We start from the raw sequence: 144179 nt of genomic DNA on the forward strand, positions 1-144179 counted from the left end.
TATCATGCCGCTTTGTTCCCAGGCTGGTTTATCTCCCTCCCTGGGAGTCTCCTTTTCCAGTTCCTCATGCTTTGGGGGACTTCTGGTCTGTTGTAATGCTGTGCTTGCCTTGCTTGTTTCAAAGTGGACCCTGCTGTCTCCTGCTGCTTGTATATCCTGGACTATGTCCTGGTTCTGTTCTTCTGCTGCCAGATGTTGGTTCTTAGAGTCATTGTGTTCAGATGATTCTCTTGACAGTTTAGGAGTCTTGTAGTCTTCCTTTGGACCCACCCTATTGTTTTCAGCTTGTCCCCTTTCTTCTAGGTTGAGTTGCGGTGATAGCACCATTCCTGAAGGAAGCACCACTCGGTCTTGGGTTGGTAGCGTGTCCTCTGTTTGCTGACCATTTCCACTGGTGGCTTGAGGATCCACATCATCTGCCATTTTCTTCTCTGGCTGAATTGTCTGTCTTTCTAAATTTAATGATTGTATGTCAAGATAACAATAGTTCAACAAGTTACAGATTGCAAGGACAAATTCATCAAAACTGATGCTGCTGTTGTTGCCAATATCCAGAATGTGCATGGTTTTCTTCACAGCATGAATGACATGTGGCTGCATGAAAACACAATGGGAAATCCAATTACTCATGTGTGGTAACATGTCAAAGTGTCTGCCTCTCACTACTAATCTTCTTAAAATTTTGTTTTACTGTTTTATTGGCTTATATTTCATATCTCCTTCAATTTAATAGTTCAATCATATTACAAGCATTAAACAATCATCTTAACAATCAGTTTTAGAATGTTTATTTGTTTCATGTTCTCATTGTTATCAGTCCCCATTTTCTCCTATTCCCTCCCAATCTCCCCTGCCATATCCCCCAAGAAACTATCGATACAGTCACTGTCTCTACAGCTTTAGCCATCCTGGGTTTCATAAAAAATTTAAAAAAAAACAGAAAAAAATAGAGGCCCCCCCCCTATAAAAACAAAACTTCCAAACTCCCACGACAGTCTGTATGACAACAAGGCTATGCCTATCCCTGGTCTATAGTTAGAAGGGATTTGCTGGAAGCGTAAAGGGTCCATGTGTGGACAATTTGAATGATTTGGCCTCCCACTGTCATCCATGACCTTCTGCAAACCAGTTGTTAACAACTTAAACTCTGATACCATCCTCTCCTTCAGATTTGGATTTATTATTTATGATCCTTGGATCACAAAGCTGGTGTACTTCGCCCATGTGGGGTTAGTTACACCTCAAATTCACCCATAACCCTTGGTCTTCAGGCTGAAAACTGTCTAGTGTTTCAAAGCCAGATGAATACCATGCCAAGGTTATAGAACTGGTGACCTTTGGACTTCGGTGTGCATCACTTACCTTGGCGGTGCCCAATGACTGGTAGCCTGGGTCTATCATATTCCTAGTTTCATGCTCACCCTGATTTCTTATGGCATGTATTAATTTGATATGCATGGTTCTACCATTGTGAATGAATGTTTTTAAGACCTTTGCTCTGTCATCAACCCCCATTATCTGTGTAACTCGTGTCGAGTCACTTAAGAGTTTAATCAGTAGAGTCAACACTTCATGTATTGCATTTGTAGCTAGCCTACAGTTGTATAAGGTCCTTTTATCAATAGGTTTTAAATTCTATACCATTGGCTAAATGAATAACACTATCAATAGAATTACCTTATGTTCTAGGAGAACGATTGATAATGTTCTCTAATGTGAGATGATAATGATGTCTCTAAAGTGAACCAGACATATATGACTCATAGATACATGAATGGATTTATAGTCACACATAATTCTAGCCCCAATCTAGGAACAGCTAGTTCTTATGACATAGCCCTACCTGATGCTCATCTTCATGAACAGATAACTGAAAACATGCGTGCTGTAGCAAAGTGTGGTGAAGAAAGTAGACAGTACCTGGCTAGTAAAAAGAAAAGTGTGTGGAGTCTTAAAGACTTGTCTTCAAAATAATTTTCTTGACCTAATTTCTTAGCAAATTTCCATAGTGGTAAAAGTTCATTGTTTCTGAATGAAATGTATATATCTGGTGTATATATATATATATATCTGGTGTATATATACCAAATAGCATATTGGGTTGAATAGTTTCCCATCAAAGCTTCATACCCACCTAGAACCTCAGAATATGATATTACTCATAAATGTAGTCTTGGAAGATGTAATTATTTTTGCTGAAGTCAAAGTGGATTGGGGAGGGTTCTAAATCAAGTGACTAATATGCATTTAAGAAAGCTAGGAGAGGGAAGATGATTATGTGGAGACAGGAACAGAAATTGGAGTGATGTGGCCACAGCACAAAGATGTCAAGGGTCATCACCAGAAGCTGGAAGAAGCAAGGAAGGGTTTTCCCCGAGAGCCTTCAGAGGAGAATGGTCCTATCTGGACCTTACTTTCAGAACAATAGCCTCCAGAACAGTGAGAGAATGAATATATTTGTATTGTTTTAAGCCAACCAATTTGCGGTAATTTGTTATAGCAGCCCTGGGAAATAAATACAGAGAGCCCTTGTTATCAAGGAGCACTTCTACTGCTTGTGAGTTGCATTGGATGTCTAATGGCTCAGGCATCTCTAAAAAGTTCATGTTGCTAAGGTCTCAGTGAGTAAAATCTAACACGCACACACCCTGTAAGATCAAATAGCCAATTGTGTAGAGTAATAAACTGAGACTGAAAAAAAATTGCTCAAAAGCCAGTGAGTCATAAGAGCTGGTAGCCAAGAGCTACCAAGATAAATGAGTAGAACTCGCTTACTATGTTACTTCAATTCTGGAGAAAGGGCCAGTGGAAAAGGATGCCTACCACAGCACGAGCACCTCACCTGAAGGATGTCCCCAAACTCGCCTTGGAGAAGCTGCTTCAGTTCTCTGTAGGTCAGCGTCTCCCCCTCAGCATCCTCCCTGGCATACTTATGGAAGGTCTCGATAACACAGAGGACACTTCGCAGGAGTCGTGGCATCTCTACAACTCAGGGGAGACAGAAGGAACAAGCAAAATTCATTTTCCAGTATGTGTCTTTCAGGAAGGACACACCAAGATTCTTTTTCTTTCGGACCCTTCTGCAGTTCAACTCCCATTAGCTGTTCTCTTTAGTAGCTGAAAATATTGTATCAGAACTCCAGATTTAATCTCGCTTTGCAGGAAGATCATATCTAGCACATACAGGCATTAAAAGAGGCACTTAACTTGACCTTGTGAAACAGGAAGTTTATGTGTTTAGAGAAAGTTTAATTGCAAAATGCAAAACTAAACTCACTAACATAGCATCGATGTTGACTCAGTGACCCTGTAGGACAGGGTAGAATTGGTCCTGTGAGTTTCTGAGACTGTAACTCTTTACAGGGGTAGAAAGACCCCTCTTTCTCCCTTTATTCCAAAAGAAGGTGTCAAAAGAACCCTAGAATAGGGACTGCAATGCACACATACCAACAGAGGGGGCCAATGTTTCCTGTCTCACCTGAGACTGACCACCTGCTTTCCTCTCACTTGATTTTGTCTATCTTCTTTCTCTTGGAAAGTATAATTCAATGTTAGGAAAGATGCTAGAGGAAAGAAAAGCAACTCACAAAAACCGACCATATGTATGCAGGCAAAACAACATGTTTTATCAGTGAACTCACTGAGAAAACAAATAGTCTTGGCTCCTCAGATTTTACCTATCGTTTAAGTGACTCTCTATTTTCACTTTAATGTAGGTCTGAGTCCTAGATCTTGTTAAATAGATATCATCCAAATGGTTTATGTTTCTTTAAAATAGAAAATGCCAAAGAACGTTCCTAGGCACGGCATGCATTTGGGTGAGATTCCCGTTGGCTATCATTAATAGGAGTAGATCTGCGATGGTCCCGAGCTTCTTCCCAAATCCTTCTCTAGTCTTACTTAGAAGCAAAACAGCAGCAGAGGTCATAAGCATGCTCAGACAAAGCATCTGTGAGACTTACCTTGCTCAGGAGTGAGAGCAAAGGGAATGTGGAGCTCTGGGCTGGGTGCTGACAGCAGGCTGCCGAACCTTTTATTGCGTCTGTAATTGCACGTGTTGGGAAGGAGACACCCCCGGGGGCTAATGAACTGATTCATCACCACCATGTCCAGTCGTCCCGCCCACTCTGCTGCCAGGCTGTCTTCGGTGTATTTCTGCCTTTCTGAGTCTTGGGATAAATCTCAGCTCCAGATTCATCCAGAGGAAAGTGAAGGGGGTCTTGTCTCAAGGACTGACTCTGACAGGTTACAGTTTGGAGAGATTTTCAGGCTGGGGCAGCGTTTTCCTTTTTCTGACCTCAGGATACAGTGACCTTTCTGTGTGATAAATCTTAGTCATCTGCTTCTTCCCTCTGCCCATAGGATGGACTGTACTTGACCCAGCCTTGCCAAATGGGTGTCAATTATGTGTTTGAAAATGCAGGACCCATGTGGCCGGGTGACACCAGTTAATTCAGGTGATCTAATGTTCAGCTGTCTGGAGGTGGAATTAGAAGAAATTTCTCGCAGAAAGTGCAGGACCTTGATTACCTAACATTCACTATTGTTAAAATCTGATTCCAACCTGATTTTAAAGGCCATTTTGTAGACTGAGGACCTTACCAAGAGGTCTCTGTGTGACTTTGCTCTTTCCATGAAGGCAAGAGGGAAGGCCCAGACACAATGCTGTTGAGGCGATGCTACACTAGCTATTTTTTTAATCATTTAAATGTAGTAAAAGCAAGCATAGCCAAAGACACACTATTTCAACAATTTCTACAAATATAATCAATTCAGTGACATTTCCTATAATCTTTGAGTTGTGCTATCATAGTCGTTATTCTTTCCCCAATTATTCCCTTACCATGATCTTAAACCTTTCTGCTACCTAAGCTTCCTATCCAGCCTTCTGAGCAGCAGCAGTCAATTTGAACTCACATCGATAATTCTTTACAAGAGAACACTGCTCAAGATAGACATTTTTTTAACCTAAGTTAAACTGTACTGTGGTTTTAAGAGGAATTCAGGGGGGTTCTTGACTTGAGATTTAGGTTTAGAAATTAGTCTTAGGGGTTTATCCAACCTCCATGGCTCTAGAAAATCTGGATTCCACAATAATTTGAAATTCCCTTAGTTATTTTGTCCCTTTGGTCAGGATTATTTTATTCAATCTTTGATCAAAGCAATCAGTAAAGATCACTGGGAACCATCAAGTTCTGGTCTCAAGTCAAAAGAGGCAGTTGTTTGGAAAGCAAGCAAGCACAAATTTGATTTCCTCCTTTGATTGACTATTTGCCCCCATTGCTCGAGGTGAATGGGCACCAATCTGTTAGAGTATGGATGGCTGCTGCTAAGTAGGAGGTAGAGCCAAGTACAGTACCGGAAACCATATTAGTGCAGTTGATTGGGAGATCCCTTCAAACGAATACTCTAAAACTTGCAAGCAAGAAAGCAAACTCCATGAGATGTAGGGTTGTGTATCAGTTGCTCCAACAACTTCTCCCACCTCTTTTGGTATAATAATAATAATAACAACACAATGTTTAACCTGGAAAATGTTTTGATTAGGTTCTCAATATGGGTTCTGCTTGGTAGGGGTATTTAATAAACAAGGAATTTGGTTGTTGTCTTAAATATTTAAAAATATTAAAAAAATAAAAACCAACTTGGCCTGTTTTTTAAATTATGTGAGAAACAGATAACAACAGATTCATGTAAACAAGTGTAAAAGATAAAGACAGGTAATGGAAGATTGGGCCAGGGTTAATTATATGAAAACACCTAGACATTGGTTTTGAGCAAAAACCCTTGTTCTATACTTCCTGATAAAGGCAAGTATAAGAACTGAATATTATTGGGGGAAGGGAAGGCCTATATCGATAATTTCTATCTACCAATAACTTTTCAGTACTCTTCTGAAGTGGAGAAGATTCCTCTTGAGATTTGGGATTAGCATGTGAAGGTTGTCTTAATTCTCTTCAGTCAACTTCCCTTAGCATCGACTTACTTTCACATACTGTACAAGCCACTGGATTTTTGAAGTTAAGATCTACTACTGTTCTGGAACTCACGGACTAGTCACATGAAACAATTGTTGAGGAAACTGTGTATTCAAGGCACGAGAGAGAACGATATAGGAGGATCCACATCACCTGTATTCAAATATGTGGAAGGTTGTTATGGGAAGAGGAATGGAGTGGGAGAGAGAGCTAATTTCTTTGAACACTTGTGACATGTCAGGAGCTTTAGATTGGTTATCTTACTTGATCCTCACAGCAATTTTAGGTAGCTATTATTATCCTCTTTTAACAGATAAGGAAGTTGAGGCTCTTGGCTGTTAAATAGCCTGCCTATGGTCATGTCCCTAGTAAATGGCACATCCAGGATTCAGAACGGAAACATTTCAAGAATATGTTTCTGTATCCATAATTGTCCCATTATTTCGTTCTTTATTCTGATTAAGGTCAGAGACTGGAGCTAGAGCAATGGTTGGAACTTTCTGAGAAGTAGACTTTAGTTCTTATTAAGAACGTTTCAAAGGACTACTCATGACATTATTATGGGCTGCTCCTAAAGTAACGAGATCCCAGGCACTAGAACTCTTTGATTAACATCTGAATCATGTCCATTGACTAGCTTATAGGCGGAGTCCCACTAGGGAAGAAGTGAGGCTGGATTAACTTATGATAAAGGGAAATAGAAGGGATTGCTTTAACTTTAGTGTCTATGGTTTTATAGTTTCTATTTAGAAAATCAAAATTGAGTCTTGTCTTGTCTCTCTGAACAGGGTAAGGCCTGGTTCCCTACCCTCTTTACAGGCATATCTACCTTTCCAACTCTTACTCAGTGCTGTTTAATTAATACCTCTACCTATGGGTGGATAATGACTCAGAGGGAAGGTAGAAGGAGAAAGGAGGTGGATCTCTATCTAATATTTCAAAAAAGAATGGAGGCTGCTGTACAAAAAGTCACAAACAACCCTACCATTACCAAGGGGAAAAAGCTGATTGCCCTTCCTAGTCCCTCTGAAAAGAACCTTCCAACCAACTCTCTGTGATAGTGTGCCAAACTCCCATTTTGGTATGGAGATTGTGCTAAGAGAGAGAGAGAGAAAGAGAGAGAGAGAGAGAAACAAAAAGAAGTTGATTAATATGGAACTGTGTTTAGAAGCTTCTGACTTTTTAAAAGTCATGACTAAAGAATTTAACTAAAACTTATATGATAGCTCCTTTGGCTACTAAAACTAGTTTTAATGCTTCCCTATATTACTATAAAATCTGACAAGCACAAAAGAGAGCTTTGGTTTATATGTATTTTTTTTCATATTTTTACACATCATAAAAGTAATAGAAGTCCCCCCCCCAAAAAAAAAAGGTGGTGGATTGAGAAAAGGTATATTTTTAATGTTCCTTCCGGGTTCCCCTAAAATAAAATACAAGAATAAAAGCAGAAAAAATAATGAATTTCAATTATGACCAGAATGCAGGAGATCACAACTGGGTGAAAGATTTCAATATATTTTGGGAAGATGGAAAGCAGCTGGTAGAATGTTCATGAGTGGAGAAAGTGGAGAAAGGCACAGCTGAGGATGGGCTGTGAGGACCTGGTAGAGGAGGCGGAGGAAAATCTGGACATCAGCACTTGGAGAAGCACTGCACATAATCAGTAGGACATATTGGAGGTGGAAGTAGACATGGGTCTTTAAATGGGAAGGAACTGATGGAAGGCTTGTATAAACAGCTTCTGTCTCAGTAGTCATCTCCATTGCTATAGATTCAGCATTGCGTCATGGTTCAAAACTGCCAGCTGCATCACAAGAGAAAGATGAGACTGTTTGCTCTCATAAAGATTTATCATTTCAGAGATTTTATGCAAGGTTGCAGTATTTGGAGCTGACACAACACCAGTGAGTTTGTTGTTTTCCTCCACTTCAGAGTGCAGAACATAGCCATCTAGACATTTATTGCTTAACCCTTCCTAGAAAAACCCCAGCGATTCTCTCCTAAAGACACTGAACAAATTTCCTAGAAAGTCTAAATGAGAACAGGATATTTTGGGCCTTATTTTCCACTTTGTTTTCAGAAACTAGAAGAGCACCTGTACTAGAATGTTGTGCTATCACCATTTGCTGACTGACAGCCTCTGAAACCTAAGACTTCTAGTACAACAGCAATTGCTCCCAAACCTTTCTCTCCATTGTGGCATCTGAGGAATCTGCAGCCCAGTAGTCATTTCCTTGCAAATTGACAGGCTTTCCCCCATCCTGTAACACATTTTCCATCATGGAAGCAATGTAGTGTGAAAAAGATCTGTTTAAATAATTTAGCAGAAATCCAAACCTTTAAATAACATAAAATATTTAGGCAACTTAGAATGTTTAGGCATATGGATAAATCAACAACATGAAAGATAAATGAAACATGGATTCCAGAAGATATAGATAAAATCCACGAAACAAATGCAAAGTTTAAAAAAAAAAAACATCAATGGAGGGACTTCAGGCAAGACGGCGACTGAGTAACACACACCAGAGGGACTCCACAGAAATCAGCCCAGGAGAGGAACAAAGAGCAAAATTCCACACTGCCAGGTCACAGGAGGAGCATCATAAAGACATGTAGGCACAGATCCACTAGGGTTTGAGGGGCTGGGAGCTTTTGGCTTACCACAGTGGAGGCCAGCTAGGGTTTGACCTTAGGCTCACCACTGTCTCAGCGAGAGCCAGAATCATTTGGAGCCAGTGCAGGGGCTTTATCTCAACATCACAACAGCTTGCTGCCACCTGGGGGAAGGGATTAAACCCCTTCTACCTCACGGTCAGGGATTGAGGCTCAGTTATATTGTCACATTTGTTTCCGTCACATCTCTCTATCCTCCCAGTCTCAGGGGGCTTAGTTTTCTTTTTTTTTCTTTTCCCTTTTCTCTCACATGCCACTGCCAACCCACAGAACACTCCCTTAGCCTAGGGCATTTATGACTGCGCTCCACTCAGCTTGGGGTGCTCCACCGTTTGCAGTGTAACTCGAGACTGGGGAAAGACCGCTCACCATCCACCAGGGGATATACTACCCAACTTCTTGCTAGGAAATTCTGCCTGCCTACCATCTGCAGTGCTTAACACTTGGCTGGGGAAATCCCACCCACCTTCCTTTGGGGAAATCATGCCTGTGTGGCTGGGGGGAGCTCCTACCCATCCTCTGTGGTCCCATGTGACTGAGGGAACTTCCTCTTGCCCGCTGGAGTGCCTCACACAGCCTAACTCAGCTCAGCGAACATTAATCAATGTTCCACACTGCTGTAAGAACCTCTGCCCAAACTCTGCAGCGATCTATCTGACCAGGGAAATTCTGACCAGCAATTTCAGTGCTCTACACCAAAGCGGGGAACTCACCAGCCTTCTGTGGCATGCCCGTTGCAGCAGGTCGTGGGTCACACCATCATGGCTTCTTGTGAGATAACCCAGTATAGCACTATCCTTGTGGGTCCACAACAACCCAACCAGCATCCCCTGAGACCACCATGACAATTTCCTTTCAAAAACAAAATACTGGTTGATTAGGGAAAGAGTGAAGGCACAGGAGGATCAAGTGGTAGGCCAATTCCATAGTGAAATTAGATGCAGGCAGTTGGAAGAAGCATTACTACAAGTCTCCCAGAGAGAGCCAGTGCTCCTTGACTCCCTGGAAAATGACACCTGGCTCCTCTAAAACAACGCAATGCAAACAACAATCAGCCCCTACGACCTCAAAAAAAAAAAAACCAGGAGAACCTAACAATGTACATAGAAGCACTGGACATTGATTTGTCACAGAAAGAAAATTTCAGAATCCTTCTTGGAGTCATACAGAATATGAGGGAAACAATACAGAAAAGAGGATGAAATGATAGAGGGGATAAAGTCCATACACCAAAGGGTAATACAACAGCTTAGGGTCGAGATAACAAAAACCAGTATCAGACTCATGGACCTCAAGAAGCGACTGGAGGAGGCAGAGAACCACACCAGTGACCTAAAGGACAGCCAAGAAGACTTTAACAAACATGAACAAAAAATAATAAGATCATCAGGGAAGCTTAAGAAAACTTAAGAGCTATGTCTGATGCTACGAAGAGGAACAACATCAGAATAATTGAAAGACACAACAGAGAAGTCATCTGCAACAATAGTGAGAGAATTCTTGGAGGAAAGCTTCCCCAGCTTAATGAATGAAAACCAGGCATTCATTCAGGAGGCTGAAAGAACACCAGGTAGACTGAATCTCAGGAAGAAGTCACCAAGGCACATAATAGTTAAACTACCCAACTTTGAGGAAAAGGAGAAAATCATGAGAGCAGCTAGGGAAAAACAAGCAGTTACATATAAAGTTTCCAAAACAAGAATATGCTCCAACCCATCAGCAGAATCTATGAAGAAGAGGAGAGAATGGAATAACATATTCCAAAAATTGAAGGAAAACAATGCAAACCCAAGAATACTCTACCCAGCCAAATTATCTATCAAGATAGATGGAGAAGTAAGAGTCTTCCTAGAGAAGAAAAAACTCAAAGAACACGTTAGAAGAAACCCAGCCCTACAATAGATTCTTGCTGAACCAGTATGGGCAAAAGAACAGCCCTCACCAAGCATAAATAAGAGATTGCCACATAGAACAACCCCACCCAGAAGGCAACAAAGACAACATCACCCAAGATAGCATTAGCTTAAGGGTAGAAAAAAGTCAAGATTGAAACACACGCGCGCACACACACACACACACACATGCACACACACACTGATAAGAAAGGGATGTAGGAAAACACCCAACACAAAAGGTATAAGATAACATCACAGAGTCCGCAGATGGAGTTAGTAACTAAATATCAATGGTCTGAATGCAGGCATTAAAAGAATGAGGACAGCAGACTGGCTTAAAAGACACACCACATCTTTCTGCTACCTACTGGAGACACAACTCAAGACTACAGATAAAAATAGGCCGAGAATCAATGGCTGGAGAAAGGCAGACCAAGGAAACAGCAATTAAAAAAAAAAAGCAGGGGTTGAAATCCTAATCTTGTATAAAATTGACCTCAAAGTGCAAACCATAAAAAGAGATAAGGACAGATACAATATTGTCAGGGGAAGCCAGCCCCTAACACATCATTACGGGTCCAGTAGGCGCAATTGTACAGCGATAATAAGTAAAGATCATAGTAAAGTTATAGAGAGCATGAGAGATAGATGTGAAGTATTGAAGTAAATGGAGTCAGACACAATTCATGGTAGCATGCTCACCTCAACCCCACTCGATGGTCCACGTGGAGGGAGAGAGAGAGAGTTAATGCTAGCCCAGGCCTTTTATATTTTCTGGGGACATGCAAGCCCCCTAAATACAGGTGAGGACATACGTCACTTGAAGGGACTGTCCTATAGGTAATACAGTAATGAGAGGGGGTTGGTCTAGTGACATACATGCGATAGGAAGGGGGAGGGATTGGGGTTATACATGTGACAAGATGGGCAGATCCTAGGTTTAGGATGGCAGCTTAACTTAGGGAATACCTAGATCTCCATAGGAATCATTATCAGTAGGGTGTAAACCCCACCTACTGGAACCAAATAGATGTCTGCAGGCATCCATTGTCTTTAACAGCAGGGAGTGGGGCCCACTGCAGTCTGGCAATTCGCAGGCCCTCAGGGAGGATGCCTGTGAGCGTCTGGCCTCCCCCACACACAATATAATGCTCAGGGGAACGATAGACAAAGAACCACCAAGCATTTAAAATATATATTCCCTGAAAGAGAGACCTGCTGAATACATCAACTAAACACTCCAAAAGATGAAAAAATAAATCACAGCCTCAACAATTAGAGTAAGTGACTTCAATACAATGCTCTTTGAGAAAAATAGATCACAGGGAAAGGAAATCAACAAGGAGGCTAGAGATTTAAACATTACAATTAGACAATTTGATCTGATACATATTTACAGAGCTTTTCATCCAAATACAAAAAAATATTATTTTTGAGCCCACATGGCACATATTTGAAGATAGACCACATGTTGAGGCATAAGGTGAATCTACATAAATTTAATCACATTGATATCATACAGACGTCTCTCTCTGACCACTGTGCCATAAGTCTGGATATCAACAAAAGGAAGATGAAGAAAACAAGGACAAACAATTGGAGGATGAATATATTGCAAAAGGAGTGCGTACTCGACCAGATAAGATATTAAATTAGGAAATTTCTAGAGACCAGTGAGAATGAGAACACGACCTGTGGGACACAGCAAAGGCAGTTATCAGAGGAAATTTCATAGCAATACATGCACACATGAAAAAGGAAGCGAGACTTATGATTGATATACTGGAACAAAATTTACAGCAACTAGAGCAGATTCAACAAGACAATCCTACTAATAGCTAAAGCAATGAAATAATAAAACTCAGGGCTGAGATTCAGGAGAGGAAAATAAGAAAAGCATGGGAAAAATTAATGCTGTTTAAAGTTGGTTGTTTGAAAGGATAAACAGAATTGACAGACTGCTGGCACACCTAACCAAAAGAAAGGAGGGGAAAAATTTCAATAGCAAGGTTAAGGGATGAGTGAGGGGGCATTACAACATACCCTAACAAAATCAAAGGGCTAATTACACAGTACTACAAAGGACTGTACTCCAATGAATTCAACAAATTGGAAGATATGGACAAATTCTTGGAAAAACAATCCTTCCCTAGACTATCCATGATGGACGTGAAGAATCTCAACAGAACCACAGCAATAGAAGAAGTAGGGATTACCAACAAAATAGCCCCTGGACCAGAAGGCTTTACAGGAGAATTCTACCAAGCATTCAGGGAAGAACTGAAACCAATCCTACACAAACTCTTCAGAACATAGACAAGGATGGTAAACTCCCAAACTCCTTCTATGAAGCTAGTGTAACTCCCATACCCAAACTAGTCAGGGATCCCACGTTTATTGAGAACTGTAGACCAATATTCTTTAAAGATTTTAAAAATTTAATCATTTTATTGGGGGCTCATACAATTCTTATCACAATCCATCTATCCATCCATTGTGTCAAGAACATATGTACATTTGTTGCCATCATCATTCTCAAAACATTTGCCTTCTACTTGAGCCCTTAATATCTGCTGCTCATTTCCCCCTCCCTCACCACTGCCCCTACCTCATGAACCCTTCATCATTCATGAATTATTATTATTTGTCATATATTACACTGTCTGATGTCTCCCCCCACCTTCTTCTCTGCTGTCCCTCCCCCAGGGAGGAGGCTATACGTACATTCTTGTAATCAGTTCCCCCTTTCTACCCCACATTCTCTCCACTCTCCAGGCATCGCCACTCTCACTGCTGGTCCTGAAGAAGTCATCTGTCCCGGATTCCCTGTGTTTCCAGTTGCTCTCTGTGCCTATGTACATCCTCTGGTGTAGACCAATATTCTTAATGAACATCGATGCAAAAATCCTTAACAAAATGATGGCCAATAGAATACAAAAGTATATACAACACATAATTTACCATGACCAAATAGGATTCATACCAGAGATGCAGGGATGGTTCAACATATGAAAGGCCATTAGTATCATTCGTCACTTCGACATGAAAAACCCACATGATCATATCGATAGATGCTGAAAAAAGTATTCAACAACATCCAACAGCAATTCCTCTTTAAGACACTCAAGAAGATGGGAGTGGAAGGAAAGTTCCTCAAGATGATACAAGTTATATATGAAAAACCAACAGCCAACATGATAGTCAATGGGGAAAAGATGAACATAATTGGACTGAAAAAAGGGGGCCAGGAAGATGCCCCTTGTCCCCCCTCTTATTTAACATCATACTGGAGGTTTCAGCTAACAGCACAAGGCAAAGAAAAAACATCAAAGGTATTCACCTGGGGGAAGGAAGAGGTTATACTATCATTATTTGCAGATGATACGATTTTATATATGGAAAATCCCAAAAGTTCCACAAAGGGAGCACTGGAAGCATTAGAAGAATATGGCAGAGTTGCAGGACACAAGATCAACAAACAGAAGTCTTTTGGACTTCAATACACATTGGATAAGATCACAGAAGAGGAGATCAAAAAGGTGGTACCCTTCACAATAGCCGACCACAAACTGAAATATCTAGGTATATACCTGAATAAAAAACAAAATATTTTTATGAGAAAAACTACAGAACACTATTACAAGAAACCAAGAGGGACCTCAACAAATGGAAGATTATCCCATTCTCTTGGATTGGAAGAATCAATATAGTAAATATGTCAGTTCTGACCAAGGCACTATATAATTTTAATGCAATCCCAATACAATTACCATAATCTTTCTTCAAAGAAATGGAAAAGCTGATTACCAACTTCATATAGAGAAGGAAGAAGCCTAGAATTAGCAGAGGACTCCTCAAGAAGAATAAAGTGGGAAGGCTTGCTTTACCTGACTTTAGCACATATTATACAGCTACAATTGTCCAAAATGCATGGTATTGATGTAATGACTGATAACTCATGCCAATGGAAAAGAACTGAAAACCCAGAAATAACATAATCAGCATACAGACAACTGATCTTTGATAAGGGCCCAAAAAATATTAAATGGGAAGCGGATGCCTTCTTCAACAAATGGTTCTGGAAAGAATGGATATCTACCTGCAGAAAAATGAAGCAAGACCCTTACCTCACTCCATGCACCAGAATAAACTCAAGGTGGATCGCAGACCTTGAGGTAAAACCTAAAACTATTAGCGCATCAGTGAGGGAATTGGGACAAACCTGAAAACTTTGGCGCAGGGAATACATAGGCTATTGGAAATAGGGAAGGACACAAATACAGAGGAAGCAAAAATTGACAATTGGGATATACTGAAGATAAAACCCCTGTATACCTTGAAATAACTCAGCAAGAGAGTAATAAGAGAGCCCACAGACTGGGAAAGCATCTTTAGCAATGAGACATCAGGCAAAGGCCTTATTTCTAAAATCAACAATAGTCTGGTAGCTTCCAAAAAAACCCAAAAAACTAATTTGCCCACTTGAGAGGTGGGCAAAGGACCTGAAACGAAACTTCAAACGGGCAGAAATCCAAATGGCTAATAAATATAAGAGAAAATGTCACAGTTATTAGCCATAAGAGAAAAGCAAGTTAAAACAACAATGAGATACCACCCAATACCTTCAAAGATAGCCCAATTAAAGAAATCAGAAAGCAACAAGTGTTGGAGGGGCTGTGGTGAGATAGGAGCTCTCATCTACTTCTGGTGGAACTGTCGAATGTACAGCCACTATGGAAATCGATTTGGCCATTTCTAAAGCAGATGGAAATTGAGCTACCATATGACCCAGCAACCCCTCCACAGAGCATATACCCGAAGAGGCAAGAAACAAACCATGGCCTGACATCTGTGTTCCAATGTTCATTGAAGCACAGTTCACAATTGCAAGGAGTTGGAAACAACCCAAATTTCCATCAACGGATAAATGGATTAAAAAACTGTGGTACATACATGAAATGGAGTACTACACAGCGCTAAAGGCAGTGATGGGCGCATAAAACCATCACTGCATGGGAAGAACTGGAGGAAATTATGCTAAACAAAGTGAACCAAGCACAAAAGGACAAGTACAACATGAGTCCACTGAGAAAACAATGGGACTGATGGTTCTGGGAGCACATGGGAGAGGGGGAGGTGGGGGCAAGGAAGTGGTGTTAACAAACCCTGGGACAGGGGAACAACAAATGAGCTAAAATTGATGGCAAGGAGGGTTTAAGAGGCCTGGTAGGGCTTGATCAAGGGCAATGTAACCGAGAGCAATTACTGAAACCCAAATGAAGGCTGAGTGTGATAGTGGGACAAGAGGAAAGTAAAAGGAAATAGAGGAAAGAGCTAGGAGTCAAAGGGTATTTATAGAGGTCTATATAAAGGCATGTATATATGTAAATATATTTATATATGAGCATGGGGAAATAGATCTATATGCATATATTTATAGGTTTACTATTACGGTAGCAGATGGACATTTGGCCTCCACCCAACTACTGCCTCAATGCAAGAACACTTTGTTCCATTAAACAGGCATTCCATGATATTTATCTTTCCGACATGATCGCTGAAGACAAATGGGTGCGCAAGCAAATGTGGTGCAGAAAGCTGATGGTACCCAGCTATCAAAAGGTATAGCATCTGGGGTCTTAAAAGCTTGAAGGTAAACAAGAAACCATCTAGCTCAGAATCAACAAAGCCCACATGGAAGAAGCACACCAGCCTGCGTGATCACAAGGAATTAAAGGGATCAGGTATCAGGCATCAAAGAACAAAAAATCACATCATTGTGAATGAGGAGGAGTGTGGAGTGGGGACCCAAAGCCCATCTTAGGCAACTGGACATCTCCTTACAGAAAGTTCGCTAGAATAGATGAGCCAATCAGGGTGCAGTGTAGCAATGATGAAACAAACAACTCTCCTTTAGTTCTTAAAAGCTTCCCCCATGCCTCCCCACTATAGTGATGGCAATTCTACCCTACAAATGTGGCTAGACCGGAGTGTGTACACCGATACAGATAGGAACTGGAAACACAGGAATTCAGGAGAGATGATCCCTTCAGGACCATTATGGAGAGTGGCTATCCCAAGAGGGTGGAGGGAAGGTGGCGGGGTAGAAAGGGGGAACCAATTGCAAGGATCTACATATAACCCCCTCCCTGGGAAATGGACAACAGAAAAATTGGTGAAGGGATACAGTGTAAGATATGACAAAATAATAATAATTTATAAATTATTAAGGGTTCATAAGGGAGGGGAGGGTGGAGAAGGAGGGGGGAAATGGGGAGCTGATACCAAGGACTCCAGTAGAAAGCAAATGTTTTGAGAATGATGATGGCAACAAATGTACATATGTGCTTGACACGATGGATGGATGTATGGGTTGTGATCAGAGTTGTAGGAGCCCTCCATAAAATGAGTTAAAAAAAGGATGATATTCAGGGAACTTGCATGAAACAGTTTAGGAGGCTCTAAAAGTAGACAATTTTAAACAAGTGCTTATTAGATGAAAAATAATTCCTGAAATAAAAATTTCAGTAGAATAAGACAATTGAAAAAACAAGTTGACAGCTTTTTATGGAACAGCATCTCTCAGCAGAACCTTATGTATTTACACTGTCTAACATGGTAGCCGCAGGGGACATGCGGCTCTTGAACACTTCTCTGCACGCAGTGTTTCTGCTGTTGTCAGGTGCCCTTATGCTAGCTCTGACTCATACGCAATCCTGAGTACCACAATGAAACACGTCTGGTCCTTTGTCATCCTGATAATTATTATGTTTGAGCCTATCAGTGCAGTCACGGTGTCAATCCTGGTAAGTTTTCCACTTTTTTGCTGACCCTCGACTTTCCCAAGCATGATATCCCCCGAGTGCCATCTTTGCTCTTGAAGACTTTCAGGAGTTCAACACTGGGGCCTAGTAAAATGCATCTTTTGATGTCTTTACTTTTTGAGAGGTGCTTGTGGATCTAAGGAAAATTACATCTTGACAACTTCAATGTTTTCTTTGTTCATAATAATTTTTTTCTATTGGTCTATTTGTGAAGAATTTTGTTTTCTTTCGCTTGATTATACCCTTATAAATCGACTATACCAAAGGCTGTCGTCTTTGATGTCCATCAGCAAGGTGTTCAAGTCCTCCTACCTTTCATCAAACATGGTTGGGTCTCCTGGATATCACTGATTGTTAATGAGCCTTCCTCTCATCTTGATACCTCGTTCTTCTTCATTAAATTCAGCTTCTTGGATTATACGTACAGATTGAATAAGTTTGGTGGAAAAAAATACAACACGGATGCATACCTTTGCTGATTTTAAACCATACAGTGTTCCCTTGTTCTGTTTGAGTGGCTGCCTTTTGTTTCATGTACGGATTTCACATATGCACACAGTAAACCTTTTTCTGGTATTCTTTGCTTTTAGCCTAGATCCATTTGATATCAGCAATTATATCCTCTACTTTATGTCCCCTTTTGACTCCAGAATGAATTTCCTCATTAATGTATTGCTGAAACTGTTGTTTAATTATCTTTGGCAAAGTTATATTTACATATGATACTTAATGATACTGTTCAATAATTTCTGAGTTCTGTTGGATCACCTTTCTCTGGAATTGGTACAAATGTGGATCTTCTTCCAGTCAGTTGGTCAGGTAGCTGTCATCTAAATTTCTTTAACTTCTTCATTACTAGCTTTGGCGGTTTGTGCCTAAATTAGAATAGTAGTTGTATTAACAGGACTTCATTGTAGGCCTATAGACATTATATTATTACAGATAACAAGAAATCTTATCATAGTTCATGAAAACTCTTTTTGTTCATGAGTGTGACACCATTCCTTTTGTTTTTATCATTCCGTAGATAGTAAATCATATGGTTGTCTGATCCAAAATGGCCAATACCCATCCACTTCAGCTCACTAATGCCTTATGCATTACTTTTTCATTTTGATGATTTCCAGTTTTAAACTTCACAATCAATAATGAATTTTGCAGCTGTTTCTCCTCTTTTTGCCATGCCCCATCAGTAAAGAAAGGTCCTGAAAGCTTTACTCCATCCGCCTTATCACGGTCAACTCTAGTCGGAGTTGGAAGCCCTTCCTCCCCAATCATATGTTAAGTGTCTTCCAGCTAGAGAGGCTCTCTTTCAGCGCTATATCAGATGATGCTCCTCTGCTAGTCTTAATATTTTCAGTGGCTAATCCCTCAGAAGTGCACAGTTGATCCCTTCATCCTAATCTGCTCTCAGTCTCAAAGCTCCACAGAAACAGGTTCACCTTGAGTGACCCTGCTGGTCTTAGAAATACTGGTGGCATTACTGCCAGTATCACAGCAATACCCAAGAAAATAGTTTTAATGCAATATTTATTATTGTATTGTAATATTTAATCTGACAGTATTTTAAACCACCTCTAGTCTCTGTAACCATTTGACTCCCTCTATCTCTCTTCTCACTCCTAGAAGATGACCTAGTCCTTCATTTAAAAAAAAGCCAAATAAAAAAACTAAATAATATCAGACCAGGATTCTTAAATTTTCTTGTACCACACTAAAACTTACTTGCCTCTATCTACATCCATGTTTTATTTCCATTACACCAGAGTCCCTCTTTCTGAATCCTAGCCTTGGTTATTGTCTCAACAAGCTAGCTATGTTAATTTATCCCTCCCTTTATTAGTTTATTCCTCCTTATATTTGCACTTAATCAACAAAAAGCTATTAATAACACTGTAACGTATGGGGTTCCAGAGCACCTCATTATATTCACGTGGAACCTGGACATAGGCCAAGAGGTAGTCCTTTCAATTGAAAAAGGGCTTAAAAGTCAGGGAAGAAAGTGCGTCTCAAGGTTGTTTCCTTTCATTGCACTCATTCAATCTGTGTGCTTTTCAAAAACTCTGAGAAGCTCGACTTGAAAAAGAAGGAGGTGCTAGGATTGAAGGAAGGTTTGTTAATAACCAGTGACATGCAAATGATATAACCTTGCTTGATGAAAGTTAGGATGAGTTGAAGACCTTCCCAATGAAGGCCAAAGAGCCTACAGCCTTCGATATGAATTGCAACTCAATGTAAAGTAAACCAAAATACATCTAGACCAATAGAAAACATGTTAAGCGAAGAAAAGATTGAAGTTGCTAGGATTTAATTTTACTAGGATCCACAGTCAGTACTCGTGAAAGCAGTAGTCTAGGGATCAGGTGACTTATGTAGTCATGTGACTGAGCAGTATAAAGTGCTGGATTGAGAAATCAAACAACATACTGCATTGGACACATCTGCTGCACAAAACTTCTTTAAAGTGTTACAAAGCAAAGTTTTCACTTTGAAGACTATGGTGTGCCTGACTGAAGCCCTGGTATATTCGCTTACCTCAGATGCATGTGGATGCTTGGACAAAAAATAAGGATGACCAGAGAAGACGTATTTGAACTATGGTGTTAAGGAAGACTATTAAATTATCATGGACTGCCAGAAGAATGAACTAGTCTTCCTTGGATGGAGTACAGCCAGAATGTGGCTTAGAGACAAAGATGGTGACACTTTGTCTTAGGCACTTTGGATATGTTACCAGGATGACTTTCCAGGAAAAGACATCATGCTTTGTAAAGTAGAAAAAGAGGATGACACTGGAAAAAATGACTTGATAAAAATGGCTACAACAATAGACTCAAACATAACAACACAATAGGTTGATATTCCTATTTATGTATCAATTTAAATTTCTTGCCTGAGTTTCAGACTCATATAACCAGCTGCAAACTATATATGCTTCCTGGAAACTTCAAAAGCATCTCCAACTCTTAGTAAGTAAAACTACACTTGTCATCATCTCCCATCACTACAACCTTAATATTACCTTGGATTTCTACATCAGTAATATTCCTGTTCACCTGAAATATCATCATTCATTTGTCCCTTTTAACATAGCACCAACTTCTGTTGATTCTAATTCTCAAATATCTCTCAGATATACTCTCTTCTCTCTATTTCTTCTATCACTATCCTGCCTCATATCTAGTTGGCAGCTGGTAATGTGCCTTTCATTGGTACTGCTGGAACATTGCCCAACTTCTGTTTTAACATCTGTAATAGGTAGGTTTATTGTGATACCCTGGCCAATAAGAACATGTGGGATTAATAAGGTCCCAGTTTGATTGGAGGACAAAGAGATAAATGACTCAGTGATTCCCCACCTCTCTCCCTTACTCTCTGGTGGCTGGACCAGTGTGCAACTGCCTTAGCTACTTCTCTGGCTCAACTTGTGAGCTACACTGCCTGTGGGACACCCAACCCATGGATTGTGTCACTAGAGCTTGATGTTCCTTTGAGACCTGCTTCGCCATGCAACTGGCGTATACATCATTTCAGGGTGTATGCTTCACTTGAGCTTGGGACTGTTGGATCCTCTCATCTGGCTGACCGTTGGTGACCCACCCTGATGTTTGTTGCCTGTAGCCAGACTGCCTGTATTACTCTATGGAAGACTCAGCTGTGTGCTTTCTTGACCTTGAACGGAGGAGCGCTCATGAGTCGAAGAACTTCTAGTATATTAACTGTTTCAGGGAAGTGAGTTGAAGTGAGCCCTCTGTACCGCTGTATGAACTAATTAACTGTTATATTCCTTCATGCTGTATATATCTATCCATATATTATTTTTTACCCCCTCTCTTCTAGCCTAAAAGTGACAAGAGACCATGGTCTCAGGATCTGGGGTCCTTTGGTCTGATAGAGATCTCATTCTTCCAGGGCTGTAGAAACCCTCACACTATAGTTATACCTTCTAGGAACTGGGGAGCTGTTTCCATTTACACCATCATATACTTGATCTTGTGTATGCCCTTTGAATTTCCTGCTGGCTGAAATGATCTTAAAGCACAGTGAAAGTATTGTTATGTAAGTTTGACTTGTCACTCTGACCAGTCTTCAAACACAAATCCATTTTAATGGCTGGCCTTAAATTGAGGAGAAGAGTTTATGAGTGAAGAAAGGAGATAGCATCCTCACAACACTCTCTATTGGCTCAGGTGCGAAGGTCTTGGTGTATTACCCTTAGCACCTCCCACTTCTTTCAACTTTGCTCAGCTTTGGATTCAGAAGCCTGCACTTGTTGATGAAGAATATCTTAAAATTTTACTATGATTCAGTGTGCATTCCATCTGGGAAAACTGAATAGGATATATTTAGTATATCCAAACTCACTGCCATTTAGTTGATTCCAACTCATAGCGACCCCTCTGGCACAGTAGAACTGCCTCTGGGTTTCTGAACCTTTAGAATAACCTGTCTTTCTCCCAAGAAGTGGCTGGTGGTTTTGAAATACTGACCTGTGGTTAGTAGCCCAATGTATAACTACTATGTCAAGGAAAACTTACACGATGGCATTGGATCCAATCCTCCTTGTGGCATTATGGATGGTCAGAACTATAATTATTTTTTGAATGACCAGCTATAGAAATGGTAGTTGATTTTACTAACCCCCCCCAATTAAAATCCCCCAAACCTATGGCCATCAAATAAATTCTGACTCATAGTGGCCCTATAGGACAGAATAGAAATGCCTTTTTGGATTTAGGAGGCTGTAAATCTTTATGGGAGGAGAACTTGTGGAGTTGAATGCTGATCTTGTGGTTAGTAACCCAACGCATACCCCCCACCCCATGCCACCAGAGACCCTTCGCTTTCATAAACTGGATACATAGACACATCCTATGGGCCTTGAGAGGGAGCATCTATTGCTTGGGTACATGTGTAACACATTTTATTGTTATAAAACCTATCCCATTTCATATTTTATTCTCAGTGTCTAACAAATGCATGACACAGAGACAATAATTATTTTCAGATTTTAACAATTTTTTGTGGTTGTTAGATTTTATTTTTCAAGTAATACTGATTAAAAATATTTACACACTCATTTTAAGTCCATAGTCTAGCACTTTTATCTGTATGGCTTTAAAAGTTATAGCACAAAATCTTTCTAGTAAGGATGAAGAAGGGGAATTGCATTCAAAACAAAGACTGATATATTCTAGACATGTTTTTCTCTGTACTTTATTTAAATACATTAATATTTTAAGTGATACTCATCTCTCCCCCCCCCCCAAAAAAATCTGGTGGTAAATGATGTGCACTGCAAAAGGAATGTATCAATCATATATAAAGATTCACTGAGTACTTACCTTCTAAGTACTTAGGAGGAAGAAAATGGTCTTCTAAAGGATGTGTAATTATCCAGATGGTATCAATGATCATTCATTAATTCATTCATGTGGTAGTCACCTAATCTGGTGTCAATTTAAGAATTAAGAGTGGGGGGGTGGGGTCTAGGCTGTCAATCTGGAGATAGCCAGTGAGACTTCTATGTGGGCATGGCCTTCTCCTGAGAATTCTAGGAAATCTCAGGCTTCCTCCTCAGACGGGAGACATTGCAGAAGACAAAAACACATGGTCACAACCAGATCTCAGAAACTGGAAAAGCCACAGAGAGACTCCTGCCAGTACTGAGATGCTAGCAATGCCACTGGCCCCAAAGACTTGTGATCATCCTGCATTTGGCTTCATTGCATGTGCTTCATGAGTGTGAAGAGGACTTTATAGATTGGTATCAGACATAAGGGCTATTATCAGACTTACGGCCCTGAACTGGACTGGGTTGGGATGTTTTCTCAATGTTCAATTCCTCTTGTATATAAAACTCTTTCTTATACACATATGTGTGTCCGTGGATTTGTTTCTCTAGTCCACCCAGACTAACACAATTCATTTAACAAATAATGATTTAATATCTCCCTACATTATGCACTTAATTCTCACTGCTCTTTGAGCTAGATTTCTCAGCATAAAATTTAAAAAATCTTTATAGGAACTAAGAACTTTCTGAAATTCAAGACAAAATTTTGTATGTGTATTTTTCTAGACAGACTCCACATATTTCATCAGAATTTTATAGAGCTTTACTGCTTATAGTTTCAAGTGGAAGGAATATACAAAATAAAATGGTAGCCTCTATTTAAATTATGTTGTTGTTGTTAGGTGCCATCAAGTTGGTTACAATCCATAGGGAACCTATGACATTAGAATGACACACTGCTTGGTCCCACATCATCCTCACAATTGTTCCTGAGTTTGAGCCGTTGTTGCAGCAATTGTGTCAATCCATCTCAATGAGGGCCTTCTCTCTTTCACTGCCCCTCTCCTTTACCAAGCATTTTATAGTCTCTATTTTCAATTTATAATCTAGTTGAAAAGATAAAGCAGGTTTAAAGGAAACTGAAGCAGAATACTGTAATCCATTAGTGAATAGTAAAGATAGTATCTAAGAATCTCAATGAAGAGAGATACCATTGTGTGTCAAAATGATTAGGAACAATACCAGGAGAATGTAGGACTTATAAACTGAGTAGAAATTGTCTAGCTGTATAGGAGAAAGAGAGGCATTCAAAATAGGTAAAGTTATATCAGTAAATCTTTGGAGTAAGGACAAGCATAAGGCAGCCTAGCAACAAATAGACTAGTCCAGGGTGAATACATGGCTTGTTCTGGGGTAATCGGATGGTCTAAGCTTCAAAGGTAAATTGGAGCTAGATTGTAAAGAGTCTTTTTAAAATTTAATAAATCATTTATTGAGGAATCTTACATATATCATAACACTGAGCACTTCATAACAATCCAGACATCCATTATATCAAGTGGGCATGTACAAATGTTGACATCATCAATTTCTAAGCATTATCTTTCTTCTTGAGCCCTTTTATATCAGCTCCTTTGCCCCCACTCCCTCTCCCACCCTGTCACTCCCACAAATCCTTAATATATTATGTATTGTTATTATTGTTTATACATATCTTACACTGCTCGATCTATCCCTTCATCCACTTTCCTGGTATTCAGCCTCCTTGAGGGGGCTTATCCAGCCATCATTGCTATCCATTCAACACCCACCCCCCTTTCTCTCTCCCTTCCCTCCAGGAATAGCTACTCCCATGACTGTTTCTGAGGGGCTTTGTCTCTCCTGAGTTCTATAAATTGAAAGCTCTTGTCTGTGGTGCTGTATGTACACTGGTCTAGTGGGCTTTACAAGGTAGGACTGAGATCACACTTGTCATTGTTAAACTCCCCCCCCCGCCCCATTGTATTTTCTCTTCCATACAGTCCCTCTGAGCAGGAATGTATGGAAAGTCTTAAATTAAACATGGAGGACTTTAGAATTTACCTTGCAGAAAATGTTTTCCTTTTTTTAGGAGAGTGATGGCAAATAGAAGTCGAAACTATTATTTTGCACATCAAGTTATTGCCGGGTGAGACTCTAGGGTTCAAAAAATGATAACCTACTCTAAAATTTATATTTTGGATTTGTTTTAAGTAATTGTGTGTGACTGTCAACTCTTGCTAATAAGGGAAACATGTGCTTATTAAACATTGCATTGCAGATAGTCTTCAGCAGATTACAGTCATGATACACTTGGTGAACAAACTCATAATTACTGTGACTGACCGCAAATATTAGCAACATGTAATTAGTGCAGAAGATGTAGCAGGGGTGAGTTCATACTGAACCAAGGGTCAAAGACATTTCAGTTTGAATGAGACCATATGTTAGGACTTTGTTTTCTCCTCTGAAAAGAACGGGAATCTTAGATGCTTATGTAAAATTCATTAATCCAATGGCACCATGGCTGTGGGTGAAGACTATCAGGGGACACTGTCAGAGGTGCTGACATCAAAATGATGCTTTATAATTTTGGGGGGTAATGTTTCAGCTGAATTTTATTTTTACAAAAATATCCCTGTAATGAGTTATAACAACTGAAAGTGTTATAAGCCCATCTTACAGGAATCAATGTACTTACAAGGCTAAAACTTGATGCTAATATACTTTTGTTCTAAGGAACAAAAATACTCACAATGGGACCAATAAACAGCATCATAATAAACGGAGAAACGATGAAAATGATCAAATATTTCATTTTCCTTGGTTCTACAATTAATGCTCATGGAAGCAGTAGTCAAGGAATCAAACGATGAATTACAGTGGACAAATCTGCTTCACAAGACGGTGTTAAAGTGTGGAAGAGCAGCGATGTCACTGAGGACTAAGGTGCGCCTGACCCAAGCTATGGTATTTGCCATTGCCTCATGTACATGAGAAAGTTAGAATAAAGAGGGCCAACAAAGAATCGATATCTTTGAATTAGGACGCTGACAAAGAATACTCAAATTACTGTGGACGGCTAGAAGAACAAACAATTTCTTTGAAGACGTAAACCAGAATGCTTCTTAGAAGCAAGAATGGTGAAACTTCTCTCACATACTTTGGACACGTTATCAGGAGGGACTGGTCACAGGTGAAGGACATCATCCTTGGTAAAGTGGAGGGTCAGTGAAAGAGGAAGACCTCCAATAAGATGAACTGACACAGTAAGTGCAACAATGGGCTCAAATATAGCAATAATTGTGAAGGTGACAGCAGGCAGGGCCACATTTGGTTCTCTTGTATATAGGGCTCTAGAGAGTCCAAAAGGACTTGAAGGCACCAGAGAGCACTGAACTCTAGTCAGAGCTGTGATTATTATCGAATTACAATGATTCTTTACATTAAATGATTTCATCTGCATGTGCTATAAAGATGTGAACTCTGCTATGTGGGCTGAGATGATACTGATGCCTATTTGTTTTTTTATAAATTATTTTATTGGGGGATCTTACAGCTCTTATAACAATTAGTACATCAATTTTATCAAGCACATTTGTATATATGTCGCCACCATCATTTTCGAAATATTTTCTTTCTATCTGAGCCCTTGGTATCAGCTCCTCTCTTTTGTTTTTTTTCCCTCCCTCTCCCACCTTCCCACCCTTGTGAACTGCTGATAAATTATAAATTATTATTTTCATATCTTACACCATCCACTATCTCCTTTGACCCACATTTCTGTTTGTCCTCATGGGAGGATGGGGAGTGCTACACATTGATCATTGCAATTGTTTCCACCTTTCTCCCCCTTATCCCTCCACCTTTTCCCTCCCCTCATTGTATTGCTACTCCCATTACTGTCCCTTAGGGGTTTATCTGTCCTGCATTCTGTGTGTTGAGAGCTCTTATCTGTACCAGTGTACATGCTCCAGTGTAGCTGGATTTGTAAGGTAAAACTGGGGTCATGATAGTGTGTGTGTGGGGAAGCATTAAAGAACTAGAGGAATGTTGTGTGTTTTGTCAGTGCTATACTGCACCCTGGCTTACTAGTCCCTTCCTTGTGACCCTATTGTGAGGGGATATCCAATTGTCTACAGATGGGTTTTGGGTCTCCACTCCTACCCGACTTGTTCCCATCAATATGGTTGTTTGTTTGGGGTCTTCTGATACCTGACACCTGATCCCATTGACACCTTGTGATCATATAGGCTGGTTTGATTCTTCCATGTGGACTTTGTTGCTTCCCTGCTAGATGGCTGCTTGCTTATCTTCAAACCTTTAAGACCCCAGGTGCTATATCTTTTAATAGCCAGGCACCATCAGCTTTCTTCACCATATTTGCTTATGCACCCATTTTGACTTCAGCGATCGTGTTGGGAAGGTGAGCATCAAAGAATGCCAGGATATCAGAACAAAGTGTTCTCGTGTTGAGGGAGGACTTGAGTAAAGTCCCAAAGTCCATTTGCTATCTTAATAATTAACATATAAACATATGTACATCGACCTATAGCCCCGTTGTTATATAATTAACATATGCCTGTGCCTATATTTAATCTCTATACATGAGTTTTGCCTACTAGTTCTTTCCTCTGTTTTACTTTCTTCCTGTCCTACTGTCATGTTTGACCTTCATTTGGCTCTCAATGATTCCTCTTGGTTACCTTATGCTTGATCAAACCCCACCAGACCGATGCCAGTATTTTGTAAAAATTTGTGATGTTTTCACTACAATATTGTGGTAAGTAGTACTGTGAACTATCAATCATATATCAGAACCATATATAACAACCATGTATCAATACTTTTTCTGAGAATGAGCAATCATTAAAAGAAAAGGGGAAAACTTTAAAGGATTCTCCATTCAGTTACTAATAATTTTTTAAACTAATGTGGTTCAATGAAAAGAGATTTTACAAATCCATTTTGTTAGTATTTATTTATTCTAAGAAATATTATATTTAAGCAACTTACAACTATATTTATCACATATTATTCTATTATTAAAATTTATAAGACACATCACTAAGGATTTTGTATGATCAGGTACAGAAGGAGGTAAGATGGCATCACAGGGGGTAAGATGGCCTCATAAGTCACTATACTGGTAACACCAACATGACTGCATAAATCAGAGGGGAAATGGTTATATCTGTTTTACCTTCATAATCTGAAATATGCAAAATGGAGGCAGGCCTTGAAAGCTTAAGCATTTTGCAGAAGGACACAGAGATAATAAAATGAAGGAACAAATCACAATGAGTAGAATATAGGCTGGAAAGAATAGGAACCCAGTCTGTATAGATCAGTATATTGCCTGTCTTGTAAGTACATTGGCTATAACAATGCCTGACACATAGCAGAAGTTCAATAAATATTTGTTGACCATCCACCTATGGGTAGTTGATCTTTGGCCAAAGACCAAAAATTATTAAATGAGAAGGATATAGTCTCTTTAATAAACGGTGCTGGCAAGACTGAATATCCATCTGCTGGAATCAAATAGGAGCCATATCTCACATCATACACAAAATCAAAATCAATATGGACCTAATCCTTAAACTACAAAGATGATCAATGGCAAAGTAAGGACAGATTTAGGAGCCCTGTCAGGTTACACATTGGGTTCCTAACCACAAGGTCAACAATTCAAAACCACCAGCCACTCTCTGAGAGAAAGACAAGGCTTTCTACTCCCATAAAGAGCTACAACCCTGGAAACTCACAGGGGTCGTTCTACTCTGTCCTATAGGGTCTTTACGAAAGTCTGAAAGTATGGGTAGAAGGGTAAAGGAGAGGTCAAATCACTAACCAAAGGGAAGGCACACATTAACTTGGATGAAAGAGTAGGCCAAAAAAAAAAACAACAAAACAACAAACAAACAACCAAACAAAAAAAACAACCCCCAAACCAAAAAGATAGATTCTCTTGATATTATTTGGTAAGTCCAATGTAATCACCAAGTCCTTATAAATTGAAGAGGGCAGCAGAAAAGAGGTCAGAGTGAGAAGTGAGAATTTGTTATCCCATAGCTGGCTTTGAAGACAAAGGAAGCTAAGAAAGCTAGGAGCCAAGGATTATGACAGCTTCTAGAACCAGGCAAAGGCAAAGACCTCCAGAGAGGAAAGAAGTCCTGCAGAAGTCCTGATTTTAGCGTAATGAGACCCGTTTCAGACTCCTGCCTCCAGGATTAGAAGATGGCACTTCCGCAACTACAGGAAGCTAATGCTATACATCGTCTGTTTTCTTCTGCTCATTGCCTTACACTTTGCCCAGACTCTGCTGTCTCAAACAATTTAGTTCTGGTGCAAAACTTGTACACCGCATCAACTGAACAAAGCCTGTAGCTACACAAATGCATCCTCCTTAAAAGGCATTTATTATTCAAGGAGATATTTCTTGGCAAGAGGGCTCCTACCCTAGCAAGTGATCAAAGTATCCCTCCCTAACATATAATAGTCTTCCCCTTGAGGGCAGGACTGGCAAATGAACTTTTCTCCATTTTATAAAAACGAAATATTTGTTAAATTAATGAAAGAATAAGTCCCATTGTCTGATTCATTGCAACATTCTTTTCACTACACTGTAGAAATTAAGGCAAATTTAATAATAATAATAATTATAAAAAAGATTTGGGCAGCCAAGATCTGCTTGAGCAGTATTGGAGAACAAAGATCATCACAATATAGATGGAGTTTTTTCAGCAACATGACCTCACCTTATAGAGAGATGGGCTTTTAAACGGGAAGAATTTTGAACCCCATTAGGTAGCATCTGCCAAGGTGATGTTTATAGAGCTCACAATTTATAGTTAAGCAGACAGTTACTCAATAGCCTCAAGGTCCTGCCCACACTTGGTGGAGCAGTAGGAAGGTTGGCCTCCAAGTTCTTCTGCCAGAACGGCTCAAAGAAGAGCCAGAGGGCACGGGTTGGCTGACACAGTTTTATTTTTAAACTACATGTTATTATAATTGTGATGAAAGAATACTTTGTTCTTTGGAAATTGGCTCTTTTCTGATCTTGTAAAGGGCTACAAGAACTCTGCAGGGTTTTGATTGTTTTTATTACAATTATTATTGTTGAATATAGCTTAATTGATGAGTGTGTATTTCAGGAGTGTCCTGGGGCTGCCTTTCTAAGGATACTCTGAAAGTAGCATCCGTTGAAAGATTTCTGGGGAAAGCCAGTGAAACTCTTCTAGAGTGTCTAGAAATATCCTTCAGGAAGGCAAAATGAACTTTAAGAGAATTGTAATTAGAGATCATTTTAAGGAGATGGGTCCCAAGATAGGAAGATTCCTGGTTGTGTCTCTACTGGGCTCTGCTAATTGCATCAAAGTGAGAACAAGGATGGTTTGCCCTACGAAAATACCATCCTATTAGAATGATAACCGACAGCTATAGGTTTGGCTTCCTTGCCTCCACTATTGATCAAAGTGTTGAGTAACCCTGGGTATCTTTTAACCCCTCACAATTATAAATTAGGGTCCTATTAGGACTTATTCCTAGTTACCAAGCTGTAAATAGCAAATGTAGTCTTCAATCACTCCAGATGGCACAGGAGTGTTCTGCTTGACTTGAGTCACCTCATGGGTTAACTGACAGGTCCTCTGTAATTTCTATACTGTTGAACTGGGCTTTCAGAAAAATTTTTAACCAATAACTCGCTGGACATAGACCAAGAAGCCATTGCATACTCAGAAGGAAATATTAACAAACCTTGGGGACATCATCATTTGCCATGGTCGGTGAGTCATTTCCCCCACCCCAACCCCCGTACCCAAAAGTCATCTCAAAGTTTGGGGTCAAGAATGAAACACAAGGAAAGAGAATCCCAGTTTGAAGATGTAAGTAACTAATATAAGATTAACCCTAACCTGGGTAATACAGTTGGGGAAAATATAGGATTTTTAAAAATATTTGAACACTGATAATAGTAACAAAATATCCTAAGTGAATGAGAATATGTCAGTCTCCACACCATTAAATCTTAAGTTATGATTTGACGCATAGTTAAAACAGACAAAAGAAATTGTTTGCCAATCATTTATTTTTTCATACAGTCCAATTATTTCAACAGGAATGTTTCTAAGGCAGTATAAAGGGTTGTGGGCTAAAGGTCTTGTTCAAGGGCTTCTAGGAACTTGTCCAGGTGCTAACACATTCTCTCCCTTCTCCTCTCAACATACTTTCTGTGATCCCTAGTGGCCCTAGAAAAAGACAAATGTTTATAGGATCCTGAGGTCCCTTCTCAGCGAAAACTAACAAAGGTAATAATATTCTCAAACCCATCACAAGTTGGGGGAAGAAAAGTGAACACTAAAGATTACAGCAGACACCATCTTAATATTTGAGTTCTGGGCTTGAGAAACACTTGGCTTTTGCTTCCTGAGTTTTTTAGTGTCATGCAGTTAAGAATTAGGGGGGAAAACACCACACAACAAATTCAGTCTTTAATCAAACCGTATTCCTAAGAAACATTTCCCAATTATGGGCTGAGTTTATAGGAGTTTTTCTCCAAAAATTACTTCCTCTGTGTACTAAATTTAAGGGTGGTTGTAAAAAGGCACTTTACATAATGTGTCCTAATTATACCAGCTTGGATGAGAAGCTAATTGGAAGCAAAGATTAATGTAACTCAGGCCCAAGGGAAAAAATCAACTTGAATATAAAAAATATAATTTTGAAATTCTAAATCTCCACAAATGGAGCATTCATTAACAAGAATAGCCTGTTTCTTTGAATCTCAAATCATTATTCCTGTTACTTTGGAAAGCAATAAGTTAACATGTTCCTCAAACAGAACTCATTAAGTGACCACATTTGCACCAAAGAGAAAGGCATCTTTCAATGAAGAGCTAGTTAAGAACTAATAAAAGGCAGAAGGAGTACATGTAATTAAGGATTTTGCAGACACATTCTAACAGAATTTCCCCGCAACCAGAAACATTTCAGTCATCCTTTGGTACTGAGCTTTTCTTATTTTTCTTTGCTTCAGGCGTTGGCAGATGTCAGCAAACTGACAGCATTTCTCAAGGGCGGTATTGAGATCTCTGCTCTTGAATGTACTCATAGAGAGGGCTAGAGCGCACTGGGGGATTGACGAATTGACGCTTGCCCTGGTCTTCCTCCCGGAATTTCCTCTCCTCTTCTTGACGGCGGCGTCTCTGCTCTTCTTCTTGCAGCAATTCTGGTGCCTGGCGACGCCTCTTATCCTCGACAAATCGATCCTCAGCCCGGTACTGCCTATCTCGCTCTTGCCGGCGCTTCTGCTCATCCTGTTCTTCAAGTCTCAGTTGTTCTCTCTGCCGTTCCTGGCGGAGCTGTCGATTCTCACGGAATTGTCGGTCGCGCTCCTGGCGGAGCTGCTGCTCGAGCTCCTGACGGCGCAACCGCTGCCCCTCAAGCTCCCGGCGCAGCCGCTCTTCCTCGCGGAACTTTCGATCTCTCAGCTGACGGCGCTGCTGCTCCTCCTCCTGGAGTTCTCCTCGCACCTGTTCCTCGCGTTCCTGGCGCAGCTGTACTTCCTCCCGCAACTGCCTGTCGCGCTGCTGGCGGATGAGCTGTTCCTCTCCGCGTTCCAGGCGCAGTTCCTGGAAATCTCTGTCGCGCTGCTGGCGGCGCAGCTGCTCTTCTTCCTGGAATTCCCTGTCGCGCTGCTGGCGGCTGAGCTGCTCTTCCTCTTGGAATTGCCTGTCGCGCTGTTGGCGGCGGTTCAGCTGCTCTTCTTCCTGGAATTCCCTGTCGCGCTGCTGGCGGCGCAGCTCTTCCTCCTGGAATTCTCTGTCTCGCTGCTGGCGGCGCAGCTCTTCCTCCTGGAATTGCCTGTCGCGCTGCTGGCGGCGCAGCTGCTCTTCTTCCTGGAATTCCCTGTCGCGCTGCTGGCGGCTGAGCTGCTCTTCCTCTTGGAATTGCCTGTCGCGCTGTTGGCGGCGGCTCAGCTGCTCTTCTTCCTGGAATTCCCTGTCGCGCTGCTGGCGGCGCAGCTCTTCCTCCTGGAATTCTCTGTCTCGCTGCTGGCGGCGCAGCTCTTCCTCCTGGAATTGCCTGTCGCTCTGCTGGCGGCGCAGCTGCTGGTCTCCGCGTTCCTGGCGCAGCTGCTCTTCCTCCTGGAATTCTCTGTCCCGCTGCTGGCGGATGAGCGGTTCCTCTCCGCGTTCCTGGCGCAGCTGCTCTTCTTCCTGGAATTCCCTGTCGCGCTGCTGGCGGCTGAGCTGCTCTTCCTCTTGGAATTGCCTGTCGCGCTGTTGGCGGCGGCTCAGCTGCTCTTCTTCCTGGAATTCCCTGTCGCGCTGCTGGCGGCGCAGCTCTTCCTCCTGGAATTGCCTGTCACGCTGCTGGCGGCGCAGTTCTTCCTCCTGGAATTGCCTGTCGCGCTGCTGGCGGCGCAGCTGCTGCTCTCCGCGTTCCTGGCGCAGTTGCTCTTCCTCCTGGAATTGCCTGTCTCGCTGCTGGCGGCGCAGCTCTTCCTCCTGGAATTCTGTGTCCCGCTGCTGGCGGCGCAGTTCTTCCTCCTGGAATTGCCTGTCTCGCTGCTGGCGGAGCAGTTCTTCCTCCTGGAATTGCCTGTCACGCTGCTGGCGGCGCAGTTCTTCCTCCTGGAATTGCCTGTCACGCTGCTGGCGGCGCAGTTCTTCCTCCTGGAATTGCCTGTCACGCTGCTGGCGGCGCAGTTCTTCCTCCTGGAATTCTGTGTCCCGCTGCTGGCGGCTGAGCTGCTCTTCCTCCTGGAATTGCCTGTCCGGCTGCTGGCGGCGCAGTTCTTCCTCCTGGAATTGCCTGTCACGCTGCTGGCGGCGCAGTTCTTCCTCCTGGAATTGCCTGTCACGCTGCTGGCGGCGCAGTTCTTCCTCCTGGAATTGCCTGTCGCGCTGCTGGCGGCGCAGCTGCTGCTCTCCGCGTTCCTGGCGCAGTTGCTCTTCCTCCTGGAATTGCCTGTCGCGCTGCTGGCGGCGCAGCTCTTCCTCCTGGAATTGCCTGTCGCGCTGCTGGCGGCGCAGCGGTTCCTCTCCGCGTTCCCTGCGCAGCTGCTCTTCCTCCTGGAATTGCCTGTCGCGCTGCTGGCGGCGCAGCTCTTCCTCCTGGAATTCTGTGTCCCGCTGCTGGCGGCGCAGCTCTTCCTCCTGGAATCGCCTGTCGCGCTGCTGGCGGCTCAGCTGCTCTTCCTCCTGGAATTGCCTGTCGCGCTGTTGGCGGCGGCTCAGCTGCTCTTCCTCCTGGAATTCTCTGCCCCGCTGCTGGCGGCGCAGCTCTTCCTCCTGGAATTCTGTGTCCCGCTGCTGGCGGCGCAGCTCTTCCTCCTGGAATTCTCTGCCCCGCTGCTGGCGGCGCAGCTGTACTTCCTCCCGGAATTGCCTGTCGCGCTGCTGGCGGCGCAGCGGTTCCTCTCCGTGTTCCTGGCGCAGCTGCTCTTCCTCCTGGAATTGCCTGTCGCGCTGCTGGCGGCGCACCTCTTCCTCCTGGAATTGCCTGTCGCGCTGCTGGCGGCGCAGCTGCTGCTCCTCGAGTTCCTGGCGCAGCAGCTCTTCCTCCTGGAATTGCCTGTCGCGCTGCTGGCGGCGCAGCTGCTCCTCCTCCTGGAATCCTCTATCCCGGGACTGCTGGAAGTTTTCAGGGAGCCGACTATCTGCTTCCTGAAGGCCTCTCTTCTCTTCTATTTCCTCTCTTAGCAGCCTTTTCGCTTCCACTCGCTGCTCGCCTTCCAGTTCTTCAGTTTGAAATTGCCTGTCGCGCTGCTGCCTCCACCCGCGCTCTTGCTCCAGGAGAGCGCCCTCCCCTTCCAGGGCATCCTGCTGGAATTGTCTTCCTCGCAGTTGGGAATCCTCCAACTGACGCACTTTTTCTTCATTTGCTCCGCGTTTGGCGTAAAGCCTGTTATTGCGAACTTCATTTTCTTTTTCTACTTGCCACTGCCATTTCAGATCGCGGCGCGGATCTTCCAGGGATGGTTGCTTCCTGTCCTGGCGCGGAAGGTCCTCATCCTCCCTACACTGCCTGTCTCGCTCCTGGAGCCTCCTTTCCCTCTGAAGTTGTTCCTCCTCTTCCAGCGGCAGCTCAACCTCCCGGACTAGCCTCTCCCGCTCCAGGCGCCTTTTCTTCTCTGGTTCCCCTCTCCGCAGCTCTTTCTCCTCCTGCTGCAGCAGCGCCTCCTCCCGGGACTGTTGGTCCCTCTCCTCCCGTCGGAGCTGCTCCCGCTCGGCTGGCTTGGAATACAGAACCTGGCCGCGTCTCTGGCTTTCGTCTTCAAGTTGCCATCTCCTTTTGGGGTCGCGACGCTGGTCCTCTGGGAGTCGCCTCTTTTCTTCTAGCAGGTTGTCCTCTTCCTGAAACTGCCCTGCGCGCTCGCGGCGCTGGAGCTGTGCCTCATCCTCCTCCCGGAACCGCCGTTCTCGCGCCCTCTCCAGTTGCTGGCGGCGCGGCTCCTCCTCCTCCTGCCGCCGCTGCCGCTCTTCCCGGAGCTGCCCGGGCCGGACCCGTCGCTGGGCGTCATCCTCCCGCTCCTCCCTTAGCCGCGGCTCGCGCTCCAGGCGCCGCGCTTCCTCCTGCCTGCCGGGCCTGGAGTAGACTTTGTTCTGCCGGCCGTCCGCCTCGCTCTCCAGCTGCCACTGCCACTCCGGGCCGCGGGCCTGGGCGGGGTCGCGGGCCAGGCCCCGCCCCTCCTCCCGCCCGCGCCTCTGCCGCCGCGGCGGCAGCTCCTCCTCCTCGCGGAGCTCGCCTCCGTCCCGCCTTTGCCGGCGGCGCTCTTCCAGCTCGCCGCTCTCTCTCTGCAGCCGCGCCTCCTCGGCCCCGCGGCCCCGCTGCTCCTTCCTCTCCCTGCTTTGCTCTGACGCCTCCTCCCGACGCTCCTTCCTTAGTTCCTGCTTTCGCAGCTGCTCTTCCTCCTCCAGGCCCCGGAGCTGTTCGCGCCTTTCCAGCTGCGCGTCCGCCACGCGCGCCCTCTCGCGCAGCTCGCGTCGCTCTCGCCTCTGCTCGGGCTCCGCTTCTGGGACCTCCCTCCTCAGTTCCTGCCTCTTCCGCCCTTGCAACTTCTCCTCCTCCTCCTGCAGCTCGAACTGCTCGCGCTGCTGCCGCTCCTGCTGCGAAGACTCCTCCAACTCGCGGCCTCGGCGCCTCTGCAGTTGCTCTTCCTCCGCGCGGCGCTCCTCGCGCTCGCGCAGGCCGCGGCTCTGCAGCCCCTGCACCTGGTCGCGGCGTCTCAGGTCTTGTTGCTCGCGTCTCTCCAGCCTCTCTCGCTGCAGCTCTTCAGCAGCGAGCTCCCTCTCCTGCCGCTTCTGCCTGCGCTCATCTTCGCGAACCCTGTCTGGGGCGTCAGCTCTGCTTTGGGCTTCTTGCCTGTGATCTTTCCTGCGAATCCCCTCGCCCTCGTACTTTGCCCCCTGCTCTCCCTCAAGCTCCGTGGCCTGGTAGAGAGCATAGTAACAAGCCTGAGCCACCTTGAAAGTTAACAGGAGATACTCATTGAAATTGATGAGCTCATCGTGGTCTCGATCCAGAAGTCCCAGGACCAGATCGACTGTCTCGGGATCACGAGGTTTCTGTGCAAAAAGAGAAAACATTACCATGTCTCATTTACACGTAAACCACAAACAAACCCGAACACATTTCAACCCCACAATCAGATACATGACCGTTCTAGGTCATGTCCTTGTTTCCCCCGTGTAAAAAATGGGGACATTTCATTTTAAAGCTTTCGTTTGCTGGAAATTCTTGCATTTTAGTGCGGACCCAAAGAAGACAAATTATCTTGGGTGGATAAGAGAAATACAATAGCTATTTTATGAAGAGTTGCTGCAGCCATTTCTATGTGAAATATTCTGATTTGAATGGTGTGTTTGAAAACAGACCAAAATATTTATGGTAACATGATTTTACTAGGAAACAGGTTGATTTAAATTCTTCAAATTTGGAATTAAATTTAAAATCCTTCCAAGTGTAATTTGATTTAATATCTTTTGTGATAACTACCCATGAATAGTTTATTCACATTGCCAGTAAGTACATCAAATATTTGCTAATAACTTCCATAGTTCCCGGCATGACAATTAAGTGCCTTTGGAATGGAGGATGTAGTGTAGATCGGTCATGGTGTAAAGTGAATAGAAAGTCCCTACACATTGTTCTAATCTCCTGAGAGGAGATTTCATAGGTCGGCATGACTAGACATTGCTCTCTCTGGTTGGCTCTTACCCGGAGGACATCTCCAAATTCCCTTTCAAGGAGTCCCTTTAAGTCCCTCTTGCTCAGAGCTGCCCCGTCACGACCACTGGAGGCATACTGGTTGAAAATGTCAGTGATGTTAAAGATGTTTCTCAGAAGTGGAGACATTTTTCTTTCTTTCTTAAAGTTCACGTAAACCTAAAACAATAAAATAGTCCAGAGTCAACATCCTGTGTCTACGATTAAGAATATTTCATTCATATTGTTTCAGGCAGATTCTTGAATAACTTGTTTTACACGAGTGAGTAGCTTACAACAAGCATTTCCCAAACATTTAATATGTAAATATTGTACTGCAGAAAAGGAAGAGCTACTGAGAAATTTCAAGCCAGGGAATAATCTTCAGACTATCTTGAAGACTGCCCTGTCTGATTATCCAGTTTTCTATTATCTACTCAATTCAGATTATGCATTTTCCTTCTCCATTTTCCAGCTCAGAAGTACTGATCATTCAGTGGTTCAGTGATTGAGAGGTCCAAAGTTCAAACCCACCAGCCACTATGTAGGAGAAAAATGTAGAAATTGGCTTTTCTGTAAAGACATATAGTCTTGGAAACCCTATGGGGCAGTTCTACTCTGCCCTTTCTCATGGTCATCAAGTGAATTCTGACTCCGTGACCTTATAGGGACAGGATAGAATTGTCCCTGTGGGTTTCTGAGAGTGTAACTCTTTGTAGGAATAGCAAGCCTCATCTTTCTCTCACAGAGCAGCTGGTAGTTTTGAACCGCCGAGTTTGCAGTTAGTAACCTTATGTGTAACCACTATGCCACAGAGACTCCTTATTCTGTCCTACAGGGTGGCTGAGATCAGATTTTACTCAATGACATTGAGTTTAGGTTTCTGATTTTTAAAAAAATCTTCCAGCTTTTCCGCTATCTTTCAGAGCAGACAATGAACATAGTAGTAAGGAAACCTTAATATAGTCCTACTCACAAACAGATTCCTCTAATATTGAACAAAAAAGGTTTAGTGGAAGCCAAAAGTGTGAGTGAAGGCTTCAGAGTATCTTGAAGATAGACAGAACCTATGCACAATGAAATGTGGTAGCAAAACATATGGGACCAACTAGAACAATGAGAAGGGCATGCGAATTATTCCCCAACGTTATAGTCTACTAGAGGTCTAGAAGTATAGCTCGTAAGTCCCCTGTCCTGTCATTAAACTCTTCTTTTTCAGTCAAAACACAGATACACTATTCAGAAAACAAAGAGTCCATCTTATATGCCATTGAATATAAGATGCCTTTGAATATGAATTGAATATATAACAGATATTCAGATATCAAAAACATCTGCTGGGTCCTTCCTGATTGGAGCTTATAGATCAAATTCAAACAGGGAAACCTTGAATACTACTGGTGTTGTGGCTAGCTTTTGTTAAACCCAAATATACCATTTGGATCTTGACATTTAAAAATAAAGTGAAAAACAGCACCTCGCCATTAGCAGATCAAGGTTAAAAATGTTCATTGGCTGGGCATGTTTAGATGCTATTCTAGATGAAAACAGTGTCTTTTTGGCAGAACCACTATATAAAAAGAACTGAAGCTTGGCAAAGTCTTGAGCTAGACCCCATACTTTTAACTTCATTTTGAAGATGAGCCTCAGCAGAGTCCCCTATGATCCAACCCCAACTCCTGACGTACAAAGGATTCGGAGTTCAGAGCCTACGGAGAAGCGATTCCGCTCCACTCGAATAATGGCCTCAACCACAAGAAGATGGACTAGAGCTCCGCGTGTCAGGCCCACCTATGAGAGTGTGAGCCCTTCTGGTTCAGAGAAACTGCCCCTCAACATCTACACTACCTAGAAGATGAAGACTTGGACAAAATGAGACTTACCCACTTCACCAGAGGAGGAAGCCAAGTGCTCACTGACACTGCTGGCAAGTGTACCGGGTAACTGAGAGCAGGGCCTTTTATAGGGATTCTAATTGTGCCTTGGGGAGCAACTTCGGAAGGAGACACCCACTCTGTGGGTTGGCCTGATTCATTTCTAACCCAGCCCAGTCCCACCTCTGCCTCCATGAGAGCCTTGTTGTTTATCTCCCTGTTTGCTCACGTAGCTATTTGGCACGAGGTCCACAGCCCTTACCTCCCGACAGTTAGGGTATCGGCCCCACCTAACACGAAAGTGGAGAACATTTGAAAGAATCTCTTAATTTTCTTTCATTCAAGATTATAAAATTAAATAAGACAAAGAAATGTGATGCTCAGAATCGTCGTTGATGATGGTTTCATAACGAATAACTACTATCTAAGCCATTGCTTTTATAAAAGATGTACGTTGGGTTTAAGCAGAAGCACTGACATCAACTAATCAGAACCAATTAATTTCTCAGCCCATGGAGAACTGCTCAAGACTCCTGCTGGAAACACTCTAGGACAGAGGAAAAGGAATTGGTTTAGTTTCTTATGTAAAAAGGCACTTGGGGAACTTTCCACATTTGTGTTTTTGGGATTTAGAATGGTTTTCTTGTAGAATGAGGACTATCTCCTTAGCAAACATTTTTTAAAAATAAGGAAACTTAAAATCTGCGAAAATTTATTCTTAGGAATATCACATCTAAATGAAGTTTGCACAATTTTTTTGGTCGTTGGTATATTAATGCCCCTGGAGAAAAAGAGCTGGTGTCGTGCATTGTTGTAGACATAGTCATCCCACATTACTAACGATTATGACGCCTAAACACTTGAGTCTGCTCCTGCTGGAAGCGCATTAAGGTCACCTGTCATTCTAGCCCATTATATTTGTCAGGGCTGTCTCAATCCAGGCCATGGTTTGCACACCTCAGTGCTGCTTTTATTGTTAGGAACTGGATTTGATTCCTGGTCGTCAGCTCCTCGTACCTTACATTTCAGACTGTATGAAACTTTGGTTCACAGTAGGTTTATTACAACTATGAAATGATTCAGTGGCTTCTCACCATTTCTGCATTTCGGTCTCCTCCTTTGTCCAAACAGAGGCGACTGCTGCTTTTCTGAATTTGGGGGTGACTCTCTAGGACCCTTTGGTGGAATCTGAAGATCTCTAATTTCTAATCCTCATAGCTTTCTCTTTGTCTACACACTTGTCCACGTGATGATGGAGTTCATGAGCCCTCCAGATGTGGGGAAAAGAAGAAGGTGGGAGTAACAGGAGAGGGGATGGCAGTCGCAAATCTGGCTCCTGACTGACTCCTTACAGAGTTCCAAATGTTGGGATCAGTTCATAAACTTGATGTGGCTCCTTAGTGTGAGGAATGAAGCATTCTTTCCTCCTTCTATTTAGAGTTTTATGCAATTCTCATATATATATATATGATAACTTAAATATATATATATAATATATATATAAAATAGTAGGCTTTATGAGAATAAAGAGAAAAAAATCATTAAGAATTCTGAAATCATGGTTGAGCAAGCAAAAAAATATGGAGATAAACCCTAAAGGATGATGCTTCTGAGCAACCTTGGGAGTGGGGTGTGTGTGTGTTGTGTGTGTGTGTGTGTGTGTGTGTGTAGCCTGACATTGCATCCGTGGTAACAGAAAAAAAACTATTTTCTCTTCAGAATACAGATATATCTTAAATTCAGTGATGACTTTTCTTTCCCTCTCTCAATTAATATCAGTACAATATAAAGGAAAATATATGACTTTTTTTTTTTTACAAAACTTAGGAGGATCAGTCTTCTCTTGTTTGCTCTTCTTGGACCATTATCAGAAAGGTTTTTAATGTTGTTGATTTCCTTTCTAAAACCCGGTTTGATACTTTCCTAGCAAAGTGGTCCTACAAAATGTTCTTTTATTATACAGTGCCATTATTTAAGAAAGTTGAGTACAATTCTAAACAGAGTCCCTGTTATGCAGTTTGACACAATTTCCCATTTAAAAACATTGGTAAATGCTGGAGAATGTAGAAAATCATTAAGTTCTGGGAAATTGGTTCAGTTAATTTTTAACAGCTGGGAATTCTTGAAATCTAGGTTTCCACGTATGATGTTGCATCAGAAAAGAAGGGTGTTTTATAATCTGCAGATCCCAATCTTTTTTTTTAATAGACAAAATGTCTCATGATCTTTCTTTTATAAGTCTGGAAATAGAGGCACTGAAAGTCAGAGAACATTACTGGCTGACTTAGGAATGACCCAAGTGCTTCTGTTTCATCTATCAAGGGTTTAGGCTCAGTTATTGAAGCATACTGTTACTTGGCTTTGAGACTTGGGCTCTTTATTATATAGAGAAGGAAAAGAGAAAATGTCATATTATGAATATGCTTTAATATTACTATTTCTTAATACTTCCATATTGCTAGAATCTAGACATGGGATTCTGCTGGATTAACAAACACACATGCACACACACACACCACACAAATAAACAAATACATACACATAGAAATACATTGAGCTTTCCTAGTTTTTATCTCTTTAAAGTCCATTCCCATGATCTCTTCTCAGGAACTAGAAAAGGAAGGCAGAGGCTTTGACATTTTGTGGCACTCCACCAGGCTCGCTCTCGACTTGGCAAATAACTGACAATGTGAGAATTGAAATCAGGCAGAGAAAGTTCCAATGGCCTCTTTAGTTGATTGGACTTCTCCAGAACCCAAGGTGAGCCACCTGGGGACACTCTAAGAGAATGGTTGAGATGATGGTGAGAGAAATAAGGTTCTTTGGCAAGCTCGATTAGTGCCTCTTCAAATAAAAGGCTTTTCTTTAAAAATTATGTACTCAACGTTCAAAGTTTTTCAATTGCTTCCTTTCACGCACTATATTCCCTAGGATCCCATTTCTGCCATTTATTCCTTCAAGTCTTCTCTAACACTTGCATAAAATAGTCTTCCAAATAAAAAGAACAACCAACTCCCCCAGAATGCATAGTCAGGACCATACAGTCAAGCACTAATTAATGTGTAATTTTCCTCTTTTCTAATTTAATAGATCCTGATTGTGTCTTCTGGATTTGATGTTCAGTTCTTTGAAGGCAGCACTCTATCTTTATTTCGACGAGGTCCTTGCTGATGCACTATCATTTTATTGCATTCTGGCAGTTTGCACGGCCACCAGGTCAGAAGAACATGAGCTAGACATGGGCGTCTGATCTGGGAGGGAGTCCTGTGGGTTTGGGTGCTGGCTTGGCGTGAGGGTGCGCATCATGGGAGTCAGCACTTCTGGGGCCTCTTTCCAGTTTCACCACTTACAGGACATCTGACTGAGGAGGCAGTACTCCACCCCTCTCTGTCTTTGCCTATGTCCATCTCTCCTGCCCCTTTGTTGAATGAAGAACTGTAAGATACGAATCCCTTCCTCAGAGCTGTCATAATTACAGCTTGTAAAGCATGTGGCAATTCTTAGATATAAAAGAGCTAATTATTATCATCATTAATAATTCTTAATTTTTATCTCCTCTCTACGTAGATTATCCTTGTTGTAATTACACTCCTACTCTGATGGTAATTATCCCTCTGAGAGTCAGCAGATGCTTTAATCGTATGTCATGCCATGAAGGGTGACTGGGCACAGGTGCCCCAAAAGAGCATTTTCATGTGTTCCCACTCCTGGCTGTCACCAGACTAGCAGGTAGCTTCTGTCTTTCTTTGTCATTAAACTGGTCATAGATTTTAAGTTATTTAGCTTCCTTGTTCTGTAACTTCATCTTAACCAGCAGCGCCTTAACTTCATAGAGTTCTGAGACTTGTTGAAAGAGACTTTGACTAGACTAGAGTGAGTGGATTTCATGTTTATAATTTGAGGAAGACCAGGAGAGATGGAAGCAGGCCTTTGGCTGGTTGTTGACTGGGCCATAGAGGGTCCGTGGTGTCCACTCTAAATGGTTCCCAGCTGCCGTGTGGAAGAAAGGCCGCCCTCCTCCAGGGGAGAGGAGCTATGAGGCACACTCTGCTCTTCTGGAATTTGGATCTGTTTCTAGCAAAATAGTAAATCATCCTGTTGGGATGAGCTAGGAGGACACTGGCAACTAAAAAGGAAAGCACATTTTAGTGTTTGAGAGGGCACGGTTCACTTCTGACCATAATGCATGCCATAAAGAAGGTGGCAGCGGAGGCTCAAACTCTTTAGATGCTTCCGATGGGGGTCAAAGTCATGGCATCCCAAATGCGGAAGAGACCCCAGCAGCACAGCCAGGCAGGTTCAGTCTAATTTGGCCCAGACGTTGTGCCATGATGTAGCTGTTTGGTCTTCATCTTGGGCAAGAGTTGCCCTGGTGGAGTAGTGCTTGTGGGTTGGGCTGCGAGCTGCAAGCTCAGCAGTTTGAAACCACCAACTGCTCTGCTGGAGCAAGACCCGGCTTTCTCAGGGGCAGTTCTCCCTTACCCTCTGGGGTCTCCTTGAGCCGGTGTCAACTTGGTTTAGTGTCTTGGCTTTAACCTTGGGTATTTCCTCATGCGACATCCCACGCAGTGGGAGAAAGCCTCAGAATCATTGGTGACTTGCGTGTGGTCCTCCTTCAGAGGGGCCTATGCTTCCCTAGAGCTCTCCCCACTTTCCCAGCATCCTCTCTTCAGTTTTCTTCTCTTGCTCATTTCCCATTTTCTTCTCGTTTTACATCCTTTCCTTACTCCAACGAGCCCTAGTGGGTGTAGTTGTTATGTATTGGGCTGTTAATCGTAAGGTCAGCAGTTCGGAGCCACTAGCTGCTCACTGTGAGTCCGTATCAACTTGAGGGCAATGAATTGTTTTTAACCCCTTTACTCTGTCCTCACAACCCTCTGGTCCCACCGTGTAAGAGAAAGGGTCTCCAGGAATCAAAGGTGATGGGATAAAAACTAACAACAACCCCATCCATAAAACATCCAAACACAGGTATCTTAGTTGAAGAGGCTTTGGGGCAATCAGTCAATGTTCGTTTTCTTTTGCCTCATGTGAGAATCTGACTGGATCCATCATATTAGTACAGCAACCGAAGATAGGCTGTACGTGCCTAGATTTTCCCCACAGACAACCATTTGCACCCCAAGCACATAGCGTGCCTTTCTTAGGAGCGCAGACCCAGGCACTGGCCAAAAGGAAGCGTCCGCCTCTGCCTCCTGACTGTGTGAACTGGGAAATGTGTGATAGGGAAGGTTTAATTCCCCCAAGACTAGTTCTTATGCAAGAAATGTTTTTCCTAAGGTGGGTGGAGGGAAGCTCTTACGAATGATTAAGTATAGAGGGGGTTCGGGAAAGCACCTTGCTAGGATAACCCTTTTGCTCCATGTGATGCATTCCCTACTGAACAGTTGAATCCAATGCCTTTTCAAAAATCAAAGTTTAATTCCAAGGGAAAAATGGAAACCAGACTACCATCAGGAATTAAGAAGGCATTTTATGTACTCTCTTTACATTTTACTTGGTAGAACATTCAGAGCTTAATGCATTAAAAATGTGATGATGTTAAATAGCTTTAAACATTTTTTTAAACTACAAAGCTCACTAGAGCAGTTGCACGATAAGAATCACTTTTCGCTCTCCTGTCAGAGTGTAATGGAGCTCCTCAGACATCCTCCTTTGAGGTTTCCCTCATCTGTAGATGAAGAGGGCCGTGAGCACGGCTGCCCTGGGGGTCTGGCCCAGTTTCAGGGTGCTCTCGGTCTGCTGTCAGCCCGAGGGAGAGGGTGCACCATTCACCGTGCCTCCAGAATCACATCTTTTGAAAGCGTTTCTGACAGGACAAGAAGCAGTGGTTTTGGCAGCACAAACGGGCCTTAGAAGTGAACCGCATCCTTTAGAGACGTAAATGGAGAAGGATTACATCTCCTCATAGGAAACATGTTCGTTTTTCTGAGATTCTCACTCACTGTCATGGAGTTGACTCCAATGTAGAGAGACCTTATAAGACAAGGTCTTATAAGGGTTTCCGAGAAACCTTTAGGGGAGTAGAAAGCTGCATCTTTCTCCATTGGGGTGATGGTGATTTTGACGTCTCACCTTGCAGCTAGCAGTCTAACGTGCAAGCGCTGTGTATCATTTCTCTCTTTCTCTTTTTTGGAGCCAACGTATTTCAAAATTCATTATGAGAATCTCTTTGATTATGCTTTTCAAGGTGCAAAATTTTTTGATACTTATATGAAATAGTCTCCCTTATATGAAATTGCCACCTACATAGAAACCAAAGATTGGTTGCCAGAGGTGTCAGAGGGGCAGTTGAAGAGGAATACGTGCCGGAGAGGCACTGAGTCAATGTCAGTGGTGGTGAACCATTTTGAAGAGGAGCGTGTCTGTGGTAGCCTAAGATGAAAAATGTCATAAATCTCATTGAATGATAAATGTAGTTGTGTGGGTGAATGTTTTTGTGGTCTTATTTTCTTATGATAAAAACAAAACAAAGTCCATAAGTCTTTCACTGCAAGCCGTAGAGTGTTGATTTATACACCCTCGTCTTGCCTGTGAGTATTCACAGTGCCTCGCTAGTCAGCTCATCAGAAGCTCTCATTAGGAACTGCTATATGGAAGGTACTGTACTAGGTGAAACGGACTAGAACACTGGAAAAAAGAAAAAACAAAAAATGAAATAACCAGAATCCCACATATTCAGAAAATATTATATAGTTTTGAAGTCAGGTTACAATCCACAAAGTCACTGTCATCGAGTTAATGCTGACACACAGTGACCCGATAGAACAAGGTAGAACTGCCCCTGTGAGTTCCAGAGACTCTATGACTCTTCTGTAGTGAGGCTGGTGATTTCGAAGTGTTGACCTCGCAGTGAGCAGCTCAACGCATTCCTATTACACCACCAGGGATCCTGTGGCTCTACAAATTAATGAAGCGAGAGGTCGCTGTTGGTTGAAGTGGTCTGAGAGGACTTCAGAGCGGTTGTCAGAGCCCTGGTGGCACAGTGATTCCACGTTGAACTGCTGACCACAAGGTCAGCGGTTTGAAACCACCAGCTTCTCCACTGGATAAAAATGGGACTTTCTACTCCTGTAAAGACTTAAACCGTCTCAGAAACCCACGCACGCAGTTCTACCCTATCCTATAGAGTCAGGATGAGAAGGCATCCTTATGGCAGTAGGTGGGGCTTGATCTGGACACAATGAGAAGATTTCCCAGAGGCCAAGTGGAGTGTGAAGGCTCTGTACATAGACAGTGCGAGGAAAAATGGGGAATATTCACTCTACCAAACTCACTGCCATCAAGTTGATTCCAACGCATAGCGACCCTGCAGGGCAGGCTAGAACCGCCCCTGTGGGCTTCCCAGACTGTAGCTCTTTACAGGGTTTAGCTCATCTGTCTCTCTCAGAGAAGCTGGTGGTTTCGAACTGCTTACTTTGTGGTTAGTAGTCCCGTATAAAACCCATTAGCCACCAGGGCTCCTGGATGGTGGGGAGTAGTACTAGGGAAAGTTTATTTTGAAAAAAAAAAAAAGAGAGAGAGAGAGAGAGAGAGAGACCCGAGGGAGTCAACAGTAGTTGAGAATGTCTCCTTTAATGATGGACTGTGTCTCCTTGGTCCTTTGAAGGTCACCTTTAGGGAAGAGAAGGTTTTGTTTTATCCATTCATTTGGGGAGGAACTTAGTACAGTAGGATGCAGGTCCCTACTTTTTTAGTTCTCTGGGAGCTCTGGTATTGTAGTCACACATTGGGCTGCTAACTGCAAGGTCAGCTGTTCACAAACTACTCTGTGGGAGGAAAAATGAGGCTTTCTGCTCCTATAAAACATCACAGCCTTGGAAACCCACAGGGGCAGTTCTACTTTGTTCCATAGGATGAGTTGGATCGAGCTGATGGCTATTTTGTTGTTGTTGTCTCCTCTACTGTATTCCCAGTGCCTGGAATCGAGCAGACACTCGGAAATTTTTGCTGCATGGAAGAATATACGAATCTCATTTATGTTCCACATACAAGACCAAGATATAAGTGCAATGATCATAAAACAGCCTTAGTACACCTTCACAAGGGGAAGTCACACCTGGATGTTAGCACAAATGGTGTGCTTATGGCTGCTAACCTAAAAGTTGGTGGATTAAAGGTTGCTGGGCCAACCCACCCATTAGTACCGAAGGAAGACCAAGCCTGGTGTTCTGCTTCCATAAAGATCCCACCTTCGCAAACTCGATGACGCGCTTCCATTCTGTAGCACGTGGGGCAGAATCAACTCCATGACAACTACCAACAATGATGGCGGAGGAGAGGTAGAGACAGAGCTTTTCTTGAGAGAAGTCACTATGAACTGTACAATAGGAGAGGGAGTGCGGCTGTAGTTTCTAATGTCTCTCTGGTAGCACAGTGGTTAAGCACTGGGCTGCAATCTGCAAGGGCAGCGATTGGAAACCCCTAGCCAGCCCCGAGACAGAAAGATGCGGATTCTGACTCCTATCAGCAGTGACAGTCTCAGAAACTCAGAGGGGCAGTTCTACCCTGTCCTATCCTATCGGGTCCCTAACTCAGTGGCAATGAATTTGGATTTGGGTTTTGTCTCTCTCGGGGAGACCTGAATGAATGGGCGGTTTGATTGTATAGAGGCTCAAGGTGCAAGTGAGGATAGGGAGGGCAGAAGTAGTGACATTGCAATTAATATTCCACTTCTTGTTGTACCTGTGTGGTCAGTGCTTTAAAATTGTATTTTATTTATTTTTTAATGATTAAAAACAAAGGTTGAGGTAAATTATTTTTTGCCACAGGGCTGGTTTCATATCTATATCTTAAAAGCTATGTAGACAGTGTCATCATCACCTGAGCCCAGCCAGAACCTCCTCTCCTATTATTATGCAAATGACAACTTGAATAAGCAGAATTGGCCCCAGTGAAGAAAACTGCCCGGGGCTCCAGTGGAGACCTGCTTAAGTGGACTGGCGCTGCCCATATTTGGATAATGGCTGGTGAAGGAGGTGTCATCTCTCAACTCAAGCCTCTGTTGTATTTCACCCTCAGCCTCCTCTACAGCCAGCTTCCTAAGATCCGTTCAGCCTAATCCAATGTACTGAACCTGGGTCCAAGTACTGAGAACCCAAAGATGGACCCAACCCCCTTGTCAACTGCATGCCCAGTGTGGCCTGGGGAGATTGGCTTATAAGGCCGGGTGGCGATGCGTCTACTTTGTGTTGCTGGGATCATCATCGTTCCGTCGTCAGCATCATCCTCTTCACTGTCATCAGATGCAATAGTCAAGGCTGCCTCCTGCTAATTATCCTCATTTTGTAGATGGGGAAACTGAGGCTTCCAGACCAGCCTGAGATCAAGGAAGTTGGCCAGTAGAGTGCTGCTATTTGAATGCAGATCTGGCTGAATTTAAATCTCATACCCAATAAATCCAACTGCCTGCCATGGGGTTCATTCAGACTCATCCCGACAGGGTAAATCTGGTCCCGTGGGTTTCTAAGACTGTACATATTTACAAGAGCAGAAAGCCCCATCTCTCTCCCTCTACTACGACTTGAATTCTTTGCTGCCTGTGTGGAAGAGTAAATTTCCAGGCAAGCCCAATGAAATAAGGAGCCATTGCAGACAGTGTGAGGAGAGGTGTCGAACGTGAATGGGCAAAGGTATCTTGAGAAAAAAGAGAGCTGACCAGTCAGTCCAGCCATTCTTTAACGAAAGGCCGTGTCTCTTTAATTTATGACGTAGCAGGTGAAAGATCTTCTCTTTACCTCTGCCCCTCGCACATCTCAGCTCCAGCTGGGGTCCCATCAGCTGTGGTCACAATGACCGTAGGCTGTACAGTGAGGCGGCCAGCTTCACGAGGAAAGTTCTGCTGGGATGCCTTGTGTCCCTCAGTCACAGACACACCGAGCTTCGTGCTCTTTGCTAGGAGGCTGGGACGTGCTTCTGTGAGAGAACTTGACTTGAGAAATGTTTTTCTCCTGACACCTGGGTGTGAAGAAACCTGACGCAGCCAGGGCCAGTGTGTGCAGCCGATGGAGGCACCAGGGCCGAGTGCGTCCTGTTATCAGATTTCAGCATGGTGACTGCTGAGTGTCATGTGCAGATTAGGCATATTTCCAGCCACAGCTTGATTATAATCATTAAGTTTTTACAGCCACTGAATGTAATGCAGAGGGTTTTATGATCTTCTTTTTATAAGTCGTTCCCCATCCCACCAGCCTTTCAGGGAAGGGCTGACGCCTCTGCATATACCAGGTGTGGAAACAGGGCCACTGACAGGTGAAGTTGCTGAGCAGAGGTCACCCTATAGGGTTCAGACTGGCCAGATGCGGTCTGCGTGTTCGCGCCAATCTATTGGCACGGAAGTCACGGAGATGCAGAGCTGAGGGCACCATGTACTGGAAGTCTGGAAGGTCGCAGACTCTCTGGTTTGAGATAGGCGTGTCTTCACATGTGAATTTGGGTTTGCGTGTCAGGAATTTGATGAATCTATAGCTGAGCAGCTTCATCAGTGCTCAGCCCCTTCTGTCCTTTTCAATGTACCGTCTTTGTTCTACAAAGGAAGAGTGGGGTCTTGGATGAGTGATTCCAACCAAGCTCCAGGCATTTTAAAGGAAGGTCCAGGTGAGCGTGGGTCTTAATGGTCAACAGGCCACAGGAGAAGCTCGAGACAGCTTTCTTTTGCTTGGAGTTGGCACTGTGACTGATGATATCCTCTTATCTTACATTAAGGGGGTCTGGTTAAAGCACTAGTTTCACATGCTTTCCCTAGAAAGAGGGACTCTAATGTTAATTTAGGAATTCTGGGATAACTCAATTGAGACATGTTATTTACTTATCATTCTTCTACAACAGAATTTCTCAAAATCTTTAACATGCATTGTGAGTTTACAAAGGGGGTTCTCTAGTGGAAAGCATCTGTGGGACTCGGTTTCCCGAATCCCTCCCCATCTTCCTCACTCTATTTTATCTCTGACAGTGATGCACCACAGACGACTTGAAACACGACAGACCCCTGAGCTATCCAGACAGACAGCACGTGGTGTTCTTTCTCTGGCTCTTCATGGGGCATGAGGCTTCATGTGACCTTCTGGAACCATGGGGTGGAAGGCATGCTCCCTTCACCATTCTTATGGAAAGCGTGGCGAATCATCTTCCTTCCTTCATAAATGTTCTAGAGGCGAGCTAGCACTCAGGCCCAAAATGAACCAGATCACTTCTCAACTGAACTTTTCTTTTCTTTTTGGCCTTGACCCATTACAGCAACCGTAATGACAGGAGTGGATTTTGATGACGGGAGAGGTGTTAGGACATACGTGACGGTAGAGATCTGAGGCGTCCAGATCGAATAGTCGTCTCTATAGTTAGGCAATATCTCAAAGTTATTCCTATCAATGACTTTCCAAGATAAGCATCTCACTGCCATCGAGTCGATGCTGATTCATAGGGACCCTATAGGACTGGGTAGAGCTGCCCCCGTGAGTTCTCAAAACTCCAAAAATGAGCTCTTTGTGGCAGTAGAAAGTCCTGTCTTTTTCTCACAGAGCAGCTAGTGGTTTTGAACTGCTGGCCTTGCAGTTAGCAGCCCAATGCATAACCATTATGCCACCAGGGCTCTTTCAATGTAAAGATAGCATTGTGCAATTCCTCTCAAAAGGAGCCCTCGTGGCATAGTGGTTACAAGCTAGACTTCGTTCCTCAAGGTCAGCAGTTCAAAACCATCAGCCACTCCGTGGCAAAAAATAAGACTTCCTACTCCCATACACAGTTACAGTCTTAGAAACTCAAAAGGGGGTAGTGCCACCCTGTCCTGGAGCGTTGCTTTGAGTTGGCATTGACTCAATGGCAGTGAGAGATTAAAACCGTGCACTTGGTGCTTTGGGTGGACAAGGCAGTGCCAATTTCTAAGAAAGAATCTCCTTTAAGAGTTGTTAATTTTTTAGTAGATTCTGTCCAGCCATGTGGTAAATTGGGAGCTGGTGGTGGTCTGTGTGTGTGTGTGGGGGTGTGTGTGTGGGTGGGGTGGGTGTTGCCTGTGATAGGTTCAGCTCAGATATTGGTACTGTGTGTGACCTCAGATGAGTCACCTAAACTCTCCAGGCCCCAGTTCCCTGACTATACAATTAGGGTAATGGCTCCTGCTTCCTCCCTGCCTCCTAGGGGTCCTGTTAGAATAAATGACGGCATCAGTTGGGAAGTGCTTTGCGTTTACGGAGCAAACCTAAAGAACAGAGTGTTCAAGGCGTTTTTCCTGCCTTCTCACCTCCATGTCCCCCTGTCCCCTGGCATCTCCATGTCGAGTCCTGGCAACAGATCCACGAACTGAGCGGTGAGGCGAGGAGCAGACTGGGGCCCTTCACCATCTCTGCTCTCTCAGTATGTCGCATTGACAGCAATGTGACCCTTCCTGAACCCACTGCATCCTGCGACTTTCCTGTTCTCTCTCCTTTATCTAGGAAGAGGAGTTTTAAGAAGACAGCCGCTGCTGTCCATTCTGCGTCACGGTGGGGCTGTGAGCAGACGGCAACTTCTCCTTAGGCTTGTCAGTATGGGGACATTTCGCAAGCAGAGAGCCAGACCTGTCTGCAGAGACACCTCTGGGTGAGTGTGGAAGCACCAACCTTTCAGCTAGTAGCTGGAAGGACTCATTGAATGGTGCTGAGAAAGTGTGATCTGACAGACTCCGGAGCCTGTCCCCTTCAGAAGATTCGCCCATGAAGGGGTATGCAGCGGCTGAGGAGCAGCCCCAATGACCCCGGGGTGTGCATTCCAATGCCAGTCCTCAGGGGTGGGGACCCTTGTCAAACACTCGCTAGCTGGCATTTTCTGTCCTGCCACTGGCCTTTCTTACCAGGCACCGAAAACTGAGTTTTAGATTCTTCATCTCAGGGTCTGGCATTTCGGCAGCTTTTTGGTGCCAGGAGCTCTGGCCGTGGCAGGACTCCCTTGTGCTTTATAGGCGCATGATGCCCATTTTCCAGAGGCTGAGATGGAAGCAGATAGGAAGGACTTCCCCTCCGGCTGCAGGATGATTCAGGGGCACGAGAGAAGAGGGGTGTGAGCGAGAGATTCTTTTTACTTGACCTCACTCCAGACCCCACGCCAGTCAGCTCGTTTCCGCCCCTGAATTTACCTGCTTGGGAACCCGGTGGCGAAACTACTTATGTGGCCCCCTCCCACCTGTTGTTAATCTTTGACGTAAATCATTTATCTAAGGCGTCATTTAGCCCATTATCCTTATGGTTGGCATGAGTTTCCTGCCCACCACTCTTGCTACTTAAGTACTAGTACAAGTCTCAGGAAGCGCCCATTCTCCACTTGTCTGGACTCGGGTCTCTGTGGCAGACTGGGGAGAACATCTCACTGGGATAAGTGCGGCGAGGTTGCAGAGCCGGGCAGGGGAACTCTTGTTTATTGAATGCCCTCCGGATGTCACAGATAACAAAAATAACATCATAAACCCGAATGTGATGGCCTCATGTTGCACATGAGGGAACCTAGCCTTGCAGAGACCAATGACTGGCGAGGGTCACATGACAGGGAGGGGAGGGAGGGAACCGACCTGCAGCCCATGCTCTTTTCTTTCTTTCTTTTTAAAAATTGTTTTATGAGGGGCTTATACAACTCTTATCACAATCCATACATACATCAATTGTGTAAAGCACATTTGTACATTCATTGCCCGCATCATTCTCAAAACATTTGCTCTCCACCTAAGCCCCTGCCATCAGCTCCTCATTTTTCCCCTCCCTCCCTGCTCTCAACTCCCTCATGAACCTTTGATAATTTATAAATTATTATTTTGTCATATCTTGCCCTGTCCGACGTCTCCCTTCACCCCCCTTTCTGCTGTCCATCTCCCAGGGAGGAGGTCACATGTAGATCCTTGTAATCGGTTCCCCCTTTCCAACCCACTCACCCACTACCCTCCCAGTATGGCCACTCACACCCCTGGTCCTGAAGGGATCATCTGCCCTGGACTCCCTGTGCTTCCACTTCCTGTCTGCACCAGCCTGGCGAGGAGGGTGTCGGAGGCCCGGTCGGGCCCGTGCTCTTTTCAAGACCGTCCTGCCACCTTGGGCTTGCGCGGCAGCTCATTGGTGGCCACTCTTTTCGTTATTCACGCGATCATCATCTCTTACATTTGAATAGTGATTTATGGCGTCAGAAAACAGTCTTAACTTTGATTTCACTTTATGTTTCCAACAACCTTGTAAATTAGGCACCACGGGTAATACTATTTGGATGTTTTTAAATAAAGCAGCCGAAGCTCGCGAGATTTCATGATTTGACCACTATCCCACAGATGGTGATCCAGCTCCACCCGTTGTACCCAAATATTCTTCCTCAGGGACTATTTTCCTCGTGTCATGCTCCCAGTTTAGAGCCTTATAGTGGAGGGTAGAGCGTGGCGTGGGTGTGGGGGGTGGGGGTCAGTGAGTGAATTTTATGGGGGGGGACCAACCCAGAAAAGGAAGGTGAGAACAGCCTCGATACAACTCAATGAATGTCATCCGTGTCACTGCACTGCACTTGTCGAAATGATGGAATTGGTGTACATTCTCAACAACCACAAAAAAAATCAATTCTGTATAAGAAAAGAATCTTACAGTGACTAGCTCACATCCTTTGAGTAACTGGCTGTCAGACGTTTGCCACCTTCGGCCAGCTAGCCTTCCACAACCACCGTTTATTCACTCATTCAACAAACCTTAATTAAACACTGGTGAAGTGCAAAGAATCAGGATTGCAAAGAGGAACAATACATGGTCCTGACCCTTGATGGGATTACAAGGTAACCAGGGAGTTGTCCAAGTCAACCCATCATTTCAATCCAGAACACTCAAGGCTATGCTAGAAGGAGCACAATGAAGGGGAACCTCACCCAGACAGGGACTGTAGAGAGGGCAGCTTAGAGAATCGGGTGCTTACGCTCAATCCTGTAGGACCAGTTGGGTGTGGGCTGTGGGGTAGGGAGGGACGAGAGGTGAGGTGAGGAGAGCTAAGCAGGGTAGATCCTGAAGGACTTTGTGAGCAAAGGTACAGCCTTTAGACTATCCCACAGACTACGGGGAGCCATTATAGGATTTTAGGCAGATGACATCATCAGATTTACATTTTAGAAAGGTCACTATGGCAGTGGACTTGAGAGCGTAAGGTTAGAGAAGGTTAGCACTGGGAAGTCACTGGGGGAATCCATTGTACTAAACACGTTGAAAATTGAGGCCTGAGCTAAGGCATTGGTAGTTGGATTGGAGAAAATCAAACTGGAACGACTTTAAGAAGGAGAAATCCATTGGGAAACAGAAGGTGAGGACAAAGAAGGAATCAAGAGGAGGTCTAGGTTATGGGCCTGAGCAGGTGGGCAGACAGTGAGAGTATTTGTTGGGAGAAGGACATGGAAGGATGAGCTCCACTCTGCTGACTTTGGTGCCTCTGAGAAACTTCAGGAGCTCGGCGGTGGAATGGGCTATGTGTTCGGCTGCTCACTCTGAGGTTAGCAGTCTGAAACCACCAGCAGCTCTGTGGGAGAAAGACGACCAGTCTCCCTAATCCTGTAGAGAGTGACAGTTTCGGGAACCCACAGGGGCAGTTCTAACTGGTCTGGTAGGGCCACTATGAGTCAGAATCAACTTGACGGCAGGGAGTTTTCGGTGAGACACTTAGGTTAAGAGGTCCAGGGGACAGTAGGGCACTTAAGTCTGGAACCCAGAAAATTCAGAACTCAGTGAAGTTTGAGATGTGGATATAGATTTAGAAGTCTTTGGTAGGAATGAAGCTCATGAAGCTTCAAGAATAGTTGGGATTGACCAGAGAGAGAGATGTATAGGTCACCTGTTCTCACCTTTGGCTGTACAGTAGAATCACCTGGGGGATCTTTTATGAACCCAGATATCACAGGTCACCCCACAAACTTATGCAATCATAATTTATAGGGATAGAATTTCAAAAGTCAACCTGACTACCATTGAGTCCATTCTGACTCAGTGATCCTATAGGATAGAGTAGACCCGCCTCTGTGGTTTCTGAGGTTGGAAATCATTATGGAAGCAGAAAGCCTCAGCTTCCTCCTGAGAAGTGGCTGGTGGTTTTGAATTGTTGACCTTGCAGTTAGCAGCCCAATATGTAACCCACTGCACAACCAGGGCTCCACAGGGATAGGATTTAGGGGTCTTAACATGACAGAATGGCAGTCCAGTCTGAGAACCACTTGGCATATAGAATAAACAGCAGAAACAGCTTCATTAAACCCCAGGATCAAAGCCACTGCCATCAAGTCAATTCTGACTCATGATGACCTACAAAGGGTTCCCATTGGATTTTACTGGAACAGCCAGCCTCGTGTTTCTCCTGCAGAGTAGCCGGTGTGTTGGAACCACTGACCTTGCAGTTAGCAGCCTGATACTTAATTCACGATGCCCCTGAGGCTCCTATTTGAAAATGACACCCTTCTCCTAGAATAAAAGGGGGGGGGGGAACACATGGAAGAACCTAAGAAAAAAGTTTCCAGAGATGTAGTTCTTTGGTGCTGTTGAGTCACTTCCGATTCATAGGGACCCTATTGACAACAGAACAAAGCACCACCCAGTCCTGTGACATCCTCACAATGGGTCTTCTGCTGGAGCCCATCGTTGCAGTCACGGTGCCAAGCCATCTTACTGAGATCTTCTCCCACGATGCCTTAGTTCCAGAGAAGTAGGAGAATCCAAAGAGAAGGGGGTCAGTAAGAAAGGAGGTGTGTTGCTCTTCTAACTGCTCTCCAGCTCCTCTAACCCCATCGCCCTGAAGTCCATTCTGCCTCACGGCAGCCCCATGTGTTCTGGAGCAGAACCGCCCAATAGCATTTCATTGGCTCAAGTTTTTGTGCAAGCAGATTGCCCGGACTTCCTTCTGAGGTGCTGCTGGGTGGATTTGAGCCACTGACCTTCAGTGGCTTAGTGCAAACCACTCAGGGACCTTGATCCTATCTTACAGGAAACCTATCTATTTGCTATTCCAACTTTCCCGATCTTCCGTCATCGCTTATTTGTTTTCCTATAGCACTGGCCATTATCTGATATCATACTTATTTTCCTTATCTATTATTATCTTTCTTTTCCAATTATGATGTAAGCTCTCTGATGACCATGTTGAATTGTGTGTGTCTATTTCTTAAAACTGCTGTGTCTCTGGTGACTACAATGGTATTTGGAAAATACTGTTGTTGTTAGGTGAAATCACGTCAGTTCTGACTCACGGCAACCCTATGCACAAGAGAACAAGATATTGCCCAGTCTTGTGTCATTCTTACAATTGCTTTTTGAGCCCATTGTTGCAGCCACTGTGCCCATCCATCTCACCCGGGGTCATTTGAATATATATATATATATATATATATATATATATATATATATATATATATATATATATATATATATATATATATCTGGCCCTCTTTTATAACTTTTCCATCATCTTTCTCCTTCTGATTACATGTGCAAAGTATGTGAAATGAAGACTTGATCACGCTTACTGCTAAGGAGCATTATGGCTGTATTTCTTCAAAGACAGATTTATATGTTCTTCTAGTAATCTATGGGATGTTCAATACTTTTCACAAACACCATCATTCGAATGCATCAATTTGTCTGCAGGTTTTCTTGGTCCTTGCCAGCTTCCACATGGGTGAGGCCATTGAATGTACCATGGCTTGGGTCAGGCTCACCTTCGTCTTTGCAGTGACAACTTTGCTCTTTGACCTTGGACATAGGCCTTTCGCAACAGATTTGCCCAGCGCAGCACCTCGTTTGATTGCTTGAGTGCTGTTCCATAGGTGTTGATGGTGGAGCCAAGTACAATGAAATTCTTGACAAATTCAATCCTCTCTCTGTTTATAGTGATAGAACATAGTAGGCCTCCAATATTTGTTGAATGGAAAAATTGATAACTAGAATGCATGACTAAGTTTCGTCATTATCGGCCAGGACAGTTTGAACTGGTGGAGACTCAGTTGGTCAAGGAGCCTGACTTTTCTCGTTCCTCCATGAGATGGACTGACATAGTGGCTGCAGCAATCAGAACATAAGAACAATTGTGAGGATGGCGAGCTCCACGTGATATTTCCTTCTATGGTTCCTAGGGTTGCTTTGAGTGGAAACAGACTCGGCACCAACAAACGATCCTTGAACTAACTACAAGCTTTTCTTTCTTCTTGTGTTTTGTTTTGCTCTTTGTCAATGGTTTGCTGTTGTTGTTTTGCTGTGTTTTGTTGCTTGGTTTTTGCTGTGTCTTGGTTTTGTGCATGTTATTATCTCCGCAGGTCTGTCTAAATAAGATAGGCTGGATGGACAATCTGGAGGAGAAAACAATGGGACCGACAGTTCCAGGGGGACATGGGATAGGAGGAGGTGGGGGGAAAGGAAGTTGTGTTGACAAACCCAGGGACAAGGGAACAACAGGTGATCCAAATTGGTGGTGAGGTGGGTGTGGGAGGCCTGGTAGGGCATGATCAAGGGTAATGTAGCCAAGAGGAATTGTACATTCTTTGCCCTCATCACTCTCAAAACATTTGCTCTCCACTTAAGCCCCTGCCATCAGCTCCTCATTTTCCCCTTCCTCTCCGCTCCCCCTCTCTCATGACCCCTTGATAATTTATAAATTATTACTTTGTCATATCTTGCCCTGTCCGACATCTCCCTTCACCCACTTTTCTGTTGTCCCGCCCCCAAGGGTGAACTCTGTGAAGAAGTTGCGAGGGTTGATAGTATAGATGTGTCCCTAAGGACACGGGTGAACTCACTGACTCTAGAACCATAATGGACTGCTTGTTCAAGAGTGGTTATCTTTCTCTCCCTGTATTTTTCTCAAAGTGAGCATGGCTCACAGACGGTTGCTCCTCCTCTGGGAGGCACTTTCCATGGCATTCACAATGTCCTCAGTGCACCATTCAGACATGAGAAAGAGATTACTTATTGTCTTAGTCTGGGTACTTTAGAGAAACAAATCCATAGAAACAGAGAGTTCTATATAAAGGGTAAGTGCACATCAAGAAAACATCCCAACCAAGTGCTGCCCAAACCCACAAGTCCAACATTAACCCATATGTCTGACACCAATCCACAAAGTACTCCTCTGTCTCACAAAACAGATGCAATGATGCCGGTTGCAGGAGGAACGCGAATGAGTGAGCATGTAAGTATCTCAGCACTGGCAGGGGTTTCCACATGGCTGCTCCAGCAGCCAGGGCTGCATTGGCGTAGATCCATTCAGCTTCTCCTTGGGGATGTCTTACAGGATGTGAACCTTGCCAGCTGAAGCAGGGAGCTGCTAAGGTAGCTTCACCCTGGTCCAACCATCACAAAGCAAGAGACCTGAGAATTTGAAAGGTGAGGCTCACCGAGCCATTTATCCCTTTGCCCTTCAATTAACCCCCACATGTGTTTATCGGCCAGATTTGCACAATAAACTCCTTCACATATGAAGTCTGGTTTCCTTGATTTCTCATCTGGTTTGAGTAGGATATATGTGTGAAAAAATTCCAAAACTACATTATTTTAAAACAGGATTTTTGAGGAGTCAGGGAGACCATTTGGCAAGGGGTGCCAAGCAGAGATTTTGAGGTTTTGTGCGGGGTCTTACTAGGCAGCTCCACTAAAGCTCAGAATCATAGAGTTGGATCATCTAGTTCAACTTAGAAATTGTCTAACTTAAGTTGCAGCCATTGGAAAAGTCCCTATATGGCATTTCTAAGCTGTAGTCACACAGCCTCTTCTCAATGGTGGGAAAGTCACTATCTTTAAAAGTGGTGAACTTTGTCTTGTATTTGTAATAAATACCAGGAAATTTCTTCACGTGTGGGATTAAAGAATCATCTTCAGTTTAACTAGTACGTATTGGTTCTATCCCATTCTCTTAAACAATGTGACAGCCTTCTGCTACTTGCAGATGCCTCTAAAACATTGTAATATTTTTCTAGGAAAGAAGTCTTCCACACCAGCCTGAGTGACCACGAGCTGTCAAAGGGATCAGGTATCAAGCATCAAAGAACAACAACAACAACAAAAACATATCATTGTAAATGAGGGTGAGTGCAGAGTGGAGACTAAAAGCCCATCGGTAGGCAACTGGACACCCTCTTACTGAAGGGTTGTGGGGAGGATATGAGCCAGTCAGAGTTCAGGGTAGCAAAGATGAAACACACAACTTTCCTCTTGTTCTTTTTTTTTCACAAGAGAAAAGCTTGTAGTTAGTTCAGGGATTATTTGCTGGCCCTTAGGAGCATTTTCCAGTCCAGTCTGGCACCACGCCCTGGTCCCAAAGTCCACTTTCAGCATTCCCTGGGGACCTTGCCACTCCATTCCCTTGCTGTTCTGCTGCACTCCCCCAGTGCTTTGCCCCAGTGTGGTGGGATCAGGTCAGGCGCAATTCCCACACTGTGTCTCCGGTGCAGTCCCCTGTATCGCCCTTAGTCACTGATTGGCATCGTTTCTCATAGTGAGGCCAGCCATGTTGTTCTCTCTGTGGACTGACTGCTCTACTCAGGAACATCATCCTCACGGCCTGGTGGGCTTTCCTCTTGTTCTTAAATGCTTTCTCCCCCCACCCCCACTATCATGATCCCAATTTTACCCTACAAACCTGCCTAGACCAGAGGATGTACACTGGTACAGATAGCAACTGGAAACAGGGAATCCAGGACAGATGACCCCTTCAGGACCAGTGGTGAGAGTGGTGATGCTTGAAAGATGGAAGGAATGTGGGGTGGAAAGGGTGAATCGATTACAAGAGTCTATGTATAGCCTCCTCCCTGGGGGTTGGACAGCAGAGAAGAGGGCTGGGGGGGGGCACATTGGACAGTGTAATATATGACAAAACAATAATAATTTATGAATTATGAAGGGTTCATGAGAGAGGGGGCAGTGGGGAGGGGGGGAAATGAGGAGCCAATATTAAGGGTTCAAGTAGAAGGCAAATGTTTTGAGAATAATGATGGCAACAAATGTACATATGTGCTTGACACAATGGATGTCTGTATGGATTGTGATAAGAATTGTACGAGCCCCCAATAAAATGATTTTAAAAATTAAATTAAATTTAAAAATTTTAAAAGAAAGAAAGAAGTCTTTATCACACACCCTTGGAAGAACTCCATGTTTCAAGGCCCCTCAAAATATATGGGATTAGCAGAGAGCTCCATTTCCTTCCTGTTTGGATGTTACTTCTACTAATTTAACCTAAGATTGCTTAAAAAACAACAACCAAACTCATAGTCATCGAGTTACATCTGACATATAGTGATCCTGTAGGATAGGGTAGAACTGCTCCTGTGAGTTTCCAAGACTGTAACTTTTTATGGGAGTAGAAAGCCCCTTTGTTCTCCTGCAGAGGGTTGATTTTTGTCTTCACACAGTCAGTTTGCTGTCTATTCTGATACAATTAAAAGGGTTAGGGTTAGGGTTAGAATAGAACAGATATCTCATACTCACTGCCGTTAAGACTGGTGATGTTCCATCTTCTCAAGCATGTTTGCATAAGCAACCTCCTAGTTTTGATTTTGTTGTTATTAGTAGGCACTGCATTGTCTGTAAGGAAGACCAAAGGCCTTACATTTTGACCTTCCTTACACTTAGTTGTAAGACGGAAGGTGTCACTTCATGACATGTAAGGAAGACCAAAATCCTCACACTGGACCCACAGGTCACATCATGATATATGGAGAAAAGTTGAAGTTGTCAGGATTTTTGTTTTACTTGAATTCACAATCAATGCTCATGGAAGCAAGAGTCAAGAAATTAAAAGATGAATTACATTGGTAAATCTGTTGCACGAGACTTCTTTGGAGTATTGAAGAGCAACGATGTTACTTTGAGGATTAAGGCTCACCTGATCCAAGCCATGGTACTCTCCATTGCATCCTATGCCCCTGAAAGTTGGATATTGAAGAATGAAGATTGTAGAAGAATTGATGCATTTGAATCGTGGTGCTCGAGAAGAATATTGAAAGTACTATGGACTGCTAAAAGGACAAACTGATCTTTAGCAATTACACATCAGACAAAGGCCTTATTACTAAAATCTACAATACTCTGCTAGCTTCCAAAAAGAAAAACAACAACAACGAATTGCTCACTGAGGAGGTGGGCAAAGGACCTGAACAGAAGTTTCACAGGGGCAGAAATCTGAATGGCCAATAAACATATGAGCAAATGTTCCCGATCTTTAGCCATAAGAGAAATGCAAATTAAAACAACAATGAGGTACCACCTGACACCCTCAAAGATAGCCCAATTCAAAAAAATCAGAAAGCAACAAGTGTTGGAGGGTCTGTGGAGAGACAGGAATTCTCATCCATTGCTGGTGGACCTGTAAGTATGCATAGCCACTATGGAAATTGATCTGGTGATATCTAACACAGATGGAAATCAAGTTACCATAGGACCTAGCAATCCCCTACGGGGCATATACCCAGAAGAGGCAAGAAACAAACCACGGCCAGACATCTGTGCTCTAATGTTCATTGCGGAAGTTGCAAGAAGTTGGAAACAACCCAAATTTCCATCAACTGATCAATGGATAAAATAAAGTGGAGTACTACGCAATGCTAAAAAGCAGTGACGGATGTATGAAGCACATAGTGGTATGGGAAGAACTGGAGGAAATCATGCTGAGCGAAGTAAGTCAAGCACAAAAGGACAAGTACAATTTGAGTCCACTGCTTAAAAAATGCAAAAGGGGCATAGGGAAAATGCTACTGTATACAACATTGCTGTGGTAAGGACCAGATTGTATGGCAGGGGCTGGACCAAATCCAGGGATACATGGTATACATGTATCCAACTAAATACATGGATACATAGTAGCCAACTAAAAAGGAGGGGGGGGAGGGAAAATATATAAAAAATAAAAGGGTAGCGGGGGCACAGGGCACTAACCCACCCAAGGGGAGAGTATTATTTATATCTCCACGGGGAAAGCAGGACCAGACTTCCACCCAGTGCTCCAAGATGTGAATGCAATATGCCAGCATGGAGTAGGGAAACAGTGGAGAGGTCTGAGGGGCCGGCCCCAATGCCAACTACGTGGACACCTGCCCCTCCCCCAAGAAGAATTTGTTCCCCAGGACAGCACTTAATCTGGGAGAGGGACATATCTGATCAGAGCACACAGGAGCAAATGAAGGGTGAGGGAGGAGAGAGTGGAGCACGTCCTGGGCCACCAAGCCTTAATGAAGAGATTCCCGCTCAGAGAAGCCAATGCACAGAGAAGAACATACGGCCGACCCCACTATGAGACACAACATCCCTCCCTGACCCATAGCCCTACAGGGGACAACACTGGTGACACAGTGTGGGAATTCCACCCAATCTGATCCCACCACACAGAGGCAAAACACTAAGGGTGTGGAACAGAACAGCAAGGGGAACAGAGCAACGAAGTCCCCGGGGTATACCAAAAATAGACTTTGGGGCCAGGACTTAGCACCCCAACCAACTCTACTGGAAAACACTCCTAAAGGCCAACAAATAGTCCTTGAACTAACTACAAGCTTTTCTTTCTTGTTGTTTTGTTTTTTTTTTCATTGGCTTGTTGTTGTTCTTGTTTTGTTGCTTGGTTTTGTTCTGTCTCGCTTTTGTACATCTTATTATCTCTGCAGGTTTGTCTAAATAAGACAGGCTGGATGAACAATCTAGAGGAGAAAACAACAGGACCAACAGTTCCGGGGGGACATAGGAGATGGGGAGGTAGGGGGAAAGGTAGTGGTATTAACAAACCCAGGGACAAGGGAACAATAAGTGATCCAAATCCGTGGTGAGGAGCGTGTAGGAGGCCTGGTAGGGTGTGACCAAGGGTAATGTAACCGAGAGAAATTACTGAAACCCTAATGAATGCTGAACATGATAGGGGGACAAGAGGAAAGTAAAAGGAAACAGAAGAAAGAGATAGGAGCTAAAAGGCATTTATAGAGGTCTAAATACAGGCAAATGAACATATGTACATATATTTATATATGAGGATATGGAAATAGATCTATGTGCATATATATATATATACACACATACATACATACATACATTTAGTATTAAGGTAGCAGATGGACATTGGGCCTCCACCCAATTACTCCCTCAATGCAAGAACACTGTGTTCTATTAAACTGGCATTATATGATGCCTACCTTCCCAACACAATCACTGAAGACAAAGCAGGTGAATGGGGAAATGTGGTGAAGAAAGCTGATGGTGCCTGGCTATCAAAAGTTATAGTGTCTGGGGTCTTAAAGGCTTCAAGGTAGACAAGTGGTCATCTAGCTTAGAAGCAACAAAGCCCACATGGAAAAAGCACACCAGCCTGCATGCTCATGAGGTGCCGTAGGGATCAGTTATCAGACATCAAAAACCAAAAATCATATCATTGTGTGCTCACCTCCCTGATATGATCGCTGAAGACAAATGGGTGAATAAGCAAATGTGGTGAAGAAAACTGATAGTCCCCAGCTACCAATTGATATAGCACCTGGGGTCTTAAAGGCTTGAAGGTAAACAAGCGACCATCTAGCTCAGAAGCAACAAAGCCCACATGGATGAAGCGCACCAGCCTGTGTGATCATGAGGTGCCATAGGGATCAGTTATCAGGCATCATCAGAACAAAACATCATATCATTGTGAATGAGGGGAAGTGCAGAGTGGAGACCCAAAGTCCATCTGTAGGCAATTGGACATCCCCTTATGGAAGGGTCGCGAGGAGGGGATGGGCCAGTCAGGGTGCAGTGTAGCAATGATGAAACATACAACTTTCCTCTAGTTCCTAAATGCTTCCTCCCCTCCCCCTGTCAAATCTACCCTACAAATCCAGCTAGACCAGAGGATGGACATTGGTACAGATAAGAACTGGAAACATAGGGAATCCAGGGCAGATGATCCCTTCAGGAGCAGTGGTGAGAGTGGCGATACCGGGAGGGTGGAGCGAAGGTGGCCTGGAAAGGGGGAACCGATTACAAGGATCTGCATATAACCTCCTCCCTGGGGGCAGGCAACAGAAAAGTGGGTGAGGGGAGATGTGAGATGGTGCAAGATATGTCAAAATAATAATTTATAAATTATCAAGGGTTCATGAGGGAGAGGGAGTAGGGAAGGAGTGGGGAAATGAGGAGCTGATACCAGGGGCTTAAGTGGTGAGCAAATGTTTTGGGAATGATGAGGGCAATGAATGTGCAAATGTGTTTTACACAATTGATGTATGTATAGATTGTGATAAGAGTTGTATGAGCCCCTAATAAAATGATTTTTTAAATTGGTTGTTTCTTTTCTTATTGTTGAGTTTAAGAGTTCTTTGTTTATTTTTACACAGGGTCATTATCAGCGCTATAGTTTGTCAGTTTTTTCTTCCTGTCTTTTCATATTCTTAACAGGGTTTTTAAGAAGCAGACATTTTTAGTATCAATGAAGGGCAATTTACCCCTAGTTCTTTTAAGAATCGTGATTTTGATGTTTCTAAAATCTCAAATTATAGCTGTTGTAACAGAATCTGGAAACCACAAAAATCTTGCTTGTTCACGGGACTGCGAGTAATATATTGTGACCAGTTGGTGGCACTAGAACCCCATGTGATATTTTCCTCTAATATGCAACCTAGGTATTTTCAGTAATTAATAAAGGTGGTGAAATGACCTAGATATTTAGTTATAAAATCAAAGCATCATGGGAATGAAAGAAGCACCACTTGTGTGGGAACAACATCTCATTTCAAGAGTGACATGACAGAATGGCGCACAGTATGGGAGCATAAATTAGCCAGTCACATGTGACATTAATGGCAGTGAAAGGCCTAGAACTCAAATTGCCCAACTCTTAGTGTGTTCTCTTTCTTAGACTGTTGTTATTGATTTAATAGGTGTCTATAACCGTTTCCTTTCAATAATTCAATTTTTTAACAGATTGCATTTTGATAGCCTGTAGTGAGTCAGAATCGACTCAATGACAGCAAGTTTGGAGGTTTTTCAGTGAGGTATTCAATGTTCAATTAAAATTAAGCTCCAACTGCTGGATTAAGTTTCCTGATAAATGAGCCGACAACTATGCTTGCAACTCATCTTGTGTTTATCCTTAAAGAAACAGGAGACACGATGAGTTTCCTAATGTTGATGTAGCTTTTGGAGGAAATGATGAACTTTGAAGCAACTAAAGGACACTTGCGTGTGCCGGCATTGGAGAGGAAAATGCACACCGGGCAGCCTGAGTGTGTATAAGTCTGCAGAGCAAAGAAGGCTTTGTCACTGAGGGGTGACGGTTAGAACAGATGAGCTTGAGCTAGCTCCTCAAGGAGTTGAGGGATAGGAATTGCTGAGTTTAGACTCTAAGGGAAGTGAAAGAAAAAGGTGTTCAATGAGGAAGAAATTAGGATGGCCTAATCTGCCATTCTGCAAATCATGGCGGGTGTTGATATTGTTGAGGGGAATCTGCTTCCCATCAAGAATTCTAAGTAAAAGGAACTCTCGGTGGGGGAGTGGGCCACCAGAAATCTGAGAACGTTAGGTTATGGGTCCTGGATGGCAGAGGGAGCATGAGATATCGGATAAGAGCAGTACTAATGCTAGAGCAGGATAGGGGACACTTAATAGTGGTGCCAGGCAGGTGGGAAAAGAGTTATGATGTGATGGGCAGAGTCCATTCAGTTGAACTTTATTCAAAAAAACACCTCCAAATATTTCCTGGGGAGTACTCTAGGTGACACAAGATGTAAGGAATAAGATGTGGAGCTTCTTCTGAAGTAACTTCTAATGTAGTCAGGGTGTGAAGAAGGCTTACTGATATTTACACTACAGTAGAACATGATGATGGTCTGTTTCAGTTGGGGTTGACTTGAGAAACAAATCTAAGGAGATATATCTTTATATATATCAATCATATATTGAGAAAACATCCAACTCCAATCCATATCTAGTCCATAAGTCTGATATTGGTGCATAAGTCTCATACTAGTCCATAAATCACTCTTCAGACTCACTCAGTCACATGTAATGATGCAGAAGGAAAGAAGATCACAGGCCAGTGAAAAGTCTCATGGAGAAAATGGTGGTGGACGCATCTCCAGGGATCTGGCTGCCATCAGCATGGCTCCATGTGACTTGTCAAGAAGAAGGTGAAACAGAGAGAGAGTGTGGCCTACCTCCAGTGAGAAAGAGAGAAAATTCCCAGAACTCTCATGAGAAGGCCATGCTCACAAGGAGAAAGCATCAGGCTGGGGCCTGATTTATATGCTAGACTCCACCCCTTCACTCTTTTTATTTTTTAATCATTTTATTGGGTGCTCATACAACTCTTATCACAAATCCATACATATACATCCATTGTGTCAAGCACATTTGTATATTTGTTGCCATCATCATTCTTAAAATATTTGCTTTCTACTTGAGCCCTTGGTATCAGATCCTCATTTTTTACCCTCCCTCCCCATCACTCTTTCCCTCATGAACACTAGATAATTTATCAATTATTATTATTTTGTCATGTCTTATACTCTCCGACGTCTCCTTTCACCCACTTTTCTGTTGTCCATCCTCCAGGGAGGGAGTTATATGTAGATCCTTGTAATAGGTTCCCCCTTTCTACCCCACCTTCCCTCAACTCTCCTGGTATTGGCTCTCTCAACACTGTTCCTGAAGGGATCATCTGTCCTGGATTCCCTGTTTCCAGTTCCTATCTGTACTAGTGTACATCCTCTGGTCTAGCTAGATTGGTAAGGTAGAATTGAGGTCATGATAGTGTGTGGTGGGGGGAAGGAAACATTTAAGAACTAGAGGAAAATTGTATGTTCAATTGTTGCTACACTGCAACTTGACTGGCTCCATTTCCTCCCCGCAACCCTTCTGTAAGAAGATGTCCCATTGCCTACAGATGGGCTTTGGGTCCCCAATTTTCACTCCCGCTCATTCACAATGATATGACTTTTTGTTCTTTGATACCTGATACCTGATCTCTTTGACACCTCATGATCACACAGGCTGGTGTGCTTCTTCTATATTTGGGCTTTGTTGCTTCTGAGCTAGATGACTGCTTGTTTGCCTTCAAGCCTTTAAGACCCCAGATGCTATAACTTTTTGATAGCTGGGCACCATCAGCTTTCTTCACCACGTTTGCTTATGCACACATCTGTCTTCAGTGATCATGTCGGAAAGGTGAGTATCATGGAATGCTTGTTTAGCTGGGCAAGGTGCTATTGTATTGAGGGAGTGTGCGTGAGGAGGCCCAATGTCCACCTGCTACCCTATTACTGAACCTATAAATATATGCACATAGGTCTATTTCCCACATAATCATAAATATATTTACATATGTACATGTTTGTATTTAGGCTTCTATGTATGCCCTTTGCTTCCTACTCCTTTCCTCTATTACCTTATGCTTTCCTCCCGTCCCACTACCATGTTCAGCCTTCATTCTGGTTTTAGTAATTCCTCTCGGTTACCTCACTCTTGGTCACTCCCTACCAGTCCTCCCTCCCCCTCCCTGGCACTGGTTTTGAACCATTCGCTTTTCCCTTGTCCCTGTGTTGTCCAACACCTCCTCCCTTCCCCTACCTCCCACACTCTCATGTCCCTCCTGGACCGTTGGTCCCGTTATTTTCTTCTCACATTGTTTGTCCAGCCTATCTTATCTAGGTGGACCTGCAGATATAGTAATATGTGCATACAAATGCGGATGGCCTTAACAGCACCCAAGTGGCACATAAGAACATGGCATCGACAGCAGCAACACCGACACGCTGACAAACAAAAAAGCCACTGACATACAAAATTTACAAGAGAAAAATAAAAATAAAAGAAAGAAAAAACAAAACAAAAAGACAGCAAAAAAAAAAAATTCTGTGAGTAGTTTGAGGTCTGTTTGTTGGCCTTTAGGAGTGTTTTCTGGATGAGTCTGGTGGGGTGCCACGTCCTGGCCCCAAAGTCCATCCTTTATACTCCATCGGGATCTCCTTGCTCTGCTTCCCCCGCCGCTCCATTGCAAAGGAAGGACAAAAAACAGAGTGGAGCACACCTGGGCCCACCAAGCTCAGAGGATGGTACTCCGGCTCGAAGGGCCCATTGTGCCGAGAGGACCATACAGCTGGCCACACGGAAAGATGCGACATACTGCACCGACCCATGGCCCTACACGGGACAGCACCTGAGACACAGTGGGGGATGTGCGTCTGAGCTGACCCCACCACACTGAGGCAAACACTGGGGCGTGCAATGGATTTACATTTTTAAAAGGTGGGTAGGGATTTCCACCAAGGAGACTGTATTTTACTTGAGAAGCTAGATGGTGGTAGCTTGGACCCTTGAAAGGAATATAGACGAAAAGAATGTGTGGTTTGGGTTCCATTGAATTTTGAGAGAGAAGCAGAAAGATTTGCTGATGACTTTGATTTGAGGAGAGGAAATTTTTATAATAATTGTAAGTGTGTCTTCTAGGTTTGGGGCTTGACGATGGGAATGATAGTACCAATTCACTGACATGGGCAAATAGATGAAAAACAAGCTTGAGTCAAAAGGAAATTAAGAATTCTGTTTGGGCATTTCTAAGTCTGAGATGGTTTCTCACATCCAAGTGAAGATACCAAGTGGGTATGCCAATTGGACCTCAAGGGAGCTGTATGGTTGAGATTATTGAAAAACCTTTTGCACTGAAGCCACAGGATTGGTTGAGATAACCTACAGTTAGAGAACAGGGGCTGGCTGCGGACTGAACACAAGTAGGAAGGCTGGACTGCAGTTAAAAAAAGATGATTCGTTTTTCTCCTAGGGGGTTCTGCCTTTCTGATTTAAATATGTTTGCAAGGAGGCCTGTGGTTTAATGTCACACTTTGAGTGATTGCTCAGTATTCTGTTGTGAGCTTTTCCATTTGGGAACATTTATAAGGTTGCTCCATGGTTTAGATCCAGCGATCTCTTGTTCATGCCAGCCACCAAACTGACTTCCTGGGCAGTCTGTAGCATAGTAGTCCATCTCTCTTCTTTTGTACATATCCCTCATTGTGGAGCTTCGCATTCTGATCTTTGGCTTTATGCCTTAAGAGTCTTCGATCACTCTCCAATCTTCTACATTCCAGAGTCTCTGTGAGCTTCCCTTCAACTTCATTCTGACTCGTGGAAACTCCATCTGTAGAGATTTCCATGGCTGATTTTTCAGAGGCAGATCACGGGGTGTTTCTTAGGAAGTGCCTCTGGATGGACTCAAATCTCCAAACTTTTCTTTACCAAGAGGGTTGAGTTAACTGGGCACTATCCTCAGACTACTCAGCTGTTTCTCTCTATCCAAAACCTCTCTAGCTAGTATTTCTTCTCACAAGATGTATGTGGTCAGGAGTTCTGGCCAGATGGTGCCCAGGTAAGCAGCCCACATTGGGAGCTTGGTGGAAATCATTGAGCCCGGGGTCTAGGAGGACAAGTTGGGGGATTTTAGTGAGTCAAAAGAACAAACAAACCCCACCCACTACACCTTGGAGTATTTTCCTCCCCCCACCCCATCTAGCCTTTCTCCGGAGCTCCAGGGATCTGCGGGCTGATCCTAGGGATTCCCAGGCCTGTGCTGGCTTCAATACTTCTTATGCCTCTGTGACCACCACTCACCAATTCACCACCCACCCTGAGGCTGATTACCATGCCAGGAACTAACTGACTGCCCTGCTGAGTCCCCAACAGCGAGGGTGGACCCCTAAAAGGCATCTGTCTGTGCACAGCACTCCACAATGTGAGTTGCTCATTTCTCCCAAGGCTTTCCTCTCCCAATATGACAGTGGATCCTGCTGCTAGGGTCCCTCCCACCCCTCACCCAGGCCTGAAAGGCTGGCCTGTAGTCTGCCTGCAGTAAGTGTAGTTACCTGTGGCTTCAGGGGCTTTCCCTACCATCACCTGACACCCCTGCCCCTGCAGCAGCTGTGTCTTCCACGCCCACCCAAGCTTCTGTGGCCCGCATGGCCTGGTCAAATGCTGTCCCGGCCTCCCCTGGGGCCAGTGGGTGCAGTGGTGCCCTGGTCTCTCCTGTGTCCACACAATGCCCACAATGTAGCCCTGGAAGTTGCCCCCACTGATGCTCATGCCTGCACCCTGTGCCAATGGGGCTTTTCCTACTGTCACCTGACACCACCTCCTGTGACAAGAGGACATTCCTCACATTTTCCCAGCACCTCCACCAGCAGCAGCAGGTCTTTCCCTGCCATTGCTCATCAACCCCTGCTGTAACAGTAGGGCTTCCCCCACCATTGTCCGGTACTCCCATGCACAGAGTTCATTTTTTTACCTGAAACCCCCATCTTGTGTGCCCCGAGAGGCCTATAGATCTACCCTCCAAATAGAGAATCCCAGCTGTCTAAGGAGACTAGTCCAATGAGATAAAGAAGTAGACCAATCCTCCAGCACAGTGGCTTTAGGCAGCAGCCTACTGGAGCATTCCTACTAGCCTCCAAAGGAGAGAGCCTAGGGCCTTTTGACTCCCTGGAAAATGGCTCAGAACTCCTCCAAAATGACATGTAGACAGGAACTATCCACTACAACCACATTGATAAAATAGGAAAAACAAAACGCACTGTCATAAGAAGTCCCAAATCTAGCAACATACATAGAAAAAGCAGAAGTTGAGCTACCACAGAAAGAAAGCTTCAGAATGTTGCTTGGAATCATACAGTACATGAGGGAAGATTTTCAGAAAAAGGATGAATGATAGAGGAGAAAAAGGCCCACCCACCAAAGGGAAATACAAGAGCTAAGGGATGAGGTTGTCTTTCAACTTTTGGAAGATGTTACTCCACTCTCTCCTCCTCCTCATGGTTTCTGCTAATGAGTCTGTGCATATTTTTATTTGGGTACCTTTATAGGTGACTGCCCTTTTTGTTACCTTGAGGTAATAAAAACAAATAACAAGCTAACAGGCTTAGAGAGCAGATTAGAAGAAGTGAGAATTATATCCGTGACCTTGAGGATAACCAGGCAGACTCCAACAAACTGGAAAGCCAGTCAAACAAGATAATTGAAGAAACTGAAGAACACCTGAGAACATTGTTGGATTGTATGAAGCGGAACAACATTAGAATAATTGGATTACCAGAACAAGACACAACAAAAGAGTCAACAGTAAAAATAGCAAGGGAATTCCTACAGGAAAATTTCCCCAGCTTAATGAATGAGAATCAGGCAACCATCTAAGAATCAGAGAAGACACCAGCTAGACTAAATACAAGGAAGAATTCTCCAAGGCATATAATAGTTAATTTATCCAACACTAAGAAAAGGAGAAAAGCATGAGAGCAGCTAGGGGAAAAAAGGCAGTCACCTATAAAGGCACCCAAATAAGAATATGCACAGACTCATTAGCAGACACCATGAGGAGGAGGAGAGAGTGGAGTAACATCTTCCAAAAGTTGAAAGAAAACCATGGAAACTCAAGAATCCTCTATACAGTCAATTATCTATCAAGATAGACGGGGAAGTATGAGTCCTCCTGGACAAGGAAAAACTCAAAGAATACATTAAAAGAAATGCAGCTTAAAAAAATCCTTGCTGATCTAGTGTGGTCAGAGGAACAACATCCCCGCCCCCCCCCCCCCCCAAAAAAAAGAACAGCATCCACTGAGCACAAATAGAAGACCACCATGTAGGGAAACTCCACCCAGAGGTCCACACATTGAAAATAACCCCCATGATAACATGGCCTCAATGGTGGAAAAAGACAAGAATGAACCACACACTTATTTGCATAGTGCACTGATAAGAAGGGAGTTAGGAAAACACTGACCACAAAATGTACAAGATAACATCACATAGTCCACTGATGGATGTTATAACTCTGAATATCAATGGCCTGAACTCACCCATTAGAAGACAGAGACAAACAAACTGGCTTAGAAAACACAACACATTGACCTGCTGCTTACAAGAGATAAATTTCAAATTTGCAGACAGAAATAGGTTGAGAATCAAAGGTTGGAGAAAAATATACTAAGCAAATAACAATTCAAAAAAAGCAGGGATTGCAATCCTAATCTCTGACAAAATTGACCTCAAGTTGCAAGTCATAACAAGAGATAAGAAGGGGCACTTTATAATGCTCAAGGGATCATTGAACATAATAGACATCTATGCACCCAACAAGAGATGTGCAAAATCTGTCAATCAAACTCTCCAAAAGATGGAAAAATAAATCACAGGCTCAACCATCATAGTAGGTAACTTTAATATACCACTCTCTGAGAAAGATACATCACAGGGAAAGAAACTTAATAAGGAAGCTACAGAACTAGATTCAATTAGGTGACTTGACCTGATAGGTATTTCAAAGCTCTACACTCAAATGCAAAAAAAACATTTCACATGGCACATATTTGAAGATAGACCACATGCTGGGACACAGGTCAAGCTTATGTAAATTCAAGCACATAGAGGTCACCCAGACTTCCCTCTTGGATCATTACACCCTAAGGCTGCAAATCAACAAAAGGAGGATTAAGAAAAAAAAGGGAAAACAATTGGAGGATGAATAACTCTTTACTGTAAAATGAGTGGGTATTGACCCAGATCAGAAATGAAATCAGGAAGTTTCTAGAATCCAATAAGAATGAGAATACAACATACCAAAACCTTCGGGATACAGCAAAGGCAGTTATCAGAGGAAGTTTCGTAGTAATAAATGCACACATGAAAAGGAAGAGACTTATGAGTGATATGCGGGCACAAAGCCTCCATCAAGTAGTACAGAGTCAACGGGACAATCCTCTGAATAAAAAAACAAAAAAAAAAAAACAATAAAAATCAGGGTAGAAATAAATGACTAGTAAAACAACCAAACCAAACAAAAAAAAACCCTAAAAAAAATTAATGCAACAAAAAGTTGGTTCTTTGAAATGATTAACAGAATTGATAAACTGCTGGCAAACCTAACCAAAGAAAGAACGAACAAGCATCAATTGTCAGGATGAGGGATGAAATGGAAATTACAACAGACCCTGTGTTAGTTCTGGTAGACTAGAGAAACACATTCATAGACACACTTATATATGTATGAGAAAGAGCTTTATTTACAAGAGCTATTGAATATTGAAAAAACATCCCAGCCCAGTCCAGATCAAGTCCATAAGTCTGATATTAGCCCATATATCTGATACCAATCTATAACTTCCTCTTCAGACTCATGAAACATATGCAATGATGCCAAATGAAGGAAGACCACAGGCCAGTGGGTGGACAGTCTTGTGGATCCAGTGATGATGGAAGCATCTCAGCACTGGCGTGGGTCTCTACATGGCTCTTCCAGGTCCAGAGCTCTCATTGCCATCAGCATAGCATCATGTGTCTTGTCATTAGAGCGTATCTCAGGGGGTGAGCCTGCATCCCACCTCCAATGAGCTATTTATCTCCTTAGTGCCTCCAAATGAGGTCATTAAGCTGTGATCTGATTGCCAAGCTAAGCTCAACTCCTTCACTCTTAGGCCTCAATTTGACAATAGATTAGGTAACTACCACAGACCCTAATGAGATTAAAGGCTAATTACACAATGCTGTGAAAGCCTTTACTCCAATGAATTCAACAACTTGGAGGACATGGACAAATACTTGGAAAAACAATCCCTCCCTAGACTATCCCAGATAGATGCCAAGAACATCAACAGACTCATATCAATAGAGGTAATAGACAAGGTTATCAAGGAAATCCCAACTAAAAATTCTCCTGGACCAGATGGCTTCAGAGGAGAATTCTATCAAGCATGCAGGGAAGATCTGATACCAATCCTACATAAACTTTTTCAGCATCTAGAATAAGATGGCAAACTCCCAAACTCTTTCTATGAAGCCAACATAACACTGATATCTAAAGTGCACAAGGATCCCACAAGAATTGAGAACTACAGACCGATATTGTTAATAAGCATTGATGCAAAAATCCTTAACAAAATACTGACCAATAGAATCCAAAAGTTTATAAAATGAATAATTCGTCATGATCAAGTGGGATTCATTCTAGGGATGCAGGGAGAGTTCAACATCTGAAAGTCCATCAGCATTATTCAGCACATTGATAAAAGCTACATAATAATATCAGTAGATGCAGAAAAACCATTCGACAATGTCCAACACTCAAGAAGATAGGAATGGAAGGAAAATTCCTTAATCTAATACAGCTATCCATGAAAAGCCAACAGCCAAAGTGGTAGTCAATAGGGAAAAGACAAAAACAATCCCACTGAAAAAGGGGTCCACACAAGGATGCCCCTTGTCCCCACTTCTATTTAACATCATACAGGAGGTCCTAGTTAAAAACATAAGGCAAAGGAAAGGCATAAAAGGTATTTTTCTGGGGGAAGAAAGATGAAACTATCATTATTCACAGATGATATGATTTTATACAGGGAAAACCCCAAAAGGTCCACAAGAGGAGTGTTGGAAGTGATAGAGAAATATGACAGAGTGGCAAGATATAAGATCAACAAACAGAAGTCTATTGGACTGCTATATACATTGGATGGGTCAGCTGGATGGGTCAATAGAAGAGGAGATCAAAAAGGTAGTACCCTTCACAATAGCCGAGCACAAACAAATATATCTAGGGATATACCTAACCAAAAAAACCCAAAAGATTTGTATGAGGAGAACTACAGAACATTATTACAAGAAATCAAAAGTGACCTCCATAAATGGAAGGATATCCTATACTTGTGGATCAGAAGACTTAATATAATTAAGATGTCAGTCCTGCTCAAGCCATTATATAACTTTCATGCCATCCTGATACAAATACCAATGTCCTTCTTCAAAGAATTGGAAGAACTGACTACTAACTTCCTATGGAGAGGGAAGAAACCCAGAATAAGCAGAGAGCTCCTCAAGAAGAAGGACAAAGTTGGAGAGCTCGCTTTACCTGACTTTAGCAGCTACCATACAGCCACAGTGGTCAAAACAGTGTGGCACTGATATAATGACGGATATTCAAACCAGCGGAAAAGAACTCAAAACCCAGATATAAAATCAGCAGCATACAGACAACTGATTTTTGATAAAGACCCCCCCCCCTACAAATCAAAATGGGAAGCAGATGCTCTCTTCAACAAGTGGTGCTGAAAAAAATGTATATCTATCTGCAGGATGTTGAAGCAAGACCCTTACTCCATGCACAAGAATAAATTCCAGGTGGATCACAGACTTTAAGGTAAACCCCACCAAACCATTAGGGCCATCAGTGAAGGAACTGGGACAAATCTAAGAACTTTGGTGCAGGGAACACATAGGCTATTGCAAATAGGGACAAAAACAAACCCAGAGGGAGCACAAATTGACAAATGGTATATACTGAAGATAAAACACCTGTGTACATTGAAAGACTTCACCAAGGAAGTAATAAGAGAGCCCACAGACTGGGAAAACATCTTTAGCAATAGCACATCAGACAAAGGTCCTATTACTAAAATATACAATACTCTGCCAGCCTACAATAATAAAAAAACAACCCATTGAGGAGATGGGCAAAAGACCTGAACAGAAGTTTCACAAGGGCAGAAATCCAAATGGCCAACAAACACATGAGAAAATGCTCCCAATTATTAGCCATAAGGGAAATGCAAATTAAAACAACAATGGGATACCACCGAACACCCTCGAAGATAGCCCAATTCAAAACAGAAAGAAACAAGTGTCGGAGGGACTGTGGGGAGGTAGGAAATCATTGTGGAAATTGATATGGTGATACCTAAAACAGAGGGAAATTGAACTGCCATATGACCCAGCAACCCCCCCTGCTGGGCATATACCCAGAAGAAGTAAGAAACAGTCCATGATCAACATCTGTGCTCCAATGTTCATTGCAGCACAGTTCACAATCACAAAGAATTTAAAACAGTCTAAATTTCCATCAACTGACAAATGGATTGAAAACTCTGGTACATACATACAATGGAATACGACACACCCCTAAAAAGCAGTGATGAATGCATGAAGCACATCAACGCATGGAAAGGCTTGTAGGAAATTATGTTAAGTGAAGTAAATTAAGCACAAAAAGACAAATGCAAAATGAATCCACTGAGGTAAGCTTGAAAAGCACAAGGGGCAAGGGGGAAAAGCCACCAAGTGCATAAATACCAAGGGCAAGGTCCAGGAACTTGAGCAGGAGTTGGACCCAACCCAGGGATACATATGGCAGGCAAATAAAAAAGAGAGGGAGAAGGGGGGGAAATCAGAGGACGCAAATATTGGGGAAACAGGACACTAATGCACATACGGGGAGGGTATTGTTCATGTCTCCACAGGAAAGCGAGTAAGGAGCAGACCTCAACCTGAGCACCAAGCTTCAGGGGCAACATACTGGCATGAAGCAGCAAACTAACAGCAAGGGCTGGAGGGCCAGCCCCAGCCCCAGCTGTGTCAACACCATCCCCAGAAGAATTCACTTCAGAGGATAGCACTGAAGAAACATCTCGGGGAGAGTGGTGGTTCTCTACCCAGACAACACAGGGAGGGAGGGAGGGAGGGAAGGAGGGAGGAAGGGAGGGAGGGAAAGAGAGAGAGAGAGAGAGAGAGAGAGAGAGAGAGAGAGAGAGAGAGAGAGAGAGAGAGAGAGAATGAGAGAGAGAGAGAGAGAGGCACAACCTGGTCTCCCAAGCCTCGAGGACGACATTCCTGCTCTGAGCAGCCAATGCACAGAGAGGACCCCAGGGCTGGCCCCACCATGAGACACAACGCCCCTCCACTGACCCACAGGGCTACAGGAGACAGCACTGAATACAGAGTGGGAACTGTGCCAGGCCTGACCCTTCCCTCTGTCTTCCCCTCCCCCCATGCACACACACTGAAGCAAAACATGAAGAGGGAGTACAGCAGAACAATAGGGAGTGAAACAATAATGTACCCAAGGAATTCCCAAGATAGAGCTTGGTATGAGAGGGCAGGGCATGACACTTCAGACCAGATTGGAAAACATTCAGAAGGGTCAGCAGACACACCTGGAAATATTTATAGGTCTGGATTTTTTGTGTGTGTTTTCTTTCCTTTCTAATTTTTTTCTTTTTCTCATGTCTATCCATATAGCTTAGTGTGGTAGTTACATAATATGGTGTCAATTTGGGACTGGAGAGGATTAAGAGTGAAGGGATGGAGTCTAGTCTGTCAATCGGGTTATAGAAAATGAGGTCTCTGGGTGGGGCATGTCCTTCCCCTGAGAATTCTGGGAACTCCTGCATTTTCCTCCTTGGAGGTGAGAGACACTTTGCTCTCTCTGCTCACTCCCTGGGAGATGGTCTACTGACAAGACACATGGCCGTGTCACCTGGGAGCTGGAGAAGCCACAAGGATCTACCTGATACAACCAGACCTCTGGAGCCAGAGAAGCCACACAGAGACTCTTGCCAGCAATTAGATGTTTACAATGCCACTGGATCAAGAAGACTTCCAACTCACTTGCCTGTAATCCTCCTGCATTTGGCATCATTGGTATTTTGTGAGTCTGAAGAGGACTTTATAGATTGGTATCTGACATATGGACTAATATTGGACTTATGGACTTGATCTGGATTGGGCAGAGATGTTTTTTAAAGGTTCAATTGCTCTTGTATATAAGCCTCTTTCATATACATATATATCTATATATATATGAGTATCTATGAATTTGTTTCTTTAGTCTATCCAGACTAACACAAATAGGTAGGATAACTGAGCACAAGGAGAAAACAACAGGCCGTCAGCTCTGGGGAGTCTTGGGAGAGGAGGAGGTAGCCAACAAACCCAGGGAAAAGGGAACAATAAGAGATTTTAAATCGATGGTGAGGAGGGCATTGGGTGCTCGTGGAGTTTGATTAAGTACAATCTAGCTGAGAGAAAGTACTGAGAGTGAAATGAAGGTCAAACATGATAGAGGGACAGGAGGAAAGTCAAAAGAAATATAGGCAAGAACTAGGAGGTAAAAGACATTTATAGAGGCATAAATTTAGGTATGCATATTTAAATACATTAACATAAAATGATAGGGATATAGGTCTAAATACATCTATTTAAATGTTAATCAGTAAGGAAGCAGATGGGCATTGGGTCTCTAATGAAGTACTCCTCAATGCAAGAACACTTTGTTCTAATCTGGCATTCTGTGGTGCTCACCTTCCTGACATGATCACTGAAAGACGTTTGTGGTTTCTAGTGCTAAAAGAAAAACAACTTCCTAAGATTTTATGGTGGATTTTGAAGACCTCTAAACTCTCTTTCAGTCCATCATTTTGGCTTTCACATCCTCCCTTTTCTCTTTTCAAGGTGGGTTAGAGATTGGAACTATTAACTGAAAGATCGGTGCTTCAAATCTCCCATCCAGTCCATGGGAGAAAGATGAGGCTGACTGCTCCCAGAAAGATTAGTCTCAGAAACTCTACACAAGGTTTGCATAGGTCCAAAGCAGCTTGATGGGGCTAGATTTGGTTTTGCTTTTGGACTTTCTCTTTTTAGTGCTTTATAGGTATGCCCTTTGCTTCATCAAACATGCCTGGACTTTCCTCTCCATCTTGTTCTAGTCCTGTTTCATCACCTGGAATACCGGAATCCCTTTCACCCTTCAATCCCCACAGACCATCAACAGAGCCCTCTGTGAACTCTAAGCAGTGTCCAGACTTTGCGGCCTGCCACCTTTGGATTGACTTTCCCCTCAGATTTAGCTTGCTGTGGAGGGAGAGTCTACATTGTTTTTGTTAGGTGACATCTAGTTAGTTCTGACTCACAGCGCCTCTATGTACAACAGAGCGAAACACTGCCTGGTCCCGTGACATCCTCACAATTGTCTTTATGTCTGAGCCCACTATAGCAGCCACTGTTTCAGTTTATCTTGTTGAGGGCTTTTTTCTTCTTTGCTGCCCCTCTACTTTACCAAGCATGTTTTCTTTAGGAAGAGCATATGTGAAGAATGTTCATTTTACCCCTAAACAAATGTGCCATTTGAACAGCAGCCAACACACGGTCGTCTCCATTGAGCTTAGAACAGGACAATGTCACTGCCAGTTTCACACGCTCAGGAATCATGGTCCTGGGCCTGGTGTCGATGCCTTTCGCCGATGAAAGTCCTTTTCCAGCCTTCCAGGCCGAGCATCTCATTGCCTTACTGGTGCCATGCTAGCAATTGCCTTATGGTATTTTTCCGAGTAGAATGATGTTTGCTGTACACACTTTCTTACTAGATTGTAATATCTATTACAATATCTTCTAGTAACTACAGTTATAAGTTATTATATATATGCTTCCTCTGGTGAGAGAAATATATTGTCGACTCCAGAGAAACAAACAAATTAATTGTAGAATGATTCATGGAAGCTAGGATGATGTAACTTTGGCTCGCTCCCTTTAAGTTCATCATCAGAAGATTCCAATTACTAGGAAGGCTATCATGTTTAGTGAAATGGAGATTCAATAAAAATGAAGGAGACTCTCAAGAAGACTTAAACAATGGCCACAACTAAGGATTCAAACATACAATGACCATGAAGATGGTACAAGACTGGACACCATTCTGTTCTGTTACACATAATGTTGCCATGAGTTGAAGCTAACTTGCTGACAACTAAAATCAATAGTGAATATTATCCAATGGCCATTGGCATCCACTTTTATCTCCTTCTATATTTTCTGATGTGCTTTGGTGGTGCAGTGGTTAAGCACTTGGCTGGTAACCAAAAAGTTCAGGAATTAGCATCTACCAGCCAGTCTGCAGGAGTAAGCTATGACTTTCTAATTCCATAGAGATCAACAACCTTGGACATCCTACGGGGCAACTCTCCTTTGTCTGGCTGGGTTGTCCTAAGTTGAAATGGACTCATGACAATATGTTTGTTTTGGGGGGGCAGCTTCTATACTTTCTACGGAGACCCTTGGTTTATGGTTCTGCACATGAATTTTTTGTTTTAATTATTGTGTTTGTATAATAGTTAGACATTTTGAGTGAGCTAAAGGCAATGTATTTTTTTGTTATTTCTTTTGGGAAGCAAGGTGGTGGGGACGTAGATGTTGACAGATAATTTGGGCACAAAGGCAGCAGCTTTTGGATTCCAGCTTTCTCATTCCTGGATTATAGCTCTGATTGCCTGTTGATTTTTAATATTTCAATCTTGATAGCTTTAGGCATTCTATCCATTTTCATTCAAAATACTAAAAATTACTGACTGCTTTTCATTCCTTTACCTAGGACTGATTCACATCTCTTGGTCTGCTACTGGGCTTCACATACACTTTTTCCTTGTTAGCTGCCACAAAGTAGCCTCTGACTGGCGGTCTCATGCACAGTAAGAGAAAATGTTGCCTGGATCTCCACATCCTCCCACCCCCCTAGCACGTTTGAATTCATCATTGGATCGATTGTGCTAACCCTTCTCCCCAAGGGTTTCCTCACCCTCTCACGGGCTCTGGATTTCCCCAAACACGATGTCTTCCTCTAGCAATTGATCTCTCTGCATGCCTAAAACAAGTGAGTCTGAAGACATTCTGTTGTGTTCCATGAGGTTTACATTGGCTGGTTTGTGGAAGCAGATGTCCAGTTCTTCCTTACTAGTCGAAGTCTAGATGCTCCTCTGAAGCATGTTTTCCATAGGTAACCCTTCTGGCATTTGAAATACGACATGCAATAGATTCCAGCATCATAGCCGCACACAAGGTACCAGCCCCCAAGCCTGCCTCCACCCCAAGTCACTACTATCGAGTCAGTTCTCTATATGTTCAATGATTCATAGAGACATTGTTAAGGGCTTCCAAGTCAAAATCTTTAGGAGGGAAGACAGCCTCATTTTAAAAACTGTGGACTAGCTGGTTGGTTTGAACCCTCAATGTTGAGATTCAAAGATCAACATGTAAAAGATTGCATCCCCAAGTTGCCTACCACGCTACAGCAAATTGAAAGAACTTATCTTGAAACCTTCTTTGCTCCACTTACCCAGGTATCCGACAAACATATCACCCCTTGATATCACCACTATGTGTTGAGCCGTATGAAGTTGAGTAACTGGGGCCTTATTCTCAGTTTGGTAGGGGTGGTAATTACCATGAAGTGTGGGGCAAGTGATAGAATCAGAATGAGTGGGAACCCAAGGGAGGGATAGGCATATCTGCTCCAAAGATGTGGTGCTTTTTCTGAAATCCAAAATATGCCTAGGGTTTTTACCTGGCACAAAAGAGTGAGGAGGAGTCTCGAGTTTATAGAATATCATTTTCAAAGTTATCAATTAGTGAGAGATGGTGGTTACGTTAAGGAAAGGTCAAATCCTTGGTATGATTAGGGGATGGGATACTTCTGGAGGAATGACTCATGAGACTCAGTTTATAGAATATCATGTTCAAAGTTATAAATTAGCGCGAGATGGTGGTTATGTTAAGGGAAGGTGAAGTCCTTGGTATGATTAGAGGATAGGATACTGCTGGAGCAGTGACTCATGAGACTCAGCGAGGACAGTCATCTAGATTAAACAGCGAAAGTCCTTGAGTGCCACATTGAGGAGATTGACTTTCACTCACGAGTCACTTCGCATTTACTGAAAAAAGGAGAAATGAAGACAGTGGAGGGAGACAAGTGGGAACTGATACAACAAATATGGAGGATTGAGAAGTGGCAAGACTTAATCAGCATTTGAATGTGGAGGTGAATGAGAAGAAAAAATCAGATTCACGAGTCCTCTATGGGAACGGATCAGCGCCTGCCATACAGAGAAGTTTCATTTTGGACTCTGTTTTTGTTTCATATAGATTCTTGCTTGTTTTCTTTTAGGAACTTAGGGGATAGATAGATGTTAGTTGTCCAGAAATGAAATCCTAAAACTGGTCTACTAGCGAAGACAGCACAGTCTCACAAGAAAGAAGAAAAAGAGCCACAAGTCAATGCTCACCAATCATTTATTGAGTACTTAAATTCGATTCCATTGTCTGCACACAGATCTTCTGGTGTAGGGTTTTCAGGCCTCAGGAGCTATGGATGAACATGCTGCCCCCTTGGGATTTGCAAAGTGATGGCATGTTTTCTGTTTCATATGCTCAGAGAGTTCAAGGGCAGGGAGGTGGGATCCAACCATTCAGCTCTAGTGAAAGGAATGCAGCACCCTCTGGGATGAGGCAGAGGCCCCCAGTTCATCCAAGCTCAGGTTTCTCAGATCTTGGTTCTAATGCAAATCTTTAGGATGCCTTTTGTGTTTCTGAAATTTAGGGAGAAGTATTCTGCCCCTTCCATGATCTAATCTGACCTAGCCTACATGAGGGCAAGCAAGGAAATCATTTAATCCTCAACTTGATCCCAATTGAGATCTGATTATTTCACCCAATTTACCACTCAGATTCTACCCAACCAGAAAACCCTAGATTTGTTGCTCAAAGAAACTCAACACCCAAAAAGTGCATAGTGGCCCTCAAGAGCATCGTTACATGTAGAGTGGAGGATGGATAGAAGGCATACATCGTCAAGTTCGTAGAGAGAAGGAAAGATTAACTTGACTTGTAGGTTTCTTTCTTGGCTTCTTGTAGCTTTAGTTTGTTGCTCATGCAGCCTAGTACTCGTGTGACTTCTGTTCTTGCACATAGTCATATAGGGGATTGGAAGAAATGCCTGCCTTGTTTGAATGACCCCTAACCTGTTCTGTTCCATGGGGTCTCCCATTGCCCTGAGTTGGATGAAGGGCTGAGTTACTACATCTTCCCTGTGACCCTCGGCTCTGGCTACCCTCATTCATATGGAACTGTTCTCTGTTTGGATGACCTTGCTGGGTCCCATGGGATTGTTGGTTCTGTGGTCTTTCATACCTCTCTCCCCTTTCCTGAGTATGTTTATTCCGCTGTTGCTGGCAGTTTTGCTCCTCTTCATGGATCTGCCTGTTTGGTCTCTGTGGGTAGTGGCCATGATCACGGGTCTGCCTGTCTCCTCTCTGACGGTTCTGGTCTTCTTCATGGGTTTGTCTGTTTCCTCTCTGACAGCTCTGCTCATCATGATGAGTGTGTCTGTCTCTCCTCTGACTGTTCTGCTCATCCTCATGGTTTTGCCTGTTTCCTCTCTGATGGTTCTGCTCATCATGATGGGTTTGCCTGTCTTGTGTCTCACATGATGTTTCCTGACTCTGTCTACCACAGCTTTGAGGACTCTGCCTCTCTCTCTGGTGGCTTGTCCCCTCATTATAGCTCTGCTGGCTCTGGGCCTGTCTGGGGCCCTCCTCATTACCACAGGACTGCCAGTCTCTCCCTTTGTGGCAAAGAGTCTTTTCTTGCTGGAGGTGTGCCAAGAGTTTATGTTGGTGGTGTTGGGCATCCTCCTCAGCCTGCCCACCCCATGCCTGGTGACTGTTCTGGCCTCCCTGTCCTTGAGCTTGCTGACTTAGTCTTCTTGACCTTCCTGATTGCTCAACACATGAGCCTCTTCCTGTTCCCTGGCTTCCTTGGAAGTATCTATTTTGACCTTGTCTTTCAGTTTCCCTTCTCTGTGCCTGACCATACTGGTAACTCTGGCCTTGCCTGTCTGTCTGTCCATACTGAGAACCCAGTTCTTGTCTGTCTGTCTGCCCATACTGATAGCTCTGGTCTTGTCTTCCTGTCTGACCATACTGATAGCTCTGGTCTTGTCTTCCTGTCTGACCATACTGATAGCTCTGGTCTTGTCTTCCTGTCTGACCATACTGATGGCTCTGGCCTTGTCTGTCTGTCTGACCATACTGATGGCTCTGGTCTTGTCTTCCTGTCTGACCATACTGATGGCTCTGGCCTTGTCTGTCTGTCTGACCATACTGATGGCTCTGGCCTTGTCTGACTGTCTGACCATACTGATGGCTCTGGTCTTGCCTACCTGTCTGGCCATATTGATAACTCTGGTCTTGTCTGCCTGTCTGACCATACGGAAAGCTCTGGCTTTGTCTATCTGTCTGTCCATAGTGCGAATCCAATCCTTGCCTGGCTCTCTGACCACAACCTGACTCCTGGCCTAGCCTTCCAGACTGTCCATAATGAGAGCCTGATTCCTGATGAGCCATCTGGCTGGAGCAAGAGTCCTGCCCAAGTCTTCTAGACTGGCCACAGCCTGATTGGTGCCCCAGTCTTTGGGCCTGATTGTAATGAGAGTCCTGCACTGGTTTCTCACAATGAGTTAAGCCAAAGAGATATTCTTGCCTTTGAGGCTGGCCCCTGCTAGACTTATGACTCAATTTTTGATCATAGTCAGTGTCCCGGCCTTGCCTCTCAGAAGGATCTAAGCTGGAAGTGCTATCTTGTCTCCCCGACTGGCCACAGTGGGAATGCTGATCTTGTCTGTCAGTCTGACCATGGTGGGAGTCCCTGTCTTGTCTCTCATACTGATCACGGGGGCAGTCACTCTCAGACTGACGATGGTGGGTGTCCCTCTCAGACTGACCATGGTGGGAGTGACTGTCTTGTCTCTGAGACTGACCATGGTGGCAGTCCCTCTCCGACTGACCATGGCCAGAGTGCCTATCTTGTCTATCAATTTGACTATGGTGGGAATCTCTGTCTTGTCCCTCAGACTGACCACTCTCTGAATCCTGATGTTGTCTCTTGGACTGATGATGCCAAGAATCCCTGTCTGGTCTGTCCAACTGATCATGATGGGAAGCCGGCCTGTCTTCACCTTGCCTATGCCTGTGCTGTCTGCTGCTATTTCTAGGGGTCCTATGCTCTTGTGCTCCCTCCTGCCCTTCTTCTTGCTGGTTGGCTCTGTCTCCACATGATCCCATATCTAGCTTATGATAGCAGGCTTGGGCCAACTGGAACACCAACAGGAGGTATTCTTTGAAATCAACACGTCCATTTCTGTCTCGATCCAAGAGACTCAGGATGGTATCCACAGTTTCTGGGTCATTTGGTCTCTGTCAGAAGATACAAGAAAGATTCAATTCAGATATTATCTCATGGACAGTAAGATAAGTGCAAAAGCCCATGGCCCAATCTAGACAGCTCTATTTGGGCCCTCCTTGGTTGAGACACTAATCTGAATGCTTGGGCTTACTTCTAGCTCTTGAAGAGTTGATGTTTAGACCATCAGCATTTTGCTAACTTTTGGGAGCATCACCATAATGCATATATCTGTCCATTTAAAATCAGTTCCATTAAACATTAGTTGAAATCACTTGAGGATCGTCAATCCATCACATTGTATATCATAGGACTGTGGGTACTTGTTGGGCCATCCTCAGAAGGGTTTAGCAGTTTGAAACCACCAGCCATTCTGTGAGGTAAGGTTTTCTACCCTCTTACAGGCTCATTAACTCACAGGGGCAGTTGTACCCTCTCCTAGAGCATCACTAGGAGTAGGGATTGGCTCACTGGTAGTGAGCTGAGCTTTCCTTCTCACACCCTGAGGTCCTGGAGAAAGTTAAGGTTAGTTATTGATTGAGAGCCTATAGAAGATGCTCAGTTGCTCTTTGTCGAAGAGATAAATCCATAGCAAGATGTTTGCATGGCTCTAAAATACAGAAATCAAAATACAGATCTTAGATTCCCTTCTGAGAAATGATTACCAGATAATTTGAAGCTATAGTTCCTCCTGTTCAAAGTCAGATGCAAACAGGGTGGAGGTGTGCATGTGGACATGCATTCACATATACACAGGCACTGGCTGGGAGAGAAGTGCTAAGCAGCGCCTGCCATTCTTCATGCTACAGGGTGACGGTGAAGCAAGACCAATTGCAACCAAAGCTTAAGCCCTGGCAATTTCTTTGGCCGCCGAGAGCAGGTTCACTCGCACTTGATCCCATGAGGCCAGGGCCTACCCTGAGCCCATCTTACCTGGAGGACATCTCCAAATTCAGCCAACAGTAGCTGCTTCAGCTCCTTCTCGCACAGTGAGGTGCAGTCCCCATTCTCATTGGAATATTTCTGGAAGACCTTCATCATGGTGAGAATGCTGCTCAGGAGTTGAGCCATTTTGGCAAGTACTGGTAGATCTAATGGAAGAAACGTGATTGTGTGTGCATTTAGAAAGAAGATCAAGAGGTAGCACTTTCAGAGAGAATGTGGCCCTTCTTGTTCTGGGAAATTACCTGAACAGTGATAAGACTCCCTTGTTAGCTGTACGCCCCATGCCTTCCACCCCAGAGTCAAGCTCCAAATATCATACATTATGGTGGGAGGGCGGCACAAATGGTGCATTCTTTGCTACGAAAATAACTTTTCTTTAAGCGAGCACCCATACATAGATAAATGCACACGGACCAACGCCCATACTTTCACATTGGAAAAGGTTTCTCAAAGCTTATAGGAAAATGGAAGTACTGGGAAAGGATTCTTCTATGAATCCTTTAAAGTTGTTTTGTCTCTATAAGTAAACACTAAACCTGTTGCCATGAAATTGATCCCCACTCCTGGAGACCCCTGTGTTGTAGAGAAGGTGACCCCACATGATTTTCTTGGCTGTACAAATATATGGAAGCAGACAACCAGGCTTTTCTCCTGAAGTCTCCTGTGTGCTCCAATTACCAATCATTGGTTTAGCGGTGTAGCATTGATTGTTTGTGCAATTTAGAGAGTATTTCTATGTGTGTGAATATCTATATGTTTGCCTGTCTATCTACTATATCTATCTATCTATCTATCTATCTATCTATCTATCTATCTATCTATCTATCTATCTATCATCTATCTATCTATCTATCTATCTATCTATCTATCTATCATCTATCTATATCCTGGTGGTACAGTAGCTGAAGTGCTATGCTGCTCACCAAAAGGTCTGTCAGTTGAACCCACCAGCCATTCCTCGTAAGAGATATGTGACAGTTGGCTTCCTTCATGATGAACGGTATTGGAAATCCTATGGAGAAACTAAACTCTGTCCTGTAGGATTGATATGAAATTCAATCCATTTGCTGACCCTTTGATTTAACTTCGATTGAAAAGACCTCGGTATACTAATGAGCCCCCTGAAGCAAGAAGAAAACTACAGATCTCCTTCCAAGGAAGATTGCCCAGAGATTAAATTCCAGGAAGACTTTCTGGCTTGGACTGGAATTTTGGAACATGCTCATAAAATGGAATTATTGAAAATTAAACTTGCTACAAGTCAAATGCCAAAAGGAGTGCATAGCCCAACTAACTCTGCAGGTGACAGCATGTATGTACCACCCCTAAGTCCACCTTGGCCACACTAGTAGACAGGGCATTTTGAGATTCAGTTTCCTAGGTCATCTCCTCCTGTGGTGTGAAAATCCACTAACTGGATTCCCAGGGCTCTGAAATAGCGCCCCAATGGCAGAACACTCTAGATTCCCAGAAGCACACAGTGAGGCTTATACAGAATAAATGGAAAAGAGGGGATTGCACTGGACATGCTTAGTCCCGTGTGGCGATTCCTGAGAGTGAGGCTTGAGTATTTTTAGGGTCCCCTACTCTAGAGCCTTGACTATGTTGTGTTCTAAGCCTGTGGGTCTTTCCTAACTTGCAGAAAAGATAAAAGCCCCACTATGGGATACAAAGGATCCCCAATACTCCTAGCCCTGTGTTTTGAGATGCCTAGTACACAGTAACGTCACAGGTGTATATCCTTCCTGTAGGCTCAGACATTAGGCTATGGCATCGTAACCCCAGAGCAGACAGTGGAAGCTGGAAGGATCCATGGAGCACAGTTAGACCTCCCCAGCCCAGCACCTCACAGCTGGCTCTGAAGAGCCTCACAACCCATGTTGCTATTCCCCATGGATGTCTTACCTGCTGATGGAGGGAGACACTGAAGAATCAGAAACCGGAGAGGATACTGGAGACCTGAAAACCCATCCTATTTATACGGTTTTCCAAAATTGCCCTAGTAGGCCAACCCAGGAAACACCCATTTGATGGCAGAGCCTGAATCACCCTGGGCCCATCCCTGCTCAGCCCAGCTGCCCTTTTCCTCTGAAAGCCATCTAGTTTATTTACTTCCTCCACTTACTCACAAACCTGTTTTCATCAGAGCAGGTGCCACTGTGCCCCAGCCCCATTTAATTAGAAAAATGTGTGCTTGGGTGTGGGGGGCGGTCTCAAAGTTGTGTTAATTCTTAATCTTTGTTACTTCCTGAGACCAAAATAGTGCAACCCCTCAATCCTAGTGAAGGACACTGAGTTGACCACATTATGCATATAGGGAAGGAAGGCCAGTGATGCTATGCGTATGCACAATCAAGGTATATTTCCCAGGGGTGGTGTATCTAAGTCTAATTTAGCTTGTGTATGTTCATATTTGTATTTTAATCTTCTGACCTATTTTGGATTGCTAATTTTCTTCACATATCATTTCACCGGCGGGTGGATTTTTGCTGTTATGGATCTTTGACTTGAATCGGATTTACGGTGCCCCAGTTTCAACAGGTGTGGACCTGATATGCAGGGTTTGAAGGCCGTCACCTTTTAAAGCAGAACCTCAAGTGTTTCTTGCAAAGTATCTCTTACAAGAGCTTGAACTCCAATCTTTTGGCGAGTGGCCTAGAACTTAACTCTTTCTGGCACCCACCGTAGTGGCAGAAGGCAGTAAATGTCCAGTTTGGAGGTGCATGAGAGCATCCTTGAAATCTTTATGAAAAATTAGGAGTTAAAGGATGACATGGAAGCTTATGATTATGCGACTCAGAACCAGAGCCTCCTTTTATCCCTCTCTCTATTCCAAAGGATGCTAGCATGGGGTCGTGGGTGTAGGAGATTTCTAGTAAATGTTTGCATGGAAAAGTGAATTGTAGAATCATGGAATCCATTGAGTATCTAGTGCAGCTTCAAAAGATCATAGATTCATTCCTATTGTGTTTTCTTCTGTTTCATATCCAAGCTATTCCAATGAGATCTTTCCTGATGAATCAGCCAACCCACTCATTATTTATACCTAATAGCACACACACTAGTGGTTAATGGGTATGAAGGGTTCTGCAGAGTACTTGCAAAATACCAGGGGACAATAAAGCTGTCCAAAGAAAGAAGCCTTACAGAAAAATAATATGAAGACCAGCAGGACATGCTAAATGTCGAGTTTTAGAAAACCTAGGTTCATGTGGAGAGCTCATGTGTTGGGCCTCAGCTTTCCCTGGCAGATGGTATCTGTGTTCTAGAAGAATTCATATGAACTGAGAAGACGTAAAGGGGTTCTTGCACGGGTTAAAAAGAAAGACTACAGGTAGAAAGGAAAAACTTTAGGTGTAAAATATTTGGCTTTCATTAAGCTGATAAGGCTGACTGCATGCAGCTTTGAATAAAACAGACGGACAAAAACAAGTGTTCATTTGATTCCAACTTACAGTCACCTCATGTGTGTCATAGTAGAACTGTGCTTTCTATCGTTTTCAGTGTCCCCTTTGTTCTTTCAGAAGCAGACCCCTGGGCCTTTCCTCAGTGCCATAGATCCCTCTTTGGGGAACTCAAACTGCCAACCTTTCAATTAGCAGCCTAACACCTTTACAATTTGAAGCATCCAAGAACTCTAGAGCAGTGGTTCTCAAACTTCCTAATTCCGTGACCCTTTAATACAGTTCCTCATGTTGTGGTGACCCCCCAACCATACAATTATTTTCGTTGCTACTTCATAACTGCAATTTTGCTGCTGTTTTGAATCGGGTGACCCTTGTGCAAAGGTCATTCAACCCCAAAGAGGTTGTGACCTGCAGGTCGAGAACCGCTGCTCTAGAGTGTATATGTCGTTGTCATTGTTACATGCTATTGAGTCAGTTCCTACCCATAGTAACTCTTTGGACAACAGAAAGAAATACGGCAACATCCTGGGCCATCCTCACAATGGTTTCTATGCCTGAGCCCATTGAGGCAACCACTGTGTGTCAATCCATCTCGTTGAGGGCCTTGCTCTTTTTGCCACCCTCCCACTTTAGCAAACATGATGTCCTTCTCCAGGGACTGCTCTCTCCAAAGTATGTAAGATAAGGTGTGGCCATCCTTGCCTCCAAGGAGCACTCTGGCCTTACTTCTTCTAATACAGGAGATAGTACTAGGAGATAATATGGGTTTGCAGAAGAGTAGAAATAGAGACTGTTGAGGGCATGTAGAAGATTAGAAACAGAATTTTGTCCCAGTAGGGAACTCTAGTCTTCTTATTAGCTGCTGGCAAGTTGGTTTCTACTGAAAGTGGCCTTATGTCCAATGGGATGGAAAGACTGCCCAGACCTGTGCCTTCTTGACAATCGTTGAGCTCGTTATTATAGCCATTGTGTCAATTCATCTCATTGAGAGCCTTCCGTTCCTCATTTTCATGAATGCCCTACTTCGAATTGCTAATTTTTTTCACTTAACAATTACATTGGTGGTTGGATTGTTGGTGTTAGCAATCTTCTCCTTGATCTGCTTGATGCTGAGTCATGGTGACCTCTGTGAGTAAAGTAGAACTGCTCTACAGGGCTCTCAAGGTGCCACCTTCTAAAGTAGCTCCCCAGGCCTTTCTTCTGAGGTAACTCTGTGTGGGTCCCGACTCCAAACCTCTGGTCAAGTATGATGCCTTTCTCCAGGGAATGGTTCCTCTTGGTAACATGTCCAAAATATTAGACACGAAGTCTCACAACCCTCACTTTTACATATCATTCTGGCTCTGCTTCTTCCAAATAAATGTGTCTAGTCTTATTTTATTAATTTTACCACCTGTCAGTTTGTGATGTGGTGCTGGTTTGCTTGTTGCTGTGATGTTGAAAGTTCTGCCACTGGTATTTCAAACACCAGCAGGTCACACATGGTGAACAGGTGTCACCTTCCAAACTAGGGGCAGACTACAAAGACGGAATACACTGTCCCCTTCTGAGAAATTAGTCACCCAAAATGTTATGAATCCCAGTGGAATACTGCTAGATACTGAAAGCTCATGAAGAGCACCAGAAAACCGTCCATTCTAATGCCACAAGGTGAACATCTCTGGTCAGAAGGTACTCAAAATACGACTGAGAGAGAGCTGCACTCTCCAAGCATAGTGACATAGATGGAGCAAAGCTTTCATGACCTTGTTTGTTGATGGGGTACAGCCTAAAATGCGGAGCCACAATCAAATTTGAGAGCAACAGCAGCCAAGTAATCTACCAATGAATTGCATTGGGTAAATATACTATTCAAGGCTTCTCTAAAGAAAGAGCTGAAAATCAGTTTGAGAACTAAGGTGTACCCGACTCAAGCCACAATTGCCTCACATTTATCTGATAGTTGGACATTAGGAAGACTGAAGACAAATCAGCGAATCTGAATTATGATGGTGGCAGAGAATATCGACAAGTACATAGCCTGCCAGAAGAACAAACAAATCTCTCTTGGGACAAGGACAGTCAGGATGCGCCTCAGAAAAGAGGATGGTCAGACTTTGTCTCATGCACTTTGGCTGTGTTGTCAGGAGAGACCTGTTTCTGGGAAAGGACATCATGCTTGGTAAAGTAGAAGAAAAGCAAAAAAGAGGAAGACTCAGGAAGTGGGTTGACACAATAACTGCAAAAATGGACTCAAAGTTTCAAAACCAAAAGGATGAGGATGTCCAGCATGGGCAGTGTTTCATTCTGTCATATATTGGGTCACTGACACAACTGAACTGAACACCAACAAGTCTCATCGTATAGATGAGGAATGTGAGACCCAGCTGTGTTGAGTGATTTGCCAAGGATCCAGTGGTGTTGGGATGATACTGAGCCTGGAGCCATCATTATTTGACCCCAGCATTATATGCTTCCTTACATAGCTCTGATTTTCCCCTGGTAACCAGGATTAATCACATCACTCAGTACTCTAACTCCCTTCTTTGCCCTTTGATCTAGAGGCCTAAGGGGCAAAAGAGACCAGGGGACAATCTTCTAGTTCAATGGAATAAATGATGTATCTGTAGTGGGGGTTTTCTTCCCTTTGGAAGTGAGACCTCCAGACCTGAAGAGCCAAGGACCACAGGGACAGGAAGCAAGCAAATGTAGTGGATCATGAGGTGTAATAATGAGTGATACTCCTACCATCTCATTCCTTGATTCCTGCACCCATGAATCCTGGCTTTTAGAGAAATAGCACCATATATAATGAATGTTTGTTTAGAGAATATCTAGCCTCCTAGAGAATATTGTCCCACCCTGCAATGTATTACCACCTAGAGAGCACTATAATTATGTCTTTGAAAGGCCATTCCATCATTATATCAAGCCAGCTGCTTCAGGACGAGGGGGAACATGGTGAGACCAAGGAACTCCATGAACATGGGCTCTTTGCTGCCCTTCTATTGCTGTGAAATTAGTCCATTGATCTGAATGGTGCTGTGTGGGAAACTGTGTTGTGGATAAGGCATTCTATAAGTCCGCAGATGGTAGTTTTGGCTGAAGCATCACATGCAGGGAAGGCCAATCTGTATCTAGAGTAATAATCCATGTTGTTGTTGTTAGGTGTCATCAAGGTGACAGCAGAATAAAACACTGCCTGGGTCTGTGCCATCCTCAGAATTGTTTCTGTGCTTGAGCCTGTTGTAGCGACATCTGTACCAATCCATCTCATTGAGGGCCTTCCTCTCTCCCACGGCTCCTCTACTTTACCCTGAAACGACGCCCTTCTCTGGAGACTGGGCTCTCCCAAGGAAGAACCAAATGCTGCCTTTTTTCTTGATGAAAGTGGTCTTCTGTAAATAATCTGTCATTAGGTTGTTGGTTCAGCTCCCTGAGGAATGGTCCCATATTTTGGACTCAGTGTTGAACTTTGCTGTTGGCAGGTTGGACACTCATCATGGTGGTGTCCAAGTCTGCTTCGGTGAGTGGAAGTTCATGTTACTCAGCTCAAGCATAACCTCCATCCCTGTACCATTGCCACTTTTAAAATGAGCTGTTTGTGCAGTGACTAAGGAAAGAGGATGGCTAGTTTCTACAGAACATGTAATCCTTCCACTTGATAAGGAAACTAACCCTCAGTCCAGATGACTCTTTGATAAACACTCATATCATACGCAAATATATTCACCTTTTTGACCTATTAAGAAGTCTATTCCCAGTGTGCCAAGACAAGAATGAAACACACTGGCATGATGCAGCAAACCAGTAATGAGGTCTGCGGGGCCGGCTCCATATCCAACTATGTGGAAACCACCTCCCCCCTGCCCCACATCCAGAAGAATGCACTTCAGTAGACAGCACTGAAGCTACAGTGCAGGGAGAGGGGAACATCTGATCAGAGCACACGGGAGCAGATGAAGAGGGAAGGAGAGAGAGTGGAACACATCCTGGCCCACCAAGCCCTGAGGACCTCAGAGCAGCCAATGCACAGAGAGGACCATCAGGCTGACCTCACCAAGAGACAAGACATCCCTCACTGAGCCATAACGCTACGAGGGACAACACTGGAGAGACAGTGTGGGAATTGTGGCTGATCTGATCCCACCACACTTGGGCAAAACGCTAAGGGCATGCGACAGAATAGCAAGGAGAGCAGAACAATGAAGTCCCCAGGGAATGCCAAAAACAGACTTTGGGGACAGAGAGTGGCACCCCATCAAATGACTGGAAAACACTCTTTTTAAATTTTAAATCATTTTATTGGGGAATTGTACAACTCTTTTCACAATCCATACATACATCCATTGTGTCAAGCACATTTGTACATTTGTTGCCATCATCGTTCTCAAAACGTTTTCTTTCTACTTCAGCCCTTGATATCAGCTCCTCATTTTTGTGCCTCCCTCCCCACTTCCCCTCCCTCATGAACCCTTGATAATTTATAAATTATTATTTTTTAATATCTTACACTGTCCGACGTCTCTCTTCACCCACTTTTCTGTTGTCCATCCCCCAAGGAGGAGGTTATATGTAGATCCTTATAATTGGTTCCACCTTCCCTCCACCCTCCAGGTATGGCCACTCTTACCACTGGTCCGAAAGGAATCATCTGTCTTGGATTCCCTGTGTTTCCAGTTCCTATCTGCACCAATGTACATCCTCTGGTCTAGCTGGATTTGTAAGGTGGATTTGGGATCATGATAATGGGGGGAGGAAGTATTTAAGAGTTAGAGGAAAGTTGTATGTTTCATCATTGATTCCCTGTACCCTGACTGGCTTGTCTCCTCTCCATGACCCTTCTGTAAGGGGGTGTCCAGTTGCCTACAGATGGGCTTTGGGTCTCCACTATGCACTCATTCTCATTTAAAATGATATGATTTTTTGTTCTTTGATGCCTGATACCCGATCCCTTTGACAACTTGTGGTCACACGGGCTGGTGTGTTTCTTCCATGTGGGATTTGTTGCTTCTGAGCTAGATGGTCGCTTGTTAATCTTCAAGCTTTTAAGACCCCTGATGCTATATCTTTTGATAGCCGGGCACCATCAGCTTTCTTCACCACATTTGCTTATTCACACATTTGTCTTCAGTGATCATATCGGGCAGGTGGACACCTGTGATATGATTTTTTTTCTTTGATGCCTGATACCTGCTCCATTCTATACCTCATGGTCACATGGGCTGGAGTGCTTCTTCCATGTAGGCTTTGTTACTACTAAGCTAGATGACTGCTTGTTTACCTGCAAGACTTTAAGACCCCAGATGCTATATCTTTTGAGAGCGCTGCACCATCAGCTTTCTTCAGCACATTAGCTTATGCACACATTTGTCTTCAGTGATCTTATCTGGAAAGGGCGCATATGGAATCCCAATTTAATAGAACAAAGTGTTCTTGCATTGAGTAAGTACTTGAGTGCCGGTCTAATGTCCATCTGCTGCCATAACACTAAAGCTATAAATATATGTACATAGATCTATTTCCCCACCATCTTATATAAATATATTTACACATGTACATACTTGTATTTAGATCTCTATAAATACCCTTTGCCTCCTAGTTCTTTCCTGTATTTCCTTTTACTTTCCTCTTGTCTCACTTTCATATTCAGCCTTCATTTGGGTTTCAGTGATTTATCTCTGTTACATTGGCCTTGCTGAATCCCTACAAGACCTCGCACACCCTTCTTGCCACTAATTTTGGATAACTTGTTGCTCCCTTGTCCCTGGGTTGGTCAACACCACCTCCTTTCTCCCGCTCCCTCTCTCCCATATCCCCCTGGAACCATCAGTCCCGTTGTTTTCTCCTCCAGACTGTTCATCAAGCCTATCTTATGTAGGTAGATCTGTAGAGATAATAATATGCACCAAAACACAAGGCATAGCAAGACAAAGTGACAAAAGAGAACACAACAATGACAACAAAAACGAAAACCAATGACCCAGAGAAGAATAAATTAATTAAAAAAATAAAAAGAAAAATTAGAAGAATATCAAAAAGAAAGAAAAACCTGTATGTAGATCAAGGATTGATTTTTGGCCTGTAGGTATGTCCTCCTGTCAAGTCCGATGGGGTGCAACACTCTGGCCCCAAAGTCTATCCTTTGCACTCCCTCGGGAGTTCCCTGCTCTGCTCCCCTTGTGCTCTGCCGCAGGCCTTTAGTGTTTTGCCTTGGTGTCGTGTAGTCAGACCGGGCCAGTTTTGTCCCCATAGGGCATGGGTCAGCGAGAGACGTTGTGTCTCACAGTGGGATTAGCCATATGATCCACTCTGTGTATTGGGTATTTAGAGTGGGGATATCATCCTCCAGGCCTGATGGGCCAGGATGTGCTCCACTCACTCTTCCTCCCCATTCATTTGCTCCCATATGTTCTCATCAGACATGTCCCTCTCCCCTAGCTACAGCCTCAGTGCCTCCTCTAAAGTAAATTCTTCTGAGGGGAGGGGAAGTTGTCCATGTAGCTGGTATTGGGATGGAGCCCTCTCAGGCCCCTCCACTTGCTCCTCTATCCATGCCGCCTCCCGGAACACTGGATTTAAGTATGGTTCCTTTTTCCCTGTGGAGACACAAACAATACCCTCCCCTTGGGGTCAGTTCCCTATTCCCCCGCCACACATCTCTTTAAAATTACTTTTCCTTTCCTTCCCCCCCCCCACCACTCCTTTTTAGTTGACTACCATATGTACCCCTGGATTTGGTCTGGCCCATGCCATACTACCTGTACCTCACCCCTGGAGTGTTTGTATCTTTTTTTATAAGCTTACCTCAGCGGACTCATATTTTACTTGTCCTTTTGTGCTTGGCTTACCTCACTTAGCTGGAAAATACTCTTAAAAGTTAACAAACAGACCTGGAACTATTTATAGGATTTTTTTTGGTCAATGATTGCTATTGCTTTGTGTTTTTGTTTTCTTTTTTTAAATTTGTTTTGCTCTGTCTTATTTTTGTGCTTTTGTGTCTCTTCATGTCTATACAGATAAGATAGGCAGGATAAACAATCTGGAGGAGAAAACAATGGGACTAACTGTTCCAGGGGGACACAGGTGAGGGGGAGGCAGAAGAAAGGAAGGGGGCTGTCAAAGGAAGGGTTGTGTCAATCAACTCAGGCACAAGGGAACAAGTGATCTAAAATCGATGGTGAGGAGGGTATAGGATGCCTGGTAGGGCTTGATCAAGGTCAACGTAGCCGAGAAGAATTACTGAATCCCAAATGAAGGACGAACATGATAGTGGGACAAGAGGAAAACAAAAGGAAGTATAGGAAAGAACTAGGAAGCAAAGGACATTTATAAAGGTCTAAATACAGGTATGTACATATGTAAACATATTTACATATGTTTATTTCCCTATATATAGGGACATTGATCTATGTAAATATATTTATATGTTAAGTATTAAGGAAGCAGATGGACATTGAGGGACAAGTACTCCCTCAACACAAGAACACTTTGTTCCAATAACCTGGCATTCTGCAATACTCATCTTCCCAACACGATTGCTGAAGTCAAAATGGGTGCATAAGCAAATATAGTGAAGAAAGCTAATGGTGCCCGGCTATCAAAAGATATAGTGTCTGGGGTCTTAAAGACTTGAAGATAAACAAGCTGAGAAGCAACAAAGCCCAAATGGAGGAAGCACACCAGCCTGTGTGATCATGAGGTGTTGATGGGATCAGGCATCAAGCATTAAAGACCCCAAACAAAAAATCATATCAAGGTGAATGGAGACCCAAAGCCCATCTGTAGAAATTTGGTCATCTCCTTACAGAAGGGTCACAAGGAAGAGATGAGACAGTCAGAGTGCAGTGTAGCACCGATGAAACATACAAGTTTCCTCTATGTTTCCTCCCCACCACTGTTATGACCCCAATTCTACCTTACAAACCTGTCTAGACCAGAGCATGTACACTGGTATAGATAAGAGCTTTCGACACATGGAATACAGGACAGATAAAACCCCCAGGAACATTAATGGGAGTAGCAATACAATGAGGGTAGGAGGAAGGTGAGGGAGAAGGGGAAGAAAAGGGGAACTGATCGCAATGATCAACATATAATACTCCCTATGAACAACAGAAATGTGGGTGAAGGGAGACAATGGATGGTGTAAAGTATGCAAATAATAATAATTGATAATTTATCAAGGGTTCATAAGGGTGGGAAGGTGGGGGAGGGAGGGAGAAAAAGAGGAGCTGATACCCAGGGCTCAAGTAGAAAGAAAATGTTTCAAAATTGATGGCAGCATATGTACAAAAGTGCTTGACACAATGGATGTATGACACAATGGATTGTGATAAGAGCTGCACAAGCCCCCAATAAAATGATAAAACAAGAAGCCTATCCACATAACTTTCCCCTACACTTCATTGTCACCAACTTAACTCTCCTACCAAAATAGCCCTTAATCCACATGTCAGGGGTCCATTACGGGGTCTTCCTGTTGCTGAGTATGTCCATTTCAACTATACATTTTGGAACTGCAGAAATCACTACAGGTGGTAAGGGACCCATTGAACCCACTGTGATATGAAACTATGCTAAGACTCCATGTTCCCCTACTCAGACAAGTAGGTCTTTGAAAGGTTTCGAATCTTCTAGAATTAGTGTGTGTTCAGAGCCAGCATCCAGCAATCCCTGAAAAATCTGATTATTTTTCCTCAGTGAAAAATTCCTCTTTGGGGAAGGCTGCAAATATCTTTGGGGAAGGCTGGGAGAAAGACGTAACAGGATGGCTTTGAAGCAGTTCAGTGTGGTCCTTCCTCAAACGGACCAGCCCTCCCTTCGTTCAAAGCATTGTGGGTCTGTAAACTAGCTTTAGTCTTGGAATTGATGGAAGGATTGTGATTCTATTATGATGATTTGAGTTACACAGTCATTCACTTGACCTAAATTTCTTCTGCTTCTACAATAAGCAGGTATTTAATAGGTTTCCCATCAATTTCACTCTGAAGGAAACCCTGCCTAAACAACTAATTCTATAAATCCATGAGTCAGACTATTTTGTTTACTGCTTGGCCTCTACCTTCCATTACAGTAACCACACCTACTTTGTTTCCGGCAATTAAGTGCTGCCACTCCACTTCTACCACTTCTGGGCCCACTTAGCAAGAAGGAAGGCAATTGCCACAAGCCCGGAGAACTGGAGGCCAATGAGCAAGATGCAGTATCTGTTGTTAGGTGACATCGAGGTGGCTATGATCCATAGTGAGGCTATGTACAACAGAAGGAAACACTGTCCAGTTCTGTGCCATCCTTACAATTGTTCCTATGCCTGAGCCCATTGTTGCTGACACTATGCCAATCTATCTTGTTGAGGGCTTTCATCTCCTTTGCTGTCCCTCCCCTTTGCCAAGCATGGTGTCTTCTTCAGGGACTAGTCTCTCCTTACAATATGTCCAAAGTATGTAAGACAAAATCTTGAAATCCTTGTCTCCAAGGAGTACTCTAGTCATATTTCTTTTAAGAGAGATAAGTTTGCCTTTTTAGCATTCTATGGCACTTTCCATATTTTTCTCCAGCACCACAATCCAATGCGTTGATTCTTTATTGATCTTCCTTCTTTAATGTCCAACTTTCTCATGCATATGAGGCAATTGAAAACACCATGGCTTGGGTTAGACGCACCTTAGTCCTCATAGTAACATCCATGCGTTTCAGTACTCGAAAAAGTCTTACGCAATAGATTTGCCTAATGCAGCGCATCTTTTGATCTCTTGACTTCTACTTCCATGATCATTGATTGTGGATAAAAGCAAGACAAAATATTTGACAATTTCAACCTTTTCTCCATTTATCATGCTGTTACCGAGCGGTTCCGTTGTGAGGATTTTGGTCTTTATGGCATTGAGTTGTAATCCATATTGAAGGCTGCAATCCTTGACCTTCATCAGAAAGTGATTGTATTCCTCCTCACTTCCAGCAAGCCAGGGTTGTGTCGTCTGCACATCTTGGGTTGTTAATAAGCCTTCCTCTAATCCTGATGCCATATTTTTATTCATAGAAACCAGCTTCTCTGATTATTTGTACAGCAAACATATTGACCAAGAATGGTGAGAGGACAGAACCCTGACATGCACCTTTCTTGATTTTAAACAATATAGCATTCCCTTGTCTGTTATACAACAGCCCCTTGATCCATGTACAAGTTTTAAATGAGCACAATGAAGTGTTCTGGAATCCCCATTCTTCTCATTATTATCCATCGCTAACTGTAGTCTACACTGCCACATATGTTGATACAGTCAATGAAACACAAATAAACATCTTTCTGGTATTCTCTGCTTTGACCCAAGATCCATCTGACATCATGAATGATACCACTTGTTCCACGTCCTCTTCTGAATTCACCCTGAACTTCTCACAGTTCCCTGTCAATGTACTGCTGACATTGTTGTTGGATGATCTTCAGTGAAATTTTATTTGCATGTAATATCACTGATATTGATCGATTTGAGTATTCTGTCAGGTCGCCTTTCTTTGGAATAGGCACGAATATGCATTTCTTCCAGTCAATTGGCCAAGTAGCTGGCTGTCAAACTTCCTGGCGTAGATCAGCAAGTGCTCCCAACTTGCTGAAACACTTCAATTGGTATTCCAGACCCAGCAAAAAGCACACACACCATTCCAGAGCATCCACTTACTTTGGAAGCAGTCCAGAACTCCAAGGAAACATTCTTTCAGTTCCATCAACATGAGGACCTGAGTCAGGGTGCTACATGCTGCCTACTGTTTTTACAATGGATTTGTGCTCATAGCAGATCCTACAAAAAAGTAAATTGAGTTAGGACACATCATGGGGAATTACTAGGTCTTCCATACAAAAAAACTTAGAATCTTGGCCTAGCCAAGTTGACATAAAACCTAATTATCAAACCACTGAACAGCACCCACCATATAGGCATCCCAAGTGAGAATGAGGCCCATGACAATGCCATAGCCATGCTCGTCCAGCCCTCCCCTGGGATCATGGTCTTGGGTCTAGTTTAGTTGTTTTTTCTCTACGAAAGTCCTTCTTTATCCATCCAGGTGGAGTATCTTATTTCTGTCTCGGGGCATAACAACAATTTTCTTATGATCTTCTGCCTTCTATAATGCATGTTTGTTTTTCACATCTTTATTATTGGATTATAAGCATTTTAGGAAAGGAGCTATAATTTTAAGTTATTATGTGCTTCTGGTGGTAAAGAATATTAAATATACTTTGGACCCCTAACGAATAAACAAATAAGTCTTAAAGTACTCCTTTGGCTTTTGTACCTTGAACTCATCACCAGAAAAAACAATCTTTAGTAAAGGACATCATGCTGAGTACAGTGAAGGATCAACAAACATGATGGACAGCCTCAATAAGATCGATGGAAAAAGAGCCACAAATATGGACTCAAACATACAATGATCATGAAAGTGGTGGAAGACAGGACAACATTTTATTCTGCTACACACACAGCTGTCCCTTGCTGGAGATGACTCATGGAAACTAATAGCAATGGTCAATATGTTCTCACAGCTATAAACCTCCCCTTTCATGTTCTTGTATATTTTCCGAGGTGCTTGGTGGCACAGCCCTTAAGCTGAGGCTGCTTACACAAAGGTTGGGGGCTGGAACTCATTGGCCACTCTGCAGGAGGAAGATGTAACCCTCTGTGTCCATAGAGATTAAGAACAGAACCCTGGAAGCCCTATTATGCAGTTCTATGTTGCCTTCTAGGCAGAAATCCACTCAATAACAATAGGTTATTTGTTGTTTTTTAATGGTGGGTGGTGTGAGGAGTTTTCTATGCTTTCTAAAGATACCCTTTCATTTAGGGTTTTGATATGAGGTTTGCAATTAGTGTGCTTGCACAATATTTAGAGGTAGAAGTGAGCTGAAGGCATTGGACTGTGGTTTAGGCTGTTACTTTTGGCCCCCACCCTTAAAAAATGGAGTAGAGTATGGCATCCAGTCCCAAACCCGGGTGGGTCCAAGGGGCGCTGTGTGAGTGAGAGGCCCATTAAGAAGACAGGGGGCTAGGCATAGCAAGGGCTCACCTTTTCCAAAGAAGCCTGGAATGAGAATGAGGGCGTAATGTGTCTCTCACAGCCTTACATAATCTCGGGTGTGCAAGCGATGGTGAGCACACACTTGACAGGAAGGGGTTGTTTTAGAGGCATACACTTAACACGAGGGGATGAGCTTGGGGTATACATGCAATAGGAAGGGGAGGGCCTAGAGTCACACCTGTGACAGGAAAGTACATACGTAACAAGATGGGCAGGCTCTAGAGTTAAGATGGTGGACTAACCTTAGTGGTCTCCGAGCTGGTTTGTACCTTAGGTGTCTTTGAACTCTTCTCCAGGGGACTACTCTGTGATTCTTATCAGAAGGGAGTGGGCCCTACTTTGGGTGGGACAGACAGTAGGGTTTGATTCCTCTTGATGGCAGATAACCTTTAGGCAGATAGCCTTCAAGCAGTTGACCTTCAGCATAGTAAGCCATCTTGTGCTTGCAAACAACACTTCAAAACTGGCATTATTATGGGGGGAGATTGAGGCAAATAATTTGTACTGAGGAGACTGACTGGAATACATCTCCAACTTACAAACACGGGAATCCTGGCCTCCCAGACCCCTAATGCCTTCACCTTGTCAGTCTGTCCACATATTCTCTCTTCCCAGTTCTGATTCCCACAGTGGAGATGTAGATTTTCAGTGGTAATTTTGGCAGCAGCTTCTAGGCTCCAGGTTTCGCAAGGCTTGGTTATAATCTCTGGTGATAAAAGTCTGAACACAATAATTCTAGGAAAATTTTTTGGAATTCTGTTAAAAGCCTTGATAACTCTAGGCATCCAATCCATGTTCACTCAAAATACCTAAAAAAAAAGATTGCTTTTCTATCACTAGGATGGTCACATCTCTTGGTTATTATTGTGATTTACATGAAGTTTATGTCATTAGCTACCATTGCGTAGCCTCTGCTTCTGGCGGCCTTATGTACAATAAGAGAAAATGTTGCCTGGATCTCCACATCCACCCAATCTCTGGCATGTTCGAATTCATCAATGGGTCTATTGTGTCAATCCTTCTCACCAAGAGTGTTATCAAGAGTCTCCGACCCCCTCACAGTCTTGACTTCATCAAACACATACAATGATGCAGAATGCAGGAGTCACTGTGTGCAAAGTCTTCTGGATCCAATGCTGGTGGAACTGTGGCAGGGCTCTCGGGTTGGCCAGCAAGTGGGAAGGTGAAGGAAGGCAGAGAGAGAAGGAGGTTCCATGTGCCCTCCCTATGAGAAGGCCACATCCATAGACTATTACCTGAATAACAGATTGAATACCCATCCTACATGTTTATACATCCTGAAATTGACATAAAATTATGTAATGTCTGTAAGGTTAATTGGGGCGCGAAACAGAATCAAAGATCTAATTGGCAAAGCTTTAGAAGCAGGCTTTATTGAGAAGCTTGTGGGCGGGCTCAGCAACTCAGGGTATTGAGCTATTGAAACTGCCCCCTACAGGTGCTGAGGCGAAATTTTTATATGCCGGAGAGAAGGCAGGGGGTGGGGGCTTCTATTGTTAGCAGGTGCAGCTGGCTGGCTGCCTGGGATACCTGGTGTTCTGAGCACGTTCCGTGCTGACCACGGTCACCCTGCCCTTTCTTTATGGTTATTCTGAGAGGGGTGTTCATCGAGGGAGTGGAAGGGCAGCAAGGGGTGAGTTTGAGAGCTAAGATGGAGGTGTTGGATTCAAAATGGAGTCCCTCGTGCCAAGACCAGGCAAAGTCCACACGAACAGGTCTGACAATTTTCGGGTTGTGATCCATGACGTTTTTATTGGATAATATTTGAAGGCAGATGTCAATTCTTTTCTTCCAATCTTAGTCTTACTGGATGCTTCTTTGAAACGGGTTTCAATGGGGGAATTCTTCCAGTATTTGGAATACTAGATGGAATTGTTTCCAGCATCACAGAAACAGAAGCTATCAAACCCAAATCCCCACTACCATTACGTCAGTTTCTATTCATTGAGACCCTGCTAAGGGTTTCTAAGACAATACATCTTTAAAGAGCAGAAAGCCTCATCCAGTGGTGTGATTCATCCGTTCGCAGTGGCTTGGCAGAACTGATGCCTAATTTTTTCCTGAATTTGGTGAACTGGTTGTTAAAATGGCCCTTGTAATCAGGGTTCTTTCCAAGGTGGGCAACCCACCCCCTCCCCATTGTGGAAATCACAAATTTACATTCCTTACTCCTTTTTATTATTAAATATTTTTATTGGGGGCTCTTACAACACTTATCACGATCCATATAGTCATCCATTATGTTCAGCACATTTGTACATATGTTGTCATCATCATTTTCAAAGCATTTTCTTTCTACTCGAGCCCTTTATATCAGCTTCTCAGTTTTCCTTCCCTCCCTACCCTCCCTTCCTCATGAAAATTTGATAAATTATAAATTATTATTTTCATATCTTACATCATCCACTGTCTCTCTTCACCCACTTTTCTGTTGTTCATCCCCCTGGGATAGGGTTATATGTCGATCCTAGTTATTGATTTCTTGTTTCTCATCCATCTTCCCTTTAACCTCCTGGTATCTCTATTCTCATTATTGGTCCTGAGGAGTCCATCTGTCCTAGATTCACTGTGTTCAGGCTCTTATCTGTAGCAGTGTACATGTTCTGGTCTAGTCAGATCTGTAAGGTACAATTGAGGTCATGATAGTGTGTGTCTGTGTGGGGTTGGTATTAAAGAACTAGATGTTTTGTTGTATTTTGTTGCTTGGTTTTGCTCTGTCTTGTTTCTGTGCATGTTAAAAACAACGAGACCGACAGTTCCGGGTGGGCATTGGAGAGGGGGAGGTGGGGGAAAGGTAATGGTGTTAACAAACCCAGGGACAAGGGAACAAGTGATCCAAATCCGTGGTGAGGAGGGTGTGGGAGGTCTGGTAGGGCATGATCAAGGATATTGTAACCAAGAGGAATTGCTGAAACCCAAATGAAGACTGAGCATGATAGAAAAGAAGAAAGTCAAAGGAAATACAGGAAAGAGCTAGGAGTCAAAGGACATTTATAGAGGTCTAAATAAAGGCATGTACATATGCAAATATATTTATATATGAGGATGGGGAAATAGATCTATCTTCATATATTTATAGGTTTAGTATTAAGGTAGCAGAAGGACATTGGGCCTCCACTCAAGTACTCCCTCAATGCAAGAATATGTTCTTCTATTAAATTGGCATTCTATGATGCTCACCCTCCCGAAACAGCAGCTGAAGACAAAGCGGGTGAATAAGCAAATGTGGTAAAGAAAGCTGATGGTGCCTGGCTATCAGAAGATATACCATCAGGGGTCTTAAAGGCTTGAAGATAAACAAGCGTCCATCTAGCTCAGAAGCAACAAAGCCCACATTGAAGGAGCACACCAGCCTGTGTGATCATGAGGTGCCATAAGGATCAGTTATCAGGCATCAAAGAACAAAAATTCATATAATTGTGTTTCACCTCCATTATACAATCGTTGAATACAATTGGGTGCATAAGCAAATGTGGCAAAGAAAGCTGATAGTGCTCGGCTATCAAAAGATATAGCATCTGGGGTCTTACAGGCTTGAAGGTAAACAAGCAGCCATCTAGCTGGGAAGCAACAAAGCCCACATGGAAGAAGCACACCAGCCTGTGTGACCACAAGGTGTCAAATGGATCAGGTATCAGGCATCATCAGAAAAAAAAAATCTTATCATAGTGAATGGGAGGGGGGAGTGTGGAATGGAGATTCAAAGCCCATTCATAGGCCAATGGACATCCCCTTACAGAAGGGTCTCTGGGAGGAGATGAGCCAGTCAGACTGTGATGTAGCAGCAATGAAACATACAACTTTCCTCTAGTTCCTAAATGCTTCCTCCTCCTCCACTATTATAATCCCAATTTTACTTTATAAATCTGGCTAGACCAGAGGATGTACACCGGTACAGATAGGAACTGGAAACACAGGGAATCCAGTATGGATGATCCCTTCAGGACCAGTGGTGTGAGTGGCAATACTGGGTGCATAGAGGGAAGGTGGGTTAGAAAGAGGGAACCAATTATAAGAATCTACATGTCACTTCCTCCCTGGGGGATGGACAACAGAAAAGTGGGTTAGGGAGATGTCGGACAGGGAAAGATATGACAAAATAATAATTTATAAATTATCAAGGGTTCATGAGGGTTGGGGGAGTGGGATAGGGAAAAAATGAGGACCTGTTTGTTTTTCATATATAGCTTGTATTATATTGAGTTATTTTCCTTCCATTCCTATCTTCTCAAGTGTCTTAAACAGGAATTGGTGTTGGATACTTTTTCTGCATCTATTGATATTATCATGTGGTTCTTATAGTTTTTTTATGTCAATGTGATGCATAATACTAATGATCTTTTGTATGTTGAACCATCCCTGCATCCCTGGTATGAATCCCATTTGGTCATGGTGAATGATTTTTTTTTTAATTTAATTTTTATTTTTTTGAATTATTTGTTTTATATACTTTGGTACTCTGTTGGCTAATATTTTGTTAAGGGTTTTTGCATCCATGTTCATTAGGCATATTGGTCTGCAGTTCTTGAATCTTGTGGGATCCATGCCCAGTTTTGGTATCAGAGTTGTACTAGTTTCATAGAAGGGTTCAGGAGTTTGCCATCTCTTTCTATGTTCTGGATGAGTTTGTGTAGGATTGGTGTTAGTTCTTCCCTAAATGCTTGGTAAAATTGTCTATTGAAGCCATCTGGCCCAGGGAATTTTTTTGTTGGTAATCCCTTGATAATCTTGTCTATTTCTTCTATTGCTGTGGGTCTGTTGAGATTCTTAACATCCATCGAGGATAGTCTAGGGGGGGATTGTTTTTCCAAAAATTTGTCCATGTCTTCCAAATTTTTGAATTCATTGGAGTACAATACTTCATAGTACTGTGTAATTATCCTTTTGATTTCATTGTCTGTTGTAATGTCTCCTCTTTATTCCTCATCCTTGCTATTGAAATTAGTTCCCTCCTTTCTTTGGTTAGGTTTGCCCACGGTCTGTCGATTCTGTTTATACTTTCAAAGAACCAACTTTTAGCAGCATTAATTTTTCCATAATTTTCTTATTTTCCATCTCTTGAATCTCAGCCATGATTTTTATGTATTTTTCTTTTGCTATTGAAAATCCAAGAATACTCTACCCAGCCGAATTATCTATCAAGATAAATGGAGAAGTAAGAGTCTTCCCAGACAAGAAAAATCTCAAAGAATATGTTAGAAGAATTCTAGCCCTACAAAAGATCCTTGCTGACCCAGTATGGCCAGAAGAACAACACTCACCAAACTTAAATAAGGGACCTCCACATAGAACAACCTCACCCAGAGGGCAATAAAGAGAAAACAGACCCCAAGATAGCATTGGTTTAAGGATGGAAAGATGTCAAGAATTATACACACACACATGAAATGCACACTAATGAGAAATGTAAGTAGGAAAACACCTAACCCAAAAGGTATAAGATGACATCCCAGATTCTGCAGATGGAGATAATAATCCTGAATATCAATGACCTGAACTCAGGCATTAAAAGAGTGAGACTAGCAGACTGGCTTAACAAACACAACCTATCAATCTGCTGCCTACAGGAGACACATCTGAAGGCTACGGACAAATATAGGCTGAGAATCAAGGGCTGGATAAAGGTATATCAAGAAACAACAATTAAAAAAAGTAGGGGCTGCAATCATAATCTCAGATAAAATTGACATCAAAGTGCAAGCCATAAAAAGAGATAAGGAGGGACACTATATAATGCTCAAGGGAATGGTAGACAAAGAAGCACTAAGCATTGTAAACATATATTCCCTGAATGTGAGACCAGCTGAATATGTCAACCAAACACTCCAAAAGATGAAAAAAGAAATCACAGCCTCAAAAATTATAGTGGGTGATTTCAATACACCACTCTCTGAGAAAGATAGATCATAGGAAAAGAAACTCAGCAAGGAGGCTAGAGATCTAACTACAATTAGACAATTTGACCTGATAGATATTTACAGAACTTTTCATCCAAATACCAAAATAAATTCACATTCTTCTCAAGCCCACATGGCACATATTAGAAGATAGACCACATGCTGGGGCATAAGACAGATCTACATAAATTTAAGTACATTGATATCATACAAACCTCTCTCTCTGACCACTGTGCCATAAGGCTGGAAATCAACAAAAGGAAGACAAAGAAAACAAGAGCAAACAATTGGAGGATGAATAACTCTCTACTGAAAAAGGAGTGCATACTGGCACAGATCAGAGATGAAATTAGGAAATTTCTAGAAACCAATGAGAATGAGCACATGATGTACCAAAACTACTGGGATACTGCAAAGGCAGTTATCAGAGGCTGTTTCATAGCAATACATGCACACCTGAGAAAGGAAGAGAGACTCATGATTAATACGCTGGCACACAATTTACAACAACTAGAGCAGAGTCAGCAGGACTATCCTACTAGTAGCAAAAGAAAAGAAATCATAGATCTATTTTTTAAGGCTTATTTGTAGGACAGTGTAATTTTCATTCCATCCATGGATATAAAAAGTTATAAAGAACCATACTTGCAGTGTTTATTTATTTATTAATTTCACGAAACTCATCATTCTTTTGCCGAAATGCCACATTTTTATTCCTTTGTATTTGTTACTTCAGTAAACAAATATATAACATAAAGAGAAAAAGTGCCAAACAATCAGAGGGTGACATGCTGACATTCATTTCAGCTCTGTGTTATGTCTCAAATTTTCATGAGATATTATGAATGAATGATACAATGCCTGAAAGTGTTCGAAGAACTAAAAATATTGTCAGAACAATTGCAGTACGTTTAGCTGAAGTGTAAAAGGGTTTCCCAGAGATGAACATAATAAATTCTGAAAAGAGAAGTTGCCTAAATTCTATCAAATATAATGGCTATTGTCCAATTGTCCTACCTATCAAACACAATGACTATTGTCTAATTTTCCTTCCTCTAAAGGAATGGGATCCTACTCCGACAGTGAAATGATGGTTAAGGATCACACAGCTGAGGATGCTCAAATAAAAATGAAGAATATTGCAAGTGAGGATGCCAATCAAGAAGCAATATGGAAATATCTTAATTAACTGTTTAATTTTGGGGTCAGATATTACGTAATATTTTTCATTAATATGTTAGAATACTTTCTTATAACAATCTATTTTTGTGTTCTTCTTAATTTTTCTCATTTAAATATTAACCCTATGAAATAATAAACTACCTTTTGTTATATATTTTTGTATTTAAAATGGTCAGTAGGGAAGTGAACCAGTTATTACATTATATGAATACCACCGCTAGCACCATACTATTCCTGTGGACAAGCTGGTTGATTTGACTCCCCCGTCTTGAGGTTCATAGTATAACAGACTGCATCCTGGGGCACCTACAAAGATACAACAAACTAAACAATTTAACTTGAATCCTAACTCCTTTGCTCTATTCACTAAGCTGCACAATAAATAATTACTACCCAGTGATATCAGTTTCAATACCGTGTGCTGAGTCAACAATCTGGGGTCTCATTCTTCGTTTGGTAGGGGAGACAATGAAGTCAGTTGACCAGTGATAGAATAGGGATGTGTGGGTACTTGAAAGAGTGCAAGGCCTATCCAGAGAGGCTTCTCAGAAGATGTGGTGTATTTTGGCAATCCACAGGGTGCCTAGGTCTTTGACTGGCACTCGAGTGAAGAGGTGTCCCAAGTTTATAGCATAGTATATTCAAAGCTAAACATCAATAAAAGATGGTGGTGTACTAAGGAAAGGTCAAGCCCTTGGTGTGATTAGAAGATAGGATACTCCTGGAGGAATGTCTCATGAGACTCAGGTAGGACAGTCACCTGGATTAAATAGTGAAAGACCTTGTGTACCACACTGGGGAGATTGACTTTCATTCAAAAGTCTCTTAGGATTCACTGAAAGACAGTGGGGGCGAACAAGTGGGAAGAGATATGGAACACTGAGAATTGGCAAGAGGGAATCACCACTTGAATGTGGAGTTGAATGGGGGGCAGGGACGAACCTGATTCATGAGTCCTCTAGGGGCAGGGAGCAGCATGTGACATTTAGCCAAATTCCATTTTGACTCCTTGTTTTTGTTTCATATAGATTTGTTTTAGTTGTTGATGTTTCCTTTTAGGAGCGTGTGGGACAAACAGTTGTCTAGAAATGGAGTCCTAAAAAGTAGCCACAAGAGAAGACAGCACAGTCTCACAATAAAGAAGAAAAAGAGCCACAAGTCAATGCTCACCAATCATTTATTGAGTACTTAAATTCAATTCCATTGTCGGCACACAGATCTTTGGGTGTAGGGTTTTCAGGCCACTGAAACTGTGGATTATCAAGTTGCTCCTTAGAAATTTGCAAAGTGATGGCAGATGTGTTCTATCTTAATGCTCAGAAAGTTGTAAGGCACGGAGTTGGAGTCTATTGAGCTGCCGTGATAAGAACTCAACAGTCTCTTTGGTGCAGGGTAGGAGCATGGATGCAGGGGGTATTTTTGATGTTGAGATACCCTCTGTGGTCTCGCTCTTTACCCAGGCTCTTGCTATATTGATCTCTGTCGAGATTATGAGGTTCACACTCCCTGATGCTTCATTCACCTGAGCCCAAGTTCATCCAATCTCAAGTTTCATGCGTCCTTCTTGTAATAAAATCTTCAGAATGCCTCTTGTGTTTCTGATCTTTAGAAAGAAGTGTTCTACCTTTTGCATGATCCCAATCAGGCTCTGCCTACACAAAGGGCAAGCAAGGAAATGATTTAATACTCAAAATAATCCAAATTGGGATCTGATTATTTCACCCAATTTACTAGTCAGATTTTCCTTAGCCAGAAAGCCCCAGAATTGTGGCTCAAAGATATGCAACGCCCTGAAAGTGAATAGTGGCCCTCAAAAGCATCATTACATGTAGAGTGGAGGATGGATAGAAGGCATACATCGTCAAGTTCGTAGAGAGAAGGAAAGATTAACTTGACTTGTAGGTTTCTTTCTTGGCTTCTTGTAGCTTTAGTTTGTTGCTCATGCAGCCTAGTACTCGTGTGACTTCTGTTCTTGTACATAGTCATATAGGGGATTGGAAGAAATGCCTGCCTTGTTTGAATGACCTCTAACCTGTTCTGTTCCATGGGGTCTCCCATTGCCCTGAGTTGGATGAAGGGCTGAGTTACTACATCTTCCCTGTGACCCTCGGCTCTGGCTGCCCTCATTCATATGGAACTGTTCTCTGTTTGGATGACCTTGCTGGGTCCCATGGGATTGTTGGTTCTGTGATCTTTCATACCTATCTCCCCTTTCCTGGGTATGTTTATTCTGTTGTTGCTGGCAGTTTTGTTCCTCTTCATGGGTTTGCCTGTTTGGTCTCTGTGGGTAGTGGCCATGGCCATTATCATGGGTCTGATTGTTGATTCTCTGACAATTTTGGTCTTCTTCATGAGTTTGTCTGTCTCTTCTCTGGCTGTTCTGTTCATTCTCGTGGGTTTGCCTGTTTCCTCTCTGACAGTTCTGCTCATCATGATGGGTTTGTCTGCTTCCTCTCTGATGGGTCTGCTCATCATGATGGGTTTGTCTGCTTCCTCTCTGATGGGTCTGCTCATCATGATGGGTTTGTCTGTTTCCTCTCTGATGGGTCTGCTCATCATGATGGGTTTGCCTGTTTCCTCTCTGACAGTTCTGCTCATCATGATGGGTTTGTCTGCTTCCTCTCTGATGGGTCTGCTCATCATGATGGGTTTGCCTGTTTTCTCTCTGATGGGTCTGCTCATCATGATGGGTTTGTCTGTTTCCTCTCTGATGGGTCTGCTCATCATGATGGGTTTGTCTGTTTCCTCTCTGACGGGTCTGCTCATCATGATGGGTTTGTCTGCTTCCTCTCTGATGGGTCTGCTCATCATGATGGGTTTGTCTGCTTCCTCTCTGATGGGTCTGCTCATCATGATGGGTTTGCCTGTTTCCTCTCTGACAGCTCTGCTCATCCTCATGGTTTTGCCTATTTCCTGTCTGACGGTTCTGCTCATCATGATGGGTTTGTCTGCTTCCTCTCTGATGGGTCTGCTCATCATGATGGGTTTGCCTGTTTCCTCTCTGACAGCTCTGCTCATCCTCATGGTTTTGCCTATTTCCTCTCTGATGGTTCTGCTCATCATGATGGGTTTGCCTGTCTTGTGTCTCACATGATGTTTCCTGACTCTGTCTACCACAGCTTTGAGGACTCTGCCTCTCTCTCTGGTGGCTTGTCCCCTCATTATAGCTCTGCTGGCTCTGGGCCTGTCTGGGGCCCTCCTCATTACCACAGGACTGCCAGTCTCTCCCTTTGTGGCAAAGAGATTTTTCTTGCTGGATATGTGCCAAGAGTTTGTGTTGGTGGTGTTGGGCATCCTCCTCAGTCTGCCCACCCCATGCCTGGTGACTGTTCAGGCCTCCCTGTCCTTGAGCTTGCTGACTTAGTCTTCTTGACCTTCCTGATTGCTCAACACATGAGCCTCTTCCTGTTCCCTGGCTTCCTTGGAAGTATCTATTTTGACCTTGTCTTTCAGTTTCCCTTCTCTGTGCCTGACCATACTGGTAACTCTGGCCTTGCCTGTCTGTCTGTCCATACTGAGAACCCAGTTCTTGTCTGTCTGTCTGCCCATACTGATAGCTCTGGTCTTGTCTTCCTGTCTGACCATACTGATAGCTCTGGTCTTGTCTCCCTGTCTGACCATACTGATGGCTCTGGCCTTGTCTGTCTGTCTGACCATACTGAAAACTCTGGCCTTGTCTGTCTGTCTGACTATAGGGATAACTCTGGCCTTGTCTGACTGTTTGACCATACTGATAACTTTGGTCTTGTCCACCTGTCTGTCCATACTGATAACTCTGGTCCCGTCTGCCTGTCTGTTCATACTGATAACCCTGGTCTTGTCTGCCTGTCTGTCCATACTGATAACTTTGGTCTTGTCTGTTTGCCTGACCATATTGATAACTCTGGCCTACGCTGCCTGGTTGGCCATATGGATAAGTTAGGCCTTGTCTGCGTGTTTGACTGGAGGGATAACTCTGGTCTTGACAGTTGGTTTGGCCATAATGAGAGCTAATGTCTTGTCTGTCTGTCTGACCACAGTGAAAACTCTGGCTTTGTCTATCTGTCTGTCCATAGTGAGAACTCTGGCTTTGTCGGTCTGTCTGAAAATCTAGGCCTTGTCTATCTGTCTGATCATAGTGGGAACTCTGGCCTTGCCTTTGTGTCTGACCATAGTGCGAATCCAATCCTTGCCTGGCTCTCTGACCACAACCTGACTCCTGGCCTAGCCTTTCAGACTGTCCATAATGAGAGCCTGATTCCTGATGAGCCATCTGGCTGGAGCAAGAGTCCTGTCCAAGTCTTCTAGACTGGCCACAGCCTGATTGGTGCCCCAGTCTTTGGGCCTGATTGTAATGAGAGTCCTGTACTGGTTTCTCACACTGAGTTAAGCCAAAGAGATATGCTTGCCTTTGAGGCTGGCCCCTGCTAGACTTATGACTCAATTTTTGATCATAGTCGGAGTCCCGGACTTGTCTATCAGAAGGATCTAAGCTGGAAGTGCTATCTTGTCTCCCCGACTGGCCACAGTGGGAATGCTGATCTTGTCTGTCAGTCTGACCATGGTGGGAGTCCCTGTCTTGTCTCTCATACTGATCACGGGGGCAGTCGCTCTCAGACTGACGATGGTGGGTGTCCCTCTCAGACTGACCATGGTGGGAGTGACTGTCTTGTCTCTGAGACTGACCATGGTGGCAGTCCCTCTCCGACTGACCATGGCCAGAGTGCCTATCTTGTCTATCAATTTGACTATGGTGGGAATCTCTGTCTTGTCCCTCAGACTGACCACTCTCTGAATCCTGATGTTGTCTCTCGGACTGATGATGCCAAGAATCCCTGTCTGGTCTGTCCAACTGATCATGATGGGAAGCCGGCCTGTCTTCACCTTGCCTATGCCTGTGCTGTCTGCTGCTATTTCTAGGGGTCCTATGCTCTTGTGCTCCCTCCTGCCCTTCTTCTTGCTGGTTGGCTCTGTCTCCACATGATCCCATATCTAGCTTATGATAGCAGGCTTGGGCCAACTGGAACACCAACAGGAGGTATTCTTTGAAATCAACACGTCCATTTCTGTCTCGATCCAAGAGACTCAGGATGGTATCCACAGTTTCTGGGTCATTTGGTCTCTGTAAGAAGATACAAGAAAAACTCAATTCAGGTATTTTCTCATGGACAGCATAAATGTGAAAGCCCATGCCTTACTCTCTGGAGTTCTGATTGGGTCCTCCTTGGTTGCGAAACTAATCTGAATTCTTGGGTTTGTTCTAGTCCTGGAAGAGTTGGTGTTCACACCACCAGAACCTTATGGATCCATGGGAGCATTATGATATATAGTAGAGGTGCCCATTGAAAATCAGTTCCATTAAACATCGGATGGAGTCACTTGAGGATGTATGTCAATCCATCACCTTGTGTATTATTGTAGTGTGGATACTCGTTGGGCTGTAATTGGAAGGGTTTGCAGCTTGAAACGATCAGCCATTCTGTGGGAAATGCTTTCTTCTCCCATACCATCTACCCAGAGAGGCAGTTGTACCCTGTCCTAGAGCATCGCTAGGAGTCGGGATTGGCTCACTGGTAGTGAGTTGAACTTTCCTTCTCACTACCCTGAGATCCTGGAGAAAGTGAAACTTGCTTATTGATCAAGGGCCTAGGCATCCCAATGACGCTCAGTGACTCTTTGTTGAAGAGATGAACACATGGCAGGATGTGTGCACAGCTTAAAAATGTGGAAATCAAGATGCGAATCTTAGGTTTCCTTCTGAGAAATGATTACCAGATACTTTGAAGCTGTAATTCCTCCTGTTCATAGTCAGATGCAAACAGGGTGGAGGTGTGCATGTGGACATGCATTCACGTATACATGGGCACTGGCTGGGAGAGAAGTGCTAAGCAGCGCCTGCCATTCTTCATGCTACAGGGTGACGGTGAAGCAAGACCAATTACAACCAAAGCTTAAGCCCTGGCAATTTCTTTGGTCGCCGAGAGTAGGTTCACTCACGCTTGATCCCATGAGGCCAGGGCCTATCCTGAGCCCATCTTACCCGGAGGACATCTCCAAATTCAGCCAAGAGTAGCTGCTTCAGCTCCTTCTTGCACAGCGAGGTGCAGTCCCCATTCTCATTGGAATATTTCTGGAAGACCTTCATCACGGTGAGAATGCTGCTCAGGAGTTGAGCCATTTTGGCAAGTACTGGTAGATCTAATGGAAGAAATGCGATTGTGTGTGCATTTAGAAAGAAGATCGAGAGGTAGCACTTTCAGAGAGAATGTGGCCCTTCTTGTTCTGGGAAATTACCTGAACAGTGATAAGACTCCCTTGTTAACCGTACGCCCCATGCCTTCCACCCCAGAGTCAAGCTCCAAACATCATAAATTATGGTGGGAGGGGGGCACAAATGGTGCATTCTTTGCTAGGAAAATAACTTTTCTTTAAGCAAGCACCCATACATGGATAAATGCACACAGACCAACACCCACCAATACTCATACTTTCATATTGGAAAAGGTTTCTCAAAGCTTACAGGAGAATGGAAGGAATGGGAAGGGTTTTGTGTATGAACTGTTTGAAGTAGTTTTCTTTATATAAGTAAACACTAACCCTATTGTCATGAAATTGATTCCCTGTGTTGTAGAGTAGAATTCTTATGCATACATTTCTTGGCTGTACAAATATATGGAAGCAGAGCAACAGGATTTTCTCCTGAAGTCTCCCGTGTGCTCCAAGCACCAATTGTTGGCTTAGCAATGTAGCACAACTGGTTTGGCAATTTAGAGAGCATTGTATGTGTCGGATTATTGACATATTTGTCTATCTTATCTTTATCATCTGGATCCCAGTGTTACAGTGGCTGAAGTGCTATGCTGCTCACCCAAAGGTCCGTTGGTTAAACCTACTAGCCATTCCTCATAAGAGATATGTGACAGTTGGCTTCCTTAATCATGGACAATATTGGAAATCCTATGAAGAAATTCTGCTCTGTCTCTAGGATTGCTATGTAATTCATTCCATTTACGGACAGTTTTGATTTAATTTTGAATGAAAAGACCTCATTATTCTAACAAGCCCCCTGAAGCAGAGAGGAAAACTACTGGTCTCTTTCCATGGGCCAAGGAAGATTGTCCACAGGTTATGTTCCAGGAAGTGTGTCTGTCCTGGGCTGGCATTTTGGAACATGCTTATAAAATGGCATCCTTGAATATAAAACCTGTTACAAATCAATGCCAAAATGAGTGTATAGCACAACTAACTCTGCAGGTGATAGCAAGTATGTACCACCAGCTAAGTTCACCTTGGCTACGCTAGAAGACAGGGCATTTGGGGATCCAGTTCCCTAGGTTATTTCCTCCCGTGGTGTGAAAAGTCCAATAACTGGATTCCCAAAGCTCTGAAATAGAGCCCCAGTTGCAGAACACTCTAGACTCCCAGAAGCATACAGTGAGGCTTATACAGAATATATAAAGAGCGAATTGCACTGGACATGATGAGTTGCTTGTGGTGATACCTGAGAGTAAGGCTTGAGTATTTTTAGGGTCCCTTAGTCGAGAGTCTTGACTATGTTGTGTTCTAAACCCATGCATCTTGCCTAGCTTGCAGAAAAGATAAAAGTCCCACTATGGGATACGAAGGATCCCCCAATATTCCTAGTCCTAGGTTTTGAGATTCCCTCTACATACTAACGTCACTTGTGTAAATCCTTTAGGCTCAGACATTAGGCTATGGCATCCTAACTCCGGAGCACAGACAGTGGAAGGATCCATGGAGCACAGTTAGACCTCCCCAGCCCAGCACCTCACAGCTGGCTCTGAAGAGCCTCACAACCCATGTTTCTATTCCCCATGGATGTCTTACCTGCTGATGGAGGGAGACACTGAAGAATCAGAAACCAGAGAGGATACTGGAGACCTAAAAACGCATCCTATTTATACGATTTTCCAAAATTGCCCTAGTAGGCCAACCCAGGAAACACCCATTTGATGGCAGAGCCTGAATCACCCTGGGCCCATCCCTGTTCAGCCCAGCTGCCCTTTTCCTCTGAAAGCCATCTAGTTTATTTACTTCCTCTTCTTACTCACAAACCTGTTTGTCATTAAAACAGATGACACTGCTCATATCCTAGCCCCATTAATTAGAGCATGTGCATGCACACATGTGTGCATGGGTGTGGAGTGAGGGTCCCCAATCTGAGTTCATCTTTAATATTTGTTTCTTGCTTAGACCAAAAGAGTGCAACCAGTCAATCCTCATGTTGGATATTAATATGACCACATTATGGTTGTTTGATGAAATGGGGACTAGTGATGATATGGGTCTACATGATAAGAATATATATTCTGGAAGAGATCTTTGTCTAATTTTGTTTAAATGTGTATGTATTTGTATCTCAATCTATCGATCAATTTTGAAGTGCTAATTCTTTCATTTATTTGTTCCCTAGTTGCGGGCTGTGTGGTTGTCATTTTCTTCTACTTGATTGAGAGTCAGGGTGACCCACGTGTGCACAGTAGAATCACTTGACAGCTTTTTCTAGGCTTTCTCCTTCTAAAGCAAATCCCAGGTCTTTTCCCCAAGACACCTCTGTGTGAATTTGAACTCCAAGCTTTGGGCAAGCAGTCAAAAGCGTAACCATTTATGTCACCCAGACTAGAGCTAGAGGTAGATCAATGGTAAACTTGGCAGTGTATGAGGGTATCCTTTAAGATCTTACTGAGTAGTTGCACTTTTGGAACAACATAGAGACTTATTATCCCTACAAGGTAGAGATGCTCTTAGGGACTGGAGTCTCCATTTATTCCCGTGTCTATCTTCATGGACTGCCAGCACAGTGTCTTGAGCATAGGTCATTTCTAGTAAATGTTTCAGGGGTGGGAAATGAGTTGTTAAATAATTGAAGCAATTGAGAATGTAGTGAAAGTTGAATAAAATCTTGGATTCCTAGACTTTTTTCTTCTGTTTTCAAGTCTACCACATTCCAATGGGAACTTTTGTTATGAATCAATCAACGGACTCATTCGTTACCAATAGCGGTACTTACTGTGACTTCTTATCTATGAAGGGTTCTGCAAGGTGCAAAAGTACAAGTAGATATTAGTGTAGTCAAAAAAAAAAAAAAAAAGAAGCCTCACCTCACACACAGAAAGTTTTGAACACCAGACAGAGCATGCTAAATGCGGAGTGTTAGCAAAACCTAAGTGCATATGGAGATCTCGTGTGCTGAGTCCTGGCTTTCCTTGAGAGATGAGATCTTTGTTGTTTCTTGAAATATTCATAGAAACTGGGAGGCTATAGAGGAATTTCTATATGGGGCAAAAGCAAAGAGTCAAGGTAATAAGGTGAGACTTTAGATCTAATATTTGAGTTAGAGTAAAGTAAACTGATAAGGAGAGTAAAGTAAACTGATAAGGTTCTCTACAGCAGAGATATGAGAAAAAGAAACAGATCAGCAAAGCCAGTTGCTGTCAAACGGAGTCCACTTTATGGCCACTGCATGTGCGTCCGAGGACAAGTGTGCTGCAGAGAGTTTTGGCGACTGATGTCCTGGCTACGCAGCACCAGGCCATTTCTCAGAGGCAGCTCTTGACGTAGATGCAAACGGCTAACCTTTCAGTCTTCACCGTAGCACATTAACCATTTGTACTAAGAGCGATTGAAGGTATGAAGAAGAGGATAAAAAGGGAATTTTGTACCACTAGGGAAGTCTAGTCCTCTTCTTGTTAGCTACTGTCAAGTTGGTTTCATCTGTCAAGTTGGTTTCATAATCTCATGTACAACAGAACGCAGCACTGCCTGGTCTTGGGCCATCCTCACCATCAGTACTACGTTTGAGCTCACTCTGTTGATCCATCTCATTGAGAGTCTCCCTCTTTTTCACTGATATTCTTCTTTGCCAATCAGGATGTGCCTCTCTAGGAACTTGTTCCTCTTGAGAACCTGTGCAGAGGACATAATATAAAGTCTCACCCTCCATACTTTTAAAGAACATTATGGTCGTATTTCTTCAAGAGCAGTTTTGTCTCATCTTAGTATCTTACCTCCAGCACTTATTTGTCAGTTTGTCACACCTGGCTTGCTTGTTGTTGTGATGTTGAGAGTGATATTTCTCAAATTCAAATACCAGCAGGGCCACCTAAGGCTAACAGATTTTAGCAGAGCAGAAGGAATAGGTTGCCCATTTCTGATTAAAAGCAAAACATTGCTAGATCAAAAACCTCAGAATAGCAGTGGAACAGTGTGAGTTATTGTGCCAGAAGGTGGTCCCCGCCGGTCTGAAGATGCTCAGAACATGACCGAGGAAGATCTTACTTCTCAAAGTGCAGTCAGTCATGATGTGGAAGAAGCAAAACTTTGGGACCTTCATTTGCTGATGGGGCACGACTCAGAATGAGAAGACGCTCGTGGAGGCAGCACTCAATACATCAAATCAACACTTCCTTACAATGTTGAAGAGTTGGATGTCTTCTGAGGACTAAGGTGTGCCTGACTCCTGCTATGGCCTTTGAAATGGCCTCATATGCATGTGAAAGCTGGACATGGAATAGGCAAGGCTGAAGAAGAAGAGCTGCGTTAGAATGACGGTGCTGGTGAAGAATGCCGAAAAGTACATGGACAGCCAGAAGAACAAAGAAACAGATCTGTCATGGAAAAGTATGACCAGAATGCCCCTTAGAAGTGAGGATGGCCATCCTATGTCCCCTATATTTTGTACATAAGATCAGGGGAAACCAGTTCCTGGAAAAGCCATCATGCTTTGTAGAGCAGGGAGGGACCCTTCATGAGATGGAGTGACACAAAGGTGACAAGCAAGGGGCTCGAACATAACAGAGATTGTGAGGAGGGGCAGTGTTTGTTTAATGGTATACAGGGCCACTCTGAGTCCGAACTGACTCGACGGCACCTAACAAGAGCAGCAGCAGCAACAACAACAGCAACAAGAACAAGAGGCTCCTGAGTGTGCAGATAAAGAAACAGATCCAGCTATTTGGAGTGATTTTCTAACGATCCAATGGGGCTGGGCTGACATCCAGCCTGGAGCCCTTGTTACTTGACCCATGCCTAATTAGCTTTCCTATACATCTCTAAAGCATTTGGGGGCCTGTTTTAGCATTCTTTCAATGGGCGCTGGGAAACTAACTGGGGACATTTTAGTCAGGAATGTGACATGACCAAAATTTTGCTTGTGAGAAGATTTTCACCTGACTGCAGAAGGGTAGCCAGCTGTCTTAATATGTCTCAGGCTGAGCCAGGAGTTTCCTGAGACACGAGGCTCTCAGGGTAATACGCAGAGCCCTCTGGAGAAACTGGGGCAAGTGGTCATGCTAGAGTGTGGTGTAGAGGGTGAACTGGAGGGAGGAATGTCTGATCAGTGAGACCACTTAGGAGTCTATTGGATGATCCCGATTTGAAGTCATGAGGATTTTTACCTGGTATTTGAAAACTCCGGGATTATATCTGGGTAATAGAAGGAAAGAAAACATAGAGTTATTTTGGCGGACAGATTAGATCAAAGGAAGAGTACCAGAGGAGTCCGGAGAGAGTCCCAAGCTTCCAGTCCAGGTATCTAGAAGAGCTTGGGTGCCTGAAGGACAGGACTTGTGATACAGTCTCAAAACCAGTGTCTCGGCTGGCACTCTGTGACTTCTCCGTCTTTCGGAAGAGTCCTTGCCCGCCTTCTTCCAGCTTGCACCCTCTGCTCTTCGAGGCCTCTGAGCTCTGGTGAAAACTTTGTCTATTTTGAAATCCCCAGAGCTGACTCATGCTTTTTGTTTTTGCACATTGACTTCTAGGCACTCTTCAGTTAAGGCTCTTCCTGCTTATTTGTCCCCAGGACCAAGCAATGGCTGACCCAAGGGAAAATGAGCAGGGCAGGATGCGCGGGGATGAAGACAAGAGCCCTCACAGTAGAGAACAGCAAAACTGTGACCCCCTGACTCGCCAACAACTGTTTCTTTTGATGAAAGGGGACAGTTTCTGTATTTGAGGCTGCAATAAAGAGAAACATTGTGCCATTATCAGTATTGTCTGCTATGTATGCTTGTACTCAAAACTTTTTAAGTCCCTGTAGGGCCAAGAAAGAGCAGTCAGTCCATCATAGATATTTGTGAGCATGTGCCAGATGAGTTCTTTTGTAAACACTTAGATATAAGATGAGCATTGAACTGGTAACTGCAAGGTTGACAGGTCGAACACACCAGCCCAGATTTACTGCCTGCCTGAGAAATCTATAAAGAGTTTCTCTGCATTGGCATCAACTCGATGGCAGTGGTATGATTTTGGTTTGTCCTTTGTCCTTAAGGAGCTTGTACTGACAGGTGGGGCACCTGTCAGTTCTCTTCATATGGTTTTAATTGCTTCACAAGTGTTACTGACACTGACTGTGTCGCAAGAGAGCTTGGCTAGAGGGAAGGAGAGGGTGCAGGAATTTCATGGAATATTCGGAGTGATTTTTAGAAAGACCTTTAACCTCTTTAATCAAGTCTCTTCATTTATGTGTAAAAGGAGATGGTTGGACTGATCTGTAAACTTTCTTTGATTTTTTTAAGTGTAATGATTAGTATGATTTTAAGAGAATTTTATTAGGGGCCCTTGCAACTCTTATAACAATAACATAGTGTCAGACATATTTGTACATATGCTACCATCATCGTTTTCTAAACATTTACTTTCTATTTGTGCCCTTGGTATCAGCTTCTCTTACTTCCCTCCTTCCCCCCCCCCACCCTCCCATTCTCATGAACCCTTGATAAATTATAAATTATCATTATTTTCATGTCTTACACTGACTGTTGTCTCCCTTCACCCATGTTTTTGTTGTTCTTCCCCTTTGGGTGGGGATAGGGTGGGGGATTATGTGTCGATCATTGAGATTGGTTCTCCTTTCTCTCCTTCTCTCCCAAACTTCCCTCTACCCTCCTGATATTGATACTCACATTTCTGTTCCTGAGGGGTTTATCTGACTTAGATTCTGTGTGTCATGAGCTCTTATCTGTGCCAGTATATGTGTTCTGGTCTAGCCAGAACTGAAAGTTAAGACTGTGGTCATGATGGTGAGCGGCGAAGAAGACTCAAAGAACCAGAGGAATATTGTGCGTTTCATCAGTGCTATACTGTGTCCTGGTTGACTCATCCCTTCCTTGTGACCCTGTGAGGGGATGTTCTATTGTCTACAGATGGGGTTTGGGTCTCTGCTCTGACCCCCTTCATTCTCAACAATATGTTTTCTGTTTTGGGTTCTCTGATGCCTGTTACCTGATCCTGTCAACACCTCATGATCACACCGGCCGGTGTGCATCTTCCATGTGGTTTGTTATGTAACTATTATCTTTCAATTGTAACAAAAATATGCACAATAAAACATTCTCCAATTCAACAACTTCTACATGTATTATTCAGTGCCATTGATTATACTTTTTGTGTTGTGCAACCATTATTGATACTTTTTTCCAAATTATTATATCACTATTAGCATAAATTTAGTGACCCCTAAGCTAAAACTCTTCCTCCTTCACCCGCTGTAACCATTGATCAAATCTGGCTAATTTTAAAAAATATTTACCGTTTTCTTAATATAAAATTCACATATCATACATTTCCATGGTTCGGTTGCTTTTAGAAAACTGTATATACAAAATTGTAATCAGTTCTAGTGCTCCCTTACCCCTCCTGAAATCATTGTTTGCTCCACAATTTCCCTCACCTTCCCACTCCCCAACCTCCAATCCCCAATAAACCATTGCATCAGTTATTGACTGTATGCATCCACTGCTTCTGTGTTTCATAAACTGGGAAACCTAACAGAAACAATAAAATGAAATTAAAAGAAAGAAACAGAAAGAAAGAAAAAATAAAGATAAAAATAAAGAGAATAAAGAAAAGACCACCAACAATATTTTAAAAGCCGGAGCAGAAATTTCTATCATGGAACAAGCTAGAAATATTTAAACCTAGAGCAAATTCAGGTTGCATCAAGAGGGAGGTTAACTGACCACGTACCATATGATACTGTGGTATGATCAAGGTCACAGTCATTTCTGTCTGAGAGTGGAGCTGTTTGAGTCCCTCGCCTGTGGCTAGAGGGGAGCTGCCAGAGGCTTGATTTGACTAGATACTTTGCAGATGTATCTGTCCTCCATAGTCTTCTACAAATTGGATGTTCACAATTTAAGCTCTGATACTTTTCCCTTTGTCATATTTGGATTTTGTTACTTGTCATTTTGGATCACACAGGCTGGTGTACTTCTTTGATATGGACTTAGTTGACATCTTACTTAGCTGGATGCTTGTTTGAACGTAACCTTTTAAGACCCAGGCACGATTCCAAATGATAGCTGGGCACCATCAGCTTTCTTCACCATATTTCTTCACCCTTATCTTCAGTGATCTCTTCATAAAGACGAGTATTGAGCAGGGCCATGAGATATGAGCTAACTGTTCTTGGAGTTGGGCTAGAATTAATCGGGAACCCAGAATCCACCTGCTTGTCCATTGGCGTGGGGCTATGAATGCCTGTGGTTTACTTCAGCAATCACCTTATGACAAAAACAAATACTAACAAGAAAACAATAACAAAACAAAAACAAACAGGAACAACCCCCCAAACCCAAACCAAAGCAACCACAAAAGAAAACCTTGTCAATAATCCCCCTGAAGTATAAGGCGATTGTGTTGATAATATCAATAAAATATCCGATGACATAGAATTTAAAATATGGCTGATAGGAGGAATTTATATGAGTGTAGTCCAACTGTGAACTGCCATCCATGAGTTGCTGCTTTGTAGAGACTGATTTCCTAATTGATTGAGCTCTGTGTGCATAACGCATGGGGGTTGATGGTACGGGACATTTTCTTGCAACATTCCATAAAGGCAGATTCTCGCTTGTCAGATGAATGCCTGCATATTAAATGCAGGGCATCATTGAGATACTAAATATATGATGGTTCTGGGTCTCTAAGCCAGGGAGCCAAGGTCCAACAAGCACCATTTCCATAGTGTTGGGGTGGTCATCCTTTTCTTCCTATCCCAGGCAATTTCAGTCCTAAGTCCAAGGGCGATGGGTAGATTTGTCCTGCGGAGTCTGAGGGAAACAAACAAATATGTCTTGAAAGAAGTACAGTTAGAATTCTTCTTAGACAAGAGGATGGCTGGAGCTTGTTTTAGGTGTTGTGGACCTGCTCTCAGAGGGGCCAGTCCGTGGGAAAGGACATCATATTTGGTCAAGTAGAAGGGCAGTGAAGAAGAGGAAGAACCTTCATGAGCTGGATTGACCCAGGGCCACCAGAATGGGCTCAAACATAACAATGACCATAAGAATGGCTCAGAACTAGGAAGTGGTTTATTCTGTTGTACATAGGGTTGTATGAGTAAGTACTCAGTCAATGATAACTTAAAAACAAACTCCACAAAACCAACCACCTTGTTCGCTAGGGTTTATTGTATACCAGGAGTGGCTGAGTGATGGAAATAGTAATGTACTAGGCTGCTAGTTGAAATGTTGGAAATTCAAGTTCAAGTTCACCCAGGCACACACTGGAAGAAAGTCCTAGTGAGCTACTTCCAAACAATTAGTCATTGAAAACCTATGGAGGAGCACCATTCTATTCTGAGACAGACAAGATTGCCATGAGTTGGAATCAACTTGATGGCAACTGGTGGTAGCGGTTGAATGTTCGGCTCTATGCTAAGCACTTCGTATACATGATCTTCTTTAATTTCCACAGCAACCCCACGAGCTAGAGGATATTATCTTCATTTTTCTGAGAAGGAAACAGAGGTTCAAAGAAGGATAAATAAGGACCTTTTCAAGGTCATTCAACTTGCAGCTTGCTGAGCCAAGGTCTGAACACATACCTTCCTGATTCAAAAGAAATTGCTTACTCCCACTGTGGTATACTTCCACGTTTTGAATAGGACTGGTGATTGCCCATTTCCTAGTGGGAGAAATAGCTTTCCACATAGTTTGACATGAGTAAGAACCAAGAAGCTTCCCAATGAAATGCCACGTAGGAATCCTACCTTGAAACGAGAACCTTCTGACAACTAACCAATCAAGTGTTTATGATTTTCCTGTGCTTATTTGGTACCTAAGTTGTTCCAGCTCTTAAAGGACTTGTATTCTATATGACAAGATACCAATAAAAATGAGACCTATGTAGAAAAAGTACCCTGTGTTGACAACTGACTGCTGTTCAGATTGGTTTGTAGTGAAGGTGAAGAAGCGACACTTGCTTCTGTGGCTCTTGACCTTGCATGGCTTTGCTGCCCCTTTTTTTTGGGATACAGATGTGCCCAGTGGGTGTGACAGGGACTATTTTGAGCTAATGGAGTTTTTAGGGAGTCTCCTTGTCACATTGAGGACAATTATCTTGGGACTCTCAGACTTCCTTTTTCCTTCTCTTGAAAGGCTGTGTGCCTACTTGATGAGCTGGAATTCATAGGCTCAAGAGGCTGGCTGTATGTAGGACAACCTTGGGGCAGGCACACGCTCCAGTTCCTGCTTGGCCCTTGGCTTTCAGCAGGTGGGTAAACTGCAGCTGGGGCAAAAGAACACCTTGCCCTGGAGAGGAGTAGAGCTAATTAATAGACACAAAACCCTTTGAGATCTCTTGATATTGAAAGGCCATTTATTACTATCTGTGCAAATAATTTCTCATTAATTTTTTTCTTTGGAGGTGAATTACCCTCATGTTAATTACAGACCATTTCCCTATTAATGGCATCTGTGGGAGTCAGTGGTTTTTTTTTTTAAGGTAACAGTGACCTCAGCAAGATTTTTAATTCTGCCAGAAAACGTGTTTCCAAGTGAGAGGAAGAAGGCCTAGTGTTCTAGGTGATCCTGAGCTCGGATTTCTGTCTCGAGCTGAGATCCTCAGACCCAGTGGTTGCCTATGTTCTTCTTCTACTCTAATCTTTGGTTTTGAGGTACAAGATCTCACCATCCCTCCCTTTTTCAATGTCTAAGATCCTATCCTTGTTGCCAAAGAAATGAGAGCTAGAAAGTGTCAGAAATGACTATGGCTTCTGAAATTTTTGGCAATTTCTCCAACCCACTAAATAGTGCTATCGGCCAAAGAGGATATCTTCAAAGGTTGATAAATGTGACCAAATTTGTTCATTCATGTCAGATTTCTGATTTTTTCTTTCAGTTTTAGAACGAGCTTAATTGAGATGTAATTCACACGCCACACTATACCCCATTTAAAGTGTATGATTCATTTTTTAAAGTATATTTGCAGGGCTGTACAACCACCATAAAATACAGTTTTAAAATATTTGAGTATCCTTCCCCCACCCAAAGAATCCCTGTACCCATTAGTACCCCAACACACACTAAACCTATTGCTGGCTAGTCGGTTCTAACTGACAGCAACCCCCTGTGGTAGAGAAGAACTGCTCCACAGGACAGTGGTTCTCAACCGGGGCGGGGGGTGTGTGTCACGATCCCTTTGGGGGTTGAACAGTAGCAAAATTACAGTGATGAAGTAGCAATGGAAATAATTTTATGGTTGGGGGCGGGGGTCACCACAACCTGAGGAACTGTATGAAAGGGTCACAGCATTCGGGAGGTTGGGAACCACTGCCATAGGGTTTCCAATCTTTCCAGAAGCTTCCCCATCTTGCTGCTGTAGAGCGGTGAGTGAGATCGAGCGGCCAATCTCTCAGTAGCCACGCACTTAGCGACCGTGTCACCAGGGCTCCTAGTAGTCACGAGTAGTCACCCTTTCTTTCTCCCTCTTCCAACCCTTGACAAACACGAATCACGTTTCTATCCTTATAAATTTACTTCTGGAGCCCTAATGGTGTAATGAGTGGCTCATTGGACTACTAACAGCAAGGTTGGTAGTTCTAACCCACCAGCACCCCCTGGCAGAAAGATGAGGCTTTTTGCTTCTGCTATGATTGCCTCAGAACTCCACAGGGCAGGCATGCCTCTGCGACCTACAGGGGCATGATGAATTGAAATTGAGTCAGTGACAGTGCGCTTTGAGTTACAAGTTTACATGTATTCCCTATCAATGGAATCATAATATGGCCTTTGCACTTGGCTGAACATACTGTTTTAAAGGGTAATTTGTGTTGTAGCATGAATCAGCACTTCATTCTTTTTTTTAATGACCAAATAATACTCCATTGTATGAATATACCACATTTTGCTTCTCATTCACCTGCTGTTGATGGATTTTGAGGTTGTTTCCACTTTGGACTGTTGTGAATAATGCTGCTATGACCATACAAGCATGGTTGTTTAAAAACATTTTTATTTATTATTTAAAAAATCATTTTATTGGGGGTTCATACAACTCTTATCATAACTGATACATCCATCCATTGTGTCAAGCACATTTGTACTTTATTTTTGCCATCATCATTCTCAGAATATTTGCTTTCTACTTGAGCCCTTGATATCAGCTCCTCCTTTTTCCCCTCCCTCCTCGACCCCCTCCCTCACGAACCCTTGCTAATTTATAAATTATTATTTTGTCATGTTTTCCACTGTCCGACGTCTCCCTTCACCCACTTTTCTGTTGTTTCCCCCCAGGGAGGGGGTTATATGTAGATCTTTGTGATTTTCTATCCCATCTTCCCTCCATCCTCCTGGTATTGTCACTCTCACCACTGGTCCTGAAGGGCTCATCTGTCCTTGATTCCGTGTGTTTCCAGTTCCTATCTGTACCAGTGTACATCCTCTGGTCTATCTGGATTTGTAAGGTAGACTTGGGATCATGATAGTGGGGCGGGGAGTGGGGGGCATTAACAAGCATGGGTTTTTATGTAGACACATGTTTTCAGTTTGGGGGGTGGGGTTGAATGGGTAGAGTTGCTGGATCGAATGGTAACTCACCTTTGAACTCCTTGGGGAGCTGGCAGTTGCTTAAAGAAATTCTTTTTGTTTAAGTTACTTCAATGGGAATCCAGGGTGGATGATACCTTCAGGACCAAGGGGCGATGCTGGGAGAGTGGAGGGGGAGTGGGTTGGAAAGGGGGAACTGATTACAAGGATCTACATGTGACCTCCTCCCTGGGAGATGGATGGCAGAGAAGGGGGTGGGGGAGGGAGACTCCGGATAGGGCAAGATATGACAAAATAACAATGTATAAATTACCAAGGGCACATGAGAGAGGGGGGAGCGGGGAGGGAGGGGAAAAAAGAGGACCTGATGCAAAGGGCTTAAGTGGAGAGCAAATGCTTTGAGAATGATTGGGGCAGGGAATGTGCAGATGTGCTTTATACAATTGATGTATGTTTATGTATGGATTGTGATAAGAGTTGTATGAGCCCCTAATAAAATGTAAAAAAGAAAAGAGGAGGAAAAAAAAAGAAAATGATTAGGGCAAAGAATGTACAGATGTGCTTTGTACAATTGATGTATGTATATGTATGGATTGTGATAAGAGTTGTATGAGCCCCTAATAAAATGTTTACAAAAAAAAAGTTACTTCAAGACATTTTCTGCAGAGGGAATGGCCTCAAGGCCTTGCCAGCTAAGCAGAAAGCAAAGGATGCAGAGTCCCACTGTGGTTCCAGCCTCTCAGCGGCCTTGTGCAATCTTCCAACCAAAGCAGCTATCAAGGAGACCACAAAAGAAGGCACCTGGCACAGGTTTGTTGATCAAAGGAATGAATATATCTTGAGGTAAAGTGGGAGTGGCGGAAATGGGGTAGGGAAGATTGGTAAATGTGCTTTGTAATCTGAAAAATTAAAAAATAGTTTCAGTCACATTTCAGTTATTATTAGCGAGCAATTAATTTCAGTCCTGTCCATGCTTTGTTTGCCTCATGCTCTCTCCCAGCAAAAACAAAAGCAGAAAAACCAGAGTCAACTCAAGTGCATCAGGATGCGAAGGGGTGGCCTTCGGGGAGTCTGGGTGTGCTGAAGCTAAGGCTCAGACATTGCATTTACCTCTTCTTCTTTTTTTCTCTCTATCATTTTATTGGGGGCTCATATAATTCTTATCACAATCCATAAATGCATCTATTGTGTCAAGAACATATGTACATTTGTTGCCATCATCATTCTCAAAACATTTGCCTTCTACTTGAGCCCTTAATATCTGCTGCTCTTTTCCCCCTCCCTCCCCACCCCCCGCTACCTCATGAATCCTTCATCATTCATAAATTATTACTATTTTGTCATATATTACACTATCTGATGTCTCCACCTGCCTTCTTCTCTGCTGTCCCTCCCCCAGGGAGGAAGCTATATGTAGATTCTCGTAATCAGTTCCCCCTTTCTTCCCCACATTCTCTCCACACTCCAGGCATCAACACTCTCACTGCTGGTCCTGAAGGAGTCATCTGTCCTGAATTCCCTGTGTTTCCAGTTGCTATCTGTACCAGTGTACATCCTCTGGTCTAGCCAGATTTTTAAGGTAGAATTGGGATCATGATAGTGAGGGGGAGAAAGCATTTAAGAACTAGAGGAAAGTTACATGTTTCATCGTTGCCACCCTGCACCCTGACTCGTTCATCTCCTTCCCACAACCCTTCAGTAAGGGGTGTCCAGTTGGCTACCAATGTGGCTTTGAGTCTCCACTCTGCATTCAACCACATTTTCAATGATATGATTTTTTGTTCCTTGATGCTTGATACCTGATCCCTTTAACAGCTCATGGTCACACAGGCTGGTGTGTTTCTTCCATGTGGGCTTTATTGTTTCTGAGCTAGATGGCCACTTGTTTATCTTCGAGCCTTTAAGACCCCAGACACTATATCTTTTGATAGCTGGGCACCATCAGCTTTCTTCACCACATTTGCTTACACATACGTTTGTCTTCATTAATCATATCAGGGAGGTGGGCACCCATTCATATGATTTTTAGTTCTTTCATGTCTGATAACTGGTCCCTTCTGCGCCTTGTGGTCAGACAGGCTGGTGTGCTTCTTCCATGTGGGCTTTGATGCTTCTCTGCTAGATGGCCACGTGTTTATCTTCAAGCTTTAAGACCTTCAGAACAGACATGTCTCCCAAGCCCCCTGCAGCTTGTTCTAACCCCTCACGTGGAGCACCAGAGACCTGGGATTAGAATTCAGAAAGCCCAGAATAATAGAAGTGTCCCTCGTGGCACAAACAAAGAAGAGTTGGTAGTTTGAGCCCACCCTGGGAGTTTCAGAAGAAAGGCCTGGTGATCCACTTCTGAAGAGCCATAGGCATGAACACCTGAGGGAGCACCGTGCTGCTCTGAAAGGTGCTGGGCTGCCGTGAGTCAGAGGGAATGGATGGCATGGCAACTGGCTCTGGTTGGTGGTGTAATACATTCTTCTCTAAAGGAGGTCTTGATGAGGCTTTACGGTCCCAGCTAGAATCGATGGGAATAGTGAGTGTTTGGGGCCCCATGTTCAGACAAGCAGCCATCAAAGTGAGGTGTCAACTAAATTCCCATCAAGGAAGCACACCAGCTGGTGGGATCCAAAGATGACACATCACACAATCCAAATAGGATGGAGGGAGATGATCCGAGCTTAAATTGTGAACACCCAATTTGTAGAAGGCAATGGAGGACAGTGGGAACCCAAAGCCATCTGCAGAGCAGCTAGTCAGATTTAGCCTCTGACTGACTCCCTCTGGACACAGGCGAGGGGCTCTTAATGGTTTTACTATCAGACAGACAGTATTGTAAACTTGGTGATGGTGGATCAAACCGTAATATAATATGATACATGGTCAGCTGACCTCCCTCCCGACCCTCCCACTTTCCCTAGGCTTAAATGTTTCTAGCTTGATCCATGACAGGAATTTCTGCTCTGGCTTTTAAAATATTGTTGATGGTCTTTTCTTTTGTACTCTTTATTTTTGTCTTTAACTATTAGCATTTTCTTCTTTCTGCTTCATTTGTAAAAATTGTTTCTGTTGGGTTTCCCAGTTTATGAAGCACAGAAGGAGTGGGTGCATAGAGACAATACCTGATGCAATGATTTATCTGGGATGGGGATGAGGGGAATTGTGGAGCAAACATGAATGTAGGAGGAGGGAAGGAGCACTAGAAGTGATTTTGATGATGCTTATATAACTTTAAAAAAAGACTTAACTGTGAAAGTATATGATATGTGAATATTAAAGCTAGAAAACCATTAAAAATTAAAACAACCAAACACCCCAAAGTTGACCATTGTTTACCATGGGTGAAGGAGGAAGTGCTTTTGCTTAGGGGGCACTGAGTTTATGTTAATGGTGGTGGGATCATTCAGAAATAATATCAATAATGGTTGTGCAACATGAAGAGTGTGATCAATGGCACTGAATTACACATGTAGACATTTTCGAACTGGAGAATGTTTTGTTATGTATATATTTGCCACAATTAAGAAAAAATAATTACACTGATAATAATGAGTACAAGGAAGAAGAAAATGTTCTAAAATTGATTGTGGTCATGATTGTACAACTCTTCTCGATATGATTGAACTATGAAATTGTATGATATGTGGATGAAGTGACAATAAAACTGGTAAAAGCAAACAAACAAAAAAGTCCTAGCTGGAGACTAGTTTGTTCTCCTGAACAGTTGAGTAAGTCCACTCTCCAACTACTCCCTTATCGACTCTCAAGATCCTGGCCCACCGTGCATCTGTCCTAGTTGCCCTTAAGATATGACTAGAGACAGCTCCTCTGCCCCTGAGCCTGTAGAATTATTCAGAATTCCCAATCTCCAAGTAGGCTGTGAAACACTGCTGCAAATTGTACCTTGTTTACTACACATAGCCCCTCTCCCACAATTTCAGTGACCCCTGTGAGGTCCATGCAGGAGAAAGATGGGCGTTCTACTTCTATAAAGAGTTACAGCCTCAGAAAACTACAGGGTCGCAATGAGCGGGCGTCGACTCGATCGCCTGAGTGAGTGAGAGTGGTCCAGGCTGTGCGATGCACTACTCTTCCCCCCAGCCCTGAGTGTGGGAGACTTTTTCCTTCTGTGACGATAATGTTCAGGAAGCCCATTTGCTTGACCACATCGCGTAAAACAAACCCAGGGTCTCTCACTTTCAGCGTGAATGGAGAAAAGACATTCCTGCTTTGTGCCCCGGTTTCCATATTGACCTATACAATGAGGACTTTGAACGGATGACCTCTGAACTCAGGCTCTACACTAGTTTGTCTCTGTTCTCTCCTTACGTGTACTCGTGCTATGGTGTCAGTAGAGATTCCGATTACTGTCTGTCGGGATCTCTATTAAAAGGCAAATTTGTCGTTTTGAGCACGTAGGTGAGCTTCCTATGTATGCCACAGCTGGACAATGGATAAGGAAGATTGAAGAAGAATTAATGCACTTGAATGATGAGGTGGTGACGAGGAAGGCTGCTATTTGGAGTCAGACTCTTCAGCTCCCCCCTTGTCTGTCCCCCTCAACATTCTATTCACTTTGCAGCTCCTTTAAAGACTTACTTTCCCCATAAAAACATCTCCAGATCTTCCTACCCAGACCCCTCCTCCCTTGCTCGGTCTGCTTCCTACCCTCTGCAGCCCCCTGATGGGGCTGGTGGGCTCCCCTCCATATTCTGGAGACGGCTGTGTCCACACATGTCAAGGACCTGTCTCAGCAGACTGAGCTGTTCTGCTCTGTCTCCCACAAGGAACTGTCGTGGCACCGTGATTAGAAGCCAGGGTGCAAAACCAAGAGGGTGCCGTGCGATCCCAACAAGGGCCCAAGGAGAAGGATATACGCATTCCCCGTAAAGATGGCAGCCTTGGAAACCCTCTGGGGTTTCTGAGTACCATAGTGACGATGCATTGGAGTTGACTGGAGGGCAGTGGTTTGGATGTTCTGCCTCCACCTACCTTTTTTTAATCCCTTATAGGTTCTGTTTGGTCATTCACTAGGCTGGTGTGGCTCAAATGCTGCTTAATTTGAATGACTTATTCTAACTCCTTGGCGCCTGCTGGACGGGGTGTCTGAAAGGCACAACCAAGATCTTTCTTGTGACCTTCCAGCCTCTCCTGCTGTTTCTGAAGGATAACCTTGACCCTCGAAATAGCGGATCACTTTCCCAAGGGCAGAGACCACTATGGCTTTGCACTCCTTGGGATCCCCTGCCATCCCTGGCCTGGTGCTGCGTCGATTCTGACTCATCGAGACCATGTAGAACTGCCCCATCGGGCTTCCAAAGTGCCATGTCTTTCTCCTACTAAGCCATTGGTGTGTTTGAACTGCTGACCTTCTGTTTAGCCGACAAGTGATTAACAACTGCACTACTAGGGCGAGAAGAAAAATAACCTGTGAATATTGTAGTTCCTCACAGTGTCTAGAGCAGGCAGATGGGTTTGGAATAGTGCGCTATGATCATTTCAGCGGGTCTGGAGGGAATGTCTGTCAATGACTTGGGGGGGATTTATATGCAGAAGAACCGCATTTGGTTCTCCAGAGATAGTTCAGTGTTTTGGTTTCCAGGCCCAACTCAGAAGATCAAATCTGAAGGCCAGTCTGGGAGCCCACTGGGCACTTCTATTCTACTCTACCCTTATCAGCAGGGCAGCTGGATGCCCCTGGGCCTACTGGGACACCATGTGCTACTAGGGAGCAGCAAACTGAGAGCAATGACTGGTGAGAATCTGATTCCTGAGGGCCTCCTAAGTCATCTTGCCCTTCTCCTGAGGTCTCCTGGCAGGTGCTGGTGAGGCGCAGAGGGTTCACGGTCTCATGCCTTTGGATCATTCCCTCGGCTGTCCGGCACAGTAGGAGGCTACGTGCAGGGCCTGGAGAGAGCAGGGAGCGATAAGTAGGTGGTAATCATAGGGAGTTATTGCAAAAGCTTGAGTCAGGGGAGTAATCCTTCTGCGAATCAGAGCACCAACTAGGGGGAGGAGGGCCCAGGGCCTTTGGAAGGGATTACCTGGTAGTGGGAGCAGTGCTGTCCCCAAGTCTCTTACTGCCTGGACCCATAAATGAGAGCAAGTGAGCGATACACCTACTTGTCACATTGACCTGACAAATTCTCAGCCTAGTCAAGACACGAGAAGGATATATCGGGGGAGCAGGGTGGATATGAGAGACCAAACCATTTTTTTTTCATTGATTGATTGGTTCATTCATTCCTTTATTCTCCTTCACGAATGTGTAGTGAGACGGAGCTGTTGACAGTGAAATTAATTCTGGGATGAGGTTACGGGAGAGCTGGGGGCTAGAGTTGGGGTAAGAATCTAATGTCATCATCATCCATTCTGCCCCCCACAATGGGACTAGCCTGGGCAAGCCCTCTTTCTCTCACCGGAGCTGCTCTTACCCCAGGGCCCACACCCCAGTGACCTCACACCCTCCCATGTGCCTGAGCCATGACTTGGCTTAATTGCCATCCCACTTTGCTATGAGACTTCTGCCAACTCATCCCTCTTTAATCCCTAACCTCTTTATTGTGGTCACAGATGCTCCACGTGGCCCCAGTCACCCTACAAGAAAGAAATCATTAGCGTCTTGCACCATCCGGGACCCAGTAGCACCTTCCTGTCTTAGGAACAGAGGGGAGGGTGACCATCGCTCAGGGATTAGGGCAAGAAAGGTGGCAGCAGAGGAACGGGCCCAGGCAAGCTTTTGTTATGACATGTTACCTGGGCTGGTCAAAGTCAGGAGGAACCTGGTTGCCTATCTAAACATCTCGACTCCATCAATCTGGGCAGCCTGGCAGCCTGCCCTCCTGGGACACAGGAGGAAGGCCTGGAAGATTTCCCAGAAGAATGTCCTGAAGCCTGACTTTATACCAGGAGGAAGCACTGTCTTCAAGGGGGTATAGGAAGGATCCCTGTTGTCTGCCAGTACCCAAACTCTTCTCTTGGGTTGTACAGAATAGGGAGGCTCACGAACTTCATTGCTTTCCTGCACATTTAAAGGGAAAATGACCAGAGAGGGGATGTGAGTTTCACGGGGTCATGAGGGTAACACAAGAAATCAACAGTAAAGTGATAGCTAAAATTGGGAGTCACTGGACGGTGCAAATGGTTAAGCGCTTCACTACTAGCTGAAAGGCAGAGATTCAAACTCACCCAGAGGCCTCAGAACTTTTCTGGCATTCAATCAAGTTAGCTGCCTTCAATAGAGCTAGTCTGTATGTAGAAGTCTTCAGATGCTACGGCCACTTAATACATTATAGCTGAAAGTAACCTAGTGGCACAATCGTTAAAGTGCCTAGGTGCTCATAAAAAAAGGCCGTGGTTCAGACCTCTTAGGTGCTTTGCAGGAGAAAGATGTAGCAGTCATCATCATGATGATCTGTCAAGATGATCAGCCTTGGGAACACGACTCTTCCCTATAGGGTCTCAATGGATCAAAAGAAACTCAATGGTAATGGGTTTTATTATAATTAAAGTCTCTGGATGGTACAGTTCATGCTCAACATGTAATAGAAAAGTTGGTGTTTGAGCTCACTGCTGGCACAATAGAAAAAATAACTGGCAAGCTGCGTTTGTAAAGATTACTACCAAAAAGCCTATGCATCACAGTCCCACTGTTTGTTTTTTTGTTTGTTTCATGTCTATCTAAATGAGATAGGAGAAAACAATGGTATTTATGGTTCCTGGGGGACATTGGAGAGGGGGAGGTGGGGAAAAGGAAGAGAGGGTGGCCAACAAACCCAGGGACAAGGGAACAACAAGTGATCTAAAATTGATTGTGTGGAGGGTGTAGACTGCCTGGTGGGGCTTGATCAAGTACAATGTCATTGAGAGAAATTACTGAAAGCCAAATGAAGGTTGAACATGATAGTGGGACAAGAGGAAAGTAAAAGGAAATAGAGGCAAAGGACATTTATAGAGGTCTAAATACAGGCATGCACATATGTAAATATATATATAGATAGATAGATAGATAAGGACATAGATCTATGTACATATAGTATATGTTAAATATTAAGGTAGTTACCGGACATTGGGCCTCTACTCAAGTACTCCCTCAACGCAAGAATACTTTGTTGTAATAACCTGCCATTCTGTGATGCTCACCTTCCCGACATTATCTCTGAAGTCAAAATGGGTGCATAAACAAATGTAGTGAAGAAAGCTGATGGTGCCCACTATCAAAATATATAGCATTTGAGGTCTTAAAGGCTTGGCATTAAACAAGCAGTCATCTAGCTGGGAAGCAATAAATCCCACATGGAAGCACACCAGCCTGTGTGGTCATGAGTTGTTGACAGGATCAGGTATCAGGCATCAGAAGACCCCAAACAATCATATCAATGAAAACGAGGGAGGTTGAAGTGGAGACCCAAAGCCCATCTGTAGAAAATAGAACATTCCCTTACAGAAAGGTCACATATAAGGGACAAGCCAGGCAGGATTCAGTATAGAACCGATAAACTACAACATAATGCTTTCCCCCACCCCTCTGTCATGACCCCAGTCCTGCCTTACAAATCCAACTACACCAGAGCATGTACACTGAGTACAGATAAGAGCTCTCAACTCACAGAATCCAGGACAGATCAACCCCTCAGAGAAAATAATAAAAGTAGTGATACCATGAGGGTAGAGGGGAGGTGGGGGAGAACCTATCACAGTCATCAGCGTGTAGCATCCCCTCAGCCCAGACTGATGAACAACAGAAACATGGGTGAAGGGAGATAGCAGACTGTTTAAGATAAGAAAATAATAACATATAAATTACAATTTATCAGGGGGTAATGAGGGTGAGAGTGTGGGGGAGGAAGGGAAAAAAGAGGAGCTGATTGATGCCAAGGGCTCCAGTAGAAAGAAAATGTTTTGAAAAGGATGATGGCAACAAATGTACAAATGTGCTGACTCACTGGATGTATGGATTATTATAAGAGTTGTAAGAGCCCCCAATAAAATAATTCAAAAAAAGAATATCCTTGGGCATATAAGACCACCTGGGGATCTATAAGGCTCTTCTGGGGCTATATAGGAACCATCTGAGGATCTTGTTAAAAAGTGAATTCTGATTTAGGGAATTGCAGTAGATGAACTGAAGCAAATTATTGAAGAATTTTTGAGCTTATAACTGATGATCTGCTTTTAACCATCATCCAATTAATTCACAATAAAAATCACCATTTCCTTTCTGTGCTTCCTATTTCCAGTCCTCGTTTTTCTTAGCTTTCTGAACTTTGTTCTTGGGTAAAACTGAAGGTCAGTTTGCTGATTCCAACTGTGATAATTCTAACTTGGGAGTGAGTTCTGTTCCAGGCCTGAAGAGTGACTAAGTCTTTGGGATCCCATCTGTCTCTACCTGACCAGTATCCCTGATCTCTATTATGATTTTGAGTTCTGGTCCACGTTTTCCTCCAACTCTATCCAGCCTTTTCTAATGTGATCCCTTTCAGAGCAGTTGATGTGGTACTGGCACCATCAAATTCTGGTCTCGGTGCTTTGGACACTGTTGTTTGTGTGGCCCATTGATCCAATGGGCTAGTTGCTTTCATGTGTCTTTCAATTTTCATCCCTCTTCCTTTCCTCTGGAAGGGGGGAAATCAATAGTTGCACCTTAGATGGCTTTTAAGATCTCCATTGCTGCTCACCTGAGTAGGATGCAGAACACTGTCTTTGTGAACTGTGGTTTGCTGATTGACCTTGGTGTTCTCCAAGACGATGGTCCTGATGTCCCAGGCCCGGTGACTCATTCCTTTAAGACGTTTGGTTCAAACTAACAAATTTTCATAACTTGGCCCCTTGCTTGTCCCATCACATTCATAGGTCTATTTGTCGCAAAGGGAAATACACATGAAGTTTTCTTTGTACAGGTCTTTTGTTTGTCTGGTACATTCATTCCTAAGTAGTTTATCTTTTGGACGGCTATTATAAAAAGTCTTCATTTACTGATTTCTTTTTCAGAGTTCTCTTTCTCAGTTTACAGGAATCCAACTAATTTTTATATGTTGATCTCGCACCTCGCCATGTTGCTGAATCTTTCGATTAGATCCTTGGCGCCTCTGTGGGATTTTCTATGTATAGAGTCAGATCGTCTGTAGAGAGATTTGTATGCCTTTAATTTCCCTTTCTTACCTTATAGTCTGGAGACTTCCAGCGCAACATTGAATAGGGGTGGTGGCAAAGGGTATCGTTGTCAGGTTCCCTTTGTAAGGGGACTGCTTTCAGTTTCTCTCCGTTGAGAATAGTGTGGGCTGTTCATTCTGTATTTGTGCTCCATATTATAGTGAGAAGTCTCTCGCCTATCCCTATATTGTTGAGTACATTTATCAAGAATGGGTATTGGATTTTGTCAAATGCATTGTCTGTGGAGTGGCCAGTGCTTTGGAACTGCTGGCCTTGTGCTTAGCAGCCAAATGGGTAACCACTACACCAGTTCCTTTAAGTCTGAATTGCCTCAATGGCAGTGGACTTGGCTTCTGTTGACAGTCCCTTACTTGGTTTTAATTTTCTTTTCAGAATGTGTCACCATCATTTGTATAATGCGTATCTAATCATCTAGCATCTCCCTCCCATAGTATGAGGTAAGTTATTTGAATGCTCCATGATTAGAATGGTGTCTGGCACTATTCTGGGTGCTTTGTAAATACCAACGACCCTTTGGGTTACACATTGGGCTGATAACCACAAGATTGGGGGTTCGAATCTATTGGCTGTTCTGAGCGAGACAGATGAGGCATTTTGCTCCCCTGAAGATTTACAGCCTTGGAAAACCAAAAGGAATGCTCCGCCCTGCCCTGTCAGGTCCTTCTGAGTGGGAGAGAACTCGGTGACAGTGAGTGGTTTGGTTTTGCAAATGCTTGCTGGCATGATTAACTGTTGGAAATTAAGCTCCTGCTTTTAGAGAGGATGATGGCAGTGGAGGTGTTAAATGGATCAGGAAAGGTCTGAATTAGATGACATATATATGCCCCTAAATAGCTAGAATCTCTAGTGAAGGAAGTTCTCCCCCCTTTAAAGTTTGCCAATAGGGAATTTAAGACAAAGGAAAGGAAGTTCTATCTCACTAAACATGCCATAATTTTGGGGAGTGACTCACCCCGGGAAGTGGCACCAACTGATAATAAGGTTCCACTCGAAGTCTCCGTAAGTTCTGTGTGCCATCCTCGCCATCTACATGGGTGGTTTCCATCGCCTCCCCACTTACCACCCTTGGTGCCTTTGTAAGAGGTAGGCTTTGGGGTAAATGCACACAACACTGGTTTCCTATTGATATTAGATGTGTCGTTTTAGATACTTCTAAGTACCAGTGTAGAAGTCCTGGTGGCACTGTCAAGCAAGCATTGGATGACTAACCACAAGGCTGATGGCTCAAACCCAGCAGTCATTCCATGAGAGAAAATTGAGGCTATCTGGTCCTATGAAGATTTACAGCCCCAGAAATCCTATTTAGGGTCACCGTGAATCAGATTCAACTAGATGACATTGGGATCTTTATTTGTTTTGTTTTAAGCATCAGTGTAAGGAGTCCTGGTTAACCCAGGAGTTAAATATTCAGCTGCCAACAAAAAGGCAGGACTTTGGATTGGTTCTTTCTTTTGGACCCCTTATTGAGAATTTTCATTTCCACCCCAGACACATCAAATCAGAACCTACATATTAAGAACTCTCCAAAAAAAAAGAACTCTCCAGATGATTTTATAAAACCCCAAGGGAGCCTTAGGTATATAGAGGACCTTGCTAAAATACGGATCCTGATCCAGAATATCGGGTAGAACAGTAAATCCTCATCAGGGGTCAAACCAGAAGGAACTAGTGGATGTCCTGCTGAAAGGTTAGCAGTCTGAATCCGTCGCTGGTTCTGTGGGAGACAAGCCCAGTGATCTGCTCCCATAGAGATAGCTCTGTGGAGCACCTGCATTTTGTCTCACTGCGGGGTGATGGGTTAGGGTCCACTTAATGGCACACAACCACAACTATCAGTGTAACGAGAGAGAGAAGTAGCATGTCAAGGATGGGGTTGTTGAGAGAAAACACTGCAGTTGGAGGGTGAGAAAACAGAGCATTGGACAAGAGACTGACATTTCCCATGGGTTTCAAGTGGGACTTGGGCACAAGGAGGAGACCCTGGAGGAAGTATTTAAGGGACTGCCATAGACCCGGAACAGAAGAAGTTCATTCACTCATTGATGCATTCATTTAACACATTTTTTACCTAATACCTACTATGTATCAGACTGCTTTAGAAATGGGGGGGGGGATGGGGCAAATAGAGTAGTGAAATCGTCCCTGTTACAACTTTCACATTCTAGGGTGAATAGACATGTAATAAACAAAAAGTAACATATGCTTTATGCCAGAGGATGTTATGGGATGAAAGAACTAAGTGTGGGGTGGGGATGATGCGGGGGGCTCGGGGCAGGTGGAGATTGATAATAGGGAAGCCAGGGAAGGATGCTCTGAGAAAGGGACATTCAGTAATGACCTGCCCAAGGTACAATTTTCTGTCTGGTCCCAACCAGAGACAGTGTATGCTTCTGAGGAGCCCTGGTGGCATAGTGGTTACTCAATGGGTTGCTAATCATAAGGTCAGCAGTTCAAAATCACCAGCTTCTCCGCAGGAGAAAGACGAGGCTTTCTACTCCCATCAAAAGTGACAGTCTTGGAAACCTACAGGGGCCATTCTACCCTGCTCTTTAGGGTCGGTCTGTCTCTATGAGTTGGTATTAACTAGATGGTAGTAAATTGTTTGTATGTGAGAGTCTTTTCTTCTGCAGGTCACCTATGATTCTTTGTCCCAGGTTACCTAGTGTAGCTTGACTCAGGAGATAGTAGGCATTGGGGACTCACTGAGAAAAAGAGAGGCAATAGACAGAGTCCTTGCCCTCAAGGACCTTTCCTTCTAACAAGGGAGACAAATGAACTGTTCTCCAACAGATGAATCTTTCAGGATACTGTGGTAGCTCAGAGCAGGGCACTGTCCTGTCAGAGATGCCTTCCAGGCTTAGACTCGATGCCTCGGTCGAAGTTTGCCTTTTCTTCCTTGGCAGTTCTTTTGTGAGCTCCCTTCTTTGCTGTCTCCCCAGATTCCTACCCTTCCCAATCTTACATTCCGAATGGTCTTAGGCATCATGACAGGCTCTTCCTTGGACTCGACTTCCTAGTTAAGTGAAAATAATAGCTGTTACCACCCACACATCTCACAAGAACACGGGAGTGTTACAGGGGATTAGTGGCATTTTAGGATTAAGGGCATGATGATAGTTTAAACGTTCTAGCTCCTCCTAAATTAAGGGGATTGACCTGCCACAAAGCATGGCTAAGCCTCACGGATTTCCCTGTGGCAGTAGTTCGCTTGCTCCTTCGGCCCCATTCCGGCTGCTGTTTGGGAAGTCTCAGCACTACTGTGTTGGATGTTAAGTCCCTGGCCCTGGGACCTCACCCCGCTCCCTTATGACAACAGAGCTCAAGTATACAGCACCTGATGAATGCACCGGGGATGGGGCAGGTGTCAGAGAAATTTGACAGGATATGATGACAGGGTCCTTAACAACTGGTCTGTTCTCTGTGTTACATACAGACCACCCAGATCCAGGTGGGAACCAGGGGCCTCGGCAACAGGAACCCTTTCTCTTTTGGGATCTTTACAATCTGATTTCTACCTATCCCTCTTCACCTTTGCTTCAAAAGCCCCCTGCTTTAATTAAACTGGCCTCTTCACCATGTCCCAGGCCCATTTCTGTACCTCCTTTTTGGCAAGTCCTCTCTAAATGCATTCCACTCACCTCTCAATCTCTTTAAATCGACCCTCCATGAAACATTCCTTGAACCCTGCTTGATCTCTCCTGAAATTGAGTGAATGATACATCTTACCTTCTGTGGTACTTCTTTAGTTCAGAGTAACATTTACCACCATCTAGAGCAGTGGTTCTCCACCTTCCTAATGCCACGACCCTTTAATATAGTTCCTCATATTGTGGTGGTCCCCCACCCATAAAATTTTTTTATTGTTACTTCATAACTGCAATTTTGCTACTGTTATGAATCAGGTGACCCCTGTGAAAGGGCCCTTTGACCCCAAGGGGGGTCGCGACCCACAGATTGAGAACTACTGATCTAGAAACCTCAAGCCAAATCAGAATGGCACTACCTAGCTCTAGCCCGGTGGTTTTCAAGTGACACCATTTGGAACCTGTTCAGAGGCCGAGGTAAGGAGGGCTAAAGTATGGGATTCTGCTGCTTTACCCTTTCAGCAGATTGGTTTTGGGATTTTATTTTATCAACCCTGAAAGCTTTCCTTGAGGAAAGAATTGCGCAGCCAAATCATCTGAGAGCCACAGGGTCAAATGTGACTGGCATTTAATGTGGAAATGGAGGTGTGATATCCAATGCTGCTCTCAGAACCTAGGCTCCCTGAGGTCTGTGTTTTCTACATGCAGCTCATTAGCAAAAGTCTTGCTGGAGTTCATGAAGTGCTCTGTTGCATTAAACACACTCCCAAGACTCAATTGTCAGCCTATCAATAGATAGGCCTAGAAGGGGAGCAGCAATACCAGGGAGGGGTCCCTCCTTGGAATGATCACTCATCTGAGGTCAAGAGGGCATCATTTGCCCAGAGACAAAGCTTAGAAGGCAGGAAGAGAGAGGAACTAAGGACAGATGGAAATGAAAGTCACAGAGAAGAAGTGGAATGAGTGATTTTACGCTGGGTTGATTACAACAAATAGCACGAAACAAAATATGTATGGATTGTTCAATGGAAAACGGATTTGCTCTGTAAATTTTCATCTACATCACAATCAAATAAAACCCACTGCAATTGAGTTGATTCCTTATAAAGAATTGCCGAGACTGGTCATCTTTATGATAGACAGCCTCATCTTTCTCCCAAAGAACAGCTGGTGGGTTTGAACTATCAACCTTTTGTTTAATGTACTAATTTCTAACCTACAGGGCCACTAGAGATCTTCATGTAACAATAAAAAGTTATTAAAAAACAATTAGGTTCTCCTTGAAATCATAAAATATTCAATATCTATCTCCTTGTTCTTTAGCCCAATGTCCTGCTCACAGGTTCTCAACAAAAATTACTGATTGTGAAGATATGATGCCAGGGCCATCAAGTGATGCCCTGTGAAGGAATCCTGGATGGCTTTCCTGACTCTGGTCCCACCATTGCTATGCTGGTGGCAGTGGTGGAGCCAGGCAACACATCTCACTGTGATCCTAGTTATTGGTTTTTGTTAATTAGGTGCCATCGAGTGGGTTTTGACTCAAAGTGACCCCTATGCACAACAGAAGGAAACACTGTCCAGTCCTGTGTCATCCCCACAATCGTTCCTATCCACTGTGTCCATCCATCGCATTGTGGGCATTCCTAATTTTCATGGTTCCTCGACTCTGCTGAGCATGATGTCCTTCTCTAGGGACTGGTCTCTCCTGACAATATGTCCAAAGTATGTAAAATGAAGTCTAACCATCCTTGCCTCTAAGGAACACTCTCTAAACTGTACTCTTTGTTATCTGCAAGGTTAGAAGCACCAACTTTGCCCTTTTAGCATTGATCTTAAAGCTGATTCACCCACCTCATAGAAATTAAATGTGTTCCTTCATCAAAAGATTTTACTAAAATAATCATAGAGACATTATACAAATTGGAAGAAAAACTTCAGGAAACATATATATATCTAATAAGTCTAATATCCAAGATATGCATAAAACTTCAACAACAAAAATCAAACAACCTATCAAAAATGGGTCAGAAGACTTGAACAATTTACTAAAGAGGATATGAAAAAGATGAACATATGAAACGATGTTCCCTGAAAACAGACAAATCAAACCCATTGCTGTTTGAGTTGTTTCTGACTTCTGGGGGCCTTATACGCCAGAGCTGATCTTCCTCACGTGGTTTCACCGGCGTCAATCTATACAGAAGCAGACTGTGCATCTTTCTCCTGGAGGGCTACTGGTGGGCTTGAGCTACCAGCCTTTCGTTATTAACGGAGTCCTTACTCACTGCACCACCAGGTATCCCTTCATTAGCTGTTTTTGTTGTTACTGTGTGTTGTCACCTTGATTCTGAGTCATGGTGATCTTAAAAGAATACAGTGGTCTCACGGGGTTTCCAAGGAGGGCATCTTCTTTAGGGAAGCAGGTTGCTATATCGTTCTCCTGCAGAGCAGCTGGTGGGTTGAAACAGGGAGCATTTCAACCATTGCACCACCAGGGCTCATTTCATTAGCTGTTGTTGTTGTTGGGTGTCATTGAGTGGGCTCTGACTCAAAAGAACCCCATGCACAGCAAAACAAAGCGCTGTCGGGTCCTGCATGCTCCTCCCAATCATTTGTATGTTTGAGCTCCTTTTGGCACCTACTGTGTCAATCCATCTTGTAGCGGGCCTTCCTCTATTTTGCCGCCCCTCTGCTTTACCAAGTAGGATGACCTTCTACAGGAACTAGTCCTTCCTGATGACATTCCAAAATACACGAGGGGAGCTCTTGCTACTGTCATTTCTAAGAAGTGTTTTGGTTGTAATTCTTCCAAAAACAGATTTGTACATTCTTCTGGAAATCCATGGTCTAGTTCATATTATTTGAACTTAAAGGCATGGATTCTTCTTGTGTCTTCTTTATTCATTGTTTGCTTTTGCATACATATGACTTCATTGGAAATACCATGACCCAAAGGTTAGACACACTTTAATATTCAAAGTGACACATTTGTTTTATAACTTTAAAGACATCTTTTGCAATAGACTTTCCTAATATAATAAATAATTTGATTTCTTGACTTCTACTTTTATGGGAATTGATTATGGATCCAAGTATAATGAAATTGTTTTATGTAATATGAAACAAAAACTACAGTATTTTCTCCATTTATCATACTATTGCTTATTCATCTAGTTATGAGGATTTTTGTTTTCTTAATGTTGAGATGTAATCCATACTAAAGGCTATAGTCTTTGATCTTCATTAGTAAGTACCTTAAGTCATTTTGGCTTTCACAAGCAATGTTGCTTCATCTGCCTATGTCAGGTTGTTAAAGAATCTTCCTCCAATCCCAATACTGTATTCTTCTTCATACAAATCCAGTTTCTTGGATTATATGCTCAGCAAACAGATCGATTAAGTATGGTGAAAGATTACAACTCTGACACATATATTTCCTGAGTTTAAAACATCCAATACCACCATCTAATGCTAGTTCTTTTGAAGAACTGTCTCTTGGTTTACATGTATGGATTAGTCATTGTTAGGCTAATCCATAGTGGTTGTAACTCATCGTGGTTGCAACTCGTAGTGACTTGGTTGCAACACGTAGTGACTCTGCACAACA

General features: G+C 43.4%; 4 protein-coding genes across 4 annotated transcripts in view; all 4 read right to left on the reverse strand.

Moving 5' to 3' along the window:
• Positions 1–2980, reverse strand: part of TCHHL1 (trichohyalin like 1) — a 5012-nt gene extending 2032 nt beyond the window's left edge. Inside the window, 2 exon segments of the mRNA XM_075540626.1 lie at positions 1–594; positions 2843–2980. The exon segment at positions 1–594 is cut by the window's left edge and continues 285 nt beyond it. Coding sequence (XP_075396741.1) covers positions 1–594; positions 2843–2980 — 732 coding nt within the window.
• A 27795-nt stretch (positions 2981–30775) lies between these two features.
• Positions 30776–36294, reverse strand: TCHH (trichohyalin). Its single transcript, XM_075540632.1, has one exon. It carries the CDS (start codon positions 36292–36294, stop codon positions 31765–31767), a length of 4530 nt encoding a protein of 1509 aa, XP_075396747.1. The 3' UTR covers positions 30776–31764.
• Positions 36295–36743: 449 nt separating this feature from the next.
• On the reverse strand, positions 36744–85619 carry LOC142437511 (uncharacterized). The gene is made up of 5 exons (XM_075540641.1): positions 85482–85619; positions 82500–84562; positions 39044–39071; positions 36920–37087; positions 36744–36782 (listed from the first exon to the last, which is right to left on the reverse strand). The coding sequence occupies exons 1-5, from the start codon at positions 85617–85619 to the stop codon at positions 36744–36746; spliced, it is 2436 nt and encodes an 811-aa protein (XP_075396756.1).
• A 23975-nt stretch (positions 85620–109594) lies between these two features.
• LOC142437522 (uncharacterized) lies at positions 109595–114217 on the reverse strand. Its single transcript, XM_075540644.1, has 5 exons — positions 114080–114217; positions 112767–113161; positions 111093–112613; positions 110715–110882; positions 109595–109712 (listed from the first exon to the last, which is right to left on the reverse strand). Exons 1-5 carry the CDS (start codon positions 114215–114217, stop codon positions 109595–109597), a joined length of 2340 nt encoding a protein of 779 aa, XP_075396759.1.
• Positions 114218–144179: the final 29962 nt, after the last annotated feature.

Source organism: Tenrec ecaudatus, chromosome 1, assembly GCF_050624435.1.
Source record: "Tenrec ecaudatus isolate mTenEca1 chromosome 1, mTenEca1.hap1, whole genome shotgun sequence".
Lineage (NCBI taxonomy): Eukaryota > Metazoa > Chordata > Mammalia > Afrosoricida > Tenrecidae > Tenrec > Tenrec ecaudatus.

What these genes read in the sequence shown, in the direction of transcription:
- LOC142437522 (XM_075540644.1), bottom strand. Translation starts at nt 114,217, where the DNA reads ATGGCTCAACTCCTGAGCAGCATTCTCACCGTGATGAAGGTCTTCCAG. An exon ending in CAAATTGATAGACAAGATAG is followed by an intron (nt 112,614 to 112,766) that starts GCACTCTGGCCA and finishes GAGACAAGACAG; the next exon opens with GGACTCCCACCATGGTCAGA. An exon ending in AACCATCAGAGAGGAAATAG is followed by an intron (nt 110,883 to 111,092) that starts GCAAAACCATGA and finishes GAGAGGAAGCAG; the next exon opens with ACAAACCCATCATGATGAGC.
- TCHH (XM_075540632.1), bottom strand. Translation starts at nt 36,294, where the DNA reads ATGGTAATGTTTTCTCTTTTTGCACAGAAACCTCGTGATCCCGAGACA.
- LOC142437511 (XM_075540641.1), bottom strand. Translation starts at nt 85,619, where the DNA reads ATGGCTCAACTCCTGAGCAGCATTCTCACCATGATGAAGGTCTTCCAG. An exon ending in GATACCCTAACTGTCGGGAG is followed by an intron (nt 37,088 to 39,043) that starts GTAAGGGCTGTG and finishes TTATTGTTTTAG; the next exon opens with GTTTACGTGAACTTTAAGAA. An exon ending in AATTTGGAGATGTCCTCCGG is followed by an intron (nt 36,783 to 36,919) that starts GTAAGAGCCAAC and finishes TCCATTCCAAAG; the next exon opens with GCACTTAATTGTCATGCCGG.